We start from the raw sequence: 144,179 nt of genomic DNA on the forward strand, positions 1-144,179 counted from the left end.
ACTTGGTTACACTAGAGATATCAATTTGGGCCATTATGCCATTTTCTACTATGGCAAGGAGATCTTCCAAACAGTAACCCAAGTTCTTTCGAAAAATTCAAACCCTAACCTTTTAATTCGTGTTATGTTATATTTTGGTATATTTTGGTAGTAAAAGTTTTTTTTTTTTTTTTTTTTTTTTTTTAACGGAAAAGCCAAAGTTGGGTAACAGAGACCAAACAAAGCTAAACACAGATGGGTAAAGTGTTAAGTTTTAAATCACGGGTAAGTAAAGTAAAACAGGCCAAACCATAGGTGGGTTTATTGTAATTTCCTCAATTTAAATTGAGGTGGCTATTGTCCTTGTTTAACAAGGACATTTTATATTTAGAGCAAGGAGGGCCATTGCTCCACCAAAACTTTTTTAAAAATATAAATACTAGAAACAAGCATGTGAGATGCATGGATTAATTAAAAAAAAAAAACATATATGAACAAAAAAATTGGAATTAAATAATAAAATAGATAATAAAAAAACTACTTCAATTTGTAAGGAGAAATGTACATTGTGTAAAACCAAAATTTTTATTAAAATAAGAAATTATAATATATTATTATTAAAATTAATAATGGAAAATTTTAAATTTTCTTTAAATATTTGTATATAGTTGAATTGAAGTAGTATTCTAAATTATTTTGCAAATTTTGGTAATATAATTTAAATGAGAGTAAACTATGTTAATAGTAAAATTGTATTTATAATGAATCATATAATGAAATTATATCAGGACCTAGATTTAGCTAAGTATAAGACCCAACTTTTATTCTTAAAACAAAAAAATTATGGTTGATAATTAAAATGATATAAAATAAATAATAAAATTTAAAAATGAATAAAATAACTTATTTGATAGCTCCATAAGCTTTTTGCCTCTTCTTTTTTTCCCCTTTTAGCTAATGTGCTTGTGTGTAACTTTTTAAAGCTTCCCTTTTTTTCCAAGAGTAATTGTATTTTTGCCAACTTTAAATAAATAAATAAATAAGCTTTTTCCTAAAAAGCTAGGAACTTCGAACACTATTTTTAGAGAGAAAAAATTTTATAATGTTTTTCACAATTATTAAGGTGACAAAGGGTGATTAGTGTAATGTGAGTCCACCGTTAATATTACATTTATTATATATATATCAATCATAAGATACTACATCCAGCATTGTGACGCTTGAGTATCGCCCCCAACAAAGCCTAACCCAAAGTTTGGTATGCTGAATATTACGGCAACATGGCTTGAATTGTGTTGACATGAAAATCGGGCTAGCACAAGGCCCATTTTGGCTTTTGTTTATTTAGTAAATGACTGTATTAGCCTTTGTTTCTTTCGTTAGTTACTTTTGGGCCTTCTGTTAGTGATGTCATAGTGCTCAAAAGGCAAGAACTAATGTTTGAATTATTCATTTATTTATTTTTGGTTTGGACTTGGATGTGAGAGCCTTTTCACTAGGGAGGTTCATTGATTAAGGCGCAAAGATAAGCGAATGAGGTAGGGCTTAAAGGTAATGCAAACCCAATTGGAGGGTTGAGTGGACTGCTTGTGGCCCAAACTCTTAGGGTTTGAGTTATGGCCCTTTTCTCTGAGAATTAGGCCTTAGTGTTGGGTTCTATTAGGGCAACGCCTAGTAAGTTCGTAAGGGCCCTGCAAATTAAATTTATGATTCGTCAAGTTTCACTCCGTTGTACGTCGCTTGATAGAGAAAGTATTTTGTGAGATGATCTTGTACAACAGTTACTTCAAATTTTGTGGATTCCTTGCAACTAAGGAACCAATATATTGTGAGAGGGGTATTATATTGGCCATTCGGCCGGTCTTATTAGATAATTATTCATGCTAGTAATAATTGAGTTTTAGAAGTTATTAGCTTGATTGAAATGAAAAGCAAAAAATGACTGAACTTATTAAATGTAAATTGGGATTCAAGCCCAAAGAATGGGGTGAAAAAGGCAACGAGGCTTATTTTTATTTATTTGTTTTTCGATTAATGAAGTTATTCATGGGTTTGAGCTTTTTATATATATATATATATACATATATATATATATATATATATTTTAATGGAAAATACTGAAACTTTATTGAAAAGAAAGAGAATAAGCTACATAGCTTCCCGAAACACAAGGGAATCAAGGTAAGCTACATAGCTTTATTTATATATGATTTGAAATGATTTGGTGAATTTATTTCAAATTTATAATATATATAGTTTTGTTTGGGCAAAATCTTCAAAAGTAAAATCATTAATTTCGCATCAAAAAAAAATCATTAATTTATATTAATAGTGATCCTTTATATTTCTTGATTTTAAATCTCCAAATCCAAACACAATCTTAAAGAATTTTTATGGCAATTCATAGTTTTAAAATTTTATACTTCATTGGGAGTCTGGGACATAAATTTGACTTGGCTTACCCATAAAGACTAAAGCTACTTGATTTCTTTTTAAAGAAAGCAGTGAAATACTCCTTTTTTTCTTTTTCTTTTTTTTCATTTTTTATGTAATAAAGATTCATTGAATAAAATAAGTAATATTAAGGGCACAAATTTTTATATATATTTTTTCCATGTTGAGGTAGGAAGTCACTTTATATAAATGTACTAACATTACTTTTATTAACATCAATTATGGTTTGTAATCACAATAATAGTTTAAAAAAAAAATGTCCCTACTCTACTCTTCCTACTTGACACTGGTGCTTGGACGTGGCGAAGTACTAAGGTTTCCTCATAATTCATCCAACTGATGAAATTATATATACATAAACGATAATATATAATAATATGCCCTGTATTTCCTACCTTGATCACTTCTCAATCACAAATTTTCTTTTAAAAAAACGCGGCAGGATGGATTAGTGTGATTGATACGTAATAGATATGTTATAAATTTTTTTTTTTTTTTTGGGAAATATTGATACGTTATAATTGATATATAATAAAAAAATAATATTAATGAAGTTAAGTGACTCTATTTTTTATTACAAGATAGAAAAATTAGGTGACTTAAAAAAATTAATGGGATAGAATTTCAATTTATAATGCTTGGTCTATAATTGGTAAAGTTTTTTTTTTTTTTTTTTTAGAACTCATTTCGGTATTAACCCACAGCGAAAGGCATTCTAACCAATAAGGCAAATACTTCAAATCCTGTTGAATGAAACAAAAGATATTATTTGATAAATAAAAGTACATCATGTTCATTAACCAACTAGAATGAATGAAAAAAAAAAAAAAAAAATCAAAATTGAAAGAAAGTGACATATTTGTCTTACAGATGATTCCTAATGAAACATTTTAAGAGATTAGGGGTTCTCCTTTATCTCCTCCACCCATTCGTAGGGTAGGGAGAGGGGACATGAAAAGCATCAGTTCTGAAGAAAGTACTTCGGGTTCCTAATGCTCAGGAACATGCTCAAGATTTTAAGTTAGTGGGGGTTAGAGTATAAAAAGGAAAAAAAAAAAATCCAAATAGGTATCTGTAGGGTCTCAATTTGTAACGACCCCAAAATGATATTGGGTTCGCACGTTAAGAGCCCAAACAATATAATTTGTAAAACGTGGGCTTGAAAGGCTAGGCCTCGGTCACTGGACGGTAATTCGTCATGGTTTCCATAGCAATTTACACAAGGGTGAACCTGACATGTCTAACAATAATCTTTTCCGGTACGTCCTAAATGGCTCCGGTCCCTAGACCTCATCTGAGGAGCTTCATGTTCTTATTATTCTCCTTTTTTAGGACTCCATGGTCTGGGAGACGACTTGTCTCCCATCTTTCTGAATTGCTTCTCTTTCCTTTTTATATTAGCATTTACCTTCTCTCCAATGTTCACGTGTACGCTCAACTTTTTGGGTTTGATACTTGTCTTATCAGCCCATACCTAGAATGGTTGGGGGTGGTTGTAAAAACTGAAGAGCATGGACCTGTCAGGCGCAAAGTTTATTATTGCAGTTTTGGCAGCTTTTTACTTGGGCCGCTCCTGTACTGTACTCGCCCTTTCTTTTAGGGGCACTAGGGGATGCCGAGAACAAGATTATCCTCGGCCATATCCTTAGGCCGTTTTGGACTTTCATTATGCGTCCTCGGCAATATCTCTCTTCGGTTCGGGCCTTGGGCCTTAATATAAAGTGGGCTGGGGTCATAAATTCTCTGACCCCACATTAGCCCCTCAAAATCCTGCTGTCTGACCTCTTGGTCGGAAAGTAGGGTTTTGGTGATGCCAGGCCTATATCACGGTTTGCCTAGCTTTGTCCTTCATTAATGCCGGTGTCTCTTCATTTACCTGGGGAATGCACCGGGTTATGAGACATTCCTTTAGATTTACTCACGCTGCGCCCTTGCTGTTTCATTGTACGAGGCGCGTCTTTAATAAGTTCCTTTACGAGGCCACTCAAGTCTGACGGTTGTAAACGGCGTTGGGAGTTGGGTAGAGATTATCTCGTTGGTAACTCTTCTTGGAAATCTGTGTAGATTAAATGCCACCAAACTTGCCTTCCATATAAGAAGCAAGGTAGGAGGTCACTTCCTTTACATACTGACCTTTCAGTCTTTTCAAATTCCTAAACCTCTCGCTGCGTTCAAAGTTTTCATTACCACTGCAATTAAACCTTAGAGAGTGATATGTTTGAGGCAAGAGTGGGGATGAAAGAACCACACCTTCTCCAGAAACACTGGGTCTCTCTGAGACTCAAGATGGCGCGGTCTGGGTAAGGGAGACGGAGGCTCAAGACAATTCTCCTCTTTCACAAGACGGGAGAGAAGCCTCCTCCTCCCTCAGCCAAAATCCGAAGCAGGTGCTGGTCGCGTCAGATTCTTGATTCGACAGCAATGAGGTTTCTCATCGTTGGTACCATCCGCTCTCTCTTGAGCGCTGCTAATATGACACCTGCGTGTTAGGAGTCAGAGCTGATGCGAGGATTGGGCATCCCCGCTTCTTCCTCTCTTCTTTCACTGGTGTCTCCTTTTACCTCCGCTTCTTCTTCTTTCCCATCACCGGGGTCACCCTGGTGTTTCTACTTCTTCTTCTGCCTCTTCCCCCCTTCCATCAACGGGATTATCCAGACACGCTTAGTCACCATAAGAGCATATTTTTGAAGGATTTATCGTTCCCTTGTATCTTTTTCCTTTCTGCTTTTCTTTTACTTTTGTACTTAGCTTCTGGTATAGACTTGCTTAAGTCCTTTATTGTACGCTGTACTATTTCTTTGTATTAATAAAAGATGGCTTTATTTTATTCTAAGTATTCTTTCTTTTCTGCAATAGTTATACTGTGAATGGATATGATATATATATATATATTTTTTTTTTTTTCTGGACGATACTTAAAGCTGAAACCCCTGTTAACAAAAAGCTATTATTTTGAATTCATTGAGATTAACAGGCATAATAATGCCGACCTGAAAAAGGTTATACATACAAGACTAACCTAGATAACAGCTGAATGCTATGTATTGCGTATAAGGTGATCATCCGAGGATGGGTAACCCAAAAATGAACTATCGGAGAGAGTTGCCCAGGAGTAGGGTGCTTTGCACGTTCCTAACAACATTCATAGCTTTAACCCTTTTTGACATTCAGTCCGAGGATCGAGGTATAATTGTACCGGGCCAAAATACTTGTTTACATTAGTTTCCCTAGTGCTGGGGATTTGAGGACAGGACTGGATTCCTATTCTGTATAAGACTTAATTCATTTTCTAATGACTAATCTCTCCATTGGTTTGAGTCTGAGGACCATGCAATACCTTGATTCTGTCCAAAACTTAGATTTTTCTTTAAGTAGTTGGTTTCCCCATAGGTTTAAGTCCGAGAACCATGCAATACCTTGGTTCTGTCCAAAACTTAGATTTTTCTTTAAGTAGTTGGTTTCCCCATAGGTTTGAGTCCGAGGACTATGCAATACCTTGGTTCTGTCCAAAACTTAGATTTCTTTTAAGTAGTTGGTTTCCCCATAGGTTTGAGTCCGAGGACCATGCAATACCTTGGTTCTGTCCAAAACTTAAATTTTTTTAAGTAGTTGGTTTCTCCATAGGTTTGATTCCGAGGACCATGCAATACCTTGGTTCTATCCAAAACTTAGATTTCTTTTAAGTAGTTGGTTTCCCCATAGGTTTGAATCTGAGAACCATGCAATACCTTGATTCTGTCCAAAACTTAGATTTTTCTTTAAGTAGTTGGTTTCCCCATAGGTTTGAGTCCGAGAACCATGCAATATCTTGGTTCTGTCCAAAACTTAGAATTTCTTTAAGTAGTTGGGGGAATTAGCCCCTCGGCCAAGGTGTGGGATGTTGATCTGACGTTGGAAGCCCCTAGAACCATCCGTGCTACTGACGCTTCGAAACGTAGCCCCTAGTGGAATTTTATGTTAGGGCACTACAACGGGCTGCTGGAAGTGTCGAAGGGACTTTCTCGATCCACCGCCTGTGCCAACGCACAAGCCTTTCCCACAGACGGCGCCAATTGTAGGGTCTCAATTTGTAACAACCCCAAAATGACATTGGGTTCGCACGTTAAGAGCCCAAACAATATAATTTGTAGAGCGTGGGCTTGAAAGGCTAGGTCTCGGTTACTGGACTGTAATTCGTCATGGTTTCCATAGCAATTTGCACATGGGTGAACCTGACATGTCTAACAATAATCTTTTACGGTACGTCCTGAATGGCTCCAGTCCCTAGACCTCGTCCGAAGAGTTTCATGTTCTTATTATTCTCCTTTTTTAGGACTCCATGGTCTGGGAGACGACTTGTCCCCCATCTTTCTGAATTGCTTCTCTTTCCTTTTTATACTAGCATTTACCCTCTCTCCAACGTCCACGTGTACGCTCAACTTTTCGGGTTTGATACTTGTCTTATCAGCCCATACCTAGAGTGGTTGGGGGTGGTTGTAAAAACTGAAGAGCATGGCGAAGAGCATGGACCTGTTAGGCGCAGAGTTCATTATTGCAGTTTTGGCAGCTTTTTACTTGGGCCGCTCCTGTACTGTGATCGCCCTTTCTTTTAGGGGCACTAGGGAATGCCGAGAACAAGATTATCCTCGGCCATATCCTTAGGCCATTTTGGACTTTCATTGTGCGTCTTCGGCAATATCTCTCCTCGGTTCGGACCTTGGGGCTTAATATAAAGTGGGTCGGGGTCATAAATTCTCTGACCTCACAGTATCCATATAATATTAAAAATTTATAAATACTTAAAATCGATGTTCCTAAATACATTAAGATGCAATCATTTTTCTAACAAAGAAAAAAAAAAAAAAACAAAATAATGGTTTTTTTAATACTAGGCTGGCTAGGATTTTTGTTGTTATTGAAGTTAAAACATTTACAGTGGTGGTGCTAGACATTTTAGTTAGCATCTTAAAAATGTACTTTATCTATTTTACTAACTCACTTTACAATACACCAAATATCAAATGTTCTATTTTTTTATCACTTAATTTAAAATAATACAAACAACTCATTAAAATAATAAAAGAATAGAGAGAATTTGAGTTTTTTAATTGAAGGAAGAGATATAATCTTAATAAAATATTGTATTTGATTTTTAACAACTTGTTACAATCAACTGGTATTTATATTAGTTTACTGTAGTTGCAAAAAAATTAGCTTTAACTTCTCCAATAACATATGATTTTTTGGTTTTTTGGTAGTAAAATAAAATTTTTTTTGGCTAAAATACAATCACCATTGTGAATATTTTTATTGTTTTTGTTAAATTTTTGGATTAAATAGTTACTATTTGGATGAGACTAGTTAAGCTTATTGAAAAGAAAGGGAGGCTAAGATTTCAAATGGGCCGAACTACAAAAATGACATATATAATAACTAAATATATATATATATATATATATATATATATATATATTTAGACCCAGGGGGCCGATCCCCTTTGAGCCCCACCTAGGTCCCTGCTAATGCTTCTCATAGTGTGTTACGAATTTGACTTATCATCAGTATTTTTTTTAAAAGAATTTTCTTTTATTTTAATGAAAGATTACCACATCATCTATTAACTAAATAAAATATGAGAATTAAAACACATTATCATTTGTTATTGTATATTAAAAAAAACATATTCAATTAAAAAAAAGTCCTAAAGTAAGCCAAATCCAAACTTTACAATAGATAAATTACGATGAGCAATATCAATAAGCCATCAACTTTGTGTTTGTAGATAAAATCTCCCGAGGGTTAGAATACCAATTCTTGTCCTTTGAATGTTACCGACGTCAATGACGTCGGTACCACTCAAAAAAAAAAAAAAAAAACTAATGGTACCGACGTCAAATTTTTTATTGGACAATACTTGAAAAAACAAAAAGAAAAAAAAACACACGCACACGTCTATGACATCATTGGTTGGCTATCTATGGCAGGTGGAAGCTGAAGAGTAAAGAGTCGAGATGGGAAATGCATTCTACCCAATAAGGCAAATACTTAGAATTGAAAGAAAAGTGACAGATTTATCTTACAGATGATTCCTAATGAATCATTTTAAGAGATTAGGATTCTCCTTTATCTCCTCCACCTATTCGCATGGTGGGGAGAGAGGACATGAAAAGAATCCATTCTAAAGAAAGTACTTATAGTATTTCTAGTATAATCTCCGAATTTTTGTATTATTTAAAGAATATTTACCTTTTAACTACTCACTTTTTCAAATAAATTTTCAACAAATTTTTTATCTCATTCAAATATTATTTTTTCATTTATTATTTATTCTTTTTTTAACAATTACACTTCTTCCAACATTTTTTTATTCAACACCTAATTATTATAATAGAAAAAAAGCATTTAAAGAGTGAATAGTAGCTCATTAGACTTGATGAGCTACTATTCATGAGCCCAAAAAAAATCTAAGTATAGAGGGTCCATTAGAGAGTTTTTTTTGGGTTTCACTTTCTATTATAGAGAGAATTTTGGATTTACATAGACCATTGGAGATGCTTTTAGGATTCCTAATGCTTCTCATGGTGAGGGTTTGGATGCGCATCTCTTCTCCTGCGTTTTGTGTTTCAACCAATTTTTTTTCTTTTAACTAGTGCCTATTGTATTGTTTATGGGACATAAATAGAAAAAATAAGCAAATACATAGTAATTTTATTAATGAATAGTAATAAAAAAATATATTTTTTATTATTTTTAATTTTTAACAAAATAAATAGTATTTAAACATACCATAATGGACTCAATGCCAATAAACTTTACAATATTTAAATGATGATGAGCAGTATCAATCAATCAATCATAAACTCTGTGTTTATAGATAAAATCTCCCTAAAGGGTTAGAATAGCAATTCTTGTGCTTTGAATGGTGCCGACATCAAATTATTTATTGGACAATACTTGGAATAAAAAAACAAAAGCACACACACACGTTTATGACATCATTGGTTGGCTAGCTATGACAAGTGGAAGCTGGAGAGTGAAGAGTGGGGATGAGGAAAGGATATATTGTCCATATGATTGAATACACGTGTCACTCTTTATGTAGAACGCTACAATTTTTTTTTTTTTTTTTGAGAAAGAGAAAGCTCCAAATTGGATTCTCTCTGTTCACACTCACGTCTTTGCTCCAAAAGCCAAAAAAAATAAAAAAAAATAAAACACTTACTTCGATGTTAAATCCGACAGTCAAATAATAAATATATACTGAACTCTGTCTCTCTAGTTATCTCCGCACCTATCTCTCCCTCGCAGAGATACCCAGAAAGCAAAAAAAAGAAAAGAAAGAAAGAACTCAGATTGATTAGTACAATGGCGAAGGGCTACATAAGAATGAAAACTGATCAAGATCTATTTAGCTCTGACGTGAAAGATCTTGCAAACTCTGTTAAAAAGCTAGCCACCCATGTCATCAAGCTTGGAAGCTTAGGCTTTGGCTCCACTTTTCTTGAATGGCTCGCTGCTTTTGCTGCTATGTAAATATATATTACTCTCTCTCTCTATCTCTCTCTCTCTCTCTTAATGCTATTGTTTCACAGTTTTATGATCTTTTTCTATATATACAAATGACTTTTGGATCAATTTAAAAGCTTTCTTTCTTTTTCTTTATTTAATTTTTATGATGATAGATAGATATAAAGTTGATGTTGAAATGGATAACAAATACATGTCTTTTAGCTTTTCTGACAATCTTTCTTCTTCTTCAATGCTAGTAATAGCTAATAAATAAGCATAAGCATGTGGGTTCAATTTTCAAACCAGTTATCATGATATCTTATAAAACAAGATCTCGTTTTTAAATTTTTGGGACATTGTTTGGTGATTTATCAGTAGAGGCTTTCTTTTAGTCTTCTTGAACATTTCAGTGGATATTTAGGTTTGATGGTCAATTTAATTGGAATTTGCAGAAATCATTTAATTTAAAAAAAAAAAAAAAAAAAAACAGAGAGAAGAAGAGGAAATGGTTTGGGAATTATCTTGTTAAAGTCAACTCAATGTATTTGTTTCTTTTTTTTTCTTTCATTTTTATTGAATTTAGCTTTTAGTTATTGTTTAATTACTATGACTTGTTCATGAGATGTATTGAATTTGAAGGGATCATTCACTTTATATCTTTGATATAACTGTGATCTACCAATGGGGACTCAATATGCATTCGCTCGCACCCATGTTTGATGGGGTTGTTTCTAGTTTCTATGATGAATTTCTAATTCTAATGGGATCATGGGATATACACACACACACTTTTCTCCCTTGATGATCTATGTTTTCTTCACTTTGCATTTATTTCACTTTAGATTAGTTGAGAGCATTTATGTATTGGATATGTGGCAAGGTTAATTATTGGGTACTCCGAGAGTAGCATAAAGGTGTACTCCTTTCTCTCACATCGTTGTAGTTCCTACTAATTTAAATTTATGGTGGGATCACAATTCATGTGAGAAGGAGAGTACTTCTTAAGTATTCAATAATTTTCTCTGTGGCAATGCCAGTACAAGTTGTTACATGTCCTATTAGGCTATGACTAGCGTTGGCATTTGATGTGCACACCATGAATAATGTGGACCACTAAACAAGCAGTATACTTATTTATTTTCACAAACATATAAACAATAAAGCCAATGCTGTGTCATCACCATTAGGGTGTTTTTTTTTTTTTTTTTTTTGAATGAATAACATCACAATGAGACAACTAGATATGAGATTAAACAGTCTATGACCACAACTTTTGTGCCACAATTCTGATGTGGTTGATTGCGAGTGACTGGCTATCACTTTTTCTCTACCACTTACAATCGACCAGATCAGAGTTGTGGCACAAAAGTTGTGGCAACAGACTTTCTCATGATCAAACGTATTTTGGGAAAGGAAAACTTTATAAGAACATCAATTTGATCAATGAGTATACTTTTGGTCATTTACTGCAGCCAAAACTTTTCTTCCTCTAGCTACACCCCATCATATGATATTTTTTCTAGTCTATATTTTTTTAATTTTTGTAATTATTTTGTCTGGTTAATAGATCTTGGGTAACTATGCTGTTTTATAGTATGTCATGTCTGTTTTTATTTGTGTTGGTCATAGAGTTTAGTGTGGCCTAATCGATTTACTTCATATGCTTGCTGTAGTTATTTGTTGATCTTGGATCGAACAAACTGGAAGACAAACATTCTTACATCTCTGTTGATCCCATACATCTTCTTGAGTCTTCCTTCACTACTGTTCAGCATACTCAGGTGATTAATTGGGGAACCACTGTTTTCAATGACCTCAATCTGTGTATGCTTTCGTGCTACTTAATTTTTTGGTGATGCAGGGGAGAGATTGGGAAATGGATTGCTTTCGTTGCTGTTGTGTTGCGCCTTTTCTTCCCAAAACATTTCCCAGGTATTATATAAGTCTTGGTTACTGTTGAATGATCATGTTTATGCTTTAATGCTTTTGACTAATTCAATCTAAGTGAATCTTACTCGGAATTTTCTGACTGAAACTCTTAGCTTCCCATCTTCATTTGCTATCACTACCAGCATGATATCTGCTATCCAACCAAATAATCATAATCAATCAATTATTTTTCACTATCGATTTACTGACTATGACTGTAACTGCAGATTGGCTGGAACTTCCAGGTGCTTTCATTCTTCTGACGGTGGCAGCCCCTAGTTTACTTGCAGACACGGTAAGGGACAGCTGGGTTGGTGTGTTAATATGTCTCGCCATTGCGGGTTATTTGCTTCAAGAACACATCCGGGCATCTGGTGGGTTCAGAAATTCTTTCACAAAAGCCAATGGTCTATCAAACACAATTGGAATAGTCCTTCTGTTTATCTATCCCGTCTGGGCACTGGTACTTGATGTGCTATAGGTGCACCCTTAGCAGCATATGATTGTTTTGATGCTTGCAATTTTAAGAATCTTTATCTTCGTGCCATTATTTTATTAAGACCTACAAAATCATTGCCAGTGTTCTGTTACATCTGTATAATTGTGAAAGGAAAACTTGTCTTTCATGCTGTTGAATTTGTGAAAGAATTGGCACAATCTTTCTGTTTTTCTGCCCTGTCTGGACTTTCTACTTGACTTCCCATTGGTGCGGTCATGGTAGCATGTGAATTGCTTTTGAAGCTTGCAAATTTTTATCAACTGTCTTGTTTGTGTTGTTCTTTGGTTAAGCCTGACAAGTTCAGCACCATTGTCATGTTACTTCGATATGTTACATCTTTCATCAGCTCCAATTAAAAGAATGGTCAATACGGACCTTGTGGAATTGCTGTATAGCCCTTATATGTAATACAAAACCTTAAGTTCTAGTGATCCATTCAGATTGTGGTTATTCTAAAGAAACCCTGTGTAAGTCTTCTAGGGCCTGCATGCCTTACAGTTATCAAATCACTAGTTTTCAGTAGGCTGATTAACAATGGTAGGTACCAGGATAGAACTCAAAAATTAAAATGGAGGATACCATCAGACTTGCCAGCAATATTTTTCTCTTTTGATCTGTTGGAGGCTCAGCTTATGGACTACACAATGAAAGGTAGCCTCTTTCTTCCATTAAACCTCTGCAATCCTTGATGAAGGCAGGATTTGATCCAAGTTTGATCCCATGCTAAGAGACTTGACTAGTCAAACCAATTATTACCTCTAAACTTCCATGTTATTGAACATTTACTAGTTGCAACTGTGATCTAAGCCAGCCATTTCACTAACAGTCAGAAACGTCAGGCGCTATAACAAAATATGCGATGGTTTGTGCTTTCAAATAGATACGTATATTGTTGCCATAATATGAAGTTAATTTTCCTTGTATGAGCTTGTGTTTTGGGAGGTAAACCTGATCTTGAATCTTTCTCAGGTATATGCATAGCACAGAGAACCACCTTAAAACCCTGGTTGAATTAAACTTCAAACTCCTTGATAGTGGCGGTCGATTTGTTAAACAAGAAAAGAAAATTTGAGGCCCAAAAATTGAAGAATATCAGCTATTTAATTTCTGGTAAAAAGCTGGATACCATAGATGGATTCCTTGAGAATCTTTGTCATTGCTCATATCTATAGATAAAATCTGGTCTCATGGTGCTGTCAAGCTAAACAGGCTTAAAAAAATTCGAGGAGGTTCTTTATTATTTTTACCCCCCCTAGACTTTTGATACCTCTTTAGATTATATAGAAAGGTAAAGAAGAGGAATATAATTTTCAGCAGGAGCATGGATGATGTCAAAGGATCTTTTATTTATAATTAAACAAGAGCAAGAATCTGCTTATCCATACACTGTTGGGTACATATGATTTGATTTTGGTATGAACACTTTTTCTACAAGTTTTTAGGCAATATAAAATATAAAATAAACAAACTTTTGGCAAACTGCCACAAATTGGTAATATCTGCATTCCGGTTTATAGCTTACAATGCTGTTCTCACACTCTTATTCCCTTGGCTTCACTGTACAATTGATCAACAGTGTCCTGCAGTTGACATTGGGGAAAAGATCATATTGATGCTGCATAGTCCAACACACCAACTTCCATGGTAGATCAATAGAAAGAATATAAAGGACAATAAGGGACACTTTAAAAGGAAGTTCTGAATGCCAGCCAAAAGAACTATCGTAAAATAAAAGCGAGAGGTATTGCTATTTATCTTCCAGTCAATCTTTGATAAAACACATCTCGCTTTTGGGGCCCTGAGCTTTTAGATTCAAGTTCAGGTTCTAGTGAATAGTAAAATGCCCTTGGACCTTTTTATTTGATCCTTCTTGCTTTTCATAGAAAATCGCAAAACTGTAATAAAACTATATAGAGTACACACATTTATGAAGCTATATACTTTTGGAAAGATGAATTTTTCACCCTTTTACTAGGGAAACATGGGAAGGAAAAACTTGGGTCCAACAGAAAGTCATAGCAATAATGAGCAGTCAAGTAAACAATTGATAGAGAAAAATAAAATAAAATAAAAAGAACACAAGGCATACCTTGTAGTACTTGAGCAATTGTGGTCTCTTCAATTTGAATGTTGGAGTTATCAGATCCCTCTCCATGTCAAAGGGATTTGGTTCCAAATGGACTGCTTTTAACATCTCAAAGCCTCGAAGCTGCAGGATGTCTTTCAAGTCAGAAGAAAAGACATAACTCTGCATGAAATTAGCAATAGGGATCGAGACACAAGTACATACCTGGTTTTTGTGACCAGTGTTATTAAGCTCATCTAAAATGTATTTCCTTGCCTTCAGGTTTTCACATAATGAATTAAAATCACCAGTGACATTATGGTTTATTGCCCAATCCTCTAATGCCTTTCTGTCCGGAACCACCACAGCTACGAGGAACGACTCAAAACTGTTCCCATAGACCCAAATCTGTTAACAAAGATAAGTCAATAGCACATTTAGAATTAGATAAGTGGTAAAAAAAAAATTGAAAACTAAATGGGCTATGCAGATCAACTTACTAACAGAAACTCATATGTTCTTAGACAAAAAGAGATGCAATGTTCTATTTTATAGAGACTATTTTTACATGGGGCACCATTGTGGACACCAGCAACATACCGATGTTAAAAGAGGGCATCGCAAGTATGTGCTTTCGATGTTCTCTACAGCAACATATTCACCTTGAGACAGCTTAAATATATTCTTTTTCCTGTCAATGATTTTCATTGCTCCGTTGGGCTGCCATTCTCCAATGTCACCTGCGTTATTCTCAAAATTAGGCCCATCAACATTCACATACTCTCTGAATAAGTATTTTCTGTCTTATAGCAGTTATAGAAGTTCCTAACCAGTGACAAATACAGCCTTAGAATGTAACTGTTTGTCAATGCATTGTACTAGCAAGGTTTTACCTGTATGAAACCACCCGTCAACAAGGACATCTTCAGTCAGGTCTTGTCGCTTGTGGTAACCAGAGAACAAGGTTGTTCCCCTCAGGCAAATCTCTCCACGTGGCATGCTGGCAAGTGCATCATATCCCATCTCTGGCACTGACTCAAGCCTGGCTTCAATGGTTGTGATGGGGACTCCAACAGTTCCGATCATGCTAAATACATCGCCAATGGATGTAAAACACCCACCACAACTTTCAGTAAGACCTGATCATGAGCAAATATTATAAGCTGATAGAAAGAAGTACATGAGAACAGTGGAAAATAATTAGAACTTATGATATGCTTGGATATAATAAATAAGCGTTAAGGCTTTTTTTAATTCATCATTCGGAGTAAAACAAAGCAAAGGTGAGATTGGTTGTTTAAGTATGCATATTGATTTTGTAGTTTCTCTTAAATCTCCAAATGACGCTTTAAATTACATCCAAAAGGTAAGTAATCAGCTTCCTCAATGATGAAATTGTGGGAAATTATTAAATTTGAATGTTGCCTATGAATTTATAGAAAGTTTGATAACAAAAATAAAACAAAAGTATGTAACTTAAATGTTACCACCATTGATAAGCTTAAAAACAACTCTAATTAAAAACAGTTGGTCTAAATTACCATATCCTTGGGATAAAGTAGAGCCGCTGGTGACCCTCAAAAACTCCTCCACGTGCCTAGTCAAAGGTGCAGCGCCTGATAACAAGATACGAATTCGCCCCCCTAATCCTTGTTTGATCTATAATGATTAACACATTATTAGAATGTAAATTAGATCTTCCAGTGTAATGATGGGGAAGGATATATGACTGACCTTATCAAAGATAAGCCTGTCCAAGAGAGGTGCTGCTTTATCTTGATTAAGTCCCTTCTCTAGATTTCCCAACTTGCTGCCAGATTCCATTAGTCATTCAGTAGGGGAGAAAAGTAATTTAATGAAGTTGTTATCTTTAAACTTTTTCTTGATAGGTATAATGAAGTGGTTATCGATAAACATACTAGTTATAAGCATATTGGAACAATGCCTTCCGCAACGCACCTCCCGATGAAATTTTATTAAGTATACCTTTAAACAAAAATTTAAGGCCAACGTTTAGAATGAAAAAAAAAAAAATGCATATAATTCAATGTGATGTATAGAAAAATAATATACCACTGTATATACGATCATAAACTCTAGGAACCCCACAAAACATAGATGGCTTCAGTTCCTGTATGTCCTCCATCAGAAACCTAATGTCCTGCAAATTTAAAGCAAAAAAAATAAATAAATAAAAACACATTGGACAAGTTCAACATTGGCAATTCAAAGACATACAATCAAATAAATAGATGGAAGAAAGAACTCATTTAAAGAGATGAATCTTAATCTTACGCCTCGCCAAAATCCTATTGAGGAGCCCTTATAGATGCAATAGCTCTCCATTATTTGATCATATACATGGGCCAAAGGAAGGAAGGAGAAATATGAATCTTCTTCTGAACACTGTAATAGAGAAGATTCTATGTCAATACCACAATGTAACTGCCATATAATTTCATGAAGAAAATTTTTTGTGGTCCATCATCAATGAATGACTTAATAGCAAAATTTGACATAGACTTACATTGGTTTACTTACATCCTTTTTTTTCCTTCGTAAGGTTTGAACTTATGACATACATTAACACTGTCCCTTTGCTATTCAGACCAATGACCTACCACGTTCCATTTAAGAATCTTGACAATACTAAAACATGCATCTTTTAAAAGAGGGAATGACTTCCGTTAGGATGAACTATGACTAATAATTACGTATCTCATAGAAAATACTTCTTAGATCTATAGCAGAAGTAAGCCATTGAACACAAAGTACATATGCCCAATTCTAGATTAATTCATAAGCTAACAGATGGAGTTCTTACATGATGATGTACTGAAAATGGCAAGAAGAACCAACAGATTTTTCTTGAATGAACCAGAAATAACAGTGATGTTGTTTCACAAATTTGACTGCGCATACATGAATGCAAACCATAAATTCTTCTGAGTTTTATTCTTAATAGGAATCTTATATTTATCATGATAAGTTTATTATCATTCTGGATTTCTTGTCATTATAATGGGAAAATAACCTTATATGACCATTGTTATGCACTTAGAAACATAATTGGCATTGGCTAATCAGCAACAACTTACATTAAATGTATGTTCTGTAAACATTTATTTGCTTTTGTAGACAAAAATCATCATGCGCAGTTATCTTACAATCTATTTAAACAACATCTATTGATCAGGCATTCTAAAGCAGACTTAATGTGATGGAGATTAGAATTTGGTGATGATTTATGACACAAAAGAATATCACCAAATTATAGACAGATAATGAATTGAGTTGCAAGTTAGAACAGAATATTGGGCACTTCTTAGCTATCTTTTGACAAGGAGTGACTTTAAAACTCCAAGAAATGCAGAAACTAAAAAAGTTATAGAATTATACAGCTTCAAGAAATCATAATTTGTGTTTGGTTGTTTACCACTCTATCTGTTAGTAAAAGTAGGTGGTCTGTCGTCAATACTTCTGCCATTATAGCTGCATTTGTAAGAATGACACCTTTTGGTTCTCCTGTTGTTCCACTTGTATACATTATTGTGCAGATGTCAGCCTTGTTTTTTGGAGGCAGTTCGTTATTCAAACTTCCCTGTTTTGATTGACCAGTCAAAATCAACGTAGACAGTAATATGCATTCATTATATAGATGAACAATGTAGATTGACATCCTACCAACTCAGAAAACTCCTTCCAGGAAAAGCAAGAAACCCCCGCTGCTTCAGCTTCTTTCTTTTGTGTGCTTGAAATATTTGAAAAGCTGACAATAGCTGAGCAAAGAAAACACATAATTTAGTTCCCCACCCAAGGACCTGCATACTGTCTTTTGAGTATATTAGACAGAAGATAGCAGCTTGACCTACTTTTTAAATTTTCTGAACATCTAGGGAGGCATGATAGAATCTGCACAAAGAGTTACCACTTGAGTGAGGAAAAAAAATTGAGAGACGTGAGTTGCACCGAGTATATTATTTTCATCCATGAATTGATGTTTGACATGCACAGAACAGAAACACACGCTGACCATAGGCAAAAAGTGAGAAACAAGGACGTCCCAAGTGCCAACTACAAACATTCCCACAAACATAACTAGCTAAGCAATTTTAGAACCAACAAATTACCAGTTCTTTGAAGTGGCATGGCAAAAATATAAAAAAGAAAACATGAATTGCTTACAACCATATTGTTGTCAATTATCAACTATGAGTTTTATAGACCATAGCATCTTCTCACGGTAACCTTCCTACTATGGTAATGCATTGTAATAATGCTTTTCATGGGATTTCAAATCTGAGCATCATTTAAGAGTGAACAGGTATAACAGATGAAGAGTCAAAACTTATGTTGGAGGTGTTTGGTAGGATAGAAGAAATCAAGTGGGCAACATGGTTGTACAAAACTCTTTACAACCAGGGTACTTGTTACAAAATTTATAAGCATTCCAAGATGCTGTCTGTTCCTGTTATGTTAAAACTAATAAGAAAAAATAGAGGTCCTCAGGAAACAAGAAAAATCTTTCAATGGTTTCAGAACCAAAAACGACAAAAGTGAGGTAACTAATTAAGTTTGATTCTAAATTTACGAGTGAAAGTCCTTGAAGGTAAGTTGAAAATCAATTCTTTGTATTGATCACAGGTTTCGTACCACCTTATTGGTTATTGAATCAGATCATCAATATTTCAAAAATTGATAGCTAATTTAGACCAGTAATGTTTCGTTTACAATAAAAAAAAAAAAAAATTGAAATTGATAGAAGGAGAACCTACAGCAGATATTTTGTTCTCTTGCACGAAAGCTATTGAAACTTCAGCATGGTTGATGATGAACTCCACTGCATTTGGTCCTGTGATGAGCAAAATTACAGAGTTACATACTCAGACTCTTTTGATAACTCAACCAAGTGGTCTACAATTCAAGTACATTGATTGCCACTAGGAGAGGGTGTGTGCACCCACAAACACATGGTGAAGATGATAGTAATTAGCACACTGAGATTCATTGATGAAAAAAAAGGGGAAAACATACCCAGTGTGTCATATAGAGGTACATATGTCATAGCCTGGCTGTTACATGCCTGTTGAAAATCAAACATAAACATCAAAATAACACTACATAGTTCAAACTGTTACTTAAACATTGCTATCTTAGTCTTTCATCTTTACTATATAACCTTATAAAACTTGTTAAAGTGAGTTACAAACAAAGACCCTTAGCCAAAAAAAAAAAAGGTTAGGAAGCAAAACATGAGGGAAAATGACTACAATACACACTGAACTTCTCAACCTAGCTACTAACCCTTTGTAATGAAGGTTGTATTTCTTAGTTTGTTTCCTAAGAAATGTTCTCAATCATAATACACTTTTACAAAAAAAAAAAAAAAAACACATTTACTATGTAACATCAATATCTATGAAGCCAAGCAAGATTGATATCTACAAGTATAATGTATGTATATAAATGTATATATACCTCCATTGCAATTATCCATTCTGGACAGTTGGACCCATATATACCACAACGATCACCCTACATGCATAATAACACACATTAGTAGAACTTATAAATTGGATTTCCACATAAACTAATTGCCTAATTCTTTGAAGAAAAAAAATATTTCTAAGTTAGCCAAAGTGCAATTTGGACTTACAGGATTGACACCACGGCTCCTGATGGCAGAGCCCACGCGGATGGCTGCATCATAAACCTCCTGATATGTGAGCCACACATAGGGACCCACCTGTGAATGAATTCAGTCAAATATTTTTATTAGTATTTTAGCTTCTTCCAATGAAAATTTAGCTTATGGTCTTCACTCTTCAAGGCAATTCCAAATTTCCCAAGTGACAACTTTTTTTCGCTAGTTTTTAAGGTGTTAAGTTATGAGCAGTGCGACATACCACTACATATGAGAAAAATTGTAAAATTTTATGCCTTACTATAGATTTTAATGTGCTAACTATAGGAAAAAATAATATAATAATAATAATAATAAATTCATAGCTTGTTCACAATTGTTAAAGTCAAAGTTTAATAACTATTTATACGACCATAACTTTTATCATAACTTGTTGAAGTGATCGACTGTGAGTATTAAACAATCATAATTATATGAATTTATTACTTTTTTTCCATCTCTTCAAAGTCGTGACAATAACTATGACAACACAAACAGAAAAAAGTTGTTTTGGTAAACTTCCAATTAATAAAAGTGAGGTGAGGTGAGGTTGTGCATGACAGGCCATGTGAAATTGATATTCCACGTTACAATTATAATCTTAGCAAATTGTGAAAATTAATGTTGTGTCCTTACCCTACTATTATTATTATTATTTTTCATCGCTTCAAAGTTGTGACAATAATTATGATGACACAAACAGACAAAACTTATTTCGGTAAACTTCCAATTAATAAAAGTGAGGTGAGGTGAGGCTGTGCATAACAGCCCATGTGAAGTTGATATTTCCTGTTACAATTATAATCTTAGCAAATTGTGAAAATTAATGTTGTGTCCCTACCCTACTATTAATATTATTATTTTTGTTAAGTACCCTACTATTATTATTCCTAAGGCATAGACACATGTAAGAGAGGGAGAGACGAAAACGAAGAGTGAGTTGTATTGTACCTTTGAGTCAGTGACTTGACGTCGACCCAGCATTGGGTTGCTGGGGTTCCTCTTAGCTGAGTCGCTGCCACAATAAACATAGTTTCAGAGGAGATATCCCAGCATAGAGCCATGGAATCAGACCACTTATTTTAACCTACAAAGCTTTTCTCTTTCTAATAATGTAGTTTCGGGGTTCTTTATCAAACAGATTATAGTGCTTGGCTTTGAATGTATTACGTTTAAATAAATTGTTCTTAAAATGCTTTTATCAAATCAGCAATTGGCCTATTAGCTCAGTTGGTTAGAGCGTCGTGCTAATAACGCGAAGGTCGCAGGTTCGAAACCTGCATGGGCCATAATCAATTGTTTTCTAATTTTTTTTTTCTTTACATTCGAATACTAATTTAATTTTTTTTTCTTCTAATTTTTTCTTTACATTAGACTACTTTTTTTTTTTTTTTTTCTTTTACATTAGACTACAAAACTACTTTTTGTTTGGTTTGGGCCATTACTCTACAATTTTCTTATTACAGTATTACACTACAAAAATTCTTTTTTTTTTTCTTAAAAATTAGATTAGACTAACAAAAATACTTTTTGTTTGATTTGGGCCATTAATCTACAGTTATTAGGCTACTACAAACAAAACAATTATTCTTTTTTTTTTCTTAAAAATTAGATTAGACTAACAAAAATACTTTTTGTTTGATTTGGGCCATTAATCTACAGTTATTAGGCTACTACAAACAAAACAATTATTCTTTTTTTTTTTTTCTTAAAAATTAGATTAGACTAACAAAAATACTTTTTGTTTGATTTGGGCCATTACTCTACAGTTATTAGGCTACTACAAACAAAAAAATTAGTTAGAGTCCAATAATAATTATTATTATAAGTTAATAACGAAATTATTTGGGCCATTTACCACAACCTTTTCTTCACGACAAACATTTGTTTTTGTTTGGGCTTACGGATTCCAGTTACAACAGGACAAATATCCGATAAACGGTTAACTATAACAATACAAATGTGTATCCATGACACAGTCACACAGCTAACTACAACTAAGATTTTGTCTGATCTCCAAACAAAATACCAATAGTTCTTAAGAATTTATATTAGTATTTTTTTGCTTTCTATAATGAGAAAGTAAAATTATAATACTTAGTGCCTAGGAATTTATGTTATTTAAGGTAATGAGAAAGTAAAATTATAATACTTAGTGCCTAGGAATTTATGTTATTTAAGGTCAAAGAAAAATGAGAAGGGGTCAACAATTTCATCTTATAATTGTAGATGAGTTTGTCATAGTAATTTATTAGATTGGTCCCAAAAACAAAACAACAAAAAAAAATCTAAACAACAAAATGAAGAATTAGTTTTACATTTTCATTTAAATTTTACAGTAAATTCATGCTTAGGTGACCTGCTCTCTCTAGCTTGTTGGTCTCTCACCCAACCTTGGCTGATTTTACTTTATATATGTGCTTTTCCATGACTCTCATTGGCCAATGCATGCACTGAGACTTGTCCATAACACATCTGATATGCTTGTTAGAGAATGGCTTGCTTTGCTAGCCATTTCTTAAAACAGATTTTTCTAATCCTATGAGCACACATAGCATTGATCCAACTATATAAACACATGCAATAGCAATTAGCAATCTAATTCTCAAAAGGGAGCACATGAATGCATATAATATAAACTACAAACCTGAGGAATTGCCATGGAGATTCCAATCCGGCCGGCAAGTCCAAGAGACCATCTTTAGCATAAATGCTTCTATACACAGGCCCTGCCGATGGCTTTTGAGCTGTTGCAGGCCTTGATTCCTCAACCTTCACTGTGTAGATATCTGACATTGTTATCAAAATGTAGAAACAGGCTTTCAATTTCAAGAACCTTTTAAAGATGACCTTAGAGACTGAAGCTTTTTCTTAAGAGCTTGTAAAAATGTTTTTGCTGAATTTAACCACAAAGAAAGAGTGAAAGAGGGAGTTGGGGGAGGTGGGACTTTGGGTGAGTTAGTTGAGCTAAAGCAATAAATTCTTAGATCACATTAAGAAAGATGTGTCTGACCAATTTTATAGGCGTTTTATGACACATTAAAGGTTTTTGTGTCTGTATATGGTGATTTTCTTGCACAGCATTTATAATGGTAGATGATAGGTGGGTGACTGACCCACGAATTACTTTATTTATTGTTAATTTATGTTTTAAACAAAACTCGTTTTCTTGTCTTAGTATTCTTTTTGTCTTTATTTGATCAAAGACAAGGATAGGGTTTTGCTCAAGAAAATAAAATAGACAGTGGTAGGCGAGCTTACAGTGCTGAGTCAAATCCTCCCTCATCTAAACCTCCTACTCCTATATTCTAGCTATGGGCAGGACTTTATAGGGGTTTATATTTTATAAGATGAGTAATGTTAAGAATACTTCTATTTTTTTTTATAAGAATTAGTGCTAAGAATTCAATATTTTCATAGTTGTGATTAAAGCAATATTGCTTTTGCTTAGGTCTACTCATAGTAGAACCTTTTTTATCATGCGATAATCACAATAAATCATGTCATTAATTATTAAAAAATATATATATATATATATTGTATTCTAGATTTATTATTATAGAATAATAAAATGGAATTGATGGATGATAAAATAATGAAATGAAATTGAAATAAATAAATAAATATATTTTCTCTTAATTTTTTGGAAGTTCATATATATATATATATATATATATAAAGTAATGACATGAAAAAAAAAAAAAAAAGATTATATGAGATTCATATGCTTAAAAAATCTAGATTTCACCTCTATTTTATTAAAAGAATGAGTGTTTCTCTCACTTTTGAGAGGAAGGCTTAAAAGAAAATGAAATGAAATGAAATATAAATTTTCTTCCAACCATTTCATTCGTTCTCAAAATTTTCAAACATAGAATAAATGAAATGTCTCTTAAAAATCTTGTCCGCATGAAGATTGCTTATTTCCATTCTATTTATCGTTCCAAGCAAGCCTCTTTTTTTTCCCCCTTTCTTGAGACGACTTCCAAGCATGCAAAGATGTAAAGATGTTTCAAATCCAATAAAAAAGAAGTCATTAAATTTGATTGGTCCAAAAAATGTTAGTTTATTTGTTATTCAAACATAAACCATGAAGATATAGATATTGAATTAAATGTCAACCAAAAAGTCCGCCATAATTGAGGGAAAATTATTAAATATTTTGAGAGTACCAGAAATAATGTGTACTTCTCATTCTCACATGAATTATGAATCCAACACTAAATTTAATTAGTGGAATCTACAATTATGTGAGAATGCAAAGATGTAAAGATGTTTCAAATCCAATAAAAAAGACGTCATTAAATTTGATTGGTCCAAAAAATGTTAGTTTATTTGTTATTCAAACATAAACCATAAAGATATAGATATTGAATTAAATGTCAACCAAAAAGTCCGCCATAATTGAGGGAAAATTATTAAATATTTTGACAGTACCAGAAATAATGTGTACTTCTCATTCTCACATGAATTATGAGTCCAACCATAAATTTAATTAGTGGAATATACAATTATGTGCGAATGAGGAATACGCATTTATAGTATTTCGAGAGTACTCAATAATTACCCATAATTGGGTGCATCTTTAAAATCATAAACAACGGCAGCTTTTATGATCTACAGCACCAGCCGATCTGCTGATTGATCGCTTTTTTTTTAATACTTAATACAAAAATAAATATTAGCTTAGTTTAATAACAATAATAGTGGATTTTAATTAGCTTAACGTAAAGTTTCTTGTGCTTAAATAAAATATCTAGGATTCAAACATTGCCTACATAAAAAATTAATTAATATCTTAGTTGGATGATAAAGAATAAATTTTATGGAACGAACACTAGATTTGAAATCCTATTGAATCTATTGGGGAAAAAAAGTAATAACAGTAGCTTTTAGGGATTGAAGATGCATTTCATTAGCAATTCCAAGTCAAGTGTACAACCCATTAAAAAAAAAAAAAAAAAGCTAAAAACAAAATACCCAAATCATGATTAGTCACAAATCTGCATTAGTAGACGGTAATAGTCACTGCAGGCCAGTCAATCTCATCCCTACACTGCAGCCAAGTGGCTGATTAATAATAGAACCCAGCTATGTTCAGGCTGTTTAATTAGTCTTTACGAAGATATACACATACGCGGTGGAGAACCAAGTTTGAGGCTTCCGAGCAAGGAAAAAAATAGATAATGTTTTATATATCTATATCACATTAAAGTTCTATTTTTCTTAGAAGAAAAAACAAAAGGGTTTCTTCTAACTTCACGGTTTTCTGATGTAGAATTTAAATACAATAATAATAGGTAAAGTTATTTTGATAAATAAATATATAACTTCAAAACTAGCTTATCTAGAAGAAAAGTAAAAACAATGACAACAACAATAACATAATAACAATAGAGTAGACTAGTTTCCTCCTACACTGTGTTAATATGGTTATAGCTTTATTAAATATATATATATATATATTCACAGTATGATTATCGATAAATTGTGTGGTTTGTGATTAAAATATATATTTAAGAGATTTTTTTAGTTTTTCGTTAAAATATTTTTTTGGGTCCTTAATTTGTTCTTTTGGGAAATCAATTCAAATTAAATAGGATGGTTTTGAAAATAATGAAAAGTAAACACCAAAGCAACCCTAGTCCAATATATGTAGCATTATCAATTATCACACTAAGCTAGTATAATGTCTGCATAAATGTCCCAGTATGACAATGTAGTAAGAAGTTACAGATCCTTTGAAGGCCATGCAAATAATACATGCTAGCTACTACCAGTCTACCATCACATCTGCACTGTTGGCAAGTGCTTTGAGTCTGAAGGTGGAGGTTCAGTTTTGGTCTGGGCTTTGCATGGGCTAGACTGAGACCCACTTGACTTTCTAATATAATGTTCTAGATGAAAATTTAATACAATCTATCGAATCGTTAATGTTTGTTAAATACATAACATGACTAGTTCCATACACATTTGTGTACACAAACTTGAAAATTACATTTCTAAAGCACGATTTCACAATTTAACTGAAATCGTGTCTTTAAGACACGATTTCAACTGACGTGGCGCACATACTCTGTACACACTAATGTGTAATAATTAGTACTCAAAGAATATCATTGTAAAAATCATGAGCAATTCATATGGCTTTAAGATATTTAGAGATGACATTGCTAATAAGAAAATTTATGAGAAATATTCAAAGTAAATAACTAAGGTTCCCATTTTTTTTTTTTTTTTTGGTATATATACATTTCAATAGGGGGAGAGGATGATTCGAATCATGAATGTTTTCATTAGAGACATTAAGAGATGTCAAATAACTTGGAGTTCATTGTCTAAGATTTCCAAATTTTACAATATAGATGTTAGAAATACTGAATGAATGTATTGTATTTCTTAGAGAATAAAATACATGAGTGCCTTTATATAAGAGGTAAAGTGTATAGTACAAGTATGTGTGTTATACAAGTAAACAAGGTAGGCCTAAAGCCCATAGTCCTATTACACATTAACAACCCCCCTCAAACTCAAGGTGGGTGTGAGGCCAACTTGAGGTTGTCAACCAAAGCACGAAGGCGTCTCTTAGGATGTGACTTGGTGAAGATATCTGCAAGTTGATCTTTAGAGGAGATTGAGAACATCTTAAGAGCACCATTGATGGAGATCAAGGCACCGCTTCGAAGGATCTCGTTCAAGTACCAATTGGGCCGGTTACGAGAGCACAAGCAAAGAAATTCAAGGATGTACTTAACGGACTCATCCAAGAGTTATGGGCTCAAGCAAATTCGTGGAGGCCCATTGAGCATGATCCACGTGGGCAACAAAAAATCGTCAACTTGATTCAAGTTCTACAAAGATCCGGTCAAGGCTAAGAATTGACATGAAATATTTTGGGTCTATGTAAAAAACGTTATTCTAGGTTTAGGTGATTTATTTCTTTGTTTTTAGGTGCATTTAATGCTTTTTAGGTCAAACTTTATTCCTAATATGGTTAGGTATCAATTAGGAGTTATTTTAGAATATATTTTCTTGTCTGTCAAGTTTTAAGGAGCCCTTAAATAGTCGTCTAAGTCTGTAAACGTTTTTCAGATATTATTAATAAAATTTGTGAGGTTTATTCTCTTTGGTTCTTTGAAGAACTACTCGAACTTATCGGGAATTCCCGTGGCGTTTATCTCAACTTATCAAACGGAGTTTCCACCACCGTTTGTGGCGTCTTTCTTACCGAGGTTCTTGTTTGTCATAAATAACGGGTTGAGGTCTCCCATTTGAATCTGTCCATAGAACGATCTTAGGTTCCCTTTCGTTGTTGGGTCTCGTTATTCTTGACAGGATTCACATCATTTGGTATCAGAGCAAGGTTTCTAGTTCAGGTTTGCCTATCCTTTAACATATTTATCTCTTCTTAGCTGAATTTCCTTTACCCTATCTGTTCAATCTTTGTTTGTCTTGTTGATGTCTAAACTATTGGTCTGGTCTCACATCTCTTAGTTATTTCGAAATCTTATTTCATTATTCTCAAAAGCTAGTTGCTGATCATTAAAAAAAAAAATAATAAAAAAAAATAATAAAAAAAATAAAAATAAAAAAGAAGAAGAAGAAGAAGAAGAGAGAGACTCGAAGAAGAAGACAGAAAGGAGTCTGAACAAAAAAAAAAAAAAAAAAATTCACTCTTCTGTGCTTCCAAAATTCCAAAACTGCCATATTCCTTCTAATTCTAATCTGAAAATTTCCATATTCCTTACGTTCAAATCTGAGATTCCTTGATTAGTTCTTGGTGAATTGTTGCTGGAAATTTTGAGTTGTTTGTTTAGTTTCAAAAGAACTGAAAGAGAATTATCGAGTGGAAAAAGGCAAGAGTGGTGAGAACATCAGAGGGTAAAAGCCATATTATTTTGAGTGGAACACGAGTGGAGAGTGACCCACATTCTTGAGTGTAAACACGTAAGGGAGTGATTCGTGAGGTTCTTTTTTTTTTTTTTCTTTCTTTCTTTCTTTCTTCTAACCTTTGTTTTGCAGCAATCATGTCTCACGATAGTGGTAAGAACATTGCCGAAGATGATACAAAATTGGTTGATCCGAAAATGTTTTTGGAGGCAATGATGAGTGAGATGAGGCGTGTGATGAAGATGGAGATGGCGCAGGTTCACGAACGGATAGATCAAATGGAGAATAGACGTGAGGAGCAACCACAAAATGGTCGTAATTTACGTAGAAGGGAAAGAGTTCCACCGAGGGAGGAGGATGAAGAGCGTTATGGGTCTGGTTTTGATGAAGAAGAAGATCGGGATTCTATTGTTAGCAATAGGAGACCTGGAGGAAGATTTAGAGAAGTTAGGAATCGCGAAGACAACAACTTGGGTGGTATTAAGATGAAGATTCCGTCCTTTCAAGGTAGGTCTGATCTTGAGACATATCTTGAGTGGGAGAAGAAGATGGAGTTCGTGTTTGATTTCCACAATTACTCCGAGACAAAGAAGGTAAAATTAGCCGTGATTGAATTTTCTAAATATGCTATTACTTGGTGGGATCAGCTTGTGATAAACAGGAGGCGGAATAGAGAACACCCAATAGACACATGGGAGGAGATGAAAGTAGTGATGAGAAAGCGATTCATTCCAAGTTACTACTACCGAGAGTTGTACAAAAAGTTACAAGGTCTTAGACAAGGGAGTCGAAGCGTAGAGGACTAATACAAGGAGATGGAGATTGCTATGATCCGCGCTAATGTAGAGGAGGATCGGGAGGCTACAATGGCTAGATGTTTGCTTGGCTTAAACCGGGAGATCCATGATAAGGTAGAGATGCAGCATTATGTGGAATTGGAAGATATGATGCATATGGCTATCAAAGTGGAACAACAACTCAAGAGAGGGAATGGGACACGTGCAGGCCATAACTCTAGTTCTACCTCTTGGAAATCGAGTCATGCTAAGCCGCTGGACAAGTCACAAACGCCCAAACTCGAGCCTAAGTCCTCGACCACTAGCCACGTTCCTCAAGGTAAAACCTCTACCTCTACCTCTAGGAATCGTGATATCAAATGTTTTAGATGTCAAGGCAGGGGCCACATAGCAAGTCAATGTCCAAACAAGCAAGTCATGGTGTTGCAAGCCAATGGTGAAATTGTGACCGATGATGAAGATTCTGACACCGACGACATGCCGCCATTAGAGGATATTTCTGAGGAGGAGTATTTAGCCCCTGGTGCATTGACATTGGTAGCGAGGAGAGCATTGAGCTTACAAGCAAAAGGAGTTGATGAAATACAGCGGGAGAACATCTTTGAAACTAGGTGCTACGTTAAAGACAAGGTATGTAGTGTGATTATTGATGGTGGCAATTGTACTAATGTTGCAAGCACAATTATGGTGGAGAAATTGGGATTGCCCATGGTAAAGCACCCTAGACCGTACAAGTTGCAATGGCTAAATGATAGTGGTGAGATCAGGGTGAACAAGCAAGTGTTAGTTGCATTTCGAATCGATAAATACGAAAATGAAGTGTTGTGTGATGTAATACCGATGCAAGCGGGACACTTATTGCTAGGGCGTCCATGGCAGTTCGATAGGCAAGTGAAGCATGATGGCTTTACGAACAAGTACTCTTTTGTACTTAATCAACGATCAATCACTCTTGTACCATTGACACCGCAGCAAGTATACAAGGATCAAGTAAGATTACAAAAGGAGAGTGATCAAAAGAAAAAGAGTGAGCAAAAGAAAAAGAGTGAAAATCAGAGAGAGGCTGAGAAAAATGAGGGAGAAAAAGAAAATCAAAGTTCGGCCCTTAAGAAAAAATCATAGAGAAAACAAAAGAATTTCTACGCAAAAGTGAGTGAGATCAAGCGAGCAATGTTTTCAAATAAGCCGATGATTATACTTTTGTACAAAGAGGCACTTTTAAACACTAAGGAACTTGACCTTGCTTTGCCTAGTTCTATTATTTCTCTTTTGCAGGAGTACGAGGATGTCTTCCCCGAGGAAACACCACATGGGTTACCTCCAATCCGAGGAATTGAACATCAAATTGATTTTGTTCCCGGTGCAACCATTCCAAACCGACCAGCTTATAGGAGCAATCCCAAGGAGACAAAGGAGCTTTAATGGCAGGTAAGTGAATTGTTGGAGAAAGGGCATGTGAGGGAGAGCATGAGCCCATGTGTAGTTCCGGTCTTACTTGTACCTAAAAAGGATGGGATATGGAGAATGTGCGTTGATTGCCAAGCCATCAACATAACGGTAAAGTATCGTCATCGTATCCCACGCTTAGATGATACGTTAGATGAGCTGCATGGTTTTTGCATATTTTCTAAGATTGATTTAAAAAGTGGTTATCATCAAATTAGGATAAAAGAAGGAGATGAATGGAAAACCGCCTTTAAAACAAAATATGGTTTGTATGAATGGTTAGTTATGCCTTTTGGTTTGACTAATGCTCCAAACACCTTTATGAGACTTATGAACCATATTTTGCGTGCATTTATAGACAGATTTGTTGTTATCTATTTTGATGATATACTCATTTATAGCAAAAACATAGACGATCACGTAGTACATTTGAAATCCGTTTTAGATGTGCTAAGGAAAGAAAGGTTGTTTGCTAATTTAAAGAAGTACACTTTTTTCACCGATAAGCTTGTATTTTTGGGATTTGTTGTTAGTGCACAAGGTATATAGGTTGATGAAGAGAAGGTACGTGCAATCCAAGATTGGCCGAGTCCCACAAGCGTAGGTAATGTTCGTAGTTTTCATGGACTTGCTAGTTTCTACCGACGGTTCGTGAAGGACTTCAGTAGCTTAGCCGCACCGCTTATCGAAGTGATCAAGAAGAACGTTGGATTTCGGTGGGGAGAAGAACAAGAGAAGGCATTTCAATTAATCAAAGAGAAGCTGACTAACGCACCTTTGTTGTCTTTGCCCAACTTTTCTAAAACGTTTGAAATTGAATGTGATACTTCAGGTATTGGTATAGGAGCCGTTCTTATGCAAGAAGGACGACCAATTTCTTACTTCAGCGAGAAACTCAGTGGGGCAGCCTTAAACTACCCAACTTATGATAAGGAGTTGTATGCATTGGTTCGGGTTTTAGAGACGTGGCAGCACTACCTATGGCCTAAGGAGTTCGTGATTCACACTGATCATGAGTCCTTGAAACACTTAAAGGGCCAACACAAGCTAAACAAAAGGCATGCGCGATGGGTGGAGTTCATAGAGACGTTTCCATACGTCATTTGGTACAAGCAAGGTAAGGAGAATGTAGTCGCTGACGCACTTTCTTGCAGGTATGCCTTACTTTCCACACTTGATGCAAAATCGGTTGGTTTTGAACACATTAAAAAATTATATGCTGAAGACCACGAATTTTGTGAGGAATATCGAGCTTGTGAGAAAATTGCCTCTGGTAAGTTCTTTAAGCTTGATGGATTCCTATTTCGAGAAAATAAGCTATGCGTGCCTAATTGTTCTATAAGGGAGTTATTAGTGTAGGAATCACATGGTGGGGGATTAATGAGACATTTTGGAGTTGCAAAGACTTTAGCTATTTTGCAAGAACACTTCTATTGGCCTCACATGAAACGAGATGTCGAACGGATTTGCGGTAGATATGTCACATGTAGGCAAGCTAAATCCAAAGTGCAGCCCAACGGTTTGTATACTCTTTTACCAATTCCTAGTGAGCCTTGGATTGATATTTCAATGGATTTTGTGTTAAGATTTCCTAGGACTAAACGTGGAAGAGATTCAATTTTTATGGTCATGGATAGATTTTCTAAAATGACACATTTTATTCCATGTCACAAAACGGATGATGCTTCACATGTTGTTGATTTGTTCTTTAGAGAGATTGTGAGATTACATGGCATGCCTAGGACAATTGTTTCGGATAGAGATGCTAAGTTCTTGAGCTATTTTCGGAAGATTTTGTGGCGTAAGCTAGGTACTAAGCTATTATTTTCCACTACTTGTCATCCACAAACTGATGGTCAAACTAAAATAGTAAATAGGACTTTGTCTACTCTATTAAGGGCAATCATTAGAAAGAATATCAAAACATGGGAAGAATGTTTATCACATGTTGAGTTTGTATATAATAGAGCTGTTCATTCTGCTACCAAATTTTCGCCATTTGAAATTGTGTATGGTTTTAATCCTTTAACTCCATTGGATTTATCTCCTTTACCTTTGACGAAGCACGTTAATTTAGATGGTAAAAAGAAAGCTGACTTTGTAAAGCAGATTCATGAGAAAGCAAGACTTAACATTGAGCGAAGAACGGAGCAATATGCCACACAAGCCAACAAGGGACGTCGCAAACTGGTTTTTGAACTTGGAGATTGGGTTTGGCTGCATATGAGAAAAGAAAGATTCCCGACGAAAAGATGTTCCAAATTGCCCCCAAGAGGAGATGGTCCCTTTCAAGTCCTCGAGCATATTAATGACAATGCTTACAAGCTACATTTACCTGGTAAGTACGATGTAAGTGCCACTTTTAATGTTACTGATTTGAGTCCTTTTTATGTAGGTGATGATTTGAGGGAAAATCCTTTTCAAGAGGAGGGGAATGATAGAGATCAAGGCACCGCTTCGAAGGATCTCGTTCAAGTACCAATTGGGCCGGTTACGAGAGCACAAGCAAAGAAGTTCAAGGATGTACTTAACGGACTCATCCAAGAGTTATGGGCTCAAGCAAATTCGTGGAGGCCCATTGAGCATGATCCACGTGGGCAACAAAAAATCGTCAACTTGATTCAAGTTTTACAAGGATACGGTCAAGGCTAAGAATTGGCATGAAATATTTTGGGTCTATGTAAAAAACGTTATTCTAGGTTTAGTTGATTTATTTCCTTGTTTTTAGGTGCATTTAATAATTTTTAGGTTAAACTTTATTTCTAATATGGTTAGGTATCAATTAGGAGTTATTTTAGAATATATTTTCTTATCTGTCAAGTTTTAAGGAGCTCTTAAATAGTCGTCTAAGTCTATAAACGTTTTTCAGATATTATTGATAAAACTTGTGAGGTTTATTCTCTTTGGTTCTTTGAAGAACTACTCGAACTTATCGGGAATTCCCGTGGCATTCATCTTGACTTATCAAACGGAGTTTCCACCACCGTTTGTGGCGTCTTCCTTATACCGAGGTTCTTGTTTGTCATAAACAACGGGTCGAGGTCTCCCATTTGAATCTGTCCATAGAACGATCTTGGGTTCCCTTTCGTTGTTGGGTCTCGTTATTCTTGACGGAGTTCACATCAACCATGGACAAGATAATAAGGGATAAAATGACAATCGATCTTAATGTGTTTAGTCCGTTCATGGAAGACATCATTATGAGTAATATAAATGGCACTCTGATTATCGCAATAAAGAAGAGTAGCAGAAGATGTGAACACACCTAAGTCCTTAAGAAGCCATCGTAGCCAAATGAGCTCAAATGTGGTATCAGCAAGGGCACGATATTCTACTTTAGTACTGAAGCGGGCCATAAGGGTTTGTTTCTTACTTCGCCAAGAAATTAGAGAAGAACCAAGAAGAAATCAATAACCAATGGTGGACTTACGATTAGTAAAATCTCCTGCCTAATTAGCATCAGAGAATGCATAGAGAACAAGAAAAGATTAAGCAGAGTAGAAAAGGCCATGGAAGAAAGTACCCTTCAGGTATCGAAGAATGTGCAGAACAGCAACATAGTGAGTTGATCATGGAGCAGACAAATACTGGCTCACCTGGTGAATAACATGGGAAATGTCTAGATGAGTGATAGTGAGATAAACTAAGTTGCCAACCAATCATCTGTAAAAAGAGGGATTAGACAATGATTTCCCCCCCCCCCCCCGAGGGAGTCAGATGCGCTTTAAGTTCAATTGGAGTATCAACAATCTTGCTATTAGTGAGTCCAGCTCAAGACAAAAGTTCAGAAGTATACTTGGCTTGAGTAATATAAAGACCATCTATGGAATGAATAATTTCAAGACCTAAGAAGTAGTTGAGATGTCTAAGATCTTTCATCTCAAACTACTGACTGAGAAAATTTTTGAGTTCTTGAATGCTACTATGCTCATCACCAGTTATAATCATATCATCCACATATAGGAGAAGCAAAATGGTGCCTTTGTCAGTGCGACGAAGAAATAAGGTAGAATCACAAGGACTGACAGTGTAACCCAAGCGAAAGATAGTGGAGCTGAACTTCACAAACAAAGCTCTTGGAGCTTGTTTAAGGCCATTAAGAGCACGTTAAAGGTGCAAACCTTGTTTGATTCAATAAAGAAACCAAGAGGAGGTTGCATATAAACTTCTTCACTTAAATCCCCATTAAGGAAGGTATTTTTGACATCCATTTGAAAAAATGTTCCATTTACTGGCAACAGCAACAGTTAAGAGGGCATGAACAGATGAGATATGAGCAATCAAAGTAAAGGTCTCTTCATAATCAATCCCATACTTCTGTGTAAAATGTTTTGCAACAAGACGAGTTTTATATCGCTCAATAGACCCATCAGAGTGAGTCTTGATCTTGTAGACTCACTTACAACCAACCACAGATTTCCCATGGGAGAGAGTCACCAAATCCTAAGTATGGTTTCTAGATAATGCATCAAGTTCCTTTTTCATTGCAATCTGCCATAAAGAGTCAATGGAGACTTCACGATAGGTGTGAGGCTCGTGCAGTGTAGCAAGGCAGTATAATAATGATAATCAAGTAAATGTGCAAGAATAGATCTTAGCCGCGTTAAGTGACGAGGTGGAATATCTTGTGCAAGATCTTCAAGCGAAACAAGAGTAGGGGACCCAAGTTTAAGGTTGGGTGGCTTATCTTCCACCTATTCATTAAAGGGTAATTGAGGAGAGGCATAAAAAATATTAGATGGTTGGACAAAAAAGTCTATAGGAGGATCATGAGTAACTATAGAAGGAATATATGGCTCATCTGGAAAAAGATCTAAGATATAAGAGGTAGATAGGGAGGCACGAAAGTGAGAGAGCTCGACAAAAGTGCGATGTTCCCAAAAGACAACATTGCAAGAGATACGAAGACGATGAGAGACAGGATCATAACACCGATACCCCTTTTGAGTTTTACCATAGCCAAAAAAACAACGAAGTCTAGACCGAAGCTTAAGTTTGTCATGCTCACGTGGCTGAAGAAGAACGAAACAAGCAGAACCAAAGGAGCGAAGATAGTGATAGTCTGGATGTGACCCAAAAAGGTGTTCATAAGGAGTTTGATTTTGGATAACAGGACTGGGAATGCGATTAATAGCATGAACAGCATGAAGAGCAGATTCACCCCAAAAAGGAGCAGAAACTTTGGCAGAGAGAAGGAGAGCACGAACAGTGTTAAGAATATGACGAAATTTTCTTTTGGTTCTACCATTTTACTGAGAGGTACCTGGACAAGTTAGTTGATGAATAGTGCTATAGGAATGCAAAATAACTTGGAAAACATATTGAGTGTATTCAAGATCATTATTAGATCGAAAAATTTTGATACGTTTGAAAAATTGAGTTTCAATCATTTTTGCAAAATTAGAATATACTTGCAATAATTGTGAACGATGTTTCATATCAAAAATCCAACTATAGCGAGAATAATTATCAACAAAGACAACAAAATATCGAGATCCACTGATACTAGAGATAGAGGAAGACCCCTAAATATCAGAATGAATTAGATCTCAGTAGACATTAATTCACTAGTGTTGAAATACAAAGCTAGTTGTTTTCCTAACTGACATGAAAGTTTTCTATGGACACTAAACCTAACAAACCTCTAGAAGCCAAGTGTTGTACTTGAGAGGAAGATGAGTGACCAAGTCGGGCATGCTAAAGTGCAAGGGAATGAATAGAGGAAACTGCAGCAGCAACAAAAATAAGAGCAACAAGTGGAAGACGAAGGTTGTCCACGAGAAACATACGCCCAACTCGGGGACCAATCCCAAGTTCCTATCCCGCCCTCAGATCTTGCATAATACACTCAGAATAATCAAAGGTTATGCGATAATCCAACTCAACTAATTGTCCCATAGAAAATAAATTGTAAGAGAGGTTAGGAACATTAAAGACCCCAGGAATTGAGAGGTTGGAGGTCGAGATAGAACCTATATTATGACCAAACAATGTGAAACCATTAGCCATGCGAATATTAAGAGGCTGTGTGTTGACACCCTATTTTGCAACCTGCATTTAACCTCACATGAAGGGTAAAATGGTAATTTCACCTTGGAAATATGCATCTTGATTCTGGTCATTAGATCCTTACTCTCATTTCACCAAAATGATTTTGATGTTGTAACAATCAAATTGACTAGTCATAAGCCCGAATCAGACCACCAGACTGAAAGTTATCATCAAATCAGGTTTTAATGGCTAAGATGCATCATCACAAATTAAGTCCGACTATATGTGATTATGAATAATTGATTTCAATTGGTTATAAGTATAATCAATTTGAGATTGATGATGTGTCATAATTTGATTGGTTAGAACTATATTTTATGGTAGGGTTGCACATACCTAATTAACTAGATAGTTAAACATTAATTATTCAATGAATAATTTGTGCAATTATCTTTTAATTAGAGTAAATTTAGAACCAATTAAGTTTGAAATGGGAGTGATTGGAGCCATTTAATGTTAATTAGGAGCTAATTTGGGACCTATTAATGTTAATTGTGTTGAAACCATTTTCTAACAAATGACCTCTGCTCACCATTTCATCCATATCTCTCAGAATTTTTTGAATCTGTGAATGAGGTTAATTTTCCCAGAAACTAGACATCCGGGGTTTCAATTTGAGCACAAGAACGAGAAAATTCCGATTAGAATTGAGTCAGATATGATTTTTTGAAATTGACTTTACAGACTATTATAGCAGCTACGGGAAAACCGAATTTTGCCTTACTCCTCACTCCCACCAATCTTTCTATTTAATACACCAGATTTTCCCAAAGGCTAAAATGAGGTCTAGATTCATGATTCTTTGTCAACTCTCATTAAATGGTCTTTCATTCATATTTTCTCAATTACTACTATATAAACCACCCTCTCCTTCATTCCAAGACACAAAAAAGCCCCCCTCTCTTCTCTTCTCTTGAGTTTTAGTGAAGTTGAGTAATCTTGTCATATCTTGATTTTCTTGAGACTCAAGGTATTGAGTGAGACTCACTTTCCCTCTCCTAGCTCTTCTTTTCTTCCACCCTTAGGACCTCTATCAAGAGTTTCCTTCTCCACCATATGGATCTTGCATAAAGGTATAATCTCTTTCCCTAACTTGTTTTTGTGTTACCATGATGAGAATGTAGGATTAAAGCATGATAGTAACGATTTAAATTCTCTTGAATATGTTTGAATGTTTTTAAATGTTCTTATGTGTTCTTCACATATTCTTAATTATTTATCAAATGTTCATGCATAAACACTAGTCTTGATCTTAAATCCATATCAAAAATATGAAAATATGTTTGTTTAATAATTTTTTCAAATCCTTGAATCTAGGATATCACCATCCACATACATTCACTAGAATTTATTTTTCAATCCAAATGAAATGCTTAATAAATTGAATTAGGGTTTATCAAATGCACACACTTAAAATTCAACATGCAAATTGATTGATAACATATTGGATGATGTGATATGAATGTTGGTCATCATAATCTAGAAGATCGGTTTCACCGGATAGGGTGGGTGCCTAACACCTTCCCACCTTCTAACATAACTTCCGAGCTTAGATCAAGGGTTAGTAAATCAAATGCTTATCTATGTAATTTTCAATTTCTAAATTATAACTAGGAAACAAAGTCATGTACTTTATCTTAGATTGTATCTAGGACCAAAGCCATGTAATTTTCCTATGATCAATGTAAATTCAATTTCAAATTAATAAAATGAGAAAATTTTCAATTATGGTTTTCTTATTTTTCCAATAATTAAATAAGTAGCGACTTCATTGTAAACCCCTTAATCTAAAGGAGAAAATATAACTAATCAAACCTCCATTTTGAGAGGCAATAACACGACTTCACCCATTCACGTGCGTTTGGCCCAACATCCTATAAAAGGGGGTCAGGGGTGCGGTCTCTCATAGTGTGGTGTAGGTTCAAGTTGAGAAAATAAGGATGGGTGAGGTGTCATGTGATTGCAACAAGCAGAATCCATAAGCCAAGAGGAAAGAGACATACCAGATGAATGTTTTAAAGGTCAATTGTGGAAATGGTAATAGTAGATCCAGAAGACTTAGACTTTGCGGAGATGAGAGCCATTGGTTGGATACTCTCGGTGTTAGCAACAATAGCAGTAGAAATGGAAATAGTTAATTTATTGCGTTGATAGCAAGTCTCAATATTATGGCCAAGATGTTTGTAAAAATTGCAAAAACGTTTGTTAGATTGTCAGCAATAATCGTTACAATAAAAATAAGACTTGTCCTTATTCTTCATTTAGAAGTAAAATATGAAAAAATGGTCTGCAAAAATGAAATCTACGCGAAAAACTAGATAGGGAGTACCTGGACTGCAAAAAGTCAACGGTCAAAGTCAAAGTCAACGGTCAACAGTGCAGTCAACGAACTCACTGTAATGACGTCAGCAAGATGATGTAAGTAGTTGACTGTTTTTCTGACGTAAGCTGCTAATTGCGTGCTGACGTCGCGATGACATAAGCAATGACGTAGATGATGACGTCAGCTAGGGCTTATGTGGATGCTGACGTGGTAGTGATGACGTCAGCAGGTAACCCAATGGCGCGTGAGGCACGTGGATCAACTCGCTGAAACTTTGGGTGGCGCGTGAGGGTGCAAGGGAGCTCCGATGTAGAAGTTTCTGGCTGCGTTGAGTAGATCAATTGACGATATACACGATGATATGTCTCGTGTCGTAATTGGAGGTCAGAAGTGATAGATCCAACGATGGTAGTGGTCTTGGCGGTAGAGAAGGAGCTTCTGGAGGAAGAGATTCAACCCTGAGGACCTCTGATGGCGGCGGAGTAGTCGGGAGAGGGCACTGAAAGGGCTTACTGACTACAGAAGTTGAGGCAGCAAAAAATACCAACAAAGACAAGACTACAAGACACAAGAAAATTAGAGCAGTGGCTTTGATATCATGTTAGAAATATTGAATGAATATATTGTATTTCTCAGAGAATAAAATACGTGAGTGTCTTTATATAGGAGGCAAAGTGTGTAGTACAAATATGTGCGCTATACAAGCAAACAAAGCCCACAGCCCTATTACCCATTAACAATAGGGTTTCGGGTACAAGTTTATGTTAGGACAAATATTTTAAAATAGAGCAACAAATTCACATAAAATGATAAAATCTAATTAAGATGTTGATTCGGTGGGACTTTTTGTAGTTACTTGTATAACAGGCTATTGAAAAATTGGTGGCTTCCACTCAAACAACCAGATATTGCTTGTATGAAAGTTGGGTATGACAATCATAATTCTTCGTATATTGAAGTATATGTCTTTGTAGTCCAATATATGTTAGCACTTAGCACTAAATTTTTTTTTTTTTTTTTTTTTCTAGAAAACCTCATGCACAAATCAAAGCTTACAAATTTGTCTTTGTTTTTGACATTTGGAGAAGCAAATTTGAAATTAATGTGTGAAAATCCATTAGTGTGTGTGTGGTGATGACTGATGGGTGCACCACCTAAATATGATTGCAAAATTTGACAATACCTTCAAAATATGAAAGTGATTTTGAATTTTGTTTTTTTTTGGAGTGCTTTTCAACACAAGCACGTTACCAAAGCCAACCATAATTAAACAATTTTTGCTGCGCAATAATGCCTAACATTGTAGTATTGGTACTATGCTCTTGACCTTTTATTTCATTTAGGCCTATCAAAATGATAGGAAGAAAAATATCTTAATCTAATATTTATGCTGAGTATGAGTGGTTTGCATGTCTAAGCATGATGTTTCGGTGTGGTACAGCTTTGATTATCGAAGATGTCGCTATACTAATTTGTTTTACACCATTAAAAATTATTGGAAATTATCTTAAATCAAATAAATTTAAACTAAATTGCGTTGAGAGTCTATTTTATCATAGATATTATGATCTAAGATTGGAGATCAAGTTACAAGACGGTAAGGGTGTTGGACACCGTCTCCCCTAACTTAAAGGTTGGTCTTTTGCAAATTAATGATCAATTTATGTTATATAATCAAAATATCAATGCCATCCATACCTTAAAAGTAAAATCATTACAAAAAATGCTTATAAAAGAAACCTGAGATTCATGAGCAACATGTTAACCTAGAAATCTTTCAAAGAAAAAAAAAAAATTGTTAATTAGCCAAGAAATCATGATCAAAGAATTCACACAATGACACAATCTTCTTGAAGAATCGTGACGAAGGTCTTATGAAAAGATCAAGGGTCATTCAGTTGCATTTTTATCACATGCACACTCATCACTCAATCGTTGAGACTATAACTTCCACCTTTCAATTTAAAGGGAGGGGGTTAGAGATATTCTAAGCAAGAGACTCAATTTATTGTAAGTCCATGTTTCTGTAAAACAACCAAAAGTAATTTTAATCACATATATTATATTAAAGTTGAAGTTGAGAGAAAGTTCAATTAATATTTCAAAAAATATATTCTAATTAAAACGTCAAATTTTTGCCAAGTGTCCTTATAATTGCCTTATAATTTTGATGCCAACTTGCCAGGTGTTTTTAGATTTTAAATGAACTCCAATTTCATCTTAAATATCCTTTCAATTATACTCTAATTTAATATTAATTATATTTTCATGCAAATTCATTCATCTAAACCTCTAAAATATTAAAAAAAAAAGGTTTTTTTTTTAAAAAAGTTTCAACTTATAATATCCGTTTCTGATGATAAATCTAAATGAACTTCAATTTCACTACTTTTGATGAAAGTTTTTTATCATTATTTCAAAATATCAATCAATTTTTGGTGTAGGCGGAGATTGAATCCTAAATCTCTTATTTAACTATTAGAAATTTTATTAATTGAGCTAATTAGAACCTACAAAATATAAAGAGACTTGATTCAAATTTATTAACTCTTTTCATAATACCATGAATGTGTACTGTCTATTACTTACTAGTTACTAGGTAGGTAGAAACTTATATATATATATATATATATATATATGTATATATATACACATACACACATTGTGTATGCGTGTGTGTATTGTACCGTGCAAGTACAACGACACTAAGAGAATTAATTATTATATATTCACGATATTAAGGTCCATTGTAATAATAATGAAGTAACTTTTCAGGGCATTTATTTTCAACGTATTTATTGATTAAGACATATATTAAGGTCCATTGTAATAATAATGAAGCAACTTTTCAGGGCATTTATTTTCAACGTGTTTATTGATTAGGACATGTTTATTAATACAAGTTCCACACCAACTACGTCCAACACTTATTAATCTATCTACTTTGTACGCTATGTAATGAAAGTATTTTGCATTTTTCTTTAACTGTATCTCTATTTATGAATTATTTTTTAATATTTATAATTCATCAGGGGATTTGAACTCTATTTCGTAGATAACGTTATTAAGAATACTAAAGGATATCAGTGGAATTGCTCATGAATTAAATTCAAAATCTCACTTGTTACTAATTAGTATTATAAATTGGCATGCATATGTTTTAATACTACACCAAATAATTGAGTGTGTGCGATAGACTATATACACTCGTGCAATAGTCTATATGTATTTTCTTTGAGTTATCGAATTTTTAATTTATTAAAGCAGCATGTGGTTTGTCCCTGTATTTGAAATCAATTTCACCTTTCTCTTTCATGGCACATGAGAGTAAATGCAGTCAAGTCTGGAATTTTTACTTTAATATTCATAACAAATAATTTTTGTGAGTGGGGAAATTGTGTCGCAATCCATCCAAGAATGGAGCAATACCAAACGAGAACACGAGCAAGCACCACACCATTTTATGTCTCCGTTAATAATAATAATATATTATGTGTTATAAATTGTGTTAATTTTTAGCAAAATGTTGATATGGTGAATTCTTATCAAACGGTGTATAAGTGTAAACTAATGCTCTTCCACCAGGTCCAGATTAAATTTGAACTCAAGTAAAAATAAAACAGACAACACCATTCAAGTACATGCCAAAGAGGTCCCAACTTAACATAACAACAAGCTCATCGGAGGAGTCTATTCTAACTAATACTACATTATTTCACGGTAAGACTAAGAACATAAGATAAAAAGATAAATATGTTGATGATAATGAAAAAGATAAAATTCAAATCCTCTAGCTTTTTACATTGTATGTTTATGTTTACTGACTCCTTTAAATATTCGCATTTTTTTGGGGGGTTATGCCACCGTTGTACTGGATTATACCGACAGTCGAACAGAATATTGCTGGGCTGGAGTAGGTCCATTTAATCTTTAGGTTGGCCATTGGCCCAATCAGAGGATGTTGGTTCTTGAAAAGGTACATTGGGCCACCCAGGAACGTGAAGCCTGAAGGATGATTCCAACACAAATGGCACTTCCAAGCTCATATTCGAAGGCAAGTACAAGCTAGTTTATAACATTTTTACAAATGATTGTCGTTTTCCTTCTTAAAAAAAAATCTAAGGCACCATCCTGTCCATTTCTTGAAGCTAATGCACAATTTCAAAGTCTTTACATAGCTAACATATGTGGAATATGAAATGCAACATTAGGAAAGATAATAAAAAAAAAATGATCAGACTCAAAATTTGTTCAACTTGGGGAAAATTAGAAGTAAACCTACTTGTGTATTCAATATGTTAAATCACTATAAGGACCAGTTGTTTATACTTACACCAGGTGGACAATAGAGTGTGTGAGTGACACTGTGCTCACAAATGCATTATGTCATCTCCACATGGGATCTCTGTCGGTAGCTCCAAATACAAAAACCACAAGTTTGTGTCTACAAATAGAGCCAATCCCAAAAAAAAAAAAAAAAAAAAAAACCCATCAACCCTCACATTTATGAGCTCCCCCCCCCCCCCCCTTCTTAATTAACGTCTTTCACCCCCACAATGGACCAAAGGAAAGAAGAGAGAGAGAAGAAAGCACTTTCCAGAGAGTGTTGAGTGACTAAAAAAATGTGTGTGTGAAAGAGATTAGGTCTCAGCCTAGCCTTAGCTCTCGTCAATTTTAACAATAAATGCGCTCTCTCACACAAGTCTCAACCACACCAATTAATGAGGGCACTACAAATTGCCAGACCGTCGCATTAAACGCCTCTTTCAGCATGCGACCCCCTTCCCATTAATACCACCCTGACCCCATTCCCATTCTCCCACACTAAATACTACTATCATATACTATTTTTTAATATTTGCTTTCAAAGCCATCGCATCCCCCCCCATCACCGACCGTCCGTTCCTCGTCGTTCGCTCAATCTCGTCCCTCCACGTGTATTTTTTCCCGCTCTTTGGTCTGTTATTGTTTCTGTTAATCTTACCTCCTGTTGAATCTCTCCGGTGACAGTAGCGCCTCGGGATCTCCACATCGTAACCGGCTCGACGAGAACGCTGCTGCTCCGGCGACGGCTGCCGACGACCTCATGAACATCGGGCTCGTCATTGATTTCGTTCTTCTTGATGATCCGCCTCCGATGCCGTTGCCGGCGAATCTTTCCGACAAAGGGAAGAATCCTCTTCGTCGGAAAAACGGCGATTTCATTCCTCTGTAGTAGCGGAATGAGAAAACTCTAGGTTTTGTTATGGATCCGAACGGCGATGGCCGTTTGCTCCAGAAGTTTCCTCTTCTGTACCGCCATGGTGACGTCGTCGCCGGCTCCATCACCATCCTCTCCGACGCTAAATTCCGTTCGAATCCGAACGAGTACGACCGCTTCAACATGAAATCTCTTCCGTTGAATCTCTCTTCGGAGTAGTTATTGTGACTGCTGTTGCTGTTGTTGATGATGTGGTTTCTCATCGGAGATTGTTCTTCGATGCACGGAGTGATTTCAGAGAGGGATCCGCAGCGAGAGTCCGGGAAAGTTTCGCTCTCGAGCCTCTCGCCGAAGCTCCGAAAGATCGAGTCGTCGAGGCTTGGTCTGATCCTGGCGGCCATGACCGGAACGAAAGGAGACTCCGGACGGAATATTCCGGCGCGGCAGAGTGGACAGTTAGCATGAGACCTCAACCAGATATCGATGCAATCAACGTGAAAAGCATGCGAACACACCGGAAGCGTGCGGACGTAATCGTCGTCCTCGAATTCCAACAAGCAAACCGCACAGTCACGGCGTTCACGGTACGGTTTCGTGGTGTAGTACAGAGCTAGAGGAATCGTCTTGATCACCGTCTCATCGAGCCCGTACGGCGAGCACACGTGGAATCCATCGGACGTCTCGAAAAACGGCGAGTCGAAAGGCAGAGAATCCAAGTCTCCAGAAGACGACGGCAAGTAAGACCGAGCTCCACGTCGGCGACGGCGCCACCGTTTGTAGCGGCGGAGGACGCGGAGGATCGGAGGGATGACGTGGCGGGAGATGAGTCTTGAGTAGGTCACGATGAGAAAAGCGGTGGCGACTATGACTACCATGGCGATCAACGGCGGGCTGAATTGGACGGGTAATCTGGACGGTGGTGATGCTTGTTGCACCGAAGTAATGATGCTACTGCTGGCGAAGGAAGGAGATGGAGATGAAGATGGAGTTGGAGTTGGAGTTGGAGATGGAGATGGAGCCAATGAGCTGTCAAGACCATAGCCGTTGATCGGAGACTCAGCTGGAACCATCTTCATGATCGTTGATAATTCTCTCACTTCTCTCTGTGTATGTGTTTTCTGAGTCTTTGTGAAAAAATGGGGTTTAATGGAGGAAAAGAGAGAGAGAGAAAGAGAAAGGGTTTAATGCTTAGTGCGTTGACTGAACGAGTTCGTATTGAGGACGACACGTCAACATTGGTGAATTTATAGTCACAGCGGGAACCACATAAAAAAAATACATTTTTTTTACCCAAAGATATTACGTGGCATACTTTGATTGGCTCTGCGATTTTATTTTAGTGGTACTATATATATATTTTTTGGGAGGTTTGATCTAGTGCGGACAAAGTCACATTTATGTCAGAATTTAAGAACACATCCCGTGAGAAGCACGTGGCTGATTAGGGTCAAATATTATATGCTATTATGCTTTGTTTACTTTTTGCATGTAGTAGTGGGAACGTGGTTTGGAATGGCTTTGGTGCTAACTATGGACTATGGAGTTTTTTAGTAAAAGAAAGGGTATGGAATTTTCAGGTTTTAGTGTGGATTTTTTGGGAGATTGAAAATGTGGTGACCCACAATAATAGTGGGGATCTTCCACGAAGCTGATGCCAGGTTGGACTCTTTCATATAATTGTATGTGCAGAGGTGATTTATTTGCATTTCTTATATTGGGATTCATGGTACCATTATTTCCTCATAGGCATTAAATTTCATTTAATATATTTTACCATCATAATGCAGTCATTGTGCGATGTACAAGTCAAAAGTTGTATAGTCAAGTTCTTGGGGGCTAATGGCCTGGTGTGATCTGATAAAGACAGCTCAATCATATTGATTTTTTTAAAAATAAATTCAATAGTTACAAATTTAAGCTTAGAAATCTTGGTTGGAAACACCAAAATAAACTAATGAGTTACTGCAAGCTTCTATTTACAACTTGGATTAGGTGACCGACATGGGTGAAAGATTTATCTTTAAGAGCTTTGATAATGGTCTCAGAGTCATCCTCTCAATATTGACAAGCCCTTGTCAATGTTAAAAATTACTATAGGCTTGTTTTTAATTGGAACGGTCTTCATCTCAGGGGAAAAAAAAAATTAATTGGAAGGGTCTTCTTTAAAATAATAATAAGAAAATGAGAAAGAAAGTGATGTCTTAACTTTTTGTTGGATTATTCATCCATCGTATATAAGAACCTTGTAAACTTTATATATTGAAAATGTGGTAAATTGAATTTAGGAAATTTGGGTTTATGTTACGTTTCATGTCAATGAATTTACCACCAAAATTATCTTTTTGAAGAAAGAGGGGCAAGGAAAAATAGAGATATGTTCTTTTTATTTATTTATTTTTTATTTTTTGAAAAACAAACACACACATGCAAGAGAGATGGAAATGAGATATGATCTTAATTATTAAAGATGAGAGATACTATTAGCACGTATTTAAATCCACACTAGGAAGAATGGAAGATTACAAAATGTAACAAAGCTAACAACTTTATATCTCTATAATAAAAGATTAATACAATGGTATCTCATTTTCCACACGTATTGTAATATGGTCTTTCTTATATGATTATTAGCACTCAAGCATACAAACATCACTCCAAGATACGTACAAGACACAAGCTCTGATACATACATCTAAGATGCTGACACAATACACAATAACACCTACCATTATACAAGCTTATCCACAGTTCACTCTCTTCTCACTAGATGCTAATTTGCTACATATTCCTTGCCACACTTGCTCTTCAATCTTTGTAAGCTTTATCTTGGAATAAGAATGGCAATACTTCACTGTGTATTCCATAATATTACGAGAAGGGAATGTCCTTAATTGCATAATCTCTCAGCATGAATTCAAGACTCAATACACATGCCAAATCAACATAAAGCTCTTTACTATCGCGTACCTTTGACCTGATGGTCATTCCATAAGTATAATTGTAAGGTGCAAAAGCAAGGACTGAGGTTTAATTTTCTAAAAAGAAACTTTACACATATATACACCTAGATTACATTAAAATAGAATTCTATTTATCTTTAAAAAAAAAAAAAAACATTTATCTCTTTCCCTGTAATAGTGTAATTCTATTCCAATTCATAAATGGCAGTTAATACAATAATGTCAACAAAACAATAATAAAGAGATTTAGCAAGCATTCATATGACTTTTGAACATATATAATGTAAGACTATTCTAAGTTTCGCCTAATTATTTATTTATTATATATATATATATTTTTTTTGAAATTTTTATTTATTATATATTTAGATTTTTTTCAATTAATTATTATAATAAAAGTAAAAGACAAAATCTCATTCTATTAGGAGTATATTTATGAACAGGTACGTGAGGAAACCTACTTTAGTGAACAATTACCCCCCCCAAAAAAAAAAAAAAAAAAAAATTATGAAAAGAGTTTAAAAGGAAACCAGCGTTAAAATTGGGCCTTTCTAGCAAAATGAGCTTGTGTTCACAATCTAAAGGTTTTCTAAGTACTAGAAGAATTCAAATTAATACACTAATTTGCAGTGGACTTTTCTTTACAAATCACTTGACCAACAATGGTAGGAGGTATGCTTTATTATATTATACTATATTCTCACACATATATGCCTTTTCTTTTTTATAAATACATATATCCCTTTTAAGCTCAACTCGATTTTTTTTTCTTGAATAAATAACAAATAACAAATAAAAAATAAAATAAGACCAAAGCTCATCAAGTACTCGCCTATCTCATTCTTGATAGATACCAACCAAATGTTAAAAGTTCAAGACTTTTAATCTTATAGGTATGACCAAAATAATTGATTAGATTTGATAGATTTGATTTGATTAACCCCTCCCCAGTTATTTACTATTCAGTCATTTTCATAGAGAGAAAAATCAATTTTATTTTTTGGATAGGTTATCAACAAGAATGTGATGGAACATGAGATTTAAAACTGATTCAAACTTATAGGATGTAAAATGTATGGAAAATGCTAAAGCCACAAAAATATTTTACATATTTTTTTTTTTACAAATTATTGATACAATGAGTGGTTATTGGTAAATAAAAAAGTGATGTTATAAAATAGTTTATAACTATAGTATTATTCAAAATGTATTTCAACATAATTTTATTGTACTAGAGTCATATTATATTTTATAAATTTGTTTTTACAAATTGTTGATGTAACGAGTGATTGTTGGTAATTAAAAAAGTAATATTAGTGGTAGGTCCAGATAAAAATCAATAAGAATTTTCCACATCAATAGTTTTTAAAAATATTGTAAAATAGTTTATGACAGTATCATTACTATTTATTGTACACAACATTACTTATAGGTATGACCAAAATAATTGATAGAAACCAACCAAATGTTAAAAGTTCAAGACTTTTAATCTTATAGGTATGATTTGATAGATTTGATTTGATTAACCCCCTCCCCAATTATTTACAATTCAGTCATTTTCATAGAGAGAAAAATCAATTTTATTTTTGGATAGGTTATCAACAAGAATGTGATGGAACATAAGATTTAAAACTGATTCAAACTTATAGGATGTAAATTGTATGGAAAATGCTAAAATCACAAAATATTTTACATATTTTTCTTTTACAAATTGTTGATATGATGAGTGATTATTGGTAAATAAAAAAATAATGTTATAAAATAGTTTGTACTTATAATATTACTCAAAATATATTTTAACGTAATTTTATTGTGCTAGAGCTATATTATATTTAAAATAGTTTGTAATAGTAACATTACTATTTATGGTACATAAATACCAAAATCAAAGATTTTTTTATGTGTGACTAGTTGTTAAAGGTCATCAAATAGCCCATGACCCATGGGCTGGCCCAATAGCCCGCTAGCCCACCAGGCTAATGGGCAACCCAGTCCGATAATATTGAAACCCGTGGGCATCCCAGTAGCCCAATGAGACAGGCTATGGGTTGGTTTCTTTACCCATGGGCGCCCGGTGGGCCGGCCCGTTAGCCCAGCCCAGTAACCCGACCCGTTAGCCTAACTCATTACCCAAAATTTATAACAAAATAATTTGGGGGTTGGGTGGGTGAGGGATTGAACTTTAGACATTATAAAAACTTTAAGACCACACACCTAACCGCTAAATACTTGGAATGATTGTGATACAATATGCATAATAAATATATATTTTGGTATTAGTCTAGTAGTTTTGATTTTTAAAACAAAGTTATTAAGATAACTGTTGCCTTACCTTTATGCCTCTGGAAAGAAAGTCATTCTTTCCTTTGATAAATTCCAATTCTTTCCTTACAATTATAGAAGAAATTCCTTTTAAAAAAAAGCTTACTGTTGGTTGAAAGAAATTCTTTCTTTAATGAGTTGATATTTGATTCTTCATATATTTCCTTTAAGAATTGATATTTTATTTTTCAAATATTTCCTTTAAGAGTTGATATTTAATTCAATGTAGTTATTTATTCTTATCAATAAAAGTTAATTAATCTTATTTTAGTACCTTTTTAAGAGGTATGTCTTAGTATTTTTTTTAATTGAATCTTTTTAGTAGATTTAATTGTTCAATTTGATAGTTTGTAATAATATATAATTATAATTTTTTTGGTTAAATTTTTATAACCCCATTGAAGACCTATTAAAAATGCCCATGGATAGCCCATTAAACCCATCTCACTAGCCCAGCCCGCTAAATCCCAAATGGGCATTGCCCATGGGTAGGGCCATGGGCTAAGGTTTTTCCATCCAGCCCGGCCCGATCTAGCCCATTGACTAGTCATCAGCTCGTTAAGCCCAGCCCATTAGACCCATGGGCCAAGTAAAAACAGGTCGGGCCGGCCCGGCCCGGCCCATTGACGAGGCCTACTAGTTGTTTATAATAGGTTGTGGCGCAATTCTAGATTTCTTTTGGGCCCATAAAACCAAAAAGGACTTATTTAGAACTTCCAGTCCAAAAACTAAAGAAGCCCAACCCCCATTGCCTAAAACCCCAAATCGACTAAAAGTCTAAAACCCCTTTGAAAAAAATCAGAGAGATCGATAGCATTATATATACATTGGAAACAAAGACTAGGGTTTTAGTTTTAGCTTTGGAAATCTTTCTGACCCCTTTGATTTTCCGAGAAAGAAAAAAACAGTCAGAGAGAAAAACCATGTTTCCAGGAATGTTCATGCGGAAGCCAGACAAGGCTGTGGCTCTTAAGCAGCTAAAGAGCCACGTGGCGATGTTCGGGGCTTGGGTCGCTGTGATCCGAGTCGCTCCCTATATCCTTCACTATCTATCTGGTGAGAAAGATGAGCTCAAGCTCGAGCTCTAGATCCCCTCCTCTATGAGTTTCACTATGGAGAGGTAATAATTTCAATTTGGGTCTTTTTTTAAATTTAATTTTTAGGTGGGTATTCGTTGTTTGTGGTTAAAGTTGATAAATTTGTCAGTTATGTGATTAATCTGGTTTGATTTAATATAAATTTTCTGTGATTTTTTGTGGGTGTTCGAGTTTTATGGTTTTTAGACTGTAATGGAAACTGGGTGTTCTCTGGTTGCGGTTAAAGTTCTGATATTTGTAAGTTTTGTGTGATTCAGTCTCTGTTTGTGTGTAAACCATGATGTTTTTGATTTGTTTGATAACCATGGAAGACTTTGTGGCTGAATCTATAGTGTGATATAAGGTGTTTGTATTGTGTTATTATCAGTCTATATTTCATTAGAAGCGTTGCTTTATTTTGATATTTTTAATGTATGGAACTTAAATGCATTGTTTGATTTCATGTGGGCGTACTGCCTATTGAGCCGATTGAATTATGAGAGTAGAGAGAATAAGACCACACCTTGATTTATCACAAAATTGAGTATGGATTTTATATATTTGGGGCAATATAAATGCTGAAGACAATTAGTTTTTTAATTATCTTCTAGGAGTAGTTTGCATGTGTTGATCTTGAGACTAGCATGTAGCAGTTTTCATCATGAGTCTTGATGACTGATAGAATTGACTTCAGAACATATAATCTGTAGAAAAATTGAAAATATATAAACGTATAGTTTGGGCAGGTGATGGAACATGGAAGACAAACCAGAGACATATATCTTTTTGTTAAAAGGACCTTCTCTTAACATATAATAAAGGATTTGCCCTGTGCATGACTCCAAAAAAGCCACTCATGTTTCTCTAGTTCCCAATTTGGAAGTCTATTTGGCAAGACTACAATAGACAAATATAATTTCATACTATTATGATATCTAAAATTTTCTGGACTTACCTTTGAGATAGCCTCTTTTATTATCTCTTATATGTGTACTTTTAATCTGCCTTTTGGAAACACCTTTTTTTTTCATCTTTCCTCCTTTGGAAACTCTGTATGCTTTTTATCCATCTTTAAGAGGTGTTTCATGACTCCAATATAATCTAAAATATTGGTGTCTGGCGTTTGAACAACACCAACCACCCCCCCCCCCCCAAAAAAAAAAAAAAAGAGAATAATGATGGTTTCTCATGTTTAATGCCCTATGTTTACGTGAGTGATCCTAAACCTGTTTGGTGGGTTATGGAAGGTTGATGGCTGATGTAAAATTGATAGTCACAACTCACTAACATGAACTCACTCAAAAAAAATTACAAAAATGATACGTGTTTATGCATAAAAATGTGCATTATTTTCTGCTCCTTAATTCCATGTTTTTTGTAGTCTGATACTCATTATTTTTGCTGCTCCATAATTTTTGTGGCAAGAATCAAGATCTTCTTTCCTTGCTCTAATTTTGCTATATTGTTACCTATCAAAAAAAAAAAAAAATTTACCATATTGTCAAGGAAAACATTGCTGCCCTTGTAAATTTGCTTTGGTGGTTGTAAATTCTTGGCTACTGATAGCATTTTAGGAGATTTTTACAAATGTTGAAGCTATATTACTGTAGTACTAGCTGCATCTTTTTGAGCAAATATAGCATCAAGAGAGTCATTGGTGTCTTGAGTTGCATTCCCTGGTTGTTGGTAAGGAAGCCAATGAGATCAGTACTTTACAACTCCCATCATATGCTCATCTAGTCATCTTCCCCCCAACCCCACCCCAAAACAGCACTAAACTGATGAACTGATGATTTTTATGAGACAATCGATTGACTTTATCCTTAAACCAAAATAAACTGACATCTTTACAAAAAATTATTTGCAACTAATGAAACTCGAATTTGAGAACTTATATTTGACTGTTTAAGTGCAACACTACCGAGCTACTAAATGATTTTGTTCCAAAATATGCTTTATTGGATGAACTATATGAAATCTTTTTATTATATATTGCTTTTAAGTATGTGTGTATATATATACATTAAATAATTAATTAGTTAAAAAATGGTTTAACAGAAAATCTTGTTGGTTGAACTGATCATATGGAAACCTGGCCCTTGTCTAATTTGAACTCTGGTACGGTTTCAGACACAAGGAAAGGATCATCATGACAAAATGGAGCAACTTAAAAACAGAAACAAAGTTAAAACTTAAAACCATCAAGATCAACAACAAGGGATCTCTACCCTCCATATACAACAGAACACTTTGTTCTTGTTAGTTCTCTTTATCTTCTTCTTTTGCTGCAATCTATAATTGACATCATTAATGATTGTTCCTAGAAATGGTGCTTTTGAAATTACGGCCATTTAGCATATCTGCAGCTCACTGAACCTTAGCTTCCCAGCATCCCACCCTTATGGCATACAAGCACCTTCTAAGAATGGCTGATGAGGAGCAATAAAAAAAGTTGCTCTCTAGACTCAATTCTTATCCTGCAGAATGGACGCAGTAGATCTATATTGAAGCCCCACTTAGCCATTCTTTCATTTGAAGTAATTTGATTTCGAATAATCAACCAATTGATAAAAAATGCATGTCTGGGAATGTGGCCTGACAACCAGACCAATCTCCGGTCTCCATTTAACTTGCTTCCCTTAGGCTCTAATATCCTTCCAAGCAGAACCACAAACTGACACCATTAATAACTATGATATGTTAATGCGATCCGGCCACCTTTTTTTTATCCAGGATTTCATTTGTTTAAGTTAGAGGGTGATGATGGTGTGAATCTCGACTTGAAGCCCATCATCTCACTAGCTCATATTCTGCAGAAATTTCATTAATCATGGCTTACTAAGATTTTACAACTTGTGCATCATGATTTGAGCTTCAAAGTGTTTGTAATTAACTATTTTGGCATATGCAGTTTTGTTTAAATAATCTGTGAATTAATTCTTTTTTCTATTTTTCAGCAATTGATCATCTAACATTTCTTTATTCCTTTCTTGTTTGCAGTATGCCTGGGAAAAGAATTGATTTGGAATGGGGAGGCAATAGTGAGCATTTATTTATTTTTCCTCTCTTTTTTGTTTTATCCTAGAATATTGTGAGGCTAGTGTCTCCTTGCACTAGGTCACGTTTCTTTAAGCTTATCTAACATTTATGGTTCATGTTATTTATGGATTCAATTTCAATCGCTGTATGTGTTATTGGATTGGTGGTAGCAGGATATATAATTTGACTTGTCGACATGATTTTATAGCTTTATACTGTTTAATTTTGTTCTCTAATAGGGTTCATCCCCACATGGACCAGTTCATAAATTTGCAACCCCAGGGATGTTATACTGTTTAATTATCTTCTCTAATGGGGTTCATCCGCACATGGCAGCCAGTTTTATTTACAACCATAATGAAATGTGAACATCTAGGATGTTACATATTTCTCAAGAAGAAAGAGGGGGGAGAGGGGATTCTCAATATTGCATGAACTTCCAAATTTCATTGGTAATTAATCTTTCCCAAGTGTAGGTAAAATGAATTTTTCTTTTGGAAACAAAAGTTACTTTTAAAACTCTCTCTCTCTCTCTCTCTCTCTCTCTCCCCCCTATAGATCCATTCTTTTTTCATTTGATTTTTATAATTTGATGCGGTTGTTGTAGCAAGCTGCCAATTTGGCTTATATCACAGCGAAGCAGATAAAAGAAAATCATGTGGGGCGTTTCTTATTTTTTTATTTTTTATTTTTGATGAACCAGCAATTTTATTAAGCAAGAAACAAAACCACACAGGCAGAGAGAACCTCGGCCCTAATAACAAAAACAAAGCAAGGAGGCCCCAGGTGGGGCGTTTCTTTAAATTATTTGACATTACAGTTATATGCTTCATTCAATAGCTTAATTCTAAGCCTGTGGTCTTGTTACATTATAATCTAATGATGTATATTGGGGAGGGCCCGTTTACAATTATTTGACTCTAAAAGATGATTGTGGCTTTGGAAGAGCAGAATATTGCTTCAAATTCCAAAAAAGGCCGGCAAGGATTATAGAGAAATAGAAGTCAAAAGTAAACAGTATTATTAGGTATATAATAATGTGAATCTTGCTGTGGCTCCACTTACAATTTCCAAACAAATGGAAAAGATTGCAGTTGGATATGTTCCTTGCTGTATACAGCAACTACATGTTCTTGCTGTTATGGAAGTACTAGTGAGAGTGGTTGTAATGCAGTGATTATTAGTTTTGCTGCTACAGGAGGGTTCTGTTTTGGGAGGAATGATGTTACTGCATACTTTTTGTGACATATATATAAGAGCTACCAACCTCAATGAAAAGAAAAGCATGGCCACCCATGCGTTGCTGCAGGGCTGTTAATGTGAAATTATGTATATATCCATCCATGTACTTCACATATTTGGATTTGGCTTGTGTCATGTCATGTCCTTTATCTGCCCAGAAATAGAGAGTATAATCATACAATAATTAAAAAAAAGTATAGTTTCTTGGATTCTCTAATTGAGTTCAATTACATAATTGTACTGATAAGTACAAACGAAAACAAAGTAGGCATAACAAATCTATTTTCTTAATCATATAATTGGTCCCTAATTAGGCGTTTTGGGAGCCTAAAAACATGTTTTTAAAACTCAAAAACCAAAATTTTATTTTGTAACAACAATGCCTTATAGTGTTTTTTACAAACGTTTATTTTAAACCAAAATCACCATTTTGTAAGAACTTAACCAAAAGCAATCAATATAATGTTTAATTTAGATCATCTTTTGAAATCAATTGAGACCAATTGTAGAACACATCACCTCATAATTATCGAATGAGACTAATCATAGGATTCAAATAATTGATTATCTCTAGGAGACGAGTAATGAAATCTCACTTTGCCATTAACATGGGAGTCGGACTATGGGACTATTTGTCTGACACGTGGCAGGTTTGTAACTTTCCCTTTAAAGCATTGGCTTATGTTTTTCTTGTGGTCATTTATGCATTAATTTGACTAATAAGATATATGCTTCTTTATGTATTACGGATTTGAATATATGCTTGGCGGCTTCAATAAAGCTACCTATGGCCCTCCACGATGCTTCCCGTTTTCGTTTTAAGCATTAACTACAGGGAGTTAATAGAAATTAACAGGAATGAGTGAAATATTCCCCAAGTTCTATAAAGAAATTGTTTTTTGGGTTTTATTTTATTAGAAATTTAATAAGTGATGCACTGATGACCACACTTGACAGTACAAAATTTCTTAGCTAGAGTTGGAAAATCTAAACAAGCATCCAAGTTTTTCCTGTATGTTTTTTATTTGGTCGAGTGTGTTCATGGTTCAAGCGGCTTAGGTTTAGGGTTGACTCAATAATTGATCCAAACATGATGAGTCTAAAAGTACTTGATTAGGGATGTGCATTCAACTCACTTACATGACGAAACTGTACCATCCTAACTTGACGAATTAATTTAATTTTTTGTGGGTTGAGTTGGATTTGTGAGTCTTGGGTCTGGGTCGACAGTTTTTTATAACCCATTCAACGTGACATAGATATAAGTGTGTTTCATTACCCTTATTTTAATTTATTTTGGTATTTTGAAAATTAGTTTGGATGAATTTGTAAATTTGAAACATAATTTAGGAGTATAATGAGAATTGCAATGAATTTATTGAAAACGGAATAATAAAAGCCTTTTTTTTTTTACAAGATTTGAAACATTTATGCCCTATTCGTGAACCCAACTTGACCTAACCCAACCCGTGTACGTTGAGTTAAGTTGGTTACTACACATGAGATAGTTTTTTAGCTTGGGTTTCTTTGGATTGGGTGAATTAGTTGGGTATAGGTTTGGGTTGAACAACCCTTATAAGGGTTAAAAATGGATTATTCGGGCCAAGGGGGTGAAGAGTCAAAGGAAAAAAAAATAGCATTAGGAAAAGTAAAAATGGTTGGACAAAGTTTTCCTCCAAATTGGTTTGGATGATCTTCTCCAACTCCGTAAACCACCCCAAATGTATTATTTATACACACCACATGTTATCAATCATCATGTAGTGTATTGAAGAAATTTTCCTCCATACCAATTTTGTGGTAAACCTGTTACAAAATGGATTATCCACGTACATAAAATTGTTGAAATTGAAGATAGTTGTATATTAATATTTATATACATTTTTTTAAATTTTTCCTTTTGAAAAGGATAAAATATTCAAATCATAACACTTTGAATATAAACTATAACTAGTTAACTTGTCTCCTTTAGACACTATAAGTGTCGGAAATTCATAATGGAATAGCTATTGGAAAGCAACACCTTAACTTAAAGGGATCTACATTCTACTGCCCTAGTAGTATTAATTGCTAATTACAATACAAAAGATTGCGAAATGAAAAAGCAAACGCCAACTGATTCCTCAACCCCAGCTATATATTGACACTATGACAGTCCTCTCCAATCAGACTCGCGCACTCAGAACGTGCAACCCAATTCCGTAGAAAGACCAAGTGTCAAATCCTACATTATTATAGCAACTACATCATTATTATTCAATCACACCACAAACAATAAAGCTTTACACGAGTCCAAACTCCCACCTGAAAACTCGCCTGAAAAACCACTATTAACACTGTGTTTGTGTGTGTGTTTTGTTGGCATAAAGATAGGGCTGAGTGGCTGACATTTTCTCACGCCTCAACTTTTCTTCATTTCTAAGCAGTTCTCATAGTTTTACACACAAGAAAAAAAAAAAAAAAAGAGCAAAGGTCCAAGAATGTTGTGTTGTGTGTAGATCAATATCCAGTTTGAAATAGAATGACAACTTGACAAGGTTGGGGTGGCTATGGTTGAAAGAATTGAATTATGATGAGCCTATACAAGGGAAAGGAGGCAAACCCAGATTATAGAAGAGGTAGTAGATCCCATGCAACAAGGCCATGGATGAGGTACCTGGCTCAGTGGGGACAAGTGCTGGCTTCTCTTTGAGGTTGGGCCAGACCATCTTTTCCTCTGCTTCTCTTCTTTTCATGTCTCTGGGTGTAGAATTCTACAGCTACACTGCTTTCTGGTAATTCTTCATTCTCTTTTCTATTTCTTCTTTGATTTGATTCTAGCTGGTTCTTCTTTGTTTTTACCTTTTTCATTTCAGTCTACACTACCCATGATGTTAACATCTCTACAATTCATTCTGAGTTTCACTGCAATTAGCACACATTCTCTCAGATTTTCTGCATGCTTGATCTTATTCTTTTGAAAGTAGAACGGATAATTCTATTAATTTCTTTACTGATTTTCAGAAATCAGACTTGGAATAAGAAACTATCAATCATAAAATGATAAAACTTTAGTCCTTAGATTTAGGGTGTTGCTCGATTTCTATGTCAAAGTTCTATAAATGAAGTGCTGATAATAGAACATTATTCGAAAAACAAAAAACACCCTTCTTCTTCTTTTATTCCTAATTTTGAGGTTGATCAATCTTGGCCATGACAAGTTAGGGTAACTTTCTACTGGAATTTACTCATTGGCATCGAATTTTCTGGTTTCGTTAAGCCAAAAGTCCAATGACCAGTACCAAAAGACACTACTTTCCACAAGAAATTTCAAACCATTGGATCGACCATGACTTAAAACAGGGAACTTTGAAATGCTTAACATAGGCATGAAGATCTTGTCACTTTCAAGAAAACTTCAGTGACCTGTTTAGTGCAAATTTGACTTACTAGGTTCATGCTTTCATTCACATCTGTTAGATCCTTCCTTTTGTGCTCACCCACTGCTAGCTTAGCATTTTTACAGCTGCAGGCCAATATTGTTGACAATTAGTCCATTAAATTAGATTCACTTGTATGAGATGATTACCCTCAGAATTTTCAATATTCCATTTGTCTGCCATCTCCTCTCTTTAATTTCAAAATTTGGAACATGTTTTGTCATTTGTTACCTAGACCTATGGTTCAATTCATACTCTTTGCCTCTAGTTTTATGCTTCCCATGATCAAATTCCATGAAATCCAGAAGAAAAATGGGCTAGTTTAGCTAGAATGGCCTAAGTTGAAACTGTGTTGTGAAAGCAATGAATATGGTTAAAACACTGAGGATGATAATATAAATTACAGGCACTTGACAATCTGAATTAGTGATATGCATTTTCAAATCTAAGGGTCAAGAAAAGAACCAGAAGGCAAAGAGGTTTTTCCTCCACTCTCTGAATGATGACCAAGAATGCTAGGGACAGCTATTCTCACAAAACACTAAGGTGGCAAGTTGTGATTAGAGAGCAACGTCGCTTTTACAAGAAGACTATTCTATTATTATCCATTCCTGAACCTGAATCAAAATACAAGGGAATAGATTCTAAAAGTTGTGGAGCAACGTATTACCACTATTTTGTTATTTCTTCCATTCATGATTTAATCTTCATTGGATATACTACTGTTGCAGCTACTTGGTGACAATCATGGGTTTGGTTATACCTTGGAGTTTCACTTTGGCCTTGGTGGATGGATACTCTGTTCTGGTTAAATGTCCTATTCGGCAGCCAGGAATACTGGTCATCATTGTTGTAGGAGATTGGGTATGTATCATCTGAACCATTTGCAATTACATAACATGGTTATTGGCAACTATTTTGTTACTGATTCAAAATATTTCACAATAGGTATTATCCATTCTCACACTCGCTGCAGCTTGCTCAACAGCTAGTGTTGTGGACCTTCTGCTCCATGCTGAAAGGTCATATTGCCCTCCAAAGTTTTGCAGCAGATATCAGATATCCGCTGCCATGGCTTTCTTGACATGGTTTCTGTCTTTGGCTTCAGCTCTGTTCAATCTTTGGTTACTCCCTGCCTTGTGATACTTACTTGGATTTTGGCTATGTACTATATTATAGAATTTTGTGGCCAGAACCAATATCATCCAGATTTTTGTTACTCTGAATTTGTACATTAATACTTTTATTGTGTCCAAATTTTAGAAGATGAGGGTTTTCAATCATACAATTACAAAGTTGTAAATTGTTGTCAAGAATTTCTAAGGAATTACACTGACTAGTATCATTAGTTTGGGCACCTCATTTTCTGGGGTCCATGAGAAAGACTAACAACCCCCTTTAGTGACCTCTGGCAGTCCCAGTTATAAATTTCTTAGCCCTAAACAACCTGGGAACAAGGATTTAATGACAGTTTTCTCATTTTCTGGGGTCCATGAGAAAGACTAACAACCCCCTTTAGTGACCTCTGGCAGTCCCAGTTATAAATTTCTTAGCCCTAAACAACCTGGGAACAAGGATTTAATGACAGTTTATACAGGTCCAATCATATTAATTAAATTGGTTTTTGCAGGATAGACTTTTCTTTATATCCTTAGAAAACACCTCTTCTAGTAGCTTATGAAGATACCAGTGAAGTGAGTGACCAAATTGAGCAGGAAGACTTTAAATTCCAGCTTGGAACATGGTAGACTAGAGAGAGTTTAGCAGTGGTTGCAGAATGCTGAGCATGTGAAATGATCAAATTGAGTACTGTATTGTCAAAACTGCAGTATGTCTTATTTACAAGTAAAAATTATTCAACTCTCAAGATCCACTCAATGCATACAATCAACTCACAGTTGTAGGAGGTGGTAAATTATATTGGCAAAGAATCGATTACTATGATTTCAATCTTCTCCTCTCCCGGTGCATAATCCTATTATCATTGCCGTAATATGCAGCCATGAGTGTGGAATGATCGTTCTCCAGGAAAAGATAACAGATGTCCACAAGGGGCATCTAACAAAAGATCAACAGCAGGCACAATTTATGCACTTCTGAAATTACAATTTACAACTGTAATGAGCAATCGAAGTCAAGAAGTTACCCCATTTTCGAATGATCCCTAATGTGCAGCCAACCATTGTCCCTAGGCATGCTCACCAAATGCCTGCCTGAATTGTCCTCACATGTTATCAAGTAAGCACTATAAATGAATCCTTGTTTAACTGCATAAAAATCACCAGCAAAGATGACATTTTCAAGAGAAACCAGACTAATGTCCCAAAAAGAAGCTTTTGTTTCCAAAACGAAATCCATCAAACTCTGCAGCAACCTTCTCACCCTAATTAGGGGAAATTGCCATATATGTTCAATTTTTGGATTTGCTTGCATTTACAGCAAACAAACATCATCTACTTCTCTTTTTCCCGCATTTTCTTATCCAAAACTTCATTCCTCAACACTTCTACCATTTCCTCATTTCCTTGTCTAACATACCCTTCAATAAAAGCACCATATATTTCCAAATTTGGCTCAAAACCCTTCCCCACCATCTCTGCCTGGATCTTCAAGGCTTCTTCCATCCTCCCCTCCTCACACAACCCCTTTAATAGAGTCTCATAACTCTTCCCCTTAGGCACCAAGCCAAAATTCTCCACTCCACCCCTAAGAATCTCCACAGCCTCATAAACCCTACCCTTAACACAAAGTCCTCCAATCACCACATCAAGCGTCAAAGCCTCCGGCCTAAAACCCTTCCTACACATATCCTTATACACAAGCAACGCTGAATCCACATCCCCAACATTACAATACCCATTAACAAGATGCTCATAAGTAGCACAACTACTTTCCACACCATTCAACCCCATTTCTCTATACAACTCCTCAGCTTTCTCAACTTCTCCAATCTTGCAAAACCCACCAATCATAGTATTATAACTCACAACATCAGCCTCCACTTCCTTAACTCTCATCTCCTCCCACAACTTCTCAGCCTCTCCCATCCTCCCTTCCTCGCAATACACCGCCATCAAAACGCTGTAGCTATAACAATTAGGAAGACAATCAAACCCCACCATTTCATTCCAAATCATCTCCACCTTCTCAACCATGCCATCCTGGTAAAACCCCCCCATCAAAACATTAAAAGTATGCACATTTGGCCAAACTTTATAAACCCTTTTCACATTTCCAACAACCCCATCACCCTCTAACCCAAAAACCTCCCTATAAACCTCGTACCCAACACAACCACCTCGGACCTTCAAAACCCAATAAACCAAATCATTCAAAGTACCAACTTTTGGACTAATCCCACGAGACCTTAACATCCTAACAATCTCAATAGCTGAGTCAATCTTCTTAATCTCCAAACAAGCTTTAACCAACAAATCAAACACAAACGGAGCTGACCCACATAGTCTATAAGTCATGACAAGGCTTTGGAACAACTTCAATGGCTTAGGTACGAGGTTGTCGTTGTTGTTGGTGGTGGATTGTTGGGGGATCCGAATGGCAGTCCGAATGAGTGAATGGGCTTGGGTCAAGAGCCGGGCTCGGGTCAGAATGTGGATAGTGGTTGAGTATGTGAGGAGGTTGTGGTGGCAGAGAGACTTGTGTTGAGTCCAGAGGAAGAAGCGGAGGGCAAGGTGGGGATTATTCTTGAGTTGGAGGGCAATTTGGGAAAACTGTTTTGGGTGGAAGCCATTGGGGTAGAGAGTTTGGAGGTTGCCCCAACGGGACTTTGAACGTTGTTGGGTGAGGATTGAAACTACGGTTGAGATTAAGGTTGCAGATTGATCGGACGGTTGGGAAGAGGAAGAGGAGAAGGAGAGTGAAGAGATGGGTTTGTGTTTGTGGGTTGAGAAGAGCAAGTGTTTTAGGACTGGAATGGCCATTGAAGAGTGAACATTCAGAGAGAGAGAGAGAGATGGAATGGGATTTGTCTGAAGGAAAAGCTACAAGTAGTGTACTTTTAAGGAGTAAACGACCTATCGTTTTCTGGATCTACATTGTTTTCCCCCTTTTTTTTTTTTTTTTGGAGAAAGAAGCTGACTCATTTTATTTAACTTGAAACGATCACATCCAAATTTAAAATCGAAGTAATATGCGATGAGACATCTTCTATCCATACTTATGAATTTGGTATGCATAATGCATTTTTTGCTTATGAGTTACCCTATTACCATTTCTCTTAACATGAGAATACATTAATCGTTCAAAACTACTAGCAACCCGTTTCATGTCGTCTACCAGCAAACCTGTTGGAGAAAGGCTATCCTCTACTGACTTTAATGCTTTGATTAGACTGAGAGAATCACCTTCAAGAATCACATTTCGAAAGCCCAAATCACTTGCAAGAGAGACTACCTTCAAAGCAGCCAGAGCCTCAACCTCGTCAGGTTTGTATGCTTGATGAAGTTTTTCTGAATAGGAAGCCAGCACAACATCGTTATTGTCTTGGATTACCACCCCAACTCTGAACTGATTTGAATCACTAAAAATAGCTCCGTCAAAGTTTGTTTTCACCCAACCATCTTGCAGACATAACCATCTAGAGCCTCCAACATTGCTGTCCATGACCTGCACTTCAAGATTCTGCCGATCATCTCTAAACTGATTTAGTTTTTGTTTTGCTTGTTCAGGCAACTAATGGAGCGGAACAGCTTGTTGGGTGACCCGTATTTTGTTTCTTTGAGTCCACACCATCCAAGCCGTATAAGCAAATAGCTCAATTGACTTTCCTTCTGCAATCAGCCAAGATAGAAGTTCCTTCACATCTGTAAACTCCAAATTAGACCTGAAACACCACTCTTCCCCCACACCCAGGGGCGGAACTACAGTGGGGCAGGGGGGGGCCATTGCCCCCCCCCACCCCCCCCCCCCCCCAAAAAAAAAAAAAAAGCTAGTGTGTATATATATATATATATGTTGAAATTTTAAATTTTGGTCCTAATAGACCCCCCAGTTAAAAAATAAATAAATAAACTGGTATACATATGTAATTTGAAAAATTAAAATTTGCCCTTAAATATATATATTATTGGATCTCCTCTGAAATAGTGCCGAGTTCCATTTTGATAAATGTGTTAAAATGTTTAAGAAACACTTATTTTATATGTAGTATTTTGTTGAATATGAAATAGATGTTAGTTTTTATTTTCATAAAAAAAAAAAAAAAAAATTTTGTTTTAAGCTTTGCCCCCCTCAGGTTCGAATCCTGGTTCCGTCCCTGCCCACACCCCAAACCTCTCCCAATTCCGGGCAAGACCAGATAGCGTGCACGGACTCCTTCACAGCAGAACGACACCTCTCACAGATCGGGTTAGTTGTAACTTTCCTCTTCAACAGCACCTGTTTTGTTGGGTTTAGTTAATAAGAACCAAATAGGCACTTATCAATATCAATATATATATATATATATATATATATATATATATATATTTATTTATTTATTTATATAAACAGAGACCTTATGCAGAAGTGTATGAGGTCTTGCCAAGTGGCACTCTAACTTTGCATTTAGCATTTTTTTACCTCTTTCATTAAGTTTTTCTATATTAATACGTGCTGTGATGGTCCCAAGCATTTTTACTTTTCATTTTTCTATTAAAAAATAAGAATACACAATTTGATCGATTTACCAATATTTCATACTTTTAAAAAAAAAAAAAACTTTTTTGATGAAGTTTCATACTTTTCTCACAACCCATAATTTTGAGAAATGTTTGTGTTCTAGAAATTTTCTTAGCACAATCCTTCAGATGATTCCATTATTTTTTCAAAGAAGACCTTTCTTTTGAAGAAATTGTTTAATGCAATCCTTCTATGTACAACTCTCTCTTCTAACCTTTCCCTTCCCTTACTTTTTTCTCCCTTCTTTCCTTTTCATCTCCCTTACAACCAAACAGGATATTAGTTTTCAAATTCAACTAATAAAAAAAAGTGTTTTGAGGATATTAATAAAAAGAGTTTGAATTTGGTAAGAATGAGGTGTAAAATTCATATTTTATACCATCTAATAAGAGATATTACATCTACTTTTTACTTAAAACTCAGTATATTATACCACAATTAATAACATTTTAATAAACTCCTTTGGTTGAATTTTCAGATGAGCATTATAATTGATAAAGTGTGGTTGTTCTTATTCTTTAATATGTGATAAGATGATGTGGTATGTTGGAATTGGAGGGTGTAAAACTTAGGTTTTAAACCACATCTTTATAGAATTTAATATTTAATAAAAATATGTAAAAAAACATGTTTAATTACCGTTTTAGTCTTTAACACTTGTATTATCTATCAAAATGGTTTTTAACATCTTAAATGTGTCAATTTTGTTTCTAAACTTTTGGTATTGTGTTAAAGTAATCCTTATAATTAAGCGGTACATGAAAAGAATTGATGTATCTAACATTAATATCAAAATAATATTTTTATGCCATCTAAGCTATCCTTTGAATTATCACATGTCCTTAATTAGAAATTATAATAAAATATTTGAAAATATATTAATTGCATCTCCATAAGTAAATGAGATGTCATTTTATTAGCAGAAATTGAAAATTTCTTTTCTTTTCTTTTCTTTTCCTTTGCTTTCTCGGCAACCAAATGGGGTCTATGTAACGATTCAAGGAAAAACGTTAGCCACATCTACACTATACCTTAAAAGGACTAGTCACAATTGAGGTTCATTGAGTTGTTAATAAAACTCAAATCTACCCAGTAAATACCCGATGTGGGACTCATTACACACCCACACACATCACGCAATCAATCAAATTGGGCATCACAATCTCCCCCACTTAAATCTCTAACGTCCTTGTTTGGGCCCATTTTGTGGGGTAGTGTCTTCGAGTCCACACGAGGTTATCGAGTGGGCTCTGATACCATATTGTAACGACCCAAGGAAAAGCGCTAGCTACATCTGCGTTATGCCTCAAAAGGATTAGTCATAATTGAGGCTCCTTGTAGTTATTAATAAAGCTCAGATCTACCTAGTAAATACTCGATGTGGGACTTGTCACACACCCACACATATCACACATCAATCAAATTGGAGCATCACAATCAATTTCCTAATTATTGTTCTATTTTTTGTTTAAAAACTGATACATTCATTTAATAAAAGTAGTGTGTAACCTTGTGCATATGCACATGTACATATAAAAACAATCACAATTATACACACACACACACACACACACACACACACACATATATATATGATTTAGAATTTAATTGGATCTAGACTCTTCGGTTTTTATACAAAATAATTCACTTGCTACAAAAATTAAAATATTAGATGGGATACATGGCGTAAAATTGAACTTCAATTAAAATTCAATTTAGAATCTAATTGAATTTAGACTCTTTGATTTTTGCACCTAATAATTCACTTGACACACAAATTTAAAAAATAGATGAGACACATGACGTAAAATTAGACTTAAATTTAGAATTTAATTAAATTTTCTCTTAGTTTTGGCTATATATGTGTGTGTGTGTGTATAGCAACCTACCATCAATCTATTTAAAATTACATGTTGTTCATGAAATCATAGTCCCATATATGACCCTTTTTTAGGAGCCACTATCTCATCAAAAAAACTATTTCATAAAAAAAATAAAAAGTTAGTATATTGTAATGTATTTGGAATGGTGAGTCCATCAGTATTTGGAATCAATTTTTCTTTTTAAAAAAAAAAAAAAACCTTAAATTGGACACGTGATACAAAATTAAACAACAATTGGAATCTAATTTAGAATCTAAATTGATTTTCTCTCATTTTTGGCTTTAATTATATATATAGACTGGTTATTGGCTTGTGCGTTGCACCATTTTTTTTGGTATGATCTTTTTTGGTAAATATTATGATTGGAGAACATTTTTTTGGGAAAAAAAACTTCTTTTATTTTTATGTAGTGATTTTTAAAAAATACAATGAAGGGTTTTATGATAAATTTTGTTAATTTTAGGAAATACATTTATATAAATAAAACTCATAAAATGCATAAGATATACGTAAAGGTATAATTCATGACTACGCATGAAAGTTATTGTATTTTTTTAATTTCTATTAGCTAGATCACATTTCTTAAATAAACTGAACAACCATTTTATCACCCCATTATACACTTAATGATTGGAATATTGTTAGTTAGTACATGATTGCTTGATAAACAATATTGATTAAAATAATTTTAATTCTATTTAAGAAATATTTTGTGAAATTTTCATTTTCATGTCCATTTTTTTAAACTAATAGATTTAATTTTTCACATTAGTTTAATTGAATAGTATTGTGTTTATATTTTTTTTCTTAACTACCATTGATAATTCACAAAATGAGTAAACAACTTATTGAGTATTGCAAAAGATACAAATATGAACATCAACATGAGCATGAATACGAAGGGAGATTTTTATTCATTTTCTTGAAGAAAAAATTTACTTACAAAAAATTCCAAACTTTATTAGGTAAAGAAGAATCAAAGTTATAGATAGCAAAATCAATAAACCAAAAAATTTAGGAGCCTAAGAGGAGCCATTACTCATTTGAAACAATCCAAAATACTCAAGGACTGAAAAAAAAAAAAAAAAAACACCATCCACTCCACACTTCCATCACAACTGCTTTAGCTCAAGGAAAAAAAAAAAAAAAAATATATATATATATATATATCTCTATATATTTTTTTATTTAGAAATAATTACAATATGCTGCTAATCCTGTAACTTGAACCTTTTTTCCTTGACTCCTGCAATTTGAACCTTTTCTCCCTTAAATCCCAGACACTTTGTGTATAGGTAGATGCCAATTCGGCAACATGGCCCTCGACATATATATATATATATATATATATCTCATTTAATAAATATAAAACTTCTTTTAAAAAAAATTAATATGTTTATCATAATTAAGGGAAATCTTAATCGGTACTTCAGTTGAGCATATGTGAAAAAGGCATATATACCCCAAATGGTAAAGGAGAAAGAAAAAGCTGCTAATCCCTTTTAATATGGTTAATTGCTTTGCCTCAATTAGTCGCTTAAACAACATACCGCTTATTCATACCACAACCACAAATGATAATGCAGCATTAGTCATTTGTAATTGCTAATCTAAAAGTACAGATTTCTTTAATAGCTCTACCTTTGTTTCTTTTTGCTAATATGTCTTTATTGAATCAAAATCAAACCACAAAAATCATATAAAAATCACCAAATTAGAGTTTAAAATTATAATTAAATTTTTAAAAGAAATCTAGGCACATTTGCACAAAAATTCCATATAACTAAGTCACACTTAGGAATATTGGACCCTTTTTCCTTTGTATAAATAGGGGGTCCCGATGGGATGAAGGGGCTAACAATTTTCTTTCCAAAACATTTATTGTAGGAACACAAAAGTTTTTCATTGTTGATTTTTCACGATTAAAGAACATGACTTGCCAACTAATCAAACTAGATTTTTTAGTACCTATAGCAATTTCACAACATCAAGAACAAACAAATTCCATAGTCTCCTATTACATCAAATGAGTGTTTAATTTTTCTCGCAAAGTACTGAATAGTAAAGTTTTTGGACCATAGTCTCAATTACAACTCTCAATCATGTTAGACTTGGATGACACCGATCAACAACGTATCATTATGAGATGAAGAAAAAATTTGGAGTGTACACAACGTTTAGTGTGGATGGGAAGAAATTTCATCATATTCCAATTGGTTAGGTTAGTAAGGGACCTATTCCAATTTAATGATCCTGGAATTTTGTATACAAGTAATAATCAAGGAAACTTTCACCTAAAATAAGTCGGACTTTTGGCAAGAGAGAAAATTGATGTCTAAACAAATCAAGCTAAGGTTGACCAAAATGGACCATATTCTTAATTTCCTATCTCTATTTGTTCTATGTACAAGACTTATAGTCAATGCCTAGTATATAAAAGTTGAACATCTTATCTAAAGTCCATCCTCTGAAAGCTTGAGAAAAAATTCATTTAAATCAACACAATATATAAATTATAAAGGAATCAAAGAAAAATTATCAAAAATAATGAAAATTTAATCTATGCTTAAATTCTTATAAGGATGAACACAATAGCAATATCCTTTTTAAAATTAAAAAATAAAGATAAAAAAATCTATACTTATTTTGTACATATGATAAAGTCCTATCCCAAAGTTTTTTGAGACTCATGTTGATTAGTGATTAGAAGTTATAAAGGAATAATCATTGTAGGGTTAAGGGCCCAAATTATATATTGGGCCTTGGCTGAGAGCGTGAGTGGTCTGAGGAGGAACAAATGATAATGAAAGGTTCAGGCTCAGGATTTAATGAGCAAGATACAAATAGGAAGGTTGTTCGAGGAGGAATATCTCCTAGAATATGATAAGTACAGCTCAAATATGTATTCTAATGATCAGAGTGACCTTCCATGAAACTGCAGTGATAGGGACGTGTATCATGAACATATGAGAAGGAGGGGAAGCCAAAAATATCTAAGGGAAAGCTGCTACCACCGCATTGAATGCACTATAGCTACTTTTCTGACCGCATTTATGTGGAGAAGACTTCTGAACAGTACTGCCTTGGCTACCACAACTCACAGAAAGTCAAAGAGGGTGTCTGATAGGACAGGTACTTAGATAAGGGCTTAGATGACCAACAAGTGTAGGATCAAGATGGTTTAAAGGGAGTTATATAATGTAAGAGACCCTCCATGAGGAAGGGATCGGAAAAATAGAGAGAAAGAACACTGTAGCAATCAAAATTGTACTTGTACTCTGTTTAGTTGATTTATATGAACACTTGCCTCCTCGGACAAGAAGTTCATTCATATCAGTACTTCTTATTTGTGCATGATTGCCATTCAATTCCATATTAGCCGTTGTCCAATTCATTAGGGCCTCGTTTTTTGACCCACTCTCTACTAATTCATTGTTTTGGGCTTTTTGGACCTAAGTTCGTTCATCCTGGATTGAGCCACAAATTTGGTCCTTACAATCATCAATATAAAAATATATATATATATATATATATATATATATATATATATATATATATATTTATATAAATAGAGATCTCATGCGGGAGTGCGTAAGGTCTTGCCAAGTAACACTCTAATTTTACATTTAGCATTTTTTTTACCTCTTTCCTTAAGTTTTTTTTTTATTGTTATCCAAAAGTTTACATTAACTTATTTTACTGTTATCTCATTAGTTTCTCATTAATTACCTAATCTTACATCACGCATTTCTCTCTTTTTCATGTCTTTTAGCATACCCACCAATTTAATATTTTTAAAAAAAGCAAAAAAATAAAAATTAAGGACTAATAGTAATAACTAACCAGATAAGACCTTAAAGAAAGAGGGAGAGACATAAAAATGTTGTGGATTGTTAAATAAAATACATTATTTCACTATAAAAGTCTTGAGACTGACAAAACAATTGAAAGAGAGAGAAAGAGAAATTTGAGGGGACGTTGCCTCCGTCATATTGGCCTCCCATCACCATCAAGACGTCGAAACCCCTACGGGTATTTTTTTTTTCTTTTTAAATTAAGGGATTAAATATGATTTAGGTTTGGGTAATTTGGTTGGATAGTTTTTGTTTTGGGTATATAAGTAGAGAGAATATTTGGTATGCAATGTAAAGTCATATTCTATCATGGTTTTAAATCATCTATAAGACACGTGCATACACACTTGCCTATAACATGTTTTAATGTCACACTATCAATGAGTGGAAGACAATGAGAGAGTTTGACATGCTTTTATTTCATTATATTAAATATGTGAACATAACACAAATTATTTGATTTTCATGGTCCTGTTACTTTTTTGCATTTATTTTTTGTTTCATGATTTAAAAAAAAAAAAAAAATCTTACCTTAAGAAGGCTATAAATAAGTAGTGAAACAACAGTTATAAATTGCACACACATAACCATTATAATTATTCAGTTCAAGGAATGAGTAAAATTTTTTTTTTGAGAAATATTGTAGAATAAAAGTTGTTACAAAATGTCTCTCTTAGAGACCTCATGCAAGAGTGCATGAGGTCCTATCAAGTGGCACTCTAATTTTGCATTTAGCTTTTTCTTACCTCTTTCATTAAGTTATTTTATTTTATTTATTTATTTATTTTTTATTGTTACTCAAAAGTTCACATTATCTTATTTTACTATTATTTCATTAATATCTCATTAATTGCCTAAACTTACACCACACCTTTCACTATTCTTCATGTCTTTTAGCATACCCACTATTTTAGTATTTAAAAAGAAAAAAAGAAAAAAAAGTAAGGGCTAATAGCAATAACTAACGAGATAAGACTCTAGAGAGAGATAGAGAGACACAAAAATATTGTGCATTGTTAAATAAAAGACACTATTTCACTATATATTACCAAAATAAAAGACCCGAGACTAACAAAACATTTGAGAGAGAGAGAGAGAGAGAGAGAGAGAGAAATCTAAGGGGTCACCACCTCCGTTATACTGACCTCCCACCACCATCAAGACAACGAAACCCCTACGGGTAATCCTTTTTTCTTTTTAAATTAGGGGATTAAATATGATTTAGGTTAGGTAATTTGGTTAGTTAGTTTTTGTTTTTGGTATATAAGTAGAGAGAATATTTGGTGCGCAATGTAAAGTTATATTTTTCCATGGTTTAATTTTAAATCATCTATAAAACACATGCATACACACTTGCCCACACCATGTCTTAATGTCGCACTATCGATGAGTGGAAGATAGTTAGAGAGTTGGGTATACTTTTTATTTCATAGTATGAAATATGTGAACACAACACAAATTAGTTTATTTCATGGTCCTGTTATTCTTTTGCATTTATTTTTGGTTTCATGATTTAAAAAAAAAAAAATCTTACTTTAAGAAGGCTACAAACCAATTTTCAATATGTAGTGAAGTTACTAAACCAATTTTCAACATCTCAAAATGTATATGTTTCTTTACTCTAATTTAGTTTACTTTTTCTTTATAATTTATGTATAACATTATTCAAAACTGTTTTACATGAAATATCACAAAATTGTCCGTGCATCGCACCGGCAATTTACTAGTTGACTATAAGTTATTGTCCATCCATGGAAAAATTCTCTTTTAAGATAGTCTCATGAGACCTTACTTATAATATGTGTGGTGAGTTTTAGATATTGTGAGAGAGAAATCTAGTGAGATTGTCTCATGAAATAATTTTTTGTATTTGCATTTTGGTCCATTTTGTCCACTTTGGTCCTATTTCATCAACTCTGGTCTTATTCGATCTTATTCAGTCTATTTTGGTCTTATTTGGTCCACTTCGATCTATTTTGGTCATATTAGATCCACTTTGGTTATATTCGGTCCACTTCGGTCCTATCCAGTCCATTTTGTCCACTTTGGTTTGGTTCAGTCCAATTTGGTCTTATTCGGTCTACATTGATCTTATTCGGGCCATTTTGCCCACTTCGGTCATATTGGTCCATTTGGTACACGTTGGTCCTAATCAGTCCACTTTGGTTCTATTTGGTTCTATTCAGTTCCCATTGGTCTTATTTAGTCCATTCTGTCCACTTCGGTCATATTCGGTCCATTCTGTCCACCTTGGTTCTATTCAGTCCATTTCGGTCATATTCGGTTTTTTGCTTGACATCTAATTAAATAATAGAGCCTAGCTACAATGCTACATAGATATCAATTTCACCCTTGAAGTAAAAAATATTCATATACAAGAAGCGTGAGAGAGTCTATAGAAACCCACTTGAGATGAGACCTTCATTAAAATTGAGCACACAATTTATACTAATATTTATATATACACCATATACAATAATTATAAAAACAATCAATATATATATATATATATATATATATATATATATATATAAAAGCAGAGACATCATGCGAGAGTGCATGAGGTCCTACTAAGTGGCACTTTAATTTTGCATTTAGTTTTTTTTTACCTCTTTCGTTAATTTTTTTTTTTTTTTTTTTTTTTTTTTTTTTTCCAAAAGTTCACATTAACTTATTTTACTATTATCTCATTAATTGCTTAAGCTTATACCATACCTTTCACTATTCTTCATCTTTTTTAGCATACCCATTGTTTTAGTATTTTTTTTTTTTTTAAAAAGTAAGGTCTAATATCAATAACTAACGAGATAAGGCTCTAGGGTGAAGTTTGGGTCCAGTCAATATATATATATATATATATATATATATAAAAGCAGAGACCTCATGCGAGAGTGCATGAGGTCCTGCCAAGTGGCATTCTAATTTTGCATTTAGCTTTTTTTTACCTCTTTCATTAAGTTTTTTTTACTGTTACCAAAAAGTTCATATTAACTTATTTTACTATTATCTCATTAATTGCCTAAGCTTTTGCCATACCTTTCAATAATCTTCATCTCTTTTAGCATACCCATTGTTTAAGTATTTAAAAAAGAAGAAGAAGAAGAAGAAGTAAGGACTAATAGTTACAACTAACGAGATAAGGCTCTAGGGTAAAGTTTGGGTCCAATGTCCAGTTGCACTAGACTCATTGCGATAATAACATGTGTCCACTTTTCAACACATGTCACCATCTTAATGGGTCCAATGCATGTAGTGTCCAGTCGCACTAGACCCGTTACGATTATAACATGTGTCCACTTTTGAACACATGTCACCATTTTAACAGGTCCAGTGCACTATATGCACTGGACCTAAGCCTCACCCAAGGCTCTAGAAAGAAATAGAGAGGCACAAAAATATTATGGATTGTTAAATAAAACACACTATTTCACTATACATTACCAAAATAAAAGACCTAAGACTAACAAAACATTTTATTAGAGAGAAAGAGGAATTTGAGAGGTCACCACTTCCGTTATACTAACCTCCCACTACCATCAAAACACTGAAACTCCTACATGTAATTTTTTTTCTTTTTAAATTAGAGACTTAAATATGACTTAGGTTTAGGTAATTTGGTTAGTTAGTTTTTGTTTTGGGTATATAAATAGATAGAATATTTGGTGCGCAATGTAAAGTCATATTCTACCATGGTTTAATTTTAAATCATCTATTAGACATATGCATACACACTTGCTCGCACCATGTCTTAATGTCGCACTATTGATGAGTGGAAGATAGTCAGAGAGTTGGGCATACTTTTATTTCATATTATGACATATGTGAACACAACATAAATTAGTTGATTTTCATGGTCTTGTTATTCTTTTACATTTATTTTTGGTTTCATGATTTAAAAAAAAAAAATTTACCTTAAGAAGGCTACAAATATGTAATGAAGCTACTAAACTAATTTTTAGTATCTTAAAATATATATGTTTTTTTATGCTAATTTAGTTTACTTTTTCTTTATATTATATGTAGTTACGCAGAACATTATCTAAAACTGTTTTATATAAAATACCACAAAATTGTCCATGCATCACACGGGCAACTTACTAGTTGCACTTAGTGTTGGATCTCAATTCAAGTGCAGTAACACTAATTAAGAGTCTGAATGAGAATTAATATGAGAAAAGAGAAATTGTGGGAGCTTTAAATTTTTAATCCGTAAATGATGGAACTAGAAGGTAGAATGAGTAAGGATATCATATAAAGCACAACTGACCTAAAAAAGAAAAAAGAAAAAAGAAAAAAGAACTGAGAATCACATTCATTTCTCCTTTTATATTTCAAGTACAGTGCTTCCTAGTTTCAACAACTGGATATGGAAAATTTAAAACTAAAAACCACTTCCCTGTTATGGAATATTCCAGATGTTTCTTTGTACGAAAAGACAACAAAAGCCAAAAGGCAAAAGACAAAGAGGGTACTACCTTGGTATTATTGGTGACCAGAAATCCTGAATGATTTGGTTAATTGATTCTTAGTACCATTGAGTTTTTTTTTTTACGGATGAGTATATATTCTTTGAGTGGTGTTTACTAACACACCTTACTTTACACACTCGGTTTGAGTGTGTGTGAATATATATAGCACTCAAGATATCTACTTACACACCCTATTATACACACTCGGTTTGAGTGTGTGTGAATACATATAGCACACTCAAGGTGTTTACTTACACACCCTGTTATACACACTTGGTCTGAGAGTGTGTCAATATATATAACACACTCGGTTTGAGTGTATGTGTGAATATGTATAACAGGGTATGTGAACTAGTTTTTATCTATTTTCTTTTACTATTTGACTTCCTCAACAAATTAAGCAGTCATTCATCACCAATGGCAATGCCACACCTCAACTTCTTCAACCAAAGATGCTCTATAGTCTATTCATGAAACTGCTTTGTTACTTTTTATTTTTTCTGTTATTAACTGCTTTGCCACTTTAGAAGGTGGAAGAAATGCTGGCTTACTCACAAACAAAGGGCTCTGTCATTTTGGGTCCTACCCAAGTGAATAAAAAGAAAAAGGAGAAGAAAAAAGAAGTCAATATGGAATTAGTTTGAACCATTATAAAAGTAATTATATATATTCTCTCTGTTGTATACTTGGATTAATTGATGACGGTAGATTTTCTAATGAGTTTAAAAGGCTTTAATCTAGAAATCATAATCCAATTTTTATAATAAATCAAAATATATTAGTGGAGAATCAGTTCCCCATGTAATATGGATCATAGGCACCCTAGTTGAAGTCACAAATGGATAACATTTTCAACTAAGCTCAGCATTTCTATCATCAGACCATTTGGAAATAATTGTAAGACAAAGAATTTGTTCCTCTATAGAATGTGGGAGTTATTCTTCATCATCCTTAGCTTCAATGTGATGATTACAATAAGAAAAGTCTAGGGTCCATGCATTAGTTCCTTGTTCGTTAAATCATTCCAAGCCGCAATTTTGATGATTTTGTTATTCAAATTATTTTCTCTTTGTCAACAATCCTTCAATTAAAAGTTCACATCTTAAAAGTTCATTCTCATCAGCATTCAAATCCTATGAGAGTACCTAAATAGTTGTGCAAGTCTCAAACCAACTTTTTAGATGCCTACATTCTCTTTAAAATAATCCTCAGATTTTCTAGTAAGTGAATGATTCTCATTCTTATAGGATAATCTTCCCTAATCCCCTGACCATTTAAATAACATATGCCCCTCATATCCATAGATTAATCCCCCTGCACAATTCCCCATTTTAGAAAGGTTCCCTAATCTAGTTAAGTAATTAGACGTCAAAGTATACACAAACTAAATGTTCTTCTGCATGCTTTCTTCCACACCTCAAATTAAGAACTTTTATTTTTATTTTTTTAAAATCTTTAAGAGCATCGGCATGAAAAGAGAGTCTTAACCATTTGTTCTATTCATGGTGCATATATATTTTACTCGTTTAAAGTTAGTAGCTTAGGAAAGAAACCATGTAAAGTTGAAATTCGTATATATTCTTAAGTGGGACATGACCTAAATATTATTCTTCTTGTCCGTCCTTTCACTACTTGAAATGGTGATTCTCATGCACTCTACCACCAACAGCAAGTATAATTCCCTACAATTGCTTCAGCCACAAGCCATTCCATAACCCTAGTTGGTCATTTAACTAAACCCCTTTTCACCATACTTAAACTAAACCACAACACATGGCCTATATAAATATGACCTCCAAGGTTCTTTAGCATAAACCAAAAAAAAAAAAGCCATGAAATACAATGAAATTTCCCACTTCAGCCACCTCCAACACACACTCAAATTTGAGTACACAGAATTTCCATTCAAGTGTGATGGTTGCAAAGAAGTAGGCATTGGCTCACGCTATAGATGTGCCACATGTGACTTTGACCTCCACATGCATTGTGCACTCCCTTCCTCTTCAATCACCCATCCTTTCTACACAAAATGTTCCTTCCAGTTCCTCTCACGCCCTCCTGGTGACACGCCACGCTTTTGCAATGCTTGCGAAAAGGATGTCACAGGGTTCGTGTACCATTGCAAGTCATGCGGGTTTGATCTCCACCCATGTTGTGCTAAGCTCCCTATGATGCTTGATGATGGGGATGTCAAGCTGTATTTGTACAGGAAAGTGAGTGCAGCTTGCCACAAGTGTGGAAGAAAAGGAAGAAGCTGGAGTTATAGGTCTACATGCAAGAAATACAATTTGCATGTGGCTTGTGTGAGGGAGATGCTTATGGAAAGTTGGCATGATATATATGTTGGAAGAGGAAAAGGTAGGAGATTGGAAACAAGAATTCCTAGCCTTAAAAATACACTTCACACCCACCACAAAAAGAGCAAGGGTAAAGTGCAAAAGTGTTGTGAGATAGCTGGATTGGCTGTGCAATTTATCATATCAGCTCTGCTAGGAGATCCCACCACTCTGATTGCTGGAGTTATAGGGTCCTTGATGTCACGAGCTTGATGATTGACGTGTGGTTGAATCGATATATGGGATTTTGCGGTTTCAGTGATTTTCTGTGCTTGTGTTTGTATGGGATGTTGGATGCTGATCAATCTGGGTAGTGGATTAAGGTCCAGAGGACCATGACCATGACCATGAGTCTATAAGGTAAATAAGTGGCAATGATATCCAATGTTCTCCAAACGACTTCCTTTTTCTTTCTTCACTTGTAATTCTCTGTTTTGATTGATGGTTTTCAGACTTTAGCTTCGTAATATGTAAGTGGTCATCAAATTGGAGAAAAATCCGACTGAGAAGATCTTACTTTGTGGCACAACTCAATTCTACTGGAAGAAAAATTGGGTTTCAAACTCCCCTTTCTCACTTAATATAAGGGGGGAAAAAAACAGGGACTAATCCTAGTGTCACATATTCAATTTTAGTCTAATAAATATCTTAATAGTTTAATTTATATATTTAATAAGTTTAGGGACACACCTAATTTCATAGCCAACTAATATGTCAAGTTCTAATTGGTGTATAATAAGATAAGTGTGAAGAGTAAATCTATGTGAAAGTACAATTACTCACATCAAAAGTTAACACCTTCATAGGATGCGAAATTGAGTATATTCAGAATCGTTGTTAGTTATATTTGAGAATCACATAAGATGGCTTACCCCCCTAAAATTTAAGGTTTGTCAAAGTGGAAAAGGTATTGCTTGACTGTAAAAAAGAAACAAAGCATCATATATTTTGAGTGTGTATAGCGAGCCTCTCTCGGCATGTGAACCACACATGCCATTGAGAAATGTTGTGAGAGATTTGTCGGGTATGCCCAAAACACATATTATACCATCTCGTAAAATAAAGTTACCGCTCACCATGGTTAGGTAACTGGTAGTGAAGTTTTGGAGGAGGAATAATTACACAGTAGCCTATTTTCGTACTATTATAGTTTTCTTGTACTACTCTGTCTTTTACAAAGTAAAATTCCCATTATAAGGGCTTTACAGAGGGAGTGTGCGTAATGCAAAAGATTATCAATTTTGATGTGAGAATATTGTTTTCCTTCATTACAACCTCTTCCAACATATAATTGATTGAGATGAAAACAAAAAGTGATTTGTTCTAAACAAGAGGCTGGCTTTAAAAGAGTAAGACATACAATTTTTTTTTTTCTTTTGCTTAGGACCAAAAAATTTGGAATAAGCTAGCGTATACTCAACACAGGAAAAATTCTGGGGTATGCAATTTGCAACGTTAATTTTCAATGGGCATACGTAACTTTCAATTTTCAGATAGAATTAGATGCTGAACTAGTGGTAGTTCATGTTTAGCAATCAACACTTGGTTAATAATATTGTTAAGAAGGAAGAAGAAAGGCCTGTACAAATGGCACCATGTTATTTTAAAGACTTCACGCCATCCTCATGTGCCACTTATTCCAGTTTGTTGATAACATGGTTATCGAATCCACCCAGAACAATCAAGTTCTAGCTTAATCATGGTCCAAGCCCATCAAACTTCATGGGGGATAATGTGGAATTTGTGGTTTGAAAACCCATTAAGGAGTTTAAGGAAGTACCATACGTGTGAGTTTGGCACATTTCATTCTGGAAAATTATTAGATAGTCTTAAAATATAACGAAGTGGTACTCACAATCGGTTTGTGATTTAGAAGACAATATTGTGGTTTGTGGTTTAGAAGGCAAAATTGTGGTTTGGACACCCATTTTACATGAACAGTAGATTTCCACGCTAATTTAATTAATTGGACTATGTGAGAGGAATTGTGGTTTGTAATTTATTATAAACTTGGTTTAAAACATACCCCAATCTACAATTCCAAAAGGGCCTAACATTTGTAGTTGTAGACTAGGGTTATAAACAGCGGACGCTAGACATACACAACCGATGTGGGATAAACATCCCTATTTTTTTTTTAGTAAACAGTAATACTTAGGATTTATAATGCATTATAGAACCAGAGTCAACTACAAAATGGTCTAATCTTTGTAGTTGTAGACTGAGATTATAAATAGCGGATACTAGACATACACAACCAATGTGAGATGAACATCCTTTTTTTTGTTTGAGTAAACAGTAATACTTATTAGAACCCACACGAAAATAGTAATACTAGTGTTTTAAATTAGACTTATAATACATTACATAATCAAATTATAACTATAAAATAGTCTAATATTTTTAGTTATAAGGTTAGACTATTTTGTAGTTGTACTCTGGTTATAACTACAAAGGTTAGACTATTTTATAGTTATGCTCTGGTTATGTAATGTATTATGAGCCCGGTTACACTAGTATTGCTATTTTCGTATGTGTTTTAGTAAGTATTACTCTTTACTAAAAAAAAAAATATAGGGACGTTTAACCAACATTGTCTGTGTGTGTCTAGTGTTGGGTTAAATTGAAGGCTAAATCTTGGGCGTGTTTTTATAATTTTTTTCTTAGACCAAAATACATTTATTGTATAAAGTTGAAAACTTTTAACTTTGTACCTTAAAAATCTTGGGCATGTTTATTAAAATGAACTTCATGAGATCATGTGCACATAAAAATAGATTGGGCCAAATGGATTGTTATTTTAGAATGGCGAATGGCGCAGCTCATATTTTGGCCAAATGGTCTTTAAAGAACAATGTATATAGCTCTTTTGATTTGGCATGTAGCCCTCCTTGTTTTATATCTGTAGTCATAGAGGAATTTCTCAACCTCTTTTTTGTAATTTCCTGGCTTGTTAATAAAATCTTTCTTACTCCCTAAAAAAAAGTTATTTTAGGAGAAGAGGACAATTTTTAGTAACAGTAAGAAACATGACACCATGATCCATGTTTTTCCTTGGATAAAAATGTTCCTCACATGATTTGGAATAGATGATAATTGTAGAAAATATATGTGAAATAGATTAGATTAAGTCCAAGTCTACACTAGATCCACTATCTTAAGATATTAATATTATTGTAGATGGACAATGCACCCACATTCAAAGTATTTAAAAACCAGACTGAACAGAGAATCGGGCACCAATATGATCCTGTACAAACCCCTAAAATATGCCAAAATTGGGAACTGGGAGCAAAAGTAGTTTTTTGACTGTGTCGGTTTTTAAAAACTATGCCCACACCAACACTGACAACAATAACTTAAAATTAAAAACTTTGCCCACACCAACACTGACAACAGTAACTTAAAAGCTTTCTTCTTCTTGTTTTTCTTTTGTTGTTGTTGTTGTTTGATTAACAACTTCAAAGCTTTCTTAGAAATTGGGTTTTCTGCCATTTTAGAGAGGAGAAGGTGTGAATCATGTTAAGGTCCAGCTATTGTCATGATTGAAAAGATCTAAAGCATCTGAATGTATTATCTTCTTTTTTATGCAAGAAATACAAATTATAGAAAATATCTTCCATCTCTCTCTCTCTTTCTCTCTTAATATTCTTGGAATTCAGTTAGCCAAAACTCTCAAAATTCTTTCTGTTCACTTTTGGATCACGGTAGCATTTCGCAGCTAAATTAGAATTAGATGCTAAACTAGTGGTCGTGCTTGCTTGTTTAGCAATCAAAGCATGGTTAATAATGCATGACAAGGTAAAGTGGCAAACGATTCGTTTCTCCACAGGTCTCTCTCAACAGAACAGACCAAACTTTGACCTTACCATATTAGCTCAACAAGTGAGAACACACTGGTGCCGTTTCTGTCAAAGCACAACAAGTCACCTACTGCGGCTATAAACCCCCAATACCTGTAAATTGTTCATTCTGTATTGCAATACAATAATTTTCTCTCCCATATTTTCTCTCTGTTTCTTCAAATAAAGACCATAAAAATCATGGAATACAATGAAATTGCCCACTTCAGCCACCCACAACACACACTAAAATTTGAGCACACGGAATTTCCATTCAAGTGTGATGGGTGCAAGGAGATAGGCATAGGCTCACGCTACAGATGTGCCATATGTGACTTCGACCTCCACACACACTGTGCACTCCCTTCCCCTGCTATCTCTCATCCTTTCTACCCAAAATGTTCCTTCCAGTTCCTTCCACGCCCGCCCGGCAACACTCCACGCCTTTGCAACGCATGCGAAAAGGATGTCACGGGGTTCGTGTACCATTGCAACTCGTGCGGGTTTGATCTCCATCCATGTTGTGCTAAGCTTCCTATGATGATTAATGACAGGGAAGTCAAGCTCTATTTGTATAGGAAAGTGGATGCACCTTGTCACAAGTGTGGAAGAAAAGGAAGAAGCTGGAGTTATAGGTCTACATGCAAGAAATACAATTTGCATGTGGCTTGTGTGAGAGAGATGGTAATGGAAAGTTGGTATGATATATTTGTTGGAAGAGGAAAAGGTAGGAGATTGGAAACAAGAATTCCTAGCCTTAAAAATACTCTTCAAACCCACCACCATAAGAGGAAGGGTAAGGTGGAAAAGTGTTGTGAGATAGCTGGATTGGTTGTGCAGTTTGTTATATCAGCCGTGCTCGGTGATCCAACCCCTTTGATTGCTGGAGTTATAGGGTCCTTGATGTCACGAACATGATCATTGATTAGTGGCATGTGTGGATGTTTCATGTACAAAGGTAAATAAGTTGCAATATATATGATGAATTGATATCCAATGTTCTCAAAACACTTTTTTTTCCACCTGTAATTCTCTGTTTATATTGGTGATTTTCAGGCTTAAGCTGTGTAATATGAAAAGTAGTCATCAAATTAGAGCAAAATCCAACTGAGAAGAACCACAGACTTGGTGGCACAACCCAATTCTATCTGAAGATAAATTAGGTTTCAATCTCCTCTTTCTCACTCTTTAAAAAAAAAAAATGGTATTTTACTTTATTTTATTTAGTTTAGAAATCCTAATAACCTAAACCTTAACCCAAACCCAAACTCACCCTTGGGCTCGAACAAACAAACGCGAGCTCATAGATTCCCCCAAGCTCTCATGGCAAAAGATTATCAATTTTGACGTGAGTTCGAATATTATTTTCCTTCATTAAAACTTTTTCTAACATTTAATTGATTATGACGAAAACAATAAAGTAATTTGTGTTAAAGGAGAGGTTTGCTTTAAGAGTAAGAAATTCCATTCCAAATTACACTTTGGCTCAATAATCGTACGAATATTTCTTTTTCTTTTTATTAGGACAAATATAAATGGAACAAGGCGTAAACAACATGGGTTGGCACTTGGCAGAATTTAATTCTGTGCGTAGGTGTGCAAATTTGCAATGAAATTCTGATCTTGTTGAAGTTCAAGCAACGCTAATTGTCAATTGGCTGGTATACGTAAATTGCAATTTGTAGGTAGAATTAGATGCTAAAGCAGTGGTCGTGCATGTTTAGGAATCAACACCTTGTTAATAATTTTTTTTCTCTTATCATTGTTGTCTTGTTGATGATTTCGATAGATACCTCATGACGCAGCTATATATATATATATATATATATATGCCATTGTGGGCCAACTCATTATTTCTATGATGATGCAAATAAGGTGGCTGGTAATCTTGCAAGTATAGGAAGACAACATGAACTGGAGTTTGTAATTCATGAAAACCTCCCAGCTGTTACTTTAGTTTCCAATTTTAGAGCTGGATTACATGGGTAAGCATGAACCTCTTTTAATTGAAAAATGAAAAATGCTAGTACTACAAATTATTTTATAAACTATCGATATTATAAGTAGTTATTTGTAAATGAAAAAATAATGTTAGTAATAGACTGAAAATCAATAATAATTGGCCACACTAGTAATTTATAGAAATATTATAAATATTTTATAACTGTAGCATTATTTATTTAATTTCTTTCACTTTGGTCATCAAAAAAGTTATTTATTTATTTATTTTTTTTGGGCAACGTGGCGATTTCCTAAACTCCAACAACTCTCTTAGAGTATGACTAAGAAGGGTGGGCAGAGAACCTAAAGGAAAACAAAGGCCCAAATACCCAAAAAGAAGAAGAAGATAAAATGGGAACTAAGCCCAATCACAAAAGGGGCTTATGTCCATACACTTCGCCTCTTATTTTAGTGGGCTTAAAGCCCAATAAATAATCAAAAGCCCAATTCAGGATAAATGACCTACAGATCTAAGTAGGCTGAATGACCGACAAACAACCCAAAGTTCATGACCCACAACCTACCATTAGGTCGGGTTAAATCACCCGCAAATTTAATATATTGGGGTAAAAAATATCCACAAATAAGTCGGACTTTATGATATGCAATCCATATCGAAGATGGGCTAAAGGACCTGAATATTTAATTATTTGGGTTGGAAGATCTATTATTTACTTGGGCTAAATGATCCATATATTTTACCATGTTAGAATGTCCATATTTTGTTTAGTTCCCTAAAAGTCATGGGCCTTTTTTGCGGTTTGGAATTTGGAGTCTAAACAAGTGGTCCTAATTTACAAAAAAATGGGCCACCATAAGAAAAATCAAAGCCCACGATAAATTTAATAAATAAAAAACCCAAATAAACTGGCCAAGCCTAAAGTTGCAAAAAAACCTACTCACTTCACTAGCCCAATGGGCTATTAAGCACTTATAATACGGTCCAGGCCACTTCCTTTTTCTAAAGGCCAACTCACAATATTCTCCAAAGTCCAAAGTCCAAACTAGAGGAAAGGGAAGCATGGAAAGCATCTTCTGGAAATCCATATGAGCCACGCAAAAACCTCAAAATTTCTTAACCGTGTGCTATTTACATAAAACTTGTAAATCCCAATATTATAAATTTCATTAGTTGGATAAAATGATGGTATTGTAAAGGCACATTTGTATTAAAAAATGTCATATAAATATAGAGATTTTTTTGCATATTACATTTTTTTAACGAGAGGAGTAGATGGAAGCCTTATAGGTGTATGCCTCAAGTCCACCTTAAAAGTAGTAATTTCTCTCAACGTAGCTTAGACACTTGTAATAAAGCTAACATCTAACCCTTTCCTTAGCAATGTGGGACAACATCTAAAAAATCCCAACTTTAAATCTCATTGAAATTTTAAATTTTCACCTGAAGTGTACATTTGGCTCCAGCTTAAAAAGCCAGTTTATTTTACCATTCAGTTTATTTTTTCTACTATTTATGAACCCCACTGGACTTTTTGGTATTATTCATAGATCACACTGTACTATTTCAGCTAACTTTTACCTTTATTTATAATAATTTCAGTAAAAAAAAGTTTTCAGTTTCAGCAAAATAAACGAATTCCAAACAGATTCCAAGTTTGCCAAACTTGGAATTTGTAAATAGTGAATTTTAAATCCTCACTTTACCCTGACTACAATGACACACCCAAACACATGGTAAAAGGTTATCAAATCCATCCAAAACAAGCAAGTTCTAGCTTAATCATAGTCAAGCGCATCTCACTTCATGGGTATAATATGGAATTTGTGGTTTAGAAGGTAAGATTGTGGTTTGAAAACCCATTGAGGAGTTTAGGCCTTTAAGGAAGTGCCATACGTGTGAGCTTGGCACATTTTATTTTGAAAATTTTTAGGTTGTCCTAAAATATAAGGACGTAGTACTCACTATTGGTTTGTGATTTAGAAGGCAAGATTGTGGTATTGTGGTTTTGTGGTTTAAAAGGTAAAACTGTGGTTTGAATTAACACTCATCTCACGTAAATGATAGATTCCACATGTATTGATTTTGTGAGAGAAATTGAAAGCTAAACCTGGGTGTTATAATCATGCATTATTATATAAATTTGAAATTTTGGCTTTGTACATTAAAAATCTTGGGCATGTGCACATAAAAACAAATCGAGACAAGTGGATGTCATTTTGGGAAAGGAGAACATTAATTTTCTATTAACAATAAGAAACATTCTATCTGTTATCTAAAAAAAAAAAAAGGAACCATGGAACAATGATTCATGTTTTTCCCTTTACATACAACGAAAGCCCTAAAAAATTATGGATTAAGATGTCCCTAAACGTAAAAGTTTCCCACTTATACATGATTTGGAATAGGGGATCATAATTATAACTATTGAAAGCTTTGTTGTTTGATTAACAACTTAAAAGCTTTCTAAAGAAATTGGCTTTTCTGCCATTTTAGAGAGGAGGAGTGAACCATTTTTTTTCCTCATAAAAAAATAAAAATAGTGATTGTAGAGGTATGACGTAACACTGAAAACCAAAGGAACTGTCATCCAGCTCTTGTCATGACTCATGATAGTGTCAAGACAAAGGTAAAGACATTCAAAAGATAAAGTGACATTCTGGGTCCTCAAAACGCCACTAAAAAGAAAATGCTGCTATAGGCAGCTTTTTTTGTAGATGAGAACGATCGAAGAAGTTGTCCAAGCATCCACATAGGATATTGAAGCAGACCAACTTAGCACTGTACACCTTTTGATTGTTATTATTATTTTTTTCTAAATTTCTCGCCCCTTTCCTCTTTTGGCCATGAAGTTTTCTCTAGAATTGCGCCTATATTCGCGCCGTCATCTACTGAATTGTAAAACCCGTGCATGTATAACGTGACATAAATATAAAGACAAAGGTTTGAAGATTGCACACAAAATTCGACCGCATATTTTTGTTGGTCGTCGTTGATTCTGTCTCTATTGTAGTGAATCTGATTTTGGACTTTTTTAGCTGTCCTTTATTTCTCTCTCTCTATGAGAGTTAGATTAAGATTGTAATACATGTGGTTGGTTTCGCTTTGAGTCTAGTGCTTTAGTACCACGCAAAATGAACTTGAAAAGTGTTCAAAATTGACCATATGTCTATTTTGTGTTTCATCCGATACATCAAAGCACTAGACAAAAGTTTTGCTCCATTTTGTTTGCAATTATCCATATCCATATCAATTTATGCCTTAGTAGTATTATTGCTTCTTATTTTTTAGTGCTCTAAGCAACCTTATATTCTTCATGAACAACCTTTTGATATGATTAGATACAAAGATGTTAAAGTTAATATCAATTTCATTACAAAACACTTATAGACTGATATGACAATAGATATAATTGATTTCATCTGATTTTAACAACATAATAAATTAACAATTGAATTAATTTTTTATAATTAGCTATACATCAATTTGTAAAATTCATATAATAAAATTTGCAATCTCACTAATATAGTTACTCAAAAATAAATAAGGAATAGAATATATGCATCACTTTGTTGCTGTCAATCTGTCAAACTCTTTGATTTGGGTAGCATTTCTCCCGTTAATTTGATTTAAGAAATATTAGATGGGTTAAAAAAAACCCTTGTGTATTGGTGCCAATGAATCAGTACTGTTTTGTAATTTGAGTGTTTAGGGATCGCCTGTGTTATATAATGAGATAAAAAAAAAAAAAAAAAAAAAAAAAGCAAAACAAAAATGAAGGAAGAAGAAACCCACTGCATTGATGTAAAGGAAAACTCTGACCCTAAAATAAATAAATTGAGAATTGAATTAAATAACCATCTTAGGTTTTAGTTGATCAGGTTATCAAACTCCATAATGAATAAAATTAAACATCTTGGATAGTTGTATGTGTTATCAGCAATAGGCCTAATCCCCACAATATAGCTTATCATTCAATTTTTTTTTTTTTTTTTTTTTTTTAAATGCTTATCAAATAGAGACTATTAGTACTTACCTGTTAAGTTACTATGAATTTCAATTAGGTTAACTGATAAAATTTCTTGTCATCTAAGAAGAGATTTGAGATTTGAATATCGTCTACGCTAAAAATCAATTGATATTTTGGTCTGACAATAAAAATAAATTATTATGGTGTGGACGCCATAAGTTTTAATTATATTGTATGCAGGGACAAATTTAGAATTTTAAGCTAACAGGGGCCGGAGTATAAAGGAAAAAAAAAACTTCAAATAGGCATCTATATGGTATTAAAAAATTATAAATACACAAAATCGTTATTTCTAAATACATTAAGATGTAATTATCTACCAACAAAGACAAAAACAAAAACAAATTTTTTTTTTTTTTTAATACTAGGCTTGCTAGAAATTTTGTTGTTGTTGAAGTTAGAGCATTTTCAGTTGTAGTGCTAAAAAATTTAGCTTTTAGCACCTTAAAAAACTATTTTATGTATTTTACCACCTCAATATATAATATACCCAATATCAAATGTTATTTTTTTTTATCACTTCTTTTAAAATAAAATAAACAACTCATTAAAATAATAAAGGAAGAAAGAGAATTTGAGTTTTTTAATTGAATGAAGAGTTATAATCTTAATAAAATATTTTATTTTATTTTTAACAACTTGCTATAGTCAACTGGCTATATTTTATACCAGTTTACTATAATTGCAAAAAATTTAGTTTTAACTTCTCTAATAGCACATGATTTTTTAGTTCTTTGGTGGTAAAATAGTTTTTTTTTTCTAAAATACAGTCACTATTGTAAATGTTTTCGTTATCTTTGTTAAGTTTTCAGGCTTGATAGTTGCTATTTGAGTTAGGCTGATTGGAAAGAAGATGGGTCTAAGGTTTTTTAAGGGAGTTCAACTATAAAAATAAAATATATAATAACTAAAAATATAAAAAAATTTGGATTGGGGGCTCGGGCCCCCTTGGGCCCCCACCTGGGTCTGTCCCCGATCCTATCAATCCAATATTAAAAAAAAAAAAAAATGTACTTCAGATAATCCCTCCCTTACTATTGAGTTATTAAACAATAAAAAGAAAAAATACTATACCCTTTAATAATTTTCTTTTGATAAATATTGCTCCCTTTTCATTTTTTTTTTCTTAGGAATCTATTGTACCCTTTAGTTGAAATCCTTTTTTGGGAGTCAATCTTGTTACAGTGAAATCCTTGCTTGCCCTCTTCCTATAGGGAAATGGTACCTGTTTCCTATATATATCCCAACTCTCTTACCCACCTCTCCCACAGTATCATAACCTCCTCTCACACCCAACACAAAACAAAGTTCTCTCACACTCTCTCTCTCTCTCTCACACACACACACATACATATGGGTATCTGTGTTTCTTATCAATACACAATAAATGATGTTTCCAGCTTAACCTGGTCATCAACAGCCAAGATAATTCACTTAGATGGAAAGCTACAACAGTTCAAGCAACCCATCAAAGCTGGCCATATAATTTCCCAAAATCCCAACTGCTTCCTCTGCAGTTCAGATTCCATGTTTATTGATGCTCATGTACCTCAAGTGCCAGAAGATGAAGAGCTTCAACTAGGCGAAATTTATTTCCTTATGCCACTTTCTCAATCCCACAAGCCACTATCTCTTCAAGAGTTATGTGCACTAGCCTTGAAAACTAGTACTGCACTTACTCATTTGGTCAAAGGATCTTCATCCCTAGAAGCTTCACCCATATCAAACAGACCTAAAGGATGTCCTAAAATACCAAAGTTCTTTGACACTGTCAGAGACTCGGAGAGAATTATCTTCTGCATGTTTGGGCACGGCTACAAAAGTAAAATTAGTTTCTAAATTCTTTTATGCTTGGTTTGGATGAGCTTAGTTTTACCTTAAAATAGAATGTGTTACCTTTTTTTTTTCAGCACAATTACACTTTTACAAAATAAACAACCACATAGTTTGGTGTCTCTGTAGAGAACTACAATGTTTTATAGCTACGTAAGAACACTAGTAATAGTGGTGTTAAATAGCTATATAGTTATTTTTAGCACCACTAAAACTCAAAATGTACCCCGCAATAGTGGAGTCAAAGTTATATTTTTTGGCTCTACAGCTACAGTGCACAGCTATTTTTGGCTGTACACTATCACTGAAAGGAATTTTTTTTTGGTTGCGTTCACACTATTTTTCTTATTTTTTTATTCTTTCTTCTGCATTTCATTTTCCTCTTTCCTCACTACCTCTCCCTCTGCTTCTTTCTTCCTCCACAAACCCATCGTCGATTTGCACTAGCCCAGCCACCATAGACCCATCTTCGCTAACCCACGCTCGGCCGCCGACCCTTGCTGACCCATCTCGGCCTCTATTCTCTATTTTCGACATTTGTGCTTATGTTTTGGCGTGGATTTTGGGCTAAGTTTCGGGTTGTGCTTATGTTTCAGGTTTGTGTTTTGGGCTGGGTTTTTGTTTCGGGCATGGGTTTCAGTCTGGGTTTGTGTTTTAAGCATGGGTTTCGGCCTCTCTCTTGTGTTTTGGGCATGGGTTTCAGTTTGGGTTTGTGTTTCGGTCTGATTTTTCTGCTTTCTTTTTATGTTCTTCTTCACTGGTTTTGATGGGCACTGGTTACAGTGGCAGGGTTGTGGCTGTGCAATGATTTCTATGGCTCTGATGATAGTTGTGGTTGTGTTTTGGTGGTTGAATGAAATATTATTTTATTATGTTAAAAGCTAAAATAAAACCACTACTGTTAGATATGAAAATGTAAAATAGATAAAGTGATTTTTTGTGGTGTTAAAAAGCTAAAAATTTGGCTCCACTGCTATGGATGCTCTCTTCTAATTGTAACTAGTCTTATGAGCTAAAGGCCAAGATCAGACAAAGTAACACAAAAGTTGTTAAAGCATAGGAAATATTCTCGCAGAAGGCTCTCTATCACTTAAGCCCCTATTTTATTTATGGGTTAGTGTTTATTACATATAACCTATTATACACATTTTTACATCTACATCCACTACACCGATGAGATCCTCCTGAGTGAAACTTATTAACACGACTCTCAGAAATAGAAAGACAAAGATGAGAGAAAGAGAAATTATAAAATAAAATGAAATTTGAACAACAGATAATAGGAACGTGACACATAAAAGAAGCTTTCTTTGAAAAAATGAGTGAGACGGATTTAACAGGTTTGTTGATAAAAACCAAACACTTGACTTTATTATATCGGGTGCTTTATTGACCACACTTTGTTTCAAATTAATCATTTCGGATTATATCAAATTGGATTGGTGAGTTTTTATTCTAAGGAAAAATATCATCCTACACTCATTTATATCCACTATTTTACACCAATATTAATATAATTGATGTAGAAATGTTGCATTTTAAATATGAAAGTGGAAGTAAAAAAATACAGACAAAAAAATACGAGTTTAAAAGTATTAAGGGCTTTTTTCTGGTTTAGGTTTACTTGATTCGTCCTATTTTTTATAATGTCACTTGAGGCGAAATTTTCATATGTGTCTCATGAAATGGGCTCATGCAATACCTTCTCCTCTTCGAGACACTTTGTGGCCAAAATCCTCGCCTCGACTACAAAAAGCCTCACGTCAAAGCAAGAACATAAGATATTATACTGTCTTACCAAAAAAATAAAAATAAAAGATGTTATATTATACAAAGTCGCGTCATTCTAAAGGTGAAAGACACAGTTTTAAGTACAGCTATATGTTTGTGGTATTAGAAAACTTCATGGTTTATGACAGGGCATTTCAAGTAGCTATATCTTAATCCTCTTATAACTAATTAGTTAGTTAGATGATTTCTTAAGTATTAACTAATAGGATTTAAACACTCGTCAGCTATTTAGAGACTTCCAATGCCAAATAATTAGTATAAGTAGTAGAATGCAAGCGCTTTGGAAACCAATTTTTGTATGTGAATGAAAATAGGTTTTGAGAACTTTTACTTGAGAACTTTTAGTGTTCTTGTAGAGGTGCCTAACCACCTATCAATTTGTTCTAAGTAGCTCTCGTTCCATTTAGTTCTAATTCATATTACAGCACATCATATTTTCCTGCATCAGTTTATTTTCTTGAGTATGCTTGTTCATAACTTGGACAAATTAAGAAAAAATGTTTTCCTGTTGAGAATGATGAAAAATATAAAATGGACTCAGCTACTTAGGAGCTTCTGAATATACATGAGAACAGCTTGAGCTTAATTTATTAAACTGGGAATAGGCACCAATGCACCATGGTCCTTAATAATTCTCCGTACGTAGCTCCCTAAAATTAAATAGTATAGTTAAAGATTTTTCTTTCATTTTCCTGAAAATAGTAGTAAATCCGGATCATGTATGAAAGAAGCATATCACATCAGGAGATTAGCTGGTCGAAGATTTCCGGCTACATTTTTGGGAAGTTTTCATATGGAACTTGGAAACTTCATTTGATAGGCACCGCCAAGGAAATAAATAAAGAGGTGATGACGATCAAGACTAGAAGAGAGAGATGGCCGAGTCACCATCAAGTAAACTACGTGCTGCACCTGGTGCACCAAACGTGTAAATGTGTGATATCATAAACGGTCTATGGAGACTAACAAAAAAAGAAAGTGCTTTAACTTAGAAAGAGGAAAATTACTAAACAAACCTAATTCGTCATAAAAGTTGAAATGTATACAAAAAAATTTTAACAATATTTTTCACAACAGTTAAATTGGTGCATTTTTATTGGTTTTCTTTTAAATCCATCACTGCCACACCTTTTTTTTTTTTTTTTTTTTCACCTACTATTAATATATAATCTGTTACAAAGCTAGAGGGTCAAATTTTTTCTGCCTCTAGACTTTCTTATATTAAGCACATGTGGGTAAGATACAATAGTTATACTTGGTACACTGAATTTTACATCGATTTTTTAATATCTGGTATAATGGTTCTTGTTAATGGGTGTTTTAGGGCATTTGATAAAGAACATTTAATATAACGTGTTGCTGTTACTTTTTTTTGCTTTTATGAGACACACATGCACTTACCATTTTTTTTCTCTCTTGATCTCAAAAAAAATAAGGGTGTCTTATCATTTTTTTTTTTTTTGAGGGGGTGTCTTATCATATTTAACGTTAATAAAACACGAGGAAGGACATGTATAGTGCTTCACATATGTTTACATGATAAAAAGCCACTTTCAAGTGTCAAATCTTGTTACCAATTATACCAATTTAGTGGAACCTGGCCATATTGCAATCAACCTGAGAAACATATAGGTTTAGAATATATACGATATTATATATTAAGATATAAGTGGTTAACGTATGTCCTTATATTAACCATTTATTTTAGGAAACTTTTTATAGAAAGTTAAAATACTAGTCAAATCAGTTAGTTACTTTTTATTTTTTCATAAAAACTTTCCTAAAATTATTTATTAACATATATAATTTAAATCACTTCATTTAGGATTTTTTACCGTTGATGTAAGTTGTCTAGTTACAACATTAATTCTCTTACTTTCTTTTTTTCTAGCATTCTCTCTCTATATCATTTTATTTTCTTATAGAAAGTTAAAATACTGGTCAAATCAGTTAGTTACTTTTTATTTTTTCATAAAAACTTTCCTAAAATTATTTATTAACATATATAATTTAAATCACTTCATTTAGGATTTTTTACCGTTGACGTAAGTTGTCTAGTTACAACATTAATTCTCTTACTTTCTTTCTTTCTAGCATTCTCTCTCTATATCATTTTATTTTCTTCTTTTTTTTACTCTCTATGTTATTCTATTTTCTTCTTTTATATATATTGTAAGGACGTGATTTGATTCCTAAGCTCAAGAGATGGGTTTAGGCCCAAAAAGCCCAATACAATGAATTTGTAGAGAGTGGGTTAGAAAACTCGGCTTTAATGAGTTAGATAACAAGTATAATGAATCCAAATGACAAGAAAGTAAAGATAGACTGGTTTAATCTAAAGAAAATCGTCCTCGACCTAATCCGAGGAGATCAGTTATTGTCTATATTCCTTTTGAGCTTGATTACAAGTATAGTTTTTGTTGTTACAGAGTTTTCCTCTTCTTTTTTCGATCCCCTTCCATCTGGGTCTTCTTTTTATTTTATACTCTCTTCTCCCTTTTATCTCCACCTTCCACGTATATATTAGATTGTTAGTGTTGATCTTTGTCCCATCAGCACATTCCTGAAGTTTTTGTGAGTAGTTGTAAGGCTGAAAAGTATTGTTCAGGTATCACTTCCTTATTAATGCGGCCAGAGAGTTAGTTACAGAGCAATATTCAATGCAGTGGTAGCAACTTTTTCTTAGATATTTCATAGCTCCCACCTGTCCTGTACGTTCATGATGCATATCCTTACCAACAAAATTTCCTGTAATGTTACTCTGGATGACAGAATACACCCTCTGACCTTTGCTTCGCTTAGCCGAGGAGACACTCCTCCTCGACATACCTTTCCCAGTCTTCTCAATCGTAGCTTGCTCATGGTGTTTTGAGTCTTACGTCTTCATTACTGTTTATCTGTCCTCGGACCACTAAGGGTCCTCAGACAGGGCCCAAGGCCTAACATATATTCTTGGGCCCCTTATCCCTACATGTACATATATATATATATATATATATATTAAATTTATTATGGTATTAGAATATTAATTGGTCCTTCTTTCTTTGAGTTTGTGTGCTCGCACGCCTTGCAGCATCAAGTTTTACTCAAGAATCACTTTACTCCAAGTTGTGTTCTCACTATGAGCACTGACTACAAATTAGAGCCCACAACCGATAATACAAGTTTTGGTGTCACATTGCCCTCACGTATTATCTTAGTCCTAATCACTTGCTTGTTTATGGTTGCACGCACCACCTTTTGTTTTGAAGACCCCTTCACATTTCTCATAAGCACTTAGAGTATTCATTTGTCAGTCTCATCCTTGTGACATCCCTAACATTTTATTTAACTTCCATAGGTCATTAGTCCCACATAATACAAATGTTGGAGTGGCCTCTACATGCACTCTCATGGCAGAGCTCTTTTCGCCATTTTGCTTATAAGTGTTTGTATTCAATTGAATTCTTGGAATTTTCCTTACCAAGCTACAATTGAAATGTTCTTTGAGCTCATTCATGCATGTTCCCGGTCAACAAAATGAAGTCTTTCACATGCATTACACGCTTCACAGACTTTTTTCTCTTCAATGATGATACTTTTTATGTGTTTCTTAGAGGTTTCTAATTTATTTGATGGGCATTGATGATTTCCATTGCATTGAAAACTTTTCTTTCAAAATGAATTTTTCAATAATCCACCTTGAATTTGAGGTGATGTTATAATATATTAGATATTAGAAGTTTTCTAAAAATAATCATAAGCTACTACGGTTTTGTACTACCATGCCACCCTAGTTTTAGGATCAGTATACTAAACCTAATGTATTCCTTTATATATACTATCTGGATTAGATTTTAGTGTAACAAATAATTCACTATATTATAGATGAAGTCATTTAAGACGAGTTCTCTTATTGTAGACATAAGTTGGACAAATGGAATTGGAATTTGGAGCCACGCTAATTCTCAATGCTAAGCAAAAGAGTTTTATATAAGACAACTAAAAACACTGGCCCACTTCATGTTAATGATCGAAAATTCTAAGCAAAAGAGGATGGTACTTTAAGAAAAGCTGGTTGGATAATTGAGATTCATATCGTTTTCGTCATGCATTAGAATGGCATCTGGGAATGGGTCCAATAAGACACGGGCGTGTGAAAAGAAGAAACTAATCCAAGCACACAGGAAAGTAATAGTTTAACACTATACAAGCACATAGGTTAGTATTGTTTGCGACTAAACGTGTCTATATAATTATTCTTATATTTACTAACTTTCTTTTTGTGGTTTCCTAGAACTGAACCATCAACGCAGTTTTCTTTTTTTCTTTTTTTTTTTTTTTTTTTTTTTTTTTTTTTTTTTTTTTTTTTTTGTGGTTGGTATTGTTTGCGACGAAGCGTGTCAAAGATAATGGGAACAACAACAGACCTACCGGCCATGAAATTGAATAGAAATTTCGACCCAATGCTTTTCTTTTGTGCTTTTTTATCCAAAATATTCTCCAATTGCTTTATCTTTATTATCTTTCCTTTGCTTTTGTTAGTGCTTTGAGTACATATGGACTTTGATTGAGTTGCGAAATAAGTTCGAATGTTACGCGTATACTTCATGAACATACGTAAACATTAGTAAATCACGCGTCTTCCACTTTGTTATCAACTCTTACGCGTTAATTTAGGATTAAAAGTGTACAACGCGTTAGATTGAAAAACGTTAATACGGACCGTTAAAGACAGAAACTACTGACTAAACGACACTACACTTTGCTAAAAGAAAAACAAGTGAGACACTACACATTTAAAGGATTAAAATAATCCAAATGAACCGACTCTCGAAGTCTTGTTTGACTCTCAAAGTCAAACACAAAGTACCAACTTCAACTTTTTATTTATTTTAAAATAATGCTACAACAAACAATATTTTCACAACAATTTTACTACAAAACAAAAATAGTAAATTGTTATTAATTTTCATTTGAGTTTATTATTAACATCATTTTTTTACTTACCATTAACGACTTAACATTTAGTTTCTATTGTAAAATTATTATGAAAATATTGTGCCTTTATTCTTTATTTTTTAATTAGTGAAACTCACAGAAAATTAAACACAAAAGCTGCCACACCCTATTACCATGTTTCATCCTCAATAATAATGGTAAGAGCACTTGGATCAGTAGTTGTATAATAGAAAAAAAAAAAAAAAAATCATATTTGTGTCAATTAAGTTCAAAATTCACCCACATCAAATCATGCCAGTTATATAAATATACATAATTACTATAGTAATCATGTAAATTTATATTAATACTATTCATTTTGCATTTAGTTTTTTATTATTTATTTACATATCCCGAGGATGAATGAAGAGAGTAAATGATAAATTGATAATTGTTGCGTGTGAATAAAGAGAAACAATTAAAAAGTTAAGAAAAATTTATATTTTAATGAAATGTAATGTAAAATAGATAATATAATGTCGGTTGTTTTGAAAAGTGAGTTTGTAAAATAGAAAAAAAGTAAGTTCTTTTACTAAAATAAATAGAAATTTTTGCATGCAGTGAGTATATATATATATATATGCTAAATGTTTCCATACTTTTTATACGTATTTTTTTAAAAATAAACATCTAGTACATGTACTACACATGTACAGGTACTTTTCATTTTATATATATTTTTTTGGCCAAATTTTTGAAACGTACTTTGATTGAAAGTTACCGAATTCTACCCGTCTATATGTTTACTGTAATATACAAGCACCGTATTTTACTAACTATGCCAACAATTAAGTTGGAAATAACTGTTATTAAAATAAAGAAAAATAAACTTTAGTTACAGTTATTTGGGGTTAAGACTTCAAAAGTTTTTAAAGAAATATAATCATAATGTTTTAAGCATAGTTATAAAAACTGTACCAACGGTTAACTCGACTGAAAAATTGGTTCACTGGATCATTAGTTCAACCAGTTGTTTATTGGTTGATTTGTAGTTTTGTTAATTAATTAAATGATATATTTAATAATTATAAAAAGCAACTAAAATAAAATAAAAACACTCCATTTTGGTAAATTAAAAAATTTTTAAAATAAAAAATTGCATCATATGACATAAAATTAGAGAGAGTATAGAAAAAAAAAAAAAAAAAAACACACACACACACACACACACACACACAAACAAAATCTCTCATAGAAATTCAAAATAAATTTTAAACTTAATCATTAAATCCTAGAGCATAACAAAATTATTTAAATCTCTAAAGACAACTGATGATTAAAATCAATCAAGTGTTATCATTGTGATATTGGTTGCTCTTGTTCTATGCAGACCAATCTGTATTTTTTTGGTTTTATCTGCAGGTTAAAAAGATTAACATGTGCAATCCATCAATTTACCTGTTTTGATAATGAGTTATTGCATATTTGGTATTTTACACCAAACCATTCCAGATAATGCTTTGGTTCATGGTTTAACCGGTGGTTTGGTACGGTTTTTAAAACTATGGTTTTGAGAACCTCAATTGGGTTAAATTTTATGACATTATCAAAAGCTTAATTAATTAAATATTAAAATAATGTTAATCAATGTTTGTTTGTGATTTGTGAGTGTGGCATGATAAAATATAAATTAGTTATTTCCTAATAAAATGTTTTTTAAAAGAAAATAATAAATTGTTAGGATTTTAAAAATTATATACAATATGTAATAAAAGTTAGATTCTAAAAGATGTGGTTATAAAGTGCATCTCCTATTTAATTGTCACCTTATTGTGCCAACCGCCAAGTGCATATACACTATTCAATTGTTACGAATACTATTTTATCCATTTTTTGGACAGAAATATCAACTTAATTGTCCTTATCAAATTTTATTTTACGGCTACTTTTTTTTTTTTTTGAGAAAATATTTTTTACCGCTACTTATTATTATTATTATTATTATTATTATTATTATTGGATAGAAACACATGTTTAATGGTTTTTATCAACTTTTATTTTCTTCTTCTTCTTTTTTTTTTTTAATTTTATTTTTTAGAATTAGACTCAAGTTCCTTTTATTATCATATTTTCTTATAACAAATGAAAACTAGCAGCACAATTCACACGATTTGGAAAAACAAAAGTTAATGGCATATGCATTATGCACCATTTGCTTCTCTTATCAAATGGCATTGATGTTTATGGCAAGGAGGGTCCACGTCAGGTGATCATGTTGCCAAACTGTACGACTCCAACAACTGGTGCCATAGCATTGTACTTATCTTTAGTTCTACTTGGAATAAAACTTTCTATCGTTTTAGTATACAAAAAAAAAATAATAATAATAAATAAATAAATAAATAAAAATAAAAATAAAAATTTGCTTTATACATGCACAACAAGTACACAAAATCATACTTTTTCCTTTTTAGGAGTTACTCGAAATCTATATTTATCAACATATTAGAGTTTAACTTTCAATGTCTCTTTCAATCATCCCAAACTTTGGGTTTTGTTTATATATCAGTACATGTGTGACTAACATCAGTCTATAAATGTTTCTCAAAAAAAAAAGAAAAAACATTAGTCTATTGTAGGGACACGATTTGCAGCCTAAGCCCAAAATGTATGAAATTTTGGCCCAGTGAGCTCAGTACAATAAATTTGTAGAGAGTGGGTCAAAGAACTAAACTTTAGTGAATTAGACAACGGCTAATATGGATGAACTCCTTGTCCGAGGAGGCACGTGCTCATATAAATCAAGTAAACAGAGTACAAGTGTAATTGTGATTGCTACAGTGTTCTTCCTCTGTTTTTCGATCCCCTTCCTCTAAGGTCTCTATTCTCATTTATACTACATCTCTTCCTTCATCTTTACCCTACACGTGGATAGTTGATGGCTTAGGCTATTACTTGTCCTATCAGCTTCCTTTAAAAGTCTTTGGAGGATGGTTATAAGGCTGGAAAAGTATTGTTCAGAGGTCACTTCTTTATTAATGCGGTCAGTGAATTAGCTATATAGCATTCAATACTGTGGTAGCAGTTTTCCTTTAGATATTTTTGGGTTCCCATCTTTCTTGTACATTTATGGTACACGTCCCTATCACTAGAGTTTCTTGGAAGGTCACTTTGATCATTAGGATCTATACCCGATCTGCGTTTAGCTTATCCGAGGAGATATTCCTCCTTGGATTCGGACTTCTCACGCTCTCGGCCAAAGCCCCACGCTCTCGGCCAAAGCCCAAAACCCAATTGTATGATTTGGGCTTAAGACCCCACAATAGCCCTTCAAAACTCCGGTTTTTTCCTCTCATTCGAGGAGAAAAGTGGCGTTTTGAATTCTTTAAGAGTTAATTCTACTTGATCCCTTGATTTGCACCCATGGGAGTGCCGTTTTACACTCCCCATATTTGTACTATAAATTGCTCCTTTCAGAGCTACCAATCTGAGGAGTTGGTTATGATCTTGGGTTTGTCTTGACACTTTAGTAAGAAACAAATAGATAGCATAGAATGTTAACTTCCCCACATCATCTGGTCCGAGGACCCAGGCATGACTGAGGCTCAGTTTAAACACTTGTAGATTTGTCATGGAGTGTTAACTTCCCTCATCATCTGGTCCGAGGACTGAGGTATGATTGAGTTTCCGTTTAAACACTTGTAAAGATGCCCTTGAGTGTTAACATCTCCTTAGCATCTGGCCCGAGGACTACAGGCATGACTAAGTTTGAGTTTAAACATTTGGAAGATGTCATTAAATGTTAACTTCCCTCATCATCTGGTCCTAGGACTGAGGCATGATTGAGTTTCAGTTTAAACACTTGTAGAGTTGTCATGGGGTGTTAAATTATTTGGTTCGAGGATCGAGGCATGATTGAGTTTGAGTTTAAACACTTGGAAGATGCCATTGTGTGTTAATTTCCCCAAAGTAGGAGGTCCGAAGGACTCGACATAGCTAAGGTTCTGTTTAACCCCTTCAAAAGATGTCAGTGTGTGTTAATTTCCCTAAAGCAGGAGGTTCGAGGGACCCGACATAGTTCAGGTTCTGTTTAACCACTTCAAAAGATGTCAGCGTGTGTTAATTTCTCCAAAATAGGAAGTCCGAAGGACCCGACATAGCTGAGGTTCTATTTAACCACTTCAAAAGATGTCAGTGTGTGTTAAATTCCCCAAAGCAAGAGGTCCGAGGAACCCGACATAGCTGAGGTTTTGTTTAACCACTTCAAAAGATGTCGGTATGTGTTAATTTCCTCAAAGTAGGAGGTCCGAGGGACCCGACATAGCTGAGGTTCTATTTAACCACTTCAAAAGATGTCAGTGTGTGTTAATTTCCCCAAAGCAGGAAGTCCAAGGGATCGGACATAGTTGAGGTTCTGCTTAACCACTTCAAAAGATGTCAGTGTGTGTTAATTTCCCCAAAACAGGAGGCCCGAAGGACTCGACATAGTTAAGGTTCTGTTTACCCATTTCAAAAGATGTTAGTATGTGTTAATTTCCCCAAAGCAGGAAGTCCGAGGGACCCAACATAGCTGAGGTTCTATTTAACCACTTCAAAATATGTCTGTGTGTGTTAATTTCCCCAAAGTAGGAGGTCCGAGGGACCCGACATAGCTGAGGTTCTGTTTAACCACTTCAAAAGATGTCGGTATGTGTTAATTTCCCCAAAGCAAGAGGTCCGAGGGACCCGACATAGCTAATGTTCTGTTTAAACACTTCAAAAGATGTCAGTGTGTGTTAATTTCCTTAAAGCAGGAGGTCCGAGGGACCCGACATAGCTGAGGTTCTGTTTAACCACTTCAACATATTAGAAGATACCAATATATACCTTCTAGAACTAGCCCCACTACGGAGCCCCTTTAATTTGCTACACCATCAACATATACCTTCCAGAATAAAGGTTCTTACAGGGAAATTGTGCCAACCGATTCTTCATCCATGCTCTTTGTTGTTGCCACTTCCTCTAATGGAGGTTCAGTGAACTTGGCCACCAGATTTGCGAGGACTTGGCCCTTGACAGAGGTATGAGGCATGTGCTTGATGTCAAAAGCCCCTAGAACTGTGATCCTACCATACTTAACTATTGCACTTACTATCACACAAGCTCTTCTCACAGACGGCGCTAATTGAAGGGACACAATTTGCAGTCCAAGCCCAAAATGTATGGGATCTTGGTCCAGTGAGCTCAGTACAATAAATTTGTAGAGAGTGGGTCAAAGAACTAGGTTTTAGTGAATTGGATAATGGTTAATATGGATGAACTCCTTGTCTGAGGAGGCAAGTGCTCATATAAATCAAGTAAACAGAGTACAAGTGCAATTGTGATTGCTACAGTGTTCTTTTTCTGTTTTTCAATCCCCTTCCTCTAAGGTCTCTATTCTCATTTATACTACATCTCTTCCTTCACCTTTACCCTACATATGGATAGTTAATGGCTTAGGTTGATACTTGTCCCATCAGCCTCCTCTAGAAGTCTTTGGAGGATGGTTATAAGGCTGGAAAAATATTGTTCAGAGGTCACTTCCTCATTAATGCGGTCAGGAAATTAGCTACTGAGCATTCAATGCTGTGGTAGCAGTTTTCCCTTAGATATTTTTGGGTTCCCATCTTTCTTGTACGTTTATGGTGCACGTCCCTATCATTAGAGTTTCTTGGAAGGTCACTTTGATCATTAGGATCTATACCTGATCTGCATTTAGCTTATCCGAGGACATATTGCTCCTCGGATTCGGACTTCTCACGCTCTCGGCCAAAGCCCCACGCTCTCGGCCAAAGCCCAAAACCCAATTGTATGATTTGGGCCCATGACCCCACATCTATAAACTTATGTATAAATATTTTACTACTGAATGCTTAAGAATGTATTAATAAATCATTTTAAGAAAATTTTTAATAGAAAAATAAAAGATTATTGATTTTTTTTAATACAAATTTTTCAATTTTTTATAAAATTTTTTCTAAACGGTTAATAGAGCACCCATTAAAGAGACCCTCAACTAGTGCCAATTTAAAAACAACCTTTACGCCAAAATTCATCTCTCTTATGAGACTAAGGTATCTTAGTTATATGTTTCTTAAATAAAAAGGTATCTGACTTATATTTAGGAAATACATCTATAATACTATCATGTGGCATGATTCATGACCAAGTAACATTTGAATTGATAAGTTTTTCCAATTTAATCAAGTATTTTAAATCCAAATCTGAATTCAATAGGAAAAAGAAGTGTGAAAGAAAACTAAAATAATTAATTTTCCTAAAATGTTTCTATAACTCTAATAAGTAATAAACAGAAGGGTTTGATTTTGCTTTTATCCAAAGTTATGCATACCTACAATCTTATCCAAAGTTGTGTTTCTTTTTCCAATTAGTGGTTGAATTGTTCTCTCATGGCTGTCATAAATAAGAATTACATAAACTGTCGTTAATATGACAATTGATGATACATAAATTATTACACAATCATTCTATTAATTGTTATTTTTTAATAAAATTATATTCTATAAATTTACTAAAACTGGGCATTGAATATTGGGCATTCACCTAATTGTCAGTAAAATTATCTTTGAATTGTACAGCCTCATGATAACAAATGTTCTACTTTATTTATTCAGATCCAATCATGTTTGCATCAATTAAAGCATAATTTTATCGCCGTACATCTTTGGTGCGATGGTTACACTACAAATATAAATACTTGTAGGGTGTGGGGGTAAAGGCCGGAGTTCAAGTTTCCAGTAGGGAGTTTCACACACATATACACTTAGAATAGGCTAGAGTATAAATTTTATTTTGTAAAAAAAAAAAAAAAAAAAAACTAAAGCTTAATTGGAGTTCTGACAAATTAAATTTTGATTTATTTTTTACGAAAAGTTTTAAAATTTGGTAGTACTATTGTTTTTCTTAATATATATCAATGAATGAATGAGAATAAGAGAATTTAAATTTTGAACATTTTTGCTAAAAACATCAAAATATACTAATTAAGTTATAATGATCTTCGCGTAATACTCCGATTTAAGTGATTAAACAATATAAATAATATTCCTTTAGTCCCCGTAAAAAAAAAAAATCTTTTAGTCAGTCTATCATGACCTATAAGTCATTATCTTAATTTCACATTGCTTTCTTTGCCTATATAAACCACAGATTCGCAAGCACATCCTCCATTCAAACTCAAAGCAACATTCTCTCTCTCTCTCTCTCTCTACACACACAGGATATAAGTTATGGGCATCTGTGCATCTTCTCAATACACAGGCCAAGGTGGGATAGCCCTTAAATGGCCATCCACAGTCAAGATAATTCACTTGGATGGAACACTCCAGGAGTTGAAGCACTCAATCAAAGCCGAACAAATCCTCTCCCAGAACCTTGGCTGCTTCCTCTGCAGCTCAGAATCCATGTACATCAACTCCCACATCCCCTTCATCCCCCAAAACGAAGAGCTAAAGCTGGGTCAAATCTATTTCCTCATGCCACTCTCTAAATCCCATCAAACACTTTCTCTCCAAGACTTGTGTACACTAGCCATCAAGGCTCATGCTGCTCTTACTCATTCAGAACCATCAACTACAAGAACCTCAAAATTGTCAAATAATTTTTGTACAACTCCGGCTGGGGTTAACATCGTTGGATTGAGTTCTACGCTGAGATGAGGCAACCAAAGACTTGAGTTCTAAATCAAACGAAGATTTAAAGTAAAGCACAACGAAGGAGCATGTGAACATCAACCAAAAACTTATGTTTTAAATTATACAAAGTTTTGGTTTTTTTATTTTGTTTTTTAATTATTTTTTATTTAAGTTCATTGTAGCGTGCGTAAAGGCACATTATTGAGTACACAGGAATCTTCAAAAAGTGGCAGCCGGTCGTACTAGAAGCCAAGCAGGCTGAGCCAAAAGATATTATTGGGAAAGCTATATTACGCTTTGTACTTTAATTATGTATTAAAAAAAAAGAAAAAAGAAAAAAAAGAAGAAGTACCAAAGATTGTCCCTTTATATTCTTTTTTACAATTTAAAGTCTAAATGCCCTTTCTGAATTAATATATAATACTGCTAGTAAAAAATCCTGGTGTGAGGTATGAGATTGAATTTATACCATTATTATAGTAATGACCACTGACTTCAAAAGCTGATTAAAAACTTTTATTTTCTTAATTAAGCTGATTAGAGACTTCTTTTTTTGTTTCCACAATAGATATTAGTTGCAACACAGAACAAGTCTACTCTGCTCTTTGATGTCCCAAAATAAGGTCATTAATAAGTAATAAAAAAACCTATATGGTTATTCCATCAGTCCTGCACTTTTGTAAGTCCTCGTGATGATCGAGTTCTTCCAGCTTGTAGGATTTATTCCCTCCGAACTTCCAACTACTGTTTGGATTTTTTGACATTGTTGATTGTACGTTAAAAATCTTGGGCATGTGCACATAAAAACAAATTGAGACAAATGGACTGTTATTTTGGGGAAGGAGAACATTAATTTTTTATTAACAATAAGAAACATGGAACCATGATTCATGTTTTTCCCTTTGCATACAACGTAAAAGTTTCCCACTTATACATATTTTGGAATAGGTGATCATAATTATAACTATTGAAAGCTTTGTTGTTTGATTAACAACTTAAAAGCTTTCTAAAGAAATTGGGTTTTCTGCCATCTTAGAGAAGAGTACTGAACCATTTTTTTTCCTCATAGAAAAGAAAAATAGTGATTGAAGAGATATGACGTGACACTGAAAACCAAAGGAATCGTCATCCAGCTCCTGTCATGGTAGTGTCAAGACAAAAGGTAACAACATTCAAAAGAAAAAGGAACATTCAGGGTCCTCAAAATTCAAGCACGAAGAGATGTTGAGAACGATTGAAGAAGTTTAGTCCAAGCATCCACATAAAATATTGAAGCAGGCCGATCGACTTAGCACTTTACACCTTTTGGTTATTACTATTATTATTTTTTTTCTAACTTTCTCGCCTCTTTCCTCCTTTGGCCATGGGTTTTCTCTAGAATTGAACAAATATATTCGCGCCGTTATCTGTAAAACAAGTGCATGCATAACGTGACATAAATATAAAGACAAAAGTTTGAAGATTGTACAGAAAATTCGACCTCATATTTTTGTTGGTCTTCGTTGACTCTCTCTCTCTCTCTCTCTCTCTCTCTCTGAGTTAGATTGAGATTTTAATACACCTTGTTAGTTTCAATTTGAGTTTAGTGCTCTACTACACAAAACAAACTTGAAAAGTGTTTGAAATTGATCATATGTCTATTTTGTGTCTCATCCAATACACCATATATAGCATCAGACGAAAATCTTGCGCCTTTTTGTTTGCGATTATTCATATTCATATCAGTTTATACCTTGGTTGTATTATTGCTTCTTATTTTTTTTAGTGATCTAAGCAACCTTATTCTTTGTGAACAACATTTTGATAAAATTAGATGTGAGGATATTAAAGTTTTCTTTTTTTGAGAAACAAGAATATTAAAGTTAATATCAATTACATTACAAAATACTTATAAACTAATGCAACAATAGATATAATTGATTTCTTTTAATTTTAACAACGTAATAAATTAACAACTGAATAACTGAATTAATTTTTTATAATTAGCTATACTTCAATTCATCAAATATACAATGTAATAACTTAACAATTGACTTAATTTTTTATACATCAATTCATCAAAATTATATATTAATAAATGACTAATTACAACTTACCTACTTGTGATTTGGCTAAAATTTAAATTGTATATCTGTAGTTTAAAATTTAACACTTTATTCACTTGAGATTTGCTCCATTAGACTTCCGTAACTCACATATCTATTTGCCATTAGAAAAAACACATTTTAATTTGAAAACATAACATAAAATAGATCAAAAAGCTAGGGTTTGAAACTCTATAAACATTAACATGAAATTTCAAAGAAATACAAATTTCAAACAAACAAAAAGCACATAAAATTTAATTAATTCACTGCAATTCATCAAATGTAGCAAAAAGGAAAAAAAAACCCAATACCAAGAGTATGAAACTTTTTTGAGATAATAGATAGAACTTTATTGGTGTAAACTATATGAATTACAAACTTGGCCGTGAGCAACATGGGCAGTACAAGAGGACCAAAAAAAAAAAAAAAACAGTAGAAACACAGACAGCGGTGCAGAAAGAACAAAAACACCCAGCAACAGTAACAACAATAAAGCTATGTTTGAAGCCTTTCTTAATTACAAAATGTAGGCTAGTGTAATGAATTTACGTCTCCACACGTGCACAAAGTTGGGCACTCATACACATCTCTCTCTCTCTCTCTCTCTCTGGCTTGGCTTCTATGCTTGAAGTAGAATGGGTGATATATATGGCAACTTGGCTATGCCCATGAGCATTGTTCACAGCAATGTTCATCCATTTTGTAAAATTTTAAACCCTAGCCTTTTGATTTGTTTATGTAATGTTTTTTAATTAAAATGTGTTTTTAATGGAAAAGACAAATGTGGTTTACGGAAGTCTAATGGAACAATGCTTAAGTGGATAAAGTACCAAATTTTAAACCACAAGTAAACAACTTAAATTTCAATCAAATTATAGGAGAGTAAGTTGTAATTAGCTCTATAATAAAATTTGTAATCTCATTAATATAGTCACTCAAAAATAAATAAAGTACAGATTATTATCATGCCTGTAGTACACATATATGGGAAGTGGAGGGGAAGTTTTTAATTATTATATGCATCAACACTTTGTTGCAGTCAATCTGTCTACCTCTTTGATTTGGGTAGCATTCCTCCCGTTTATTTGATTTCAGAAAATATTAGATAGGTTTAAAAACCTTTGCATGGTGTCAATGAATCCATGTTTTGTAATTTGAGAGTTTATGGATCGCCTGTGTTACACAATGAGATTAAAATAAAAAAGAAAAAAAGAAAAATTGAAGGAACAAGAAGAAGAAAGAAACTAACTGCATTAATGTAAAGGAGAAATCTGACCCTAAAATAAATAAATTGATAATTGAATTAAATAACCATAGGTTTTAGTTATGTTTTGTAAGCCATAGGCCTAATCCCCACAATATATAGCTAATTATCATTCAATTTTTATTTTATTTTAAAATGCTTATCAAATAGAGACTACTAGTGCTAACTTGTTGAGTTATTGTCAATTCCAACTAGGTTAATTGGTTTTTTTGTCATTAAAGAAGATCTCGGAGATTTAAATATCGCTTATCTATATATATATATATATATATAACCGAAGTTTTTGAAATTTCCACAATTTTTCACATCAGCATTTAATTTAATTTTTTTTTTCTATTTTTTAAATTTGATTTAAAAAGAAATCTAATTTCTGCCCACCAAATACACGTTAGAAAACCCAATGCCTCTTTAAAACCAAAAAACTAAAAATTCTCTCCTCTTTCTCACACGCTAACATCTCCTTCCCCTAAACTTAAAACTCACCCTTTCCTTCCTCCAAAATCAAAACCCAAAACTCAGATTCTCCCACCGTCACTGCCGCCACCACGGATTGCCGCCCTCCAAATCTCTCGCAACTTTCAATGTCAGATGAGTAAAAATTTGAAGTTAGAGTTCCAAATTTCATCAAAGTAAAGATTCTAATATGTTTATAAAAGTTTCTTTTAATTTAATTTTTTTAATTTATATTCAGGAAGACATGGTAGAGACTAAAACCTTTGAAAATTGATGGCGATGATCATAGTGAGAATTATACCATCAAAAAACGTAGAAGTATTATAGGATTTTCTATATATGTATGTGCGCATGTGAAAGCAAGGATGAAATTTATGGAGTTGTGAAAGTGAGATTATAAAGTTTATTCTTGATGATAGTTACTTTGAATTCTGGATGTGAATTTTAGAAGATTATAAAATATTTAGTTTGGAATCGTTTGAACTATATATTACTTTTTCTTGCTATCTTTTTGGGTTATTATATTGCTTGATTGAATACAGAGGGAATTGGTGGAAATATAATAGAAAAAAGAATATAAATTAAAAACTAAAAATTGAAAACTATATTAGTTTATGTATTATTTTTATGTTGATTACCAGCCTAGAGCGCACTCAATATAACTTTGGATATTGAGTTGCAAATTTTTAGATATATAAAAATACCTGTGCCTTGTGTTATATACTAATTCTTGCATGGCTAACAAATCAGTTAAATAGGTTTCATTGTTAATTCTACATGGGCTTCGTCTCTTGGCATTTTAAAGAATGGTGAGTGATGTTTTTATTTTAATTTTAGGTTTTCCCCCTTATCTATTCTCTTTATTTGAAGTAAATTTGTGGTTTTTTTAAAAAAAAAAAAAAAACAAAAGAGCCTTACATTATTATTGTTCGTTGAGAGCCTTAATAAGGGGCAGAGAGAGTCAGAGAGGGAGAGAAAAATCTAAGGGACTTTATAATCAGACCAAAACTTCTTCAAAAACATTACCAATAAGTTTTAAATTTTGTTCTATTGCTTTTGGCTGTTAAGCATGATTTAGGGTTACGTTTGGCAGTGTTTCTTTTGAATGATGAGCATAGATTGATGGGTTTGGAACCAGTTGTAGAGTTTGTTAATTTCAATTATTGGCCACATTGCTCTCTTTTTAATAATCAAATTATTGCTCTCTCTTTCATATCAATTGAGAGGGTTGCTAATTGCAGTAGCATGGCTTTGCCCTTAATTTCTTGGGTATGATTTTTTATCTTTTTTTGTTAATAGGCAGGATGTGGTGTCATTGCCGAATGGTGTATTTGCCCATGTCTTATTTATATGGGAAAGATTTGTTGGTCCTATCGTGTCCATAATCCAATCTTTGAGAAAGGAGCTTTATATGGTTCCCTATCATGAGTTTTTTCTCCTCTAAGCTTTCTACATTTCACTTTTACCCTTCCATACTATAATATTTTTTATTCTTTTTTCAAACTCTTGCTATTGCACGGGAAAATAATTCAAATAATAGGTTTCAAAGATACTTCAAAATAGGAAGCACAGATACTTCAAAATAGTTGATACATCATTCTACACAAGTTGGGAAAGATGACATTCATCATGCATCCTGCAATGGAACAATTTATCTCTTTCCTCTATCATAGATTGTTTTATTAAAAAGATGAAAACAACCTGTTTGTTATGCAAACAAATGTGCAAGATAACATAGATTATATTGGTAGTAAATGGTAGATTTAATTGCAGTTGAGCATTGTGTGAAGTTATCACCATAGCATTTTTTTATAGCCAAGTTATAATAGAAAAATAAATTTTTATATTTTTTATTTAACTATCCTGTGCATCGCATGTGTTAGCGACTAGTATAAATAAAAATCAATTAATATTTTAGTATGGAGTTACGTCAAATCATCTGTCTCTTAAATATTGAGTTATTAAAATATCGACTGTAATTATTTTCTTTTGATAAATATTGCTCCCTTTTCTTTTATTTATTTATTTATTCTTAAGTATCTATTGTATTCTTTAGTTGAAATACTTTTTGGGAGTCAATCTTGTTACAGTGATATCCTTGCTTGCCCTCTTTCTATAGAGAAATAATACTTGTTTCCTATATATATATATAACCTCCTCTCACACCCAATACAAAAAACAAAGTTCTCTCTCTCTCTCCCTCACACCCACATACATATGGGTATCTGTGTTTCTTATCAATACACAATAAATGATGCATGGTTCCAGCTTAACTTGGTCATCAACAGCCAAGATGCAAAATTTTTGTAAATTTACATATCTAAAACTTACTTTTTCTATTTTACATTATCATTTTTACAAAGCACTCACATCAATTTGTTTATTATACACGTCAATTTATTTTAATAATCATTTTTATTATTATTTTATTATATACCTCTTTGTTAATATCTATATCTCCCTCATCTCAAATCTCTGCCCCTTTGTCATCCCAAACCCGCTGCCTCCACACACGCACACACCGTCACAAAGCCAAACCTTCATGGCTAGAGCTCCATGGCCATGGCCGAACATCACACAACCATCATAAAGGCCGAAACCCATATAAATTAAACCCCTGCTCTTTCTAGTTCTCTAAACCCGAATCCCACCTAGCCTAGACCACCATGGCCGAACACTATGGGTTCAGCCAATCAACCACCACATGCGCCGATCTGAAACTATTAAAAAAATTATTTACACTGCTACACTTCGATCCAAGCACGACTTCAATCTGAAACTCCGATCCAAGCACGGTGAGAAGAACGCCGATCCAAACACGCTGATTTTATGGTTGATTTTGATTTTGTCTGTGGGAGTGCGTGTATCAGAGGAAGAATCAGATCAGGGTGTTGGTTTTGCAGATGGAGAAGAGAGAGAAAAAAAGGAGTGAAATTGGAAATTATTAAAATAATGTATAGAAGACCACAGTAATCATGTATATATATGCACGATTACTGTAGCTCCTGTATAATTATGCACAATTTTGCACAATTTTACATCCATTGATGTGGGTGTTTTTTGGATCAAAATGTGTAAAAAGAGCTACCTTTTGTATTTTGCAAGATTATCCATGGACTGATGTGAATGCTCTAATACACTTAAATGAAAACCTACAACAGTTCAAGCAACCCATCAAAGCTGGCCATATAATTTCCCAAAATCCCAACTGCTTCCTCTGCAGCTTGGACTCCATGCTTATTGATGCTCATGTACCCAAGTGCCTAAAGATGAAGGGACCGTTTGTCAGCATTTGTGTTTGTGTTGGCGTTTTTTATGTGGGTATGGTGCACTGTTTACGGGACCCGCAAGTACGGATTTTAGTAATTTTTAAAAAAAACTGAGTCCCACGGCACTATTCACAATTTAAAAATTATTTTGCTACAATATTTTAAATTTTTAGTTTATATTTTTCAGCAATAAGTGGTATCCAAACAGACCCAAAGAGCTTCAACTAGGTGAAATTTATTTCCTCATGCCATTTTCTCAATCCCACAAGCAAGGGCAGTGCCAGGAATTTTTGTTTGGAGGGCCAAGTTGTAGCACTAATATATTTATTAAGATAAGCCCCCTACCCACATATATACACATGCATTTTTATTATTGTAAGGACTCGATTTGTAACGACCCGTAACAGGGTTGGGTTCGCACGTAAAAAGGCCCAAACAATATGATTTATAGAGCGTGGGTTTGAAAGGTTAGGCCTTAGTCACTAGACAGCGGGTTTTTCATGGTGTTCATACATAATTTAAATCGTGTTCGCCTTGGGAGTCTTTCTCCGGGAGGCGGGCTGGGAGGCTCTGGTTTTTGGCCATTTTTCCCAGCCCCTGCTCTGGATTGCTTACTTTTCCTTTTATACTAGCATGTGTTCCTTATCCTTCGTCCACGTGTATGATCGACTTTTCCAAGACTGATACTTGTCCCATCAGCCCATATCCAGAGTGGTTAGGGGTGGTTGTAAAAGCTGGAGAGTATGGCTCTGTCAGGCGCAGAGTATTGAATGGCAGTAAGGGCAGCTTTCCCTGGTCGTTATGCTGTCCAGCGTACCCTTCTTTATTGACCTAGATATTTTAGATTTTTTCCATGTTGTTCCTATACCGTTTTTGCCCTTCTCTCCAGTGAGACCTCGGATATGCCGAGGACAGAATCTTCCTCGGCTGTGTCTCAAAACTGTTTGGACTTTAATTACCCATCCTCAGCCATAACCTTCCTCGGCCTGGGCCTTGAGTCCCAATGTAGAAATGGGCCAGGGTCTCAAGTTATTGGACCCCACAATTATATATACACGTATATATACACACACTTTTTTATTTGATAAGTTATATATATACACACACCCAACAAAAAAAAGAACTTAGTATTTTCAATTAAAATTATGTTTAATAGCGATCTTTCATAAAATAGAATTCATTTTTATTATTTTCATAGTGAAATTTTAAAAAAGTTTCATTTTTTATACAAATGAACAAATATTTCAATTAAATTAATTAAATTTTCAAAAATATGAATGATTCAAAACTTGGAAGAACAAGTTAGATTCCAAACATATTTAAGTTATCTTGCTTTAACTCATTTTGTGGCAACTAGCTAATTAAAGATACATTTTATGTGTAATTTTAGTGACAAGATTTTTCTAATGAGTCAATAATTTATTAATCTTCATATAACGGTTTGAAAAAGATAGATTCAAATACGTTTGGTACCAAACTTTATTAAACATTCAACATATATAAAAGTACATTTTATAATAAAAAATAGAATTGTAAAAAATAAAGTTATGTTTTTCTATAACTATTAGACCAATTATTTTTTTTAAGAGCATTATTGGACCAATTCAAATACTTGAGCGGGACGAGAAAAGTTGTTAAACAAGTCTCTTTGTTCAGTGAATAATATTTTATATTATATTTTGAGATGTTCAGTATATATGGTGGTAAGAGGGAGATAACTAGCCTATCTCTTAAGCCCCTATTTTATTTATGGGTTAGTGTTTATTACATATAACCTATTATACACATTTTTATATCTACATCCCCTTTACACCCATGAGATCCTCCCGAGTGAGACTTATTAAGACGATTCTCAGTCTCAGAAAGAGAAAGACAAAATGAGAGAAAGAGAAATTATAAAATAAAATGAAATTTGAACTACAAATAATAAGAAGGGACACATAAAAGAATCTTTCTTAAAAAAAAAAAAAAATGAGTGACACGGATTTAACAGGTTTGTTGATAAAAACCGAACACTCAACTTTATTACATCGGGTGCTTTATTGACCAAACTTTGTTTCAAATTAATGAACACCCTTTCTAAATAACTGTAATATGCTAAGAATTTCGTTAGTTGCCCAATTACAAAAGAATATATAATACTAGCATCTCGAGTTTCTAAAACACAAAATCTAATTAAAAATCGAGCTTTTAAGACTCGTTTTTGTGGTTTTTCATATGATGACATGGCCAAAGTTTTCCACTTGGATAGCGAGTTTATAAAACTCGCTTTCCAAAATCAAGTTTTATAAACTCAGTTTCTGTTTAACGTTTTTTTCTTGTAAAACCGAGTTTCAGTTACCACTTAAAACAATCTACAGTCTCAGACCCTTTCAAAATCTCTCAATCTCAGACACTCTGCTCTCTCAAACTCATCCCCTCACTGTGAAAATTTGAAAATCAACTCACTCTCAGACACTTCGCTCTCTCAAACTCACCGTGCCGAAGGTGCTGCACCCATTGACACTCAGCCACTCAAACTTAGTGTTGCTCCCATTGACAGTTAGCCACTCAAACTTAGTACTGCTCCCATTGACCCACTGTGTGCCGAAGGTACTCTCTCCTTCTCCAACTCCAATCTTAGATTTTGGAATTTCATGATGTTACCTATTTCGTTTTTCAATTTCAGATCTTTTTGGGTTTTGGTGGTTCATGTCATTTCAATGAATGCATGTATATTATTCTGTTTGGTTGTTTGGAAAATTAATTTTTTTTTAACTAATTGAGCATTCGAATTGTTGGATAGTGTAAAAAGTGTTAATATCTAGATTACATTGATATTTAATCTTGTTTGTTTGGGTTTCATTTGATTTGTTTGTGGGTTTTGTTTGATTTGTTTGTGTATCTTGTTTCATGGTATTTTCACTGATTTGTTTTGGGTTTGTTTTAATTTTCTGTATGTATTTTCATTTGTGGGTTTGTAATGCAAATTATGGGTTTGATGAATTGCTTCTATGAACAGTGTATGAGTTGTGAAGTAATAAGTGAGAGAATATTCATTTGAAAAAAACGAGAACTTACACTAGAACATCTGTATTTGAGCATGGACATGGTTTTGGGGTTGTGCCACATTTGGTTCAGCCATGGGAATAAGGAATGAGTCATTGTTTGGTTTCCATAGATTGATAGATTGGGTTTGAAAAAAAAAATAATAATAATTTTTGGGTTGCGTTGAGTTTGAGGTTAATAGTTTTTTGAAACCATCTGATCCAATCATCCATCCAAATATATATATATATATATATAAAATTATTTTATTACAATTATCTCACTATAGTTTATTTAATAAATAAACTAGGTAGTGAATGGTCTGAAGATTAAAGATTGAATAATACTGAAGCTTTTGGGGGTAGACTATGAATCTTCCACTAACCTTTTGATTTTGTGGGGATGACTTTGTTCCTGTGTCTCGCTTTAGCTTTTACGCTTTGAGTTTCTTATAGTTTGGCATAGATTAACAATTATGTCTTTCTTATCATAATTCACACAAAGAGATTTTCAACTCACTATAGCTATGCTGGTTAAGCACTTATAACCCCACTCTTTTTTATGGGGGCTAAGAACCAAGAACAAAAAGACTTGCAACAAACTAAATCTGGTTAACCACTTAACCCTGCTTGGTGCTAATAAAATAGTAATTTTGGAATCATATGATGACAGTTCTGCTATGAAGTCTCAAATGTTGACAAATGGTCTCCAATGAGATGGCTCAAGCTCAGTAAATAGAAAATGAAAGACTGATTTTTTCCCCATGTTTGGTAGAATTAATGGAGTAGTTGAAATTAAGAAAAAAAAAAAAAAGTGGTCAGATTATTATTTTCTATTTGGGTTCATACTTTTAATCTTCCCAACATGGAAAGCAAATATGAAAAAAAAAAAAGGTTTTACATGGGTGATTAGATAAATATTGTCCTAAATTATAATTTATTACTAAAAATAATTCAATATAACAACACAAACCTTTCCCAAATAGTAATTTTCTTTTAATAGTACTAACAATGATTAGGAATAAAACATACCATGATAACTTCTAGAAATAGAAGCTATAGTAGTTTGCTTAATTGGGGTAGGTTGCAAACTTACATTTTTTGAAGAAAATTCTATTTTACAGTAGCAGGTCATTTATGTATGAATTGAATCCTTAAAAAGTGGACTTGCTTTTTATTTTAAATTATTGGGCACATTGACTGAAACCACATTTGTTTGACTGGATGAATCATTTGATATGTGAAATATAAAATATCCAATGAATTAATGAGATTACTCAAAAGAAAATCTAATAGTATTTTTCAGCAACTAATTAGTATTGAAACGTAGTGATAGAGGTTTTATCAAATAGCAATTATCAGTACGATATCACTGCAATATTAATGATGCCATTCCTTAGCCCTTATTAGCTAGTAGCCTCCTAGTACTAAAATATAATCCATATTCCCACTCCAGGTTTACTTCGACCAAACCAATTAAATCTCAACTTGGTCAAGCTTGTGTTTAATTAAATAAAATGAAAAATTGAAGAATCAATTGCCTTGTTCTACACTGGTACTCTAGTAAGACCATTCACTATCACACTCATATTGTGTAGGTCCCACATATGCAGTACATAAATCTTTATTACAAAAAAATAGCATAGTCATATTTTATATATATATATATTTAAAGCATTGCAGTTAGCCAATGGCATTTTGGTGCTATGCATCCTTGTGTAACTATAAATAGACAAGGTAGTGCATATTGTAGTCATATGTTATAATTACTTATCAAAAAAATAGCATAGTCATATTTTATAATCAACAAGAAAGCATAACTGATAGGCATTTTCCAAGATTTTGTCTCTTGAAGAGTTGAAACAACCCCAGACCTACTCTAAGAGACTTAGCCTTGCCCATCTTTCCAAGTTGTAAACTCATTCTTTGTATCAATTTGGTACTGCATTTTGGTGCTATCCTCTGCCATCCTATGAAACGTGGAAAATTAGAGGATCCTTTAACAACTAGTTTAGAGAAGATAAAAGTTTGATTTGTCTTAAATGTGCTCAATTCTTCCGCCATTACCGTGGACCAAACAATCTAATCATACTGTAGCTAATCCCACTCAACATTATGGCTGAAAGATTCTATGGATGAGGTGTTTCCTAAATTCAGTGATCTTTATAGATGAAGAAGTTAAAGCTTAGTGGCAAAACCCATGACAACTAATACCCAACTACAATAACAATCAAATCAAAAAACCCTTACCTGAAATATGAAATTCTAGCTTGAATGAGAGTTGACAATCTTTCCATAGTGAGTCTTATAGAACAAGGCAAAATGAGACAGTTTTTACTATATCGAGTCTTTAAGACTCGAGATCTACATGGCAGTTTTTGCCACCTCAACAGTTCACAACAACTGCAAAGCGACTTTATAACACTTGCTTTTTAACTTGAATCTTGAGTTTTTAAAGCTCGAGATGTTACTTTTCTTAAATTTTTGAAACGGTTCCTAACTTACTATTTTCAATCACTATTCACATCTATTTTGCACATTCCCTCCATTTCGGATTATATCAAATCGGATTGGTGACTTTTTATTCTAAGGAATAATACCATCTTACACTCATTTACATCCACTATTTTACACCAATATTAACACAATTGACGTAGAAATATCCATATTTTAAATATAAAAGTGGAAGTAAAAAAATATGGACAAAATTAGTACGAGTTTAAAAGTATTATTGCCTTTTTTTCGGTTTGGGTGTACTTGATTAGTGCTATTTTTTATAATGTCACTTTGAGGTGAAATTTTCATATGTGTCGCATGAAATGGCTCATGCAATACCTTCTCTTCTTTGAGACACTTTGTGGCCAAAATCCTCGAATCTACTACAAAAAGCCTCACGACAAAGCAAGAACAAAAGATATTATACTATCTTACCAGGAAAAATAAAAGATGTTATATTATACAAAGTCGTGTCATTCTAGAGGTGAAAGGCAGAGTTTTAAGTGGAGCTATATGTTTGTGGTATTAGAAAACTTCATGGTTTATGATGCAGGACTTTCAAGTAGTTATATCTTAATTCTCTTGTTAATAATTAGATAGTTAGTTAAATGATTTTTTAAGTATTAATTGATAGGATTTAGACACTTGTCAACCATTTAGAGGCTGCCAATGCTAAACAACTAGTATAAGTAGTAGGATACAAGCTCTTTGTAAATTAGTTTTTGTATGTGAATGAAAATAAGTTTTGAGTGCTTTTTCTTGAGAACTTAGTGTTCTTGTAGAGGTGCCTAATCACCTATCAATTTGTTCTAAGCAACTCTCATTCCATTTAATTTTAGTTCATATTACAGCCCATTTGTAAATCAGTTTTTGTATGTGAATGAAAATAGGTTTTGAGGGCTTTTACTTGAGAACTTAGCATTCTTGCAAAGGTGCCTAATCACTTATCAATTTGTTCTAAGAAACTCTCATTCCATTTAGTTCTAATTCATATTACAGCACATCATATTTGCCTGCATCAGTTTATTTTCTTGAGTATGCTTGTTCATAACTTGGACAAATTAAGAAAAAAATGTTTTTCTGTTGAGAATGATGAAAAATATAAAATGGACTCAGCTAGTTGGGAGCTTATGAATATGCATGAGAACAACTTGAGCTTAATTTGTTAAACCATGGGAATAAGCACCAATGCACCATGGTCCTTAATAATTCTTCGTACGTAGCTCCCTAAAATTAAATAGTATAGTTGAAGATTTTTCTTTCATTTTCCTGATAATAGTAGCAAATCCTGATCATGTATGAAAGAAGCATATCACATCAGGAGATTAGTCGAAGATTTCCGGCTACATTTTTGGGAAGTTTTCATGTGGAACCTGGAAACTTCATTTGATAGGCGCCGCAAAGGAAATATATAAAGAGGTGATGACGATCAAGACTAGAAGAGAGAGAAGACCGAGCCGCCATCAAGTCAACTACGTGCTGCACCAAACGTGTAAATGTGTAATATCATTGACGGCCTCTACTTGCACTCTGATGGCAGAGCTCTCTTTGCCATTGTGCTTTTTAAGTCTTTTGTATTCAATTGAATTCTTGGAATTTTCCTTACCAAGCTACAATTGAAATGCTTTTTGAGCTCATTCATGCATGTTCCTGGCCAACAAAATGAAGTCTTTCACATGCATTACGTGTTTCACAGACTTCTTTCTTTTCAATGATGATATTTTTTTTATGTGTTTTTAATTCATTTAATGGGCATAGATGACTTCCCTTGCATTGAAAACTTTTTTTTCAAACTGAAATTTTCATTACTCCACCTTGAGTTTGAGGTGATGTTATAATATTTTAGCTAGATATTAGAGGTTTTCTAAAAAACATAATAAGCTACTATGGTTTTGTACTAACATGCCACCCTAGTTTTAGGATCAGTATACTAAACCTAATGTATTCCTTTATACATACTATCTGGATTAGATTTTATTGTAACAAATAATTCACTATATTATAGATGAAGTCATTCAAGACGAGTTCTCTTATTGTAGACATAAGTTGGACAAATGGAATTGGAATTTGGAGCCACGCTAATTCTCAATGCTAAGCAAAAAGAGTTTTATATAAGACAACTAAAAAACTGGCCCACTTCATGTTAAAGATCGAAAATTCTAAGCAAAAGAGGATGGTACTTTAAGAAAAGCTGGTTGGATAATTGAGATTCATATCGTCTCCGTCATGCATTAGAATGGCATCTGGGGATGGGTCCAATAAGACAATGGCGTGTGAAAAGAAGAAACTAATCCAAGCACACAGGAAAGTAATAGTTTAACACTATACAAGCACATAGGTTAGTATTGTTTGCGACTAAACGTGTCTATATAATTATTCTTATATTTACTAACTTTCTTTTTGTGGCTTCCTAGAACGGAACCATCCACGCAGTTTTTTTTTTGTGGTTGGTATTGTTTGCAACTAAACGTGTCAAAGATAATGGGAACAACAACAGACGTACCGGCCATGAAATTGAATAGAAATTTCGACCCAATGCTTTTCTTTTGTGCTTTTTTATCCAAAATATTCTCCAATTGCTTTATCTTTAATTATCTTTTCCTTTGCTTTTGTTAGTGCTTTGAGTACATATGGACTTTGATTGAGTTGCTAATTAAGTTTGAAATTACCTAATCAAATTTTGACATACATGAGATCAGTTAAAGTCATGAAAGGGAAATTTACTCCTTAGAGGTGTCTTTTTCTTTTTTCTTTTTCTTTTTTTAAGTGGAAAATAGATGCTTAATTTCTTATAACTTGAATTTGAATATTCAGTTCCTTATGAAACGGCATATAAATTATTTATCTTATACCCGACAACCCTAGTTAGTATATACACGAATGTTACGCGTATACTTCATGTACGTACGTAAACATTAGTAAATCACGCGTCTTCCATTTTGTTGTCAAAGTTACGGAATCATACTCGTCAACTTAGGATTAAAAGTACACAACGCGTTAGATTGAAAAACGTTAAAAAAATGTTATTAAATACGGACCGTTAAAGACAAACGCTACTTACTGACTACACGACACTACACTTTGCTAAAAGAAAACAAGTGAGACACTACACATTTAAAGGATTAAAATAATCCAAATGAACCGTATTACTCTCAATTCTTAAAGTCAAACACAATGTACCAATTTCAACTTTTTATTTATTTTAAAATAATGCTGCAACAAACAATATTTTCACTATATTTTTACAACAAAACTTATATGATAAATTATTATTAATTTTCGTTTGAGTTCGTTACTAACATAACTTTTTTACCTAACATTAATAACTTAACATCTAGTTTCTATTGTAAAATTATTTTGAAAATATTGTGTCATTATTCTTTATTTTTTAAATAGTGAAACTCACAAAAAATTAAACACAAAAGCTGCCAAACCCTATTACCATGTTTCATCCTCAATAATAATGGTAAGAGCACTTAGATCAGTACTTGTATAATAGAAAAAAGAGAGAATCACATTTGTGTCAATTAAGTCTAAAATTCATCCACATCAAGTCATGCAAGTTGTGTAAAAATACATAATTACTATAGTAACCATGTAAATTTACACTGATATTATTCATTTTACATTTAGTTTTTTATTATTTACTTACATATCCTGAGGATGAATGAAGAGAGTAAATGATAAATTGATAATTGTTGTGTGTGAATAAAAAGAAACAATTAAAAAGTTAAGAAAAATTGATATTTCAATAAAATGTAATGTAAAATAGAAAAAAGTAAGTTCTTTTACTAAAATAAATAGAAATTTTCGCATGACCTAATGCAAATGTTCTAAGTGAGTGTATATATGTGTGTGTGTGTGCGCGCACGCGCTAAATATTTATGTATTTTTATATGAATTTTTAAAAAAATAAACATTTAGTACCCATACTACACATGTACCGATATTTTTCCTTTTATAATTTTTTTTGGGCCAAAATTTTGAAATGTACAATCATTGAAAGATACCAAATTCTACCTGTCTATATTTTAACCGTAATATACAAGCACTGTATTTTACAGGAAATTATTATGTACTCTAAGATTACCATAAATGCGTATTCTCTCTTTTCACATGAATGGTGGGTCCCACTAATTAAATTCATGGTATGATCCACCATTCATATGAGAGGGGGGACTACGCATTTATGATACTCCGAGAGTACCTAATAATTTTCCGTATTTTACTAACTATGTCAACAACTAAGTTGGAAATAACTGTTACTAAAATAAACAAAAATAAACTTTAGTTACAATTATTTGGGGTTAAGACTTCAAAAGTTTTTAAAGAAATATAATCATAATGTTTTAAGCATAGTTACAAAAACTGTACCAGCGGTTAACTCAACTTAAGAATTGGTTCACTGGTTCATTAGTTCAACCAGTGGTTCATTGGTTGATTGGTAGGTTTATTAATTAATTAAATGATATATTTTATAATTATAAAAAGCAACTAAAATAAAAATAAAAACACTCCATTTGGGTAAATTAACAAATTGTTACAATAAAAAATTGCATCATATGACATAAAGTTAGAGAGTATAGAAAAAAAAAAAAAAACACATCATTCACATAAATCATCCAATAAGCAAGTTATATAGTCCAAAAGTCTTGAAACAAAATCTCTCATAGAAATTCAAAATAAATTTTTAACTTAATCATTAAACCCTAGAGCATAACAAAATTATTTAAATCTCTAAAGACAACTGATGATTATAATCAATCATGTGTTATCATTGTGATATTGGTTGCTTTTGTTCTAGGTAGACCAATCTGTAATTTTTTGGTTTTATTTGCAGGTTAAAAAGATTAACATGTGCAATCCGTCAGTTTACCTGGTTTGATAATGGGTTATTGCATATTAGGCATTTTACACCAAACCATTCCAGATAATGCTTTGGTTCATGGTTTAACCGATAGTTTGGTACAGTTTTTATAACTATGGATTTGAGAATCTCAACTAAGTTAAATTTTATGACATTATCAAAAGCACAAAAGCTCAATTAATTAAATATTAAAATAATGTTAATCAACGTTTGTTTGTGATTTGTGAGTGTGGCATGATAAAATATAAATTAGTTATTTCCTTATAAAATGTTTTTAAAAGAAAATAATAAATTGTTAGGATTTTAAAAATTATATATAATATGCAATAAAAGTTAGATTCTAAAAGGTGAGGTTATAAAGTGGATCTCCTATTTAATTGTCACCTTATTGTGCCAACTGCCAACTGCCAAGTGCATGTGCAATATTTAATTATCACGAATACTATTTTATCAATTTTTTGGATAGAATAGATACTCAGTGTTGTCGAGTTATCCCACATCAATAAGGTGTGATATTGAAAAAGGGTTTATCACTTGCTCCGTGACACTAACTGCTGCATGCGGTTTTGGTGTTGGCGTATTAGTGTATTCCCTTATCTCATTCCCCTTCCCCTATATATGTCTGTTTGTGTTTCTCAAATAAAAAAATTAAAAAAAAAAAAATTGGACAGAAATATCAACTTAATTGTCCTTATCAAATTTTCTTTTACCACTACTTATTATTATTATTATTTTTGGATAGAAACACATGTTTAATGGTTTTTATCAACTTTTATTTTCTTCATTTTTTTTTTAATTTTTTTTTTTTAGAGTTAGATTCAAGTTCCTTTTATTATCATATTTTCTTGTAACAAATGAAAACTAGCAGCACAATTCACACGATTTGGAAAAACAAAAGTTAATGGCATATGCAATATGAACCATTTGCTTCTCTTATCAAATGGCATTGATGTTTATGGCAAGGAGGGTCCACGTCAGATGATCGTGTTACCAAACTGTACGACTCCAACAACTGGTGCCGTAGCATTGTACTTATCTTTAGTTCTACTTGGAATAAAACTTTCTATCGTTTTAGTAAACAAGAAAAAAAAAAATGCTTTATACATGCACAACAAGTAGACAAAATCATACTTGTTCTTTTTTAGGAGTTATCCGAAATCTATATTTATCAACATATTAGAGTTTAACTTTCAATGTCTCTTTCAATCATCCAAACTTTGGGTTTTGTAATTGCCTTTCTAACCAAAGCATGGGTGACACTATTTCCTTGTCTATGGATATGAGAAAAACGTATACAAGTAAAAAGAGAAGCCAACTATTTAACATCATGTATAATGTGACCATGTAGCACTAAAGATGGTTTTGTGCTAGACAAATCCTTAAACACAATGTATGAGTCTCCCTCCAAAATTGCAAAAGTAAAACCAAGTTCCACTGCAAAAACAGCAGCTCTCCCTGCTGCCAGAGCCTCGACCTGAGTAATGGTTGCTGGCAGTGGTATTTGCTCTGACAGTGAGGCGATGACTACACCATCCGAACTGGGACAAACTACTCCCAGACCAGCTCGACCTTCCTCAGAGAAAATTGCACCATCGTAATTGATCTTTACCTCATCAGCATTTGGTGGTCTCCAATGGACATGATTTCGATGTACCAGCTTCTGAATGGGAGACCTGGTACCTTGAAATTCAACTCTCCTCTCCTTTGACAGATTGAGGATTTGATCCAGCAGACATGCAACTTCCTTAAACGAACCTTGTTTCAACGATTCCAAATTGCCCATCCCGTAAAAGCCAACAACTCAGTATCTTTATTTTCTGACAGGGCAAAGTTGAAGATATCCTTCATGGATTGACTTCCAAAGCCGAGAGCCAGCTCCACTGCAAGTCAGATCGCCACACTACCTGCACATTATAGAACAAAAGAAAATAGAGTGTGACCATCCTCAGTCCACTCCTTTCAGTTCTCACAGAGGGCACCTTGGGCAATTTTCCTGCGATACACGTTTTCTTTAGTTGGGAGAGCTTCCTTGCATACTTGCCAAAAATTTTTTTTCACTTTGTTTGGAACTTCTAGGCCCCATATCTTCTTCCATAACAATGAGTCGTCTACTGATGCTTGGGTCGGTAGACTGGCTTCATACAAGAAGCGATACCCCAACTTCATTGTGTATTGAACTGATGGGGTGAAAGGCCAAATGAGTTTATCTCGTTGGCTGAAAGAACATAGTGGGATGCCCTTGATGATAGCTACTTTTGCTGGTTCGAACACATGCTCGATGACATCAGTACGCCAATTTCTAGTAGACTCATTAATCAAGGCTGCCACTGATGAGTTCACCTGCCCCAGAAGCTGAGGTGAAGTAACTTTGGCCTTGCCTTTCAAGGGGAGCCAATTATCTCCCCAAATCCTTATTTGCTGTCCATCTCCCACTCTCCATAGTGCCCCCTTTTTGATGACATCATGCCCCTTAAGAATACTCCTCCATGCATATGATGCAGAGACTGAATCCTTAGCTTCAAGGATGGTTCCTGTGGGAAAAAAAGAGCCTTGAAGACCCTAAAAAAGAGGGAGTTATCATTGTGTAGAAGTCTCCAAGCTAACTTGGCGAGGATAGCCTTATTAAACAGAGTGAGGTCCTTAAACCCCATTCCCCCTTTAATTTTATGTCGACATAAATCATCCCATCTCACCCAATTGATTTTTTGCCTCTCTCCTCTTTGACCCCACCAAAACTTTCTAACCATTACCTCAATCTCATGGCACAAGGTGACCGAGAATTTGAAACAACTCATTGTACACGTGAGGATAGCTTGAATCACTGATTTAAATAGAACATCTCAACCCGCTTGTGACAATAGCTTTCCTTCCCAACCTTGCAATCTCTTCCAAACCTTTTGTTTTATTTTCCCAAAACTAGCTTTTTTATTTCTTCCCACTATGGCTGGTAAACCCAAATATTCTTCATATTGTTTTAACTCTGAAACCCCAAGTTCCTCCATAATCTAAGTCTGTTGATCTAAGGGCATGGATTTGCTATAGAAAAGGGCCGTCTTTTCTCTATTTAATCTTTGCCCCAAAACCTTTTCATATGCATCAAGAATATCCATCACCTTTCGACATTCTTGGATAGTGGCCTTACAAAACAGAAGGCTATCATCTGTAAACAACAAGTGAGTTAGCTTTGGTCCATTACGACAAATTGATACACCTTTGATATCACCATTGCAAGCCGCTTTTTGAACCATTCTGTCAAGCCCCTCGGAACACACCAAAAAGAGATAAGGTGAAAGTGAGTCACCTTGGCAAATACCCCTACTCGGTTTGATGTTCCCCATGGGTTCACCATTGATCAAGATGGGAGTATGTGAAACAAGGGCCACCCACCGCTCATCAAAACCCATTTGCAACATAACATTTTTCAAGAAGGACCACTCAACCTTATCATAGGCTTTGCTCATATCTAACTTGAGAGCCATAAAGCTGGATCTCCCTGAATTATGGTTCTTCATATAATGCAAGGTCTCATAGGCAACTAGGATATTATTTGTGATCAAATGACCCTTAATGAAAGCACTTTGGTGTTCAGAAATGATATGAGGTAGCACTATTTTCAATCTGTTTGCTAATATTTTTGAGAATATTTTATATAGCACATTGTATAGACTGATGGGTCTGGACTCAGAAACCCGTACAGGATTTTTTGTTTTTGGAATCAAGGTAATGAATGTATGATTTATAGGATTACGCAAAGAACCTAAATTCAGAAAATGCAATACAGTTTGGATAACATCACCTCTAACCAAATGCCAAAAATTCTGATAAAACAGGGGTGGCATTCTATCGGGTCCTGGTGCTTTGAGAGGGGCCATCTGATTTAAGGCTACTTCAACCTCCCATTCGTGAAACTCGCCAACCAATATCTCATTCATCTCACCAGTTACAATCTGCAGAATAGAGTCTAGGTCTGCCAAGTTCACTTCTGGGATTGAGGAAGTGAATAATTGTTTATAGAATTCCATAAAAGTTTTTTAATCTGTTCCTGGTCTATGCACAACTCATCAGCTTGGTTATGGATGTTTGTGATACAGTTCCTTCACTTCCTTTGTGTGGCACGGCTATGGAAGAAACGGGTGTTCCGATCACCCTCTTTGATGTAGGTAAATCTCGACCTCTGTCTCCACATCTGTTCTTCTTTTCCCATTAATATGTTAATCTCCTTCTTTAAGTGCACAACCTGAAAAGAATTCCCGGTCCTCACAGCTTGTCGTTCTGCTCGAACTAGATCTTTCCTTTTTTTAACCAGCTCATTTCGAACATTACCGAAATTATTACGGCTCCAACTAGTCAACTCTTTACCACAATTCTCAACCTTCCTAATCACCTTCAAATTCTCGGCTTCATCATACCTGGCTTGGCACATTCCTTCTACCGTTTCTCTACAACCTTTATCTGCTAACCACATTTCTTCGAACCTAAAAGTTTTCTTTTTTGGCTGGAAATCCAGGTCTGATAGTTCTATCCACAAAAACTTATGGTCAGAAGTTGAGCTATCCACGTGGTGGACCTGAGAACCCGGAAATCTGATGAACCATTCATGTGAAGCCACTGCCCTATCCAGCCTTTCCCAAATTGAAGCTCCACTCCAATAATGTTTGCTCCATGTGAAAGGGGGGCCTTTTATCCCAAGTCCAACAGCCCGCATTCATCCAACGCCTCCCTAAAAATTTACATTTGGGAGTAAGGCCTCAACCTACCACCCGCCTTCTCCGACTGTTTTGTTATCTCATTAAAGTCGGCAGCACAAAGCCACGGCAGAGAGCTTTGCCTATGTAAATACCTAAGAAGGTCCCATGACTCATGTCTCATGTGTGTTTCTAGTTCACTGTAAAAACCAGTGAAACGCCAAGCCTCTCTCGAACTCTTGTTGATTGTAACGTCAATGTGATTCAAAGATGATGACTCTACATCGACCTCAGTATCAGTATTCCAGAACAAAGCTAATCCTCCCCCTTTATTCACTCTTTCACAAAATTTTTTTTATCAAACTGAATCCGATCCTTAACATAATTTAGCCTTGCCTCATCTGCCAATGTTTTGGCTAAGAACACAACAGAAGGAGCTTTTGCCTGCACCACTTCCACAAGCTCTTGAACTGCTAGTTGGTTCCTAAACCCCTTGCAGTTCCAAATTATGCAACTTATAGCTCCTAGCAGGGATGAGAACTAGCCGCTGCCAAAACAAATTGATTTTCTTTATCCAAATGAGAAACCAAAATTTTTTTGCTTGATAACTCATTAAGATCCGAGACCATGTCCATGGGACGTTTAGAACCAGCAAGGACGACACTGGAAGAGAAAGTGCCCGCCACCATGCGAGAGAGACGTTTCCACTTAGCCTGAGTTGTGCCATCGTTGTTTGAGATTGAGGTATCTTAGTTATATGTTTCTAAAATAAAAAGGTATTTGACTTGTATTTAGGAAATACATCTATAATACTATCACGTGGCATGATTCACGACCAAGTAACATTTGAATTGATAAGTTTTTCCAATTCAATCAAGTATTTTAAATCCAAATCTGAATTCAATAGGGAAAAGAAGTGTGAAAGAAAACTAAAATCATTAATTTTCCTAAAATGTTTTTATAACTCTAATAAGTAATAAATAGAAGGGTTTGATTTTGCTTTTATCCAAAGTTATGCATACCTACAATCTTATCGAAAGTTGTGTTTCTTTTTCCAATTAGTGGTTGAATTGTTCTGTCATGGCTGTCATTAATAAGAATTACATAAATTGTCGTTAATATGACAATTGATGATACATAAATTATTACGCAATCATTCTATTAATTATTATTTTAAAAATATTATATTCTATAAATTGACTAGAACTGGGCATTGAACATTGGGCATTCAGCTAATTGTCAGTAAAATTATCTTTCAATTGTACAGCCTCATGATATCAAATGTTCTACTTTATTTATTCAAATCCAATCATGTTTGCATCAACTAAAACCATAATTTTGAGTTCTGTCAAATTAAATTTTGATTTATTTTTAACGAAAAGTTTTAAAATTTGGTAGTACTATTATTTTTCTTAATATATATCAATGAATGAATGGGAATAAGAGGATTTAAATTTTGAACATTTTTGCTGTCAACGGAGACTTGGTTGAGTGAGTAAGGTTTGGATGTTTCGTGCAACACACTTAGGTTCGAGTCTCGCTGCCCGCAAGAATCCGTTGATGGGCATCCTTGGTGGGGTTGACCCCCACATAGTCTAGCAAAAACGGCTAGAGCTCATGTCAGATTAGCGCCCTTCCTAGGGGTGTAATATAACCATAAAGACCCTTTTTTTTCAACAAAAAAAAAAAAACATTTTTGCTAAAAACACCAAAATATACTAATTAAGTTATAATGATCTTCGTGTAATACTCTTATTTAAGTGATTAAACAATATAAATAACATTCTTTTAGTACCCGTCAAAAAAAAATTTTTTTAGTCAGTCTATCATGACTCATAAGTCATTATCTTAATTTCACATTGCTTTCTTTGCCTGTATAAACCACAGATTCGCAAGCTCATCCTCCATTCAAACTCAAAGCAACATTCTCTCTCTCTCTCTCTCTCTCTCTCTCTCTCTACACACAGGATATAAGTTATGGGCATCTGTGCATCTTCTCAATACACAAGCCGAGGTGGGATAGCCCTTAAATTGCCATCCACAGTCAAGATAATTCACTTGGATGGAACACTCCAAGAGTTAAAGCACCCAATCAAAGCCGAACAAATCCTCTCCCAGAACCTAGGCTGCTTCCTCTGCAGCTCAGAGTCCATGTATATCAACTCCCACATCCCCTTCATCCCCCAAAACGAAGAACTAAAGCTGGGCCAAATCTATTTCCTCATGCCACTCTCTAAATCCCATCAAACACTTTCTCTTCAAGACTTGTGTACACTAGCAATCAAGGCTCATGCTGCTCTTACTTATTCAGACCCATCAACTACAAGAACCTCAAAATTGTCAAATAATTTTTGTACAACTCCGGCTGGAGTTAACATCTTTGGATTGAGTTCTACGTTTAGATGAGGCAACCAAAGACTTGAGTTCTAAATCAAACAAAGTTTTAAAGTAAAGCATAACGAAGGAGCATGTGAACATCAACCAAAAACTTGAGTTCTAAATTATACAAAGTTTTGGGTTTTTTTTTTTTTTTTTTTAATTATTATTTATTTAAGTTCATTGTAGTGTGCGTAAAGGCACATTATTGAGTACATAGGAATCTTCAAAAAGTGGCAGCCGGTCTTACCAGAAGCCAAGTAGGCCGAGCCTAAAGATACTATTAGGAAAGCTATAGTACGCTTTGTACTTTAATTATGTATTAAGAAAAACCAAAGGTTGTCCCTTTATATTTTTTTTTACAATTGAAAGTCTAAATGCACTTTCTGAATTAATAATATAATACTGCTAGTAAAAATTTCTGGTGTGATGTATGAGATTGAATTTATACCATTATTATAGTAATGACCACTGACTTCAAAAGCTGATTAAGAACTTTAATTTTCTTAATTATGCTGATTAGAGACTTCTTTTTTGTTTCCACAGTAGATATTTGTTGCAACACAAAACAAGTATACTCTGCTCTTAGATGTCCCAAAACAAGGTCAATAAATAAGTAATAACAAAAACATAAATGGCTATTCCATCAGTCCTGCACTTTTGTAAGTCCTCATGATGATCGAGTTCTTCCAGCTTGTAGGATTTATTCCCTCCAAAATTTCCAGTTACTGTTTAGATTTTGTCAGCAAAATCATATCAGTGTAGCCTCTCATTTTAAGCTTAAAATACAGCTTCTATTACTGCCAGCAATGTTGTTTGCATCCCCTTAGTTTCTGGCTTTCTGCAATTGCATTGCATCCTTTAAATACTTCCTTCCCCTCCCTATCTTTTGCCAAGTAAGCTACGCCACCTCTTCACTTTTCGCTTGTGATGCCCTGCTCCCTGCTTGAGAATTTGCCTTGTGGAAGCACCTTGCTTGTGGTTTTTCTTTGGAGGATTTTTCCATTGTCTGCTGATTAATTTCTTCATTGTTGAAAGCTCTGTAGTACTTGTCAATCAAATTTTTACACATTAGTAGTAAGTCTTGGGGGTTAGGAATTTTACCTTCGAAAATAGATTGGTTCCTGCTGTTCCAGGCCCCATAGTGTTACAGCAATGGTACTCTCAAAGAGTGTTTTGATCCCTTAGGACCCTGCAATTTTCAATGTCTTGAAGCCATAGCTTTAACCAGTGAATGATTGAGTTTGGTTGTAACAGGTCTGATATTAAAATAATGGCAAAGGAGCAGGGAATGAAGAGATGATCTAAATCCTCTTCTTCTAAGTGACACGACACACCTTATTTGTGACAATATTCCTTCTCTCGAGACAATTTAATTGGAACAGCATTATTCAGAATTTTCTGCAGAAGACTAATAAGTCTGAATGGAATTTTCAACCTCCATAAATTCTACCAAATCCATTCACTATTAGTACTCATGTGAGTATTATGTTGAGTGCCTTCTGCTAAAAGCTGTTATCCACACCTTCGACTTTATAGACTCCCCTATTATATAAAGGCCAAATGAGCATATCTTCCCTATCTGTTTTAGATATGGGGATAGAGCTAGTACCTTTAGCATCCTCAAATTCATACCATTAGCTTCTCTATGACAGTGTTGAATTTTAACCAAAGGAATACGGCCAAAGCCCTCTTTACAGTCAGCCATAATTATATTTATATCAATGGCATTAGATCAAAGATGTAGCAGATTTGCTCAATAGATCCACCACCAGCTTTGCATCCAACTCAATCACCACAGCCGGCAAGTTTAGTGAGAGGCAAAGGTTGATGCCAAGCCCACAGTTCCTCTGCAACACTCGTAGTAATCTCAATGCTCTAGTGTATCCTCTAATCCACTCTCCGTTAGCATTCCTAATAAGCCCGCCTCTCCCCTTGTCTGAAAAGTGTTAAAATCAACATATCAAATTTGTCTTCATCTTGACCCAAAAAATAAAATTTATGACAAAGTAAAATGAGGTTAGGCTTACCTCTAGTACTTTTTTAAAAGGAATCTCCTTTTGTTTGAACTAGAAGGTTGCCTATGCGTTGCACGGATAATGCTATAAGTTTTTCTGTAAAATGATTTTTGAAATTTTTTTACGTATATTATAACATATATTGTGGATATTTCCATTGAAAAAATCACCTACAATTACAGGAGAAACTTCAAAGCATGTAGGTATATTTTGTTGCCTACCATCAATTGATCATAAACCAATTAATTGCAAGCACACATTATGCATATCAAACTCCTTGAACCTATCCCTTGTCATACAAAATGTCTAACTAAGGCATTGATCTTATGAAGCATCTTTAATAATATTTTAACTATAGCAGTGCTAAGGTTGCATAGTGATTCATGTCTAGGCAAAGCAACAAACACACTTTGATATTGTTAAGGCTCTTGTGGACAGCTATAAATGATACTTGACCAATAAATAAATAAAGCAAGTAGTTTCAATGATGGTTGAGCTAGACATGATTCAACATATCTAACAAATTTTTAACAAAGGTGTACCAGTATAATATATTTAAGAATTTTTTTAATACCATTTTGAGTTTATATAGATTCTAGGCTAACCTTCAAATAATGGAGACACCACATAATTTTTTATGCCCACTTAGTTCTTAATTTGTACCTTTGCGGTTTTCATTGTTTCTTTCTTTTTTCTTATTTTTAACAATTGAGTTTCTATCATTTAGTAGGACATAGAATATGTGTAGATTGTGGTGATTATTTTTAAAGTTTTCTACCAAATAATAATTAACCCCTCAATAGTTAAAAGAAAATTATTCACTTAAAAATAATAACAACTTTCTTATCGGTAGCTAAGTTAATTTGTTTCACTCGTATCAATTATATAGGCTGCTACATCATACAACCAAATAAAAATTTTAAATTTTTTGTCAAGCATTTTATCAAACACTATGGATTCAAAATAAAATATATAATTACTCTTGGGCTCTTTGCACTTCGAATCCCACAAAAGTTTTGCTCCATTGGCGTTTTGAATGTGACCCAATCCATATAGATACATGAGTTTGTGCTCCGACTACATGTGGCATGGAGGAGCATGATTTATTGATTAAGCTTCTTCCTTATTGATCTTTCTATCTGCCAAACAAAACCAGATTATTTACTCAACCTGTCTTTGCCTTAGGGTTTAAATAGTACCCAAATCAACTAATTTTCTTAATCACATCCTCATGTAACATATTTAAATCGCTCACCAAAAGCCAAATCATAAATTACAAAAACGGCGTGGCTCAGTAAAAATCTCAACCAGTAAACAGTTCAAATAAAAAGAAACAAACCACCGTCTAGTTCGATTATCAAAAACCCATTACCAAACAACAATAAAGAATGAACAAATAGAGTATTAGTATTTTATACCTCTTAGATACTGAAGAAGGGTTTGATAAATTATGGGTCGGTGGCCTTTTCTCCTTGGGTTTAGTGACTTTAGTCTCCAGCCAAAACAAGTAAAGTTGAAGCTTCAATTTCTCCGAGTTTGTCTTCCCTTAAACATTACAAACCACAAACTCAAAATCCTAAATAATATTTTGAAAAAAAAAAAAATGAAAGAAAGAAGCAAAGAGAGAGAGTTGGCAATAATTATTTATTTACAGATATTAAGGGGGTGTTTGGTAAAGTGGTTTGAGAATTGTTGTTTGGAGTTTTTTGAAATATTTGTGGGTGAAAAAATGTATAATGTTGTTTAAAATGTGAAAATGTGAGTTTGAACTCACTCACCAAATAGGCCCTAAGAAAGGAGTTTTTGTCCATGATCTCATAGAGGAGTCGTTGATCTATCAATATATAATTTTCAAAAGAAATAGGTATAGTAGCGTGTGTTTAATTGAAAGGGGAAGTGAAAGAGTTTTTTGTTTTTTTTTTTGCTAGAAGAAGTGAAGAGTTAAGAGAACATGCCCAGTTAAAGAAAATGTGGGAATTAAAATCCACTACTACTTGTCATTGTATATTTAAAATAAAAAAAAAACATATCCAGTTAAAAATGTATTGAAGGTAAGCCACACCCTTGTTGAGACTCAAAACACCTTTCCCTCATTAATGTCTTTTGTGAGAGAATCAGGCCCAACCCCATTATTCTATGGCCCAAAAAAATGGGCTTTGTTGCTATCTTCTCAGCTGAGCTCTATGTTATATCGACGATGTTAGAGAATCAGTGTGTTTCTTGATCGGCTTCATATGGTGTGTGTATTATATGGTTTGTATTGTGATTGGTAGACCATTAGCATATTTGGGGTGCAAACCCCCCCCCCCCCCCCCCAAATTGTTATTTTATAGTAAACCACCAAAACGTTTCAACACCCATATATTCAAAACCTCTAAATTTGATTGAAATTCATTTTAATCTTTTAATTTTACTTTCAATCAATTGAGTTCTCTAAATTTTAAATTCATCCAATTCAATCCTTCCATCAATTTTTTTTTTTAAATTTCCATTAAAAAAATATTTTTCTCACATGAAAAAAATCTATAAAATTAATAAAAATATTTTATAAATTTTTTATGTGAGAATTTTTATTCAATTTTTTTTTTCATTAGTTAATTTCATACATAACAACAATTTTTAATGGAATTGGACAAAAAGTCTGAATTGAATAAATTTGGAACTTAGAAGACTCAATTGAACAAATGTAAAATTAGAGGACTAGAATGACTTTCAATCAAACTTATAAGGTGTAATTTGCATTTTACACTAATTTTTTTACAACTTTTCTAAAGTGAATTCTTACTCATAAAAATTCACTATAGCAAGTTTTAGTGAATTATTTAATATAATTTATTGTCTCTCTCTCCACTCATTCTCTGACTCTCTCTCTCACTCTCTTTCTCTCTAGGACCTCACCACATGTGTAGATCGATGGTGGATGTGTAGATCGACGATGGATAAGCTTGGTTTGAGTATGCAGAGGTAGCAAGTCCTCACGTTGTAGATCAATAATAGTGGCAGTGGTTGATTGTGGTTTGGATTTGCATATTAATTTGTAATTGGGTCATTAGAATTGGGTCTATGTGGTTTTGGGTTTTGGTTGATTTTGTGGGTTTGGTAGTTTTTTGTGATGGTCGGTTGTGCAATGGTGGTGATTGGTGGGTTTGTTGGGTCTATGGTGGTGAGGCTTGGTGGTTTGCTAGGTTTGTAATGGTGGTTTAATTGTTTTTGGTATGAGTTGTTGGTGATTTTGCTAGGTAGCAAAGGAAGAGTTGCAGGGTGGAGAGAGAGAGAGAGAGAGAGAGAGAGAGGTGAATAAATTAATTAATAGTGTTTACTGTTATGTGAAAAATAAGAAATTAGATGTTGGATGTGTTGAGGTACAATTTTTCAGGTCCTAATTTCATTGGCCCACTCACTAAAATTCCCATACAAGCCCATAAACTATTTTGGGCCCCCACAAATATTTCTAACATATTACCCAAATATTTCCCATATATTACCCAACTTGGGCTCTCACAAATATTCCCCATATTATTACTTAACTTGGACTCTCACAAATATTTCCCATACAAGCCCTATAAATTATTTTGGGTCCTCACAAATATTTTCCATTTTACCCAACTTGGGCCCACACAAATACTTATCATACCATTACCAAAATTTGGCCACAAAATTATGCCATCTCTATAAAAGCCCAAACTCATTTACCTTGTGGGTAAAACCCAAAAAGCCCAACAAAACTCTCTTATAAAGCCTGTTGCTACATGGCACTCTTAAAAGTCCGTTGCTACACGTCACCTTTACTAAGGCCGTTGCTACACGGTACCCTAAAGCCCGTTGTTACACGGCACCCTAAAGTCTGTTACTACACAACACCTTTACTAAGTCTATTGTTACATGGCACCCTAAAGCCTATTGCTACACGGCACGACACTCTAAAGTCCGTTGCTACATGGCACTCTAAAGCTCGTTGCTACACGGCACCCTAAAGTCTATTGCTACACGGCACTCTTACAAAACCCGTTGCTACACGACAATATTTTTACAAAATCTTAAACTATTTACAAAAAGCCCAAATACTATTTGGCAACTATTTACAAAAGCCCAATATTATTTTGGGCAACTATTTACAAAAAGCCCAGATACTATTTTGGCAACATTTTACAAAAAACCCAATATTATTTTGGCAACTTTTACAAAAAGCCCAATAATATATTGGCACCTTCTAAAAAAAAAAAAAAAAAAAAAAAAAAAAAACTAGAAAACTATTGGGCAAACAAATATTCTACCAAGACCTAAATATTATTTGGCAAAAGAATTATATTACGCTCAAAGCCTAAAACTATTCTTTGGCAAAAACATATTTTGATATACTAAATTCCCTAACTCATGGGAAACATAAATTAGCTATGACATATTACCCATATTTCAAAACTATGTCTTCTACAAAATTTATGGGAACTATGCTTATTTCTTCCATAAGAAACTCTAACTACAAAAGCCCATGTATATTACCCATGATAAAACTATTCATTTTGTAGGGATGAACAAGCCCAAAGAAGCCTAACAACAAGGCCCACCCAAGACAGCCCAACCCATGCGCTAATCTTAGCAACCAAAGCCCACTTGAGTAACTAAAATGCTTAGACCAGCCACAAGTCAAGTTTCAACACAACTAAGCTGGCAATTGGGACCCACTACCATCACTTTCAACTTGTCAAATCAGATTAGAAAGGGACACATGTCCAACTAAGCTTACACCCTTCCTTGGCAAGCTAATTTTCATGATTATTGATGTAACAGCTATCCTGACAAGACATAAAGCTGTGAGGCTAAAGCTAATCATGCACTCTCTTTTCTCCAACACAATCGGTCAAGGAACAAGGGGCAACCATGACTAAACTATGGAAGCTTCTGGAATCACTTAGAAACAACTCATTACCATGCCAAAAATGTATACTTTCTGGTTCATGAACTAAGCACATGAACCCTAATGGGGAAATTTAGGAAAAATGTGGTTTGAAGGGCACCAAGGAGATCTTCAGCAGAGTTTCCAGCAGAGGGCTCCAAGATTGACACCTAGCTTGGGGTGACACAATCTGCCCTAAGAAGCTCTGATACTAGCAGCAAACAACCAAGATCATTAACCTAATACATGCTCTAATTTCATTGGCTGAGGAAAATTAGCATTTAATGCTAAATCAGAACTTCCAGCTGCTACTACCCAAAACAGCCAAAACACCTTAAAGCTGAACTTACCATTCTTGGCCAAATCCTAGGAACAATTTTCTGAGGATTTTTTGAAGATTGAGACTGATTTTAGCAGAGATTATTTGCTAAAAACCCCCCTTAAACTCAACTATAAATAGGGCTCTTCATCAACACCTCAAAGCACACCAATAGAGAAGAGAAACTCTCATAAACTTCTCTATTTTGCCCTCTCTAATTTTCTTAAGCTCTTAGTGAGGTTCCGAGCTTCTGAGTTCTTAGTTTCAAAATTAGAAACTAAGTTTTTCAGCTAGCTCACAAATACCCCTCACACCTTTACTCATAAGCACTCATCCATCCCCCAGCAAAAAGTCCTAGCAGTTTTGCTAAATACTCTCTCTCTCTCACTACTCATGCTATCAAAATGATCCTCACTACTCACTACATATACTATCTTTATGAGCATACCCTGTCATAATAATGATCTTACTACGCTAGCTATAATCTTTCTCTCTCCCTTCGTCTCACACTAAGCTTTCTCTATTACTTGTTATAATGGACCCCATAGTGTTTTTATTCCTTTACTATTGAATGCTATAATGTATTTGTTACGATAGAGTTTTTTCCCTCATGTAGTTATAATGGAGGACTTTCTATCAATGGATCCCTCAGATGATGATTTTGGAGATGTAGACACTCTCCTTAATTTATGAATAATTAACGACTTGAAGTTCATTATATTCTATCTTGTTTTACTGTTGGAATACTTTACCGCTGGAATATTTTACCATTAGAATATTTTACTGCTAGGCTATTTCTTTATTGTAGTAGGTTTTCCTACTGTGCTAACATGTTTGTTGTAGGAAACATTTTGGGCCATCCCATAATCCTTGCTAGTCCTAACCTAGGCCCGAGGCATAAAATAAGGTAAATTTCTCAAAAGTTTCACCAATAGCCTTTGGGCCGTGCTTCAAGCCCATTGTTGAGTTTTGGTTTAGGCCCCTAACCCAACACAAATCTCATTTGTCAGAGGGAAAACTTTTCCGCCCCCGATAGGGTGATTTGTAAAATGGTATGTAAAAATAAATAAAATATTTTTTTAGAGGGTAAAATGAGTATTTTTAAAAAATACTTAGATGCTAATGCTCTTAGTTTGAATAAAATGTAATCTCATTCCTCAAAAAAAAAAAAAAAAAAAAAGCCTAAAATATGACATTAACAGCTCTGCTTCTTATTTTATAATGTGTCGACCTGTAAATCTTTGTGATTTTCTGGGGTGTGGCTTAAGTCTTAATAAAATTATCATTTTTATCATGTATAGGGGTGTCAACATATAACGTGAAATAATGTTTAAAAATGAGATAGAGATAATGTCTTAACTTTTAGGCCGAATGGAGAAAATAAAGGAAAATGCCTAAAACTTAGGAATAGTAAATTACTTGAAAGCTCGAAAATGTGTTAAAACACAAGAGCTTGTTTAGACCCTCAATTAAAAGATTACGGCTAGATTGCTTTTACTCTAACTTATCTAAGTGCAGAATAAGAGTAAATGAAGCGCAGTAAACCGATAAAATTACTCTAGTGCATAAGCATGAACAACAAGCATTAAAAGTAAAGCACACGAGTAAGGGAAGAGAGAATGCAAACACAAGATAACACGTTGATATGTTATCGAAGAGGAAACTGAAGAACTCGGTGAAAAACCTTTTCGCCGCCCTCCAAGCGGTAATCGATCTACTAGACAATCAGTTGGGATACATGGGTTAGCAAGAGACCCTCCAAGCCCAATCTACCTGCTGTACCTAAGCCTTCCAAGCTCCTACTCCAACAAGGCTTCTCGGAAGAATGTCTTGTCTAACTTTCCGGATCCCGCAACAAACTCCATGTTGCATCCGCCAACCTTGGCATCTTCCAATACTTCCCAGCAACACCAAAAACACTCACTACACTCTGAAAATGTGTGGATTGTGTTTGGATACAAATCTCCTCTCAAGATATGATAGTGGGAGAGGGATGGAGAAGAGGCTACAATGATTTCTCACTAAGGATGAGTAGCTCTCTCTCTAAAAGATGGGTATGTGTGTTGTAGAAAACCTATCTAGGGTTTTTTTTTCCCTGAATGGCCTCAATTACATTTGTGGGTAATGAGGGTATATATAGTATAGGTGAAGGGTAAGAAAGTCACTCTTAAAAATTCTCCAGGAAAAATGTTTCGCGACTACCTCGCGGGAAGGCCTTACCCACGAGACACTTGCGAAAACTACAGCCTGGCACGACTCTTCAGCTTCCAATCATGTGCTCCTCATGTGGCTCTTTCGCGGGTTAGCTTCTTGTGAGCTTCTCGCGAAATCCATTGAATCTTCATATAAGCTTGATTCTTCACAAACTTAATACTAAACCCAATACAATAAAATCCCACAAAATACAAGGAACAAAATTAAAGCAATTACAACACTTTTTGTCATGGAATAAAGTTAACATAAAATATAGTTGTAAATCACAACTTTACATTACTCTTTCAACTTGTTTGTGTTTTTTAATTTATAGTTATTTAACTAAAAGATATAGGTATTTTAGAGAGTTTAAGAATTTGTGTAAGAGTATTTTAGTACGCAAAATGTTGAAACCCAAGTAAGGAATCCTGTTATTAATAGTATAGATTATGCTAGTCTATGACCAAAACATTCGAGTTCATCTAAATTGGCCAACTTTTGTCACGAAATTGTGGGCTTCCTTTTCTTGGGTAAAAGATTATTTTTTATTATTTTTTTTTTTGTGTGGGTAAACTGGACCCCAAAAGAATATTTTGAGGGCAGGGTGACAATTTATGTAAGATTGTAAGGTAGTAGCTGGATTTTGTGATCTTGTTACGCCAATTTGGGCTAGGATTAGGCTAAAAAGGAAGGTATTTGGACAAAATTTAGCTATAAACTTGGTGTAGGTAATGATTATAACTTTCACTAAAAAAATAAATATGGTTACATAATTTGAAAATCTAACAATTGGATTCCATGTTCTTTATGTTTTTTACATGCATGTCAAATTTCGTGTCAATAAAATTTTATTTAGTATTCAATCCATGAACTTATATTTTATAGATAGTTTTAGATTACAAAAACTTGAAATTAAATATTTGATTGATAACATAGCTATTGATTTTTGATTTTCTAGAAATTTTGTAAATATAGAGAATATATGAAGAAAATGTTATCTAATGGTTGATTTGTCAAAATTCACATTTTATAAAAAGATATTGAGTAGAGTTATAACTATTGTTTACAACCTGGTTTATAACCAAACTTTGTCCAAGTCATTTTAGAGTTTGTGCATAGTGAACTAATTAAATATGGTTCATGTTCACGCTTGTCACCATCAATGAACAAAGAAAAATGTTAGAACCATAACAAATGACACAAATTTTTTTATAACTCATTTACGTGATGAGTTGTGAGTAAGTTGCAGACCCACATAGACTCACCATTTTTTCTGGCCCACTTATACCACGCCACACAGGTGGATTGTGACAAAAGTTGTGCCACTAGAATTTTCACTATGAACAAATCTCAAAGTCTTTCATTCAAAGTCACTCTTTAGTCAAGTTATTCCAAGTCTTCTATTTTGTACATGAGCCACAACTGAGGATGGCTAGAAATTTCAATTATTAAAATCAAGTATATTTCTCACCTATTATGAATTCTCTTCTTAAAGCTGTTAAAATATATGTCCATTTTAGTGTTTATAGTTATGGCTTGTTTGGATTGAGGGGGAATGAAAGAGAGTGAAGAGAAGTAAATTAGAATTTGTTAAATGATCCCTTTTTGAGGTACAAATTGAGGTGTTATACTAGTTTTTTTTCGAATTCAAAACATGAAAGGGCTATTCTTCATTCTTTATATATATGAGTATTTAACCCGTGCAATGCATAGGATTATTTTATGTATGAGAAGACAATAAACTTAACATAAGACACTCATTTATGTTGTTTGTAGATATACTATCTATCAAATACAATGAAAGAGATAGCAAAGCAAAAAACCAATTCTAGAGAACCAAACAACATTGATTATTAAGCATATAACATGGGAAAAAAATTAATTGTAGTAAAATGTGTAAAATTCTTTAATTATAGGTATAGAATCTGAGATTTATAAAGAATTTTTATTAGTATGGTATTACAATTTTCACTTATTGCTAAAACCCAATACTATCGTAATCTAATAACATATACATAATATGATAAAAATTCTAAGATAACTCTATAAAACAGCAAAACAAAATCATGATATCATAAAATTTTTAGTAATAAGTTAATCTCATTCCTCTTCAAAGATTTTTCTTATTCAAAATTGGGATTCTAATCACACACTTCAATCCATTATATAATTCAGTTTTCAATATATGTTGGTTAAACCTCACCCACATAAATCAATTTCCTTCTATACATGTGTATGCACCAACATGTAATTGTTGAAATAGTCGGCCACCATAGACCAAAGTATGTCTCACATCTTCACATTCGCTAGAACCCTTTCTATCATCCATATTTAACAAAAGAGAAAAATTACATTAAATGTCAATTTATAAATTAAAAAAATACATATAGTATGAAAATCTATTGAAACATGGTTTAGTCAAACTTAAAACTATACATATGTATTTGTTTTGTAGGAAAAAATGCTAGACACCACAAACCATATATATAATGTCACGCCCCAAACCCGATACCTGGATTTGTGACTATGACCGGCATGCTAATATCAAGCCTAAACTTGATATTAGCAAGAACCAACTTAACTTTTTGAAAACTTTTATAAAAGCTTTCTTCTTTCTTTTCAATCCTTGTTTCTTTACTTAAATTATATAACATTTCACTTGACATGCAGAGCATCTACATTGCACTCCAAAGAATAACATAATCCACCAATCATTTAATTTCCACACTTTCACATAATACATCTCTTAATACTTTAAGGTACACAACTTTCATTAGATCCTAAAATACACAATACTACAAAGCTAATCATTCAATTTGCTAATTTAGGATCTATACATATAAAACTAAAACAGCTCCTTCCAAAACTCGACTAAGGCTCCCTCTGCTCCAAAATAAAACCTGCTAACTGAAAGAGTGGAAGGGGTGAGCTACACAGCTCAGTAAAGGTAAGATATATGAGAATTCAATAAGGATGCATGTAAATCAAATCATTTCATTCTATGAATATTTGAACAGGAGAACATCTTTTCATGCATAGTATTTTATACTATTCATAATAATAGCTTATACGCTCTTCATAGAAAATAATTGTTCTCCTTTTTCTTATTGGTTTAATATTACCAAAACCTTTCAGATTAAACTTCTTTCATTTCCTACAAAGTCGCCATATATATTCTCATTAAAAAATAATTATTTTAACTTAAATCAGATAATCGAAAACTTTGTATTAAACTAGAAACATCTTAACTAATAAGAAAACTTTTTTGTATAAACTTCTTCTCATAAAATTCTATATCTTTCATGGTTATAAAACTTAACGTTTCATAAAAACAGATATCTGATAACTTTTAAACGTAAATTTGTACTTTCATCAGAAGCTGTATCTTTATAGTACAACAGAACTTCGAAAACTTTTATCTTTAATGAACAGCTTTTCTTTTCATTAGAAACTTCTTCTTGCCATGAGAGCTTTCACTTTTCACAATGCATTTAAACAAAATAGTTCTCTCATGATTAATAACATAACATAACTATTCATAACATATTGGTTAGTCCATGTCTGATAAGCTGTACAGAAGGCCTCATCACATTTGGGTGACCCCGTGTGCATGATATTGTCCTTTTTGAGAGGCTTGATGGCACATCTCCTCAAGGTTTTATTCCTCCCCGCCGTCCGTACACATTAGAGAGAAGGCCTTATTCAAATTAGAGTTACGAGCAACCTCATTTCCTCTACTTTAAATGGCCAAACATATAACATTTTTTCCATGGAAAGCCAGTAATTAACCCCTACTAGCCGAGTTCAGATTACCAGAGGACATAACCCGAAAACCTTTCATACTTTTACATCATACTGAAATTTCTTATTTTGCATAACATTTCATAATAAAAGCATTTCCATTCTTTTCTTTAAACATCATGTTCGTGGAAATTGGTAATGACATCAATATGCTTAAATCATATACATAAGGTTTCGAAAGCTCACGAACATATCTTTGTTAGAATAATGATTATATGCCATATCTCTAATCAAAAACATTTTAATGCATAATATACTTTAAAATAACCTCATGACTTACCAAATACCTATATAATTTATCCCTTACCTGAAAGCAGAGATACCGAGAGCCTACAGTCGACGGAGCTTAAACTTGGATACTGGTAACACCTAAACCAAATATCAAAGCTTATTACTATCTATAATTCCTTATCATAAACTTCACATTCATCTCAAAGCCTATCTCTTAGAATCAAGGAAGTCCTAATCCCACCTCAAAGAGGTTCCCACAAACACAAAATGCATTCATCTGACAACATGATGTACTAAATCATAGAGAAACCAATTCATAAAATTTATATATGATTCTAACATACCAAATGATGAGAATATTAAATTATAGCTCAAAACATTCACCCTAACTTTAGAATTAAATCTCAAAGTTAGGCATGTCCCTTACTGTTCACTGTTCTATTCCAGTAGCATATGCCCCATTTGTAAAATACAAACGGGCTTTCCAAACACATCCAATTGTCATGAAATTTTATATGACTACTCCCCTGTATGTTCATTATAAACCATAAAAATTTCGGAGTCAAAGAATAAACCCATGATTTACTAAAAATCACACAAGACAGCATACTCAAATCTGCCCTGGCAGAATTTCTTGCAACTTAAAAGTTAAACCATTATTTTTATATTAATCCAAATGCTGTGAGACCAATTCAATAACAACCAAAAGTGTCTTAGCTTTCATAGGAATTATCCCTAGCATCCAAATTCACTATATGCAATTTAAAACATAATTTATCATGCATAAACACAGAATCTGTCACAGTGACAGCTTTGCAACGTTTTATCGTAAATCCACAAACAATTATCAAACGATGGTATTTTCATATGGGGATTTTTATACACTCATAAGACATGTTATAAAACACTTACATACAGTCATTTAACCATTTAGAGCAAAATAAACACAACCAAAAATCCCAGCAGCAGCATCAAAATACTCATCCTAACTTTTTCTTACTTCCTTAATCCTATAAAATCATTAATTAGTAAAAACCCTAACCTACCTTCAACAAATCACCAACACAACTTCAAAGCTTCTTAAAACAGCATATATATATATATATATATGTAGACTTACATGAAAGGATTTCCCTTTCCTAGTGACTGGACTAGAAAGTATGAGAGGTAGAGAGCTTGAGAGAGTTGAAAGAAGCTTCCTTCTTGCTGCTGGACTTTCTGTCTGGTGCAGCCAAGAAAATGAGATAAGGGGAAGGCTTTTGGGTGGGGTTTTGTCTTTCTTTCGGTGTGTGAACCGGTGGACTTGAGAGGAAGACTCAAGGGAGCTTCCTAGCACTTTCCTTAAGAGAAAAGAGTGTAAAGTGGGTGAGAATTCTGATTTGTGTACCCGTGGAAATGGAGAGCAAGAGAGTTTATGGGATATCCTAGAACTTGAGAAAGTCAAAGAAAAGATTAGGTGGAGCTTGCTCATTGTATCTCCAAGTCTTGGTCTTTGGGGTTTGTCATCATGCATGGTTCTAGGCTTTACATGTGTTGAATTTCAATTGATTGCATGTGGGTGGAATTTCCACTATAATATCTCATGCATCATACATAGTTAAAACACCAACAACTATATATATAAATATATATCTCAGAACTTAACCACTTAATATAGTTTTGTACATAATTAGCGCGCGCACGTATGTGTATATATATATATATATATAATACAAATGGCCATTCAATTATTTATAATCTTTACAATTCTTATTCCATGGCATTATAAAATAATATGTTTGTTAAATACTCTTATATTAATTTTAGAAAGTGGCTTAAAAATAATAATAATACTTAACCACTTAAACACATAGTTTAATTATAAAAATTGGGTCGGGGTGTTACATATAAAACTTGGTTTGAACTTAAAAAGCAGTTATAGAAACATGACTAATAGAAACTCAAATTTCGCAAAACTAAGACTATATGTAATCTTAGAGGCAGACTGAATTGTAAAACCATACAAACACAAATAAGCCAAATTTGTTACAAAGCATATCCTTAAAAAAAGAAAAAGAAAAAAGAGAACTCTAACAATCTATTTGGCTACTGGGAAAAGTTGGGAAAAAATTAATGAAATCATAACAATTTTATAAGTCAATTTGCTTTGAGAAAAAAACAGCACTAATGTGTTAATTGTGTTTTAGAATCAAAGAAAAGTTCTTTTCTTGATATTAAAAATTCTATAGTAATTTTTTCTGCATAAGTATTAGACTTATTCATGTGTGTCGTGATTAATACATGTGATATGATAAGGGCATTCTCGCAAAAAGATTTAATACATCACACAAGGAAGCCAACGGTGCCTACGGACCCGTCAACTGCATAGGCATAAACGGAGGACTGAAAGCAGCAACAACGCGAGTGACGACCTCACCAGGATACCTGATAGGCACCTCCAGAAGCCAACGGGGAACCTTCGGACAAAGAAAATGGTCGACAAGATGAAGAAGTAGACGGGTCCATCATGGTTTAACTTGGTCTCCACGAATGCCTATGCATGGAAACATCTTGGAAGACACGCAAAATAATGCCTATGTCTCTCTCATATGGAAAGACACCCTAAAATCTTAGAAACCTTAAAGTACCAAACCCTCCCAACAAGGAAAGATCCCTATTTCGAAGGGATCTCAATTCACCATTCACTACTATATAAGCACCAGACCTCCTCTTTTCTCAGGTACGCAAAAACTCTCTACCTCTCTCACTATAAAGTTCATAGAGACTTCTCATTCACTAACTTGACCTTCGGAGGGTTTTCGGCCGGTACCACACCGATGCCTTCTATTTGGTCCCTTTGTTGCTATTCACAGGTACCCATTGGAGTGACTTGGAGCCTACAACTCACTGACGATTTTAGCACATCATCAGTTGGTGCCGTTTGTGGGAGAGTTTTGTGATTAGCCATATCACCGCTTTCTAAGACAAAATAGTTGCATGGTCCAAACGCGTTCAATGGCCACCATAAACCAAGAAATAGGGAATCCATCCAATGCTTTGGAGAGACAAGTGCAAACCCTGGCTGCAATGATAAAGCGACTCACCCAGTGCAACCAAGAGTTGAAGCAACAGCTAAACCAGAGGAATGAATGACGCGAGGAAGGCCCACACGACGAGCTGGATGTTGATAAGCAAAATGGTAGTCACCCCCACCAGGGGCAGACAAGAGAGGGAAGACCAAGAAGAGAGCAACGTCCCTAGTAGAAGGGATGGTCCGGAGGATACTAGCCGTCTCTCTAAGATAGAAGTCAGTACGATGTGCATGGCCTAAGACATGCAGATGATGAATGAGAAAATGGACATGATGATGAATGCCATGAAGGGATGGGTATCTACCAATTTGGATGAGCTTGTCCATCAAATTGACTCCCCTTTCATCACCGAGGTGACTTCCTTCCCTTTCCCAGCGAAGTTTTGGATGCCACAAGTGAAGGTGTATGATGGATTAAGGGACCTGCTCGACCATTTAGAGTCGTTCAAAACCCTCATGCACTTGTAAGGAGTTCTAGATGAGATTATGTACAGGGCCTTCCCTACCATACTGAAGGGGCCAAAGACACAGAAGGTCCTTAGCAACCATACTGAGCATTACACAATAGGAAGATGAAGGCCTAAGGTCATACGTAACCCGTTTCAACAAAGAGGCCCTCTTGATTAATGAAGCCGACAACAAAGTCCTTGTCACTACCTTTGATGATTCTCCCTTTATCAGTGGGTTGATAGGACTCGAACGTTGATCTTTAGGCTATTTCCTGTAATACAAAGGACATAGAATCAGAGGGGACCGGTGGGGGACCGGCCAAAAATCCTCCGATGATCAAGTTAGTTACTTTGAACTCTCTGTAACGAAGAAATGTTCTCTCAAAAATAAAAGTGTCTGACCCCCCTTACCTTTCATCGAAGAAGCCTTATATAGTGTGTGTGTGGAACGGTTTATCTGTTTAGGAACCGTTCCCAATGTCGAGGAGTCCGGCGAATTAGGAGTAACTTCCATAACCGCTGTGGAAGTTACTTAGGTCGGACGCTGAT

The 144,179-nt window shown here is 34.1% G+C and overlaps 10 protein-coding genes, 1 long non-coding RNA gene, 1 other non-coding gene and 1 pseudogene across 13 annotated transcripts; 8 read left to right on the forward strand and 5 right to left on the reverse strand.

Annotated features, from left to right (window-relative positions):
• The first annotated feature begins 9,617 nt into the window (after positions 1-9,617).
• LOC115967824 (cold-regulated 413 plasma membrane protein 2-like) lies at positions 9,618-12,609 on the forward strand. Its single transcript, XM_031086974.1, has 4 exons — positions 9,618-9,941; positions 11,595-11,702; positions 11,783-11,853; positions 12,078-12,609. The coding sequence occupies exons 1-4, from the start codon at positions 9,778-9,780 to the stop codon at positions 12,329-12,331; spliced, it is 597 nt and encodes a 198-aa protein (XP_030942834.1). The 5' UTR covers positions 9,618-9,777; the 3' UTR covers positions 12,332-12,609.
• A 1,066-nt stretch (positions 12,610-13,675) lies between these two features.
• On the reverse strand, positions 13,676-23,074 carry LOC115967823 (long chain acyl-CoA synthetase 2). The gene is made up of 19 exons (XM_031086973.1): positions 22,745-23,074; positions 21,049-21,112; positions 20,071-20,160; positions 19,893-19,949; positions 19,449-19,497; positions 19,190-19,266; positions 18,287-18,326; positions 18,099-18,193; positions 17,851-18,015; positions 16,710-16,820; positions 16,488-16,575; positions 16,334-16,400; positions 16,149-16,224; positions 15,956-16,073; positions 15,308-15,553; positions 15,015-15,154; positions 14,640-14,822; positions 14,439-14,558; positions 13,676-13,929 (listed from the first exon to the last, which is right to left on the reverse strand). The coding sequence occupies exons 1-19, from the start codon at positions 22,891-22,893 to the stop codon at positions 13,882-13,884; spliced, it is 1,983 nt and encodes a 660-aa protein (XP_030942833.1). The 5' UTR covers positions 22,894-23,074; the 3' UTR covers positions 13,676-13,881.
• On the forward strand, positions 21,313-21,386 carry TRNAI-AAU. Its single transcript has one exon. It is a non-coding gene; the product is annotated as a tRNA-Ile (tRNA).
• Positions 23,075-28,620: 5,546 nt separating the features above from the next.
• On the forward strand, positions 28,621-32,882 carry LOC115966842 (annotated as a pseudogene).
• A 10,225-nt stretch (positions 32,883-43,107) lies between these two features.
• LOC115969517 (RING-H2 finger protein ATL65) lies at positions 43,108-45,461 on the reverse strand. The gene has a single exon (XM_031089184.1). It carries the CDS (start codon positions 44,878-44,880, stop codon positions 43,585-43,587), a length of 1,296 nt encoding a protein of 431 aa, XP_030945044.1. The 5' UTR covers positions 44,881-45,461; the 3' UTR covers positions 43,108-43,584.
• Positions 45,462-49,869: 4,408 nt separating this feature from the next.
• Positions 49,870-53,424, forward strand: LOC115967585 (mitochondrial import receptor subunit TOM6 homolog). Its single transcript, XM_031086706.1, has 2 exons — positions 49,870-50,206; positions 53,163-53,424. The coding sequence occupies exon 1, from the start codon at positions 50,010-50,012 to the stop codon at positions 50,172-50,174; it is 165 nt and encodes a 54-aa protein (XP_030942566.1). The 5' UTR covers positions 49,870-50,009; the 3' UTR covers positions 50,175-50,206; positions 53,163-53,424.
• Positions 53,425-56,588: 3,164 nt separating this feature from the next.
• LOC115969165 (CASP-like protein 5C1) lies at positions 56,589-60,125 on the forward strand. The gene is made up of 3 exons (XM_031088744.1): positions 56,589-57,217; positions 58,594-58,726; positions 58,811-60,125. The coding sequence occupies exons 1-3, from the start codon at positions 57,087-57,089 to the stop codon at positions 59,003-59,005; spliced, it is 459 nt and encodes a 152-aa protein (XP_030944604.1). The 5' UTR covers positions 56,589-57,086; the 3' UTR covers positions 59,006-60,125.
• A 103-nt stretch (positions 60,126-60,228) lies between these two features.
• Positions 60,229-61,912, reverse strand: LOC115969164 (pentatricopeptide repeat-containing protein At2g15980). Its single transcript, XM_031088743.1, has one exon. The coding sequence runs from the start codon at positions 61,801-61,803 to the stop codon at positions 60,316-60,318; it is 1,488 nt and encodes a 495-aa protein (XP_030944603.1). The 5' UTR covers positions 61,804-61,912; the 3' UTR covers positions 60,229-60,315.
• Positions 61,913-75,565: 13,653 nt separating this feature from the next.
• Positions 75,566-76,669, forward strand: LOC115968767. The gene has a single exon (XM_031088265.1). It carries the CDS (start codon positions 75,580-75,582, stop codon positions 76,294-76,296), a length of 717 nt encoding a protein of 238 aa, XP_030944125.1. The 5' UTR covers positions 75,566-75,579; the 3' UTR covers positions 76,297-76,669.
• Positions 76,670-79,946: 3,277 nt separating this feature from the next.
• On the forward strand, positions 79,947-81,632 carry LOC115969354. Of its 2 annotated transcripts, XR_004086945.1 has the most exons (3): positions 79,947-80,883; positions 80,982-81,088; positions 81,450-81,632. XR_004086945.1 is itself a non-coding variant. In XM_031088973.1 (2 exons), the coding sequence occupies exon 1, from the start codon at positions 80,127-80,129 to the stop codon at positions 80,841-80,843; it is 717 nt and encodes a 238-aa protein (XP_030944833.1). In that variant the 5' UTR covers positions 79,947-80,126; the 3' UTR covers positions 80,844-80,883; positions 80,982-81,095. The 2 variants fall into 2 exon arrangements, 1 of the variants encoding a protein (XP_030944833.1); XM_031088973.1 differs by lacking the exon at positions 81,450-81,632 and having other exon boundaries at positions 80,982-81,095.
• Positions 81,633-101,727: 20,095 nt separating this feature from the next.
• On the forward strand, positions 101,728-102,156 carry LOC115966843. Its single transcript, XM_031085989.1, has one exon. It carries the CDS (start codon positions 101,728-101,730, stop codon positions 102,154-102,156), a length of 429 nt encoding a protein of 142 aa, XP_030941849.1.
• A 21,534-nt stretch (positions 102,157-123,690) lies between these two features.
• Positions 123,691-124,299, reverse strand: LOC115966844. The gene has a single exon (XM_031085990.1). The coding sequence runs from the start codon at positions 124,297-124,299 to the stop codon at positions 123,691-123,693; it is 609 nt and encodes a 202-aa protein (XP_030941850.1).
• Positions 124,300-138,732: 14,433 nt separating this feature from the next.
• LOC115969147 lies at positions 138,733-141,600 on the reverse strand. Its single transcript, XR_004086876.1, has 3 exons — positions 141,232-141,600; positions 140,188-140,249; positions 138,733-138,986 (listed from the first exon to the last, which is right to left on the reverse strand). It is a non-coding gene; the product is annotated as an uncharacterized LOC115969147 (long non-coding RNA).
• Between the last annotated feature and the right edge of the window lie 2,579 nt (positions 141,601-144,179).

The sequence above is a fragment of the Quercus lobata genome, chromosome 11 (genome assembly GCF_001633185.2).
Source record: "Quercus lobata isolate SW786 chromosome 11, ValleyOak3.0 Primary Assembly, whole genome shotgun sequence".
Classification (NCBI taxonomy): domain Eukaryota; kingdom Viridiplantae; phylum Streptophyta; class Magnoliopsida; order Fagales; family Fagaceae; genus Quercus; species Quercus lobata.

Bases quoted from the DNA above. Each gene is read 5' to 3' on its own strand.
- LOC115967824 (XM_031086974.1), top strand. From the start codon at position 9,778: ATGGCGAAGGGCTACATAAGAATGAAAACTGATCAAGATCTATTTAGC. The intron at 9,942-11,594 runs GTAAATATATAT...TGCTTGCTGTAG, and splicing joins CTCGCTGCTTTTGCTGCTAT to TTATTTGTTGATCTTGGATC. The intron at 11,703-11,782 runs GTGATTAATTGG...TTGGTGATGCAG, and splicing joins CTACTGTTCAGCATACTCAG to GGGAGAGATTGGGAAATGGA.
- LOC115969165 (XM_031088744.1), top strand. From the start codon at position 57,087: ATGGATGAGGTACCTGGCTCAGTGGGGACAAGTGCTGGCTTCTCTTTG. The intron at 57,218-58,593 runs GTAATTCTTCAT...CTACTGTTGCAG, and splicing joins TACAGCTACACTGCTTTCTG to CTACTTGGTGACAATCATGG. The intron at 58,727-58,810 runs GTATGTATCATC...ATTTCACAATAG, and splicing joins TCATTGTTGTAGGAGATTGG to GTATTATCCATTCTCACACT.
- LOC115968767 (XM_031088265.1), top strand. From the start codon at position 75,580: ATGAAATACAATGAAATTTCCCACTTCAGCCACCTCCAACACACACTC.
- LOC115966844 (XM_031085990.1), bottom strand. From the start codon at position 124,299: ATGCGGGCTGTTGGACTTGGGATAAAAGGCCCCCCTTTCACATGGAGC.
- LOC115967823 (XM_031086973.1), bottom strand. From the start codon at position 22,893: ATGTCAGATATCTACACAGTGAAGGTTGAGGAATCAAGGCCTGCAACA. The intron at 19,498-19,892 runs GTATATATACAT...GATTTTCAACAG, and splicing joins AATGGATAATTGCAATGGAG to GCATGTAACAGCCAGGCTAT. The intron at 15,155-15,307 runs GTAAAACCTTGC...AGAATAACGCAG, and splicing joins TGACGGGTGGTTTCATACAG to GTGACATTGGAGAATGGCAG.
- LOC115967585 (XM_031086706.1), top strand. From the start codon at position 50,010: ATGTTTCCAGGAATGTTCATGCGGAAGCCAGACAAGGCTGTGGCTCTT.
- LOC115966843 (XM_031085989.1), top strand. From the start codon at position 101,728: ATGGGCATCTGTGCATCTTCTCAATACACAGGCCAAGGTGGGATAGCC.
- LOC115969354 (XM_031088973.1), top strand. From the start codon at position 80,127: ATGGAATACAATGAAATTGCCCACTTCAGCCACCCACAACACACACTA.
- LOC115969517 (XM_031089184.1), bottom strand. From the start codon at position 44,880: ATGAAGATGGTTCCAGCTGAGTCTCCGATCAACGGCTATGGTCTTGAC.
- LOC115969164 (XM_031088743.1), bottom strand. From the start codon at position 61,803: ATGGCCATTCCAGTCCTAAAACACTTGCTCTTCTCAACCCACAAACAC.